Here is a 144,179-nt window from a genome sequence, read left to right on the forward strand (position 1 = left end):
ACAGGACTCTTTCCTGCTCCTAGGACTCTGTTACAGTTTGATGACAATAATGGCTATCCATTAGGAGTCACTGATGTATGAAATTCCAGGATGAAATTCCCCATAGAAAGAGGCATGATGCTATGCAGTCACCACACCAAGTGTCTTTAAGGGCCCTGTGTGGATTACAGCACTCTCCTTGGTCTAGCACCTGGAGCTCTGAATTTCCTTCGTGTCGAGGCAGGACAGGAGGCTCACTTTTCCAGGCCATTATGGTCCTAGTGAGCAGCCTGGGACGAGGGGCTTCCCAGGTGCAAAACCCAGGGACTGAGGCAGGAAGAAGAGACTGAATTAAACAATGAGATTGACGCGAGACCTAGGAGAGAGACAGGATCTCTTTCTGGGGGTGGGGTAATGGTGCCTGACCTGATGTTTCTGGAAGAGGGAGATCCCTGTGTGACATTTGTTACCACCTCTGTTCAAGGAAACTGGACTTGTGAACTTTTTGTAAATCAATCAGTGACCCTAAGAAAAGGGCTGGCTCTGCATCACCTGTTTCTGAACCAGATGGGAAGGTGCCCTGCAAGGCTCCCCAAGTTCTGCTTGGCACAGGGAATTCCCATTCCTTTCTGCTTTCAGCCAGGGAAGAAATGAGAGACAGCATGAGGGTCAGGATACCTGGGTTTTATTCCAGCTCTGCCACTCAGCCACGCTGATGTCCTTGGCAAGTTAATTCACCTCTCCGTGTAAGTTTTTACCATCTCAGCCTTCATCTTGTCTATTTAAATCATCAGCTCTTTGGAGCAGTGACTGGCTCTAAATGCACATACAGTACCTGGCACACTGGGGCCCTGGGAGATCTCTAGGTGCAGCAGAAAATAATAATGAATATATTCTGTGAGAACAGCCAATCTCTTGATATTTCTACACTCCCACTTCAACTCCTAAGTGAGACAGATGGAAAGAAGCCATGGCCACCTACATACAAATACAAAGGGCTCAACCTTTCAACACCAAAAGCACAGGCCTTTACCATACACACACACATAAGACATCACTGGCACAAGAGAAGCTGCTGAACATGCCTTGAGTTATCTAAATACAATACTCTACCCAGGCAAATAGTTGCTTTGAAACACTCATGCTCATTTGAGTACCAAACATTTTATAAATGTTCAAAATAAGGGCGTGAACATACTTCCATTGATCTCTCTGGGCAGAGGAACAAGTCCTAAGAATCTACAGCATGCACCACAATGGGTCCCAGGGATCCATTACCGTTCATTACATAAATATTCATTTTATCACTTACTCTCACTACTTCATCTCTCACTTTGAGAAATGGTGCTATACATACTAGGGCTATATTGTGACAGGTAGCCTATATGGCAGTACAGAGACCTACTGCCTGGGGAGAATCACACTGCATAGTACCTCTCCTCCCTAACCCCTACCACGATCTTTGGGGTGCAAGGGCCATGAGAACACCATGGTATCCCTTGTGATGGTGCAGAGTGCTTCTCCACGGTACCCGATCGCTGCAGGCTGGAGAGGGGTATAGACTCATCTCGGTGTCCTTGGGCAATATGCCCTCCCCCAGAGGTGCATGGAGGGAGCAGTCCCCATGCTCTTCATCCACCTCCAAGCACAAGGGCTGAGATGGGCTCAAACCCTTCTACAAGAAAGTGGGGAATCTCGTCCCCTTCTCCCGGCAATTGAGCAAGGGCTAAGGCACTGTATCTTTATGATATAGGGACAGAAAATAAAAATAAAGGTCTCTTTGTTACCTTAGGTCGTGACACTTCAGATGGTCTCTGTCACTTTGGTTTTGCTGGAGGTGTTAGTTGAAGGACTCAGCCATATGGACTAGGAGCTTTCTTAGCAAGCCTTGAAAAATCAGATATGTTGAATCTTTAAAGAGATCCTTCCTTCCAGCTCTGACAGGTGTGAAGAGTTAAATAGGCCATAAAATGAATTCCAAATTAATCAACTTGAAGGAAAATCACTTCATCTCTAAATTAATCAAGGCTCCCTCCCTTTGTATCTGTGATGTCATAAACCTACACGTTCACCAAACATCAATAGATTCTTCCAGAAATCATTCCCCTCTAGGAAGGGCATTTACTCCCCAAATTAAATACTTACCTGGATAATTGGCCATTTGCATGCACAATGGAGGTGCATTCAAATTTTGGATGTGCAGTTAAAGCCAGCCCCAATTATCTAGTTCTACTCACTTCTCCAGCTTTTGTAGGTTTAATTCAGGATGTTAGTACTATATAGCTGCATGTAACTGAGCAGAAAATTACAGACAGATCGGAGACTCCCATTGCATTAGTACACAATACAAATGAACCATGTTTAACAGTGGGGGTCTGAAACAGGCAATGCTGGAAAGAGCTGTCCTGCTAACTTCAACATGCATCTCCCATTCTAGAATGCTTTGCTATATAGATCCTTACCAGGGACATAACTGCTTTTGATAGCAGTTGAGGAGAGGCCCAGGAGGCATGCCCGGTGTCCTTTGTCAAGCCCAGCTCACTACAGATACACTTGTAGGCATAATCTAGGAAATGATCTAGTTAGGACACCTACACACTACAGGCATCATCAGGCTGAAGCACTATCCAGGCTTGTATTGCAATTCATAGATTCATAGATTCTAGGACTGGAAGGGACCTCGAGAGGTCATCGAGTCCAGTCCCCTGCCCGCATGGCAGGACCAAATACTGCCTAGACCATCCCTAATAGACATTTATCTAACCTACTCTTAAATATCTCCAGAGACGGAGATTCCACAACCTCCCTAGGCAATTTGTTCCAGTGTTTAACCACCCTGACAGTTAGGAACTTTTTCCTAATGTCCAACCTAGACCTCCCTTGCTGCAGTTTAAACCCATTGTTTCTGGTTCTATCCTTAGAGGCTAAGGTGAACAAGTTCTCTCCCTCCTCCTTATGACACCCTTTTAGATACCTGAAAACTGCTATCATGTCCCCTCTCAGTCTTCTCTTTTCCAAACTAAACAAACCCAGTTCTTTCAGCCTTCCTTCATAGGTCATGTTCTCAAGACCTTTAATCATTCTTGTCGCTCTTCTTTGGACCCTTTCCAATTTCTCCACATCTTTTTTAAAATGCGGCGCCCAGAACTGGACACAATACTCCAGCTGAGGCCTAACCAGAGCAGAGTAGAGCGGAAGAATGACTTCTCGTGTCTTGCTCACAACACACCTGTTAATGCACCCCAGAATCATGTTTGCTTTTTTTGCAACAGCATCACACTGTTGACTCATATTTAGCTTGTGGTCCACTATAACCCCTAGATCCCTTTCTGCCGTACTCCTTCCTAGACAGTCTTTTCCCATTCTGTATGTGTGAAATTGATTTTTCCTTCCTAAGTGGAGCACTTTGCATTTGTCTTTGTTAAACTTCATCCTGTTTAACTCAGACCATTTCTCCAATTTGTCCAGATCATTCTGAATTATGACCCTGTCCTCCAAAGTAGTTGCAATCCCTCCCAGTTTGGTATCATCCGCAAACTTAATAAGCGTACTTTCTATGCCAATATCTAAGTCGTTGATGAAGATATTGAACAGAGCCGGTCCCAAAACAGACCCCTGCGGTACCCCACTCGTTACGCCTTTCCAGCAGGATTGGGAACCATTAACAACAACTCTCTGAGTACGGTTATCCAGCCAGTTATGCACCCACCTTATAGTAGCCCCATCTAATTTGTATTTGCCTAGTTTATCGATAAGAATATCATGCGAGACCGTATCAAATGCCTTACTAAAGTCTAGGTATACCACATCCACAGCTTCACCCTTATCCACAAGGCTCGTTATCCTATCAAAGAAAGCTATCAGATTGGTTTGACATGATTTGTTCTTCACAAATCCATGCTGGCTATTCCCTATCACCTTACCACCTTCCAAGTGTTTGCAGATGATTTCCTTAATTACTTGCTCCATTATATTCCCTGGCACAGAAGTTAAACTAACTGGTCTGTAGTTACCTGGGTTGTTTTTATTTCCCTTTTTATAGATGGGCACTATATTTGCCCTTTTCCAGTCTTCTGGAATCTCTCCCGTCTCCCATGACTTTCCAAAGATAATAGCTAGAGGCTCAGATACCTCCTCTATTAGCTCCTTGAGTATTCTAGGATGCATTTCATCAGGCCCGGGTGACTTGCAGGCATCTAACTTTTCTAAGTGATTTTTAACTTGTTCTTTTTTTATTTTATCCGCTAAACCTACCCCCTTCCCATTAGCATTCACTATGTTAGGCATTCCTTCAGACTTCTCGGTGAAGACCGAAACAAAGAAGTCATTAAGCATCTCTGCCATTTCCAAGTTTCCTGTTACTGTTTCTCCCTCTTCACTAAGCAGTGGACCTACCCTGTCTTTGGTCTTCCTCTTGCTTCTAATGTATTGATAAAAAGTCTTCTTGTTTCCTTTTATTCCCGTAGCTAGTTTGAGCTCATTTTGTGCCTTTGCCTTTCTAATCTTGCCCCTGCATTCCTGTGTTGTTTGCCTATATTCATCCTTTGTAATCTGTCCTAGTTTCCATTTTTTATATGACTCCTTTTTATTTTTTAGATCGTGCAAGATCTGGTGGTTAAGCCACGGTGGTCTTTTGCCACATTTTCTATCTTTCCTAACCAGCGGAATAGCTTGCTTTTGGGCCCTTAATAGTGTCCCTTTGAAAAACTGCCAACTCTCCTCAGTTGTTTTTCCCCTCAGTCTTGATTCCCATGGGACCTTACCTATCAGCTCTCTGAGCTTACCAAAATCCGCCTTCCTGAAATCCATTGTCTCTATTTTGCTGTTCTCCCTTCTACCCTTCCTTAGAATTGCAAACTCTATGATTTCATGATCACTTTCACCCAGGCTGCCTTCTACTTTCACATTCTCAACGAGTTCCTCCCTATTTGTTAAAATCAAGTCTAGAACAGCTTCCCCCCTAGTAGCTTTTTCAACCTTCTGAAATAAAAAGTTGTCTCCAATGCAGTCCAAGAATTTGTTGGATAGTCTGTTCCCCGCTGTGTTATTTTCCCAACATATATCCGGATAGTTGAAGTATATATCCGGATAGTTGAAGTTATCCGGATAGTTGAAGTATTGACAGCTGCTTCACTAGCTACACTGTTATCTTCCAGCTGGCCTAGACCATTTCTAACCCATAGAAAATATGTTCTTCCCACATTTTATGTTCTCTAGCCTTCACGGGCTGGCCAGTACGCACAGCCATATGAATCTCTGTATTTGTTTCCATGTATTTCAAATATTTGGATTCAGAAGCATATTTAGGGGTTCATTTTGACACATACTCTGTAGCTAAGCCACCAACCACCTGTTTCAGGCTGGTGCCTCTCTAAATCACATGATGTGCCTCAGATACCTTTTCATGAGGAGCATAGCTTAAGGATATCTACTCAGCTGGCTTGATCTTGTGCAGCTGATCCTTTCATTCAGCAGCAGCTCACAGTGGAAGTTAGTGGATCCTTGGACTAATTTTAATGAGGTTTTCTTCTTGTGATGAGCTTTTGAAGAACGTGCACTCAGAACACAACTCTTTAGGAAGACTCTGCAAATCCCTACTATGTCCAAGCCCAGAGGTTTCAAGCCCATCATTGATTTCTGTAGCAGTGGCCTACAAAATGGGCACCATGAGCTTCAAATCTGTCAGCAAAACCACTGTTAGGCATTCATATACTGGGACAAAATTCACTGCGAGTGTAATAAATTAGAGATAAATCCCATGGATGAATTGTATCCCCCACTGAGGAAGGATGATCCAGTGATTAGTACATTACTCAGCAGACAGGGCTTCCATTCCCTGCTCAACCACAGTGCCTGTATGCTCTTGAGCGAATCACTTTGTCTCTTTGTGCCTCAGTTTTCCCCCATGCATAAAATGAAGATAATAGCACTTCCCTGTCCCACTGGGGTGTTGTGAGGATTAATGCATTAAGGATTGGGAGATGTTCAGACAATACGGTAATGGGGCCCAGACCACAGATATTTGTTATATGTTAAACTAATAGCAAACTTTACATGCCCAGTTCAAGTTGCTAATTCTGATCAGCCCCAACACGGTGACCCATAGGTTCACGGCTGACTATCCTGCCAGAAAGCTACTTGTGATACTAGTGGCTGTAGAAAGTCAACAGGGACCCTTGGCATGTCCATATGTGTGTCAGTGTTAGAAATGTGTGAAATGAACAGCTTTGCATGAGTGGCATTTCACCAGCCTAGCAATACAATAGACACCAGGAACCAAATTCTGCTGCTCTCAGCGACACCAGTGGAAAATTTAGTAAGTGGCAGTGCTTAATTTGTGCCAGTTCTGAGCCCCGGCACCTCTAGGGTTGGCAGTTCACTGCCCTAGCACCTCTGAGCTGGCTGCATCAGTTATGAATGTAAAAAAATTACTTGAGCACTGGCACCTTAATTGCTTGAGCCCAGCACCTCATTCACTAGTAAGTGGTGTAACACCACATTTACACTCATGTAACTTCTAGCAGAATTTGGCCTCTGAAGGCTATCAGCTGGTGTCAGCAAAGCCAAATGTAAAGAGATGCAAAGTCTGCCACAGCTGGCAATAGGAAGAAACAGAAGAAGCTTTTGCAGGAGGAGGATATGAATAGACTCTACCACAGGGGTTCTCAGACTGGGGTTCGGGGCCCCTTTGGAGGACACGAGGTTATTACATGGGGGGGTCACAAGCCGTCAGCCTCCACCCCAAACTCTGCTTTGCCTCCATCATTTATAATGGTGTTAAATATATAAAAAGTATTTTTAATTTGTAAGGGGGGGAGGGTCGCACTCAGAGGCTTGGTATGTGAAAGGGGTCACCAGTACCAAAGTTTGAGAACCACTGCTCTACCATCTATTCAGTTATTGTAAAGAGAACTCAGTATCTTAAAAAAAATAATCATCACATTCCAGTATGTCACCAGAACAAATACAGGTTATTGTTGCCAAAAGGACCAGAGAGCAATTCCTTTAGAAGATCACTGCCGTGTTAGATTGTGAATGAACGTTCTGATGTGGTGATTGCAGGGGAAAGTTCATTTCATCCCAGGCAGTCAGCCAAGTGCTCAGTTCATGTTAACACTCTTCCACCAGGGCTTAAGAAGAGCATACCACAAACACACAGATTTATATCAGCGTAGGGTGGGAACAGATCCAAACACTGGATTTCAGCAGGTTTGGTGATGCAGCAAAGAAAAGACAAAAAAAAACTTAGACACTTAAAAGAAGATCACACAATGTTATGGCATTGTGTTGCTGTTTGGTTTCATTTCAGAATCGTTGAGGAGGGTAGAGTAGGAAGGGGGATGGAGGGGGATGTTGGATGTTTTAGGGCAGTGGTTATCAATAGGGATGGGTGGAAAATGAGAATTCCGTTTTTGCAAAAAAATGTTGAGGTGTGGGCATTTGTTGTCATTATGCATCAGAATGAAACCGAGACCTCTCCAAAAAATGTCATTAACCCCCCCCCACACACACACACACACACACACCACCACCATCACCCACACCCACTCAGCTTGGAGACACAGGTTCAAGTTCCTGCGCTGAATAAGGCAGAGCAGGCATTTATACCTGGGCTTCCCGCATCCCAGTTGAGTGCCCTTACCAATTGGCTATTCTTGGGTGGGCATCTGGCTGGCCCTCTGTTTTGACCAGAAATTCCATCCTGGATCTGAGAAATCTTCCCAAATAAATTTTTGTCGAAACTCCCCCCCTCCCCGCAACCCCCGAAGAGTTTTGGTTTTGATAAGTCAGTATTTTCCAACAAAAAAATATTGCATCAAAAAATTCTCAACCAGCTCCACTCCTAAGCCTTTTCCATACTCCTCTCTCTCAGAGGTTCCCCTCTCATCTAGCATTATGGAAGGGACATGATGGTCTCATGGTTCAGTGAATCACTAACAGGATAAAGAACTTCTTTTAAAAAATGTGTCATGATATAATGCCTAGTCTAGAAGACCCTGTTCTGTACAGTTTATGTTCTAAACAGACAAGAGAAACAAAGAGGAGAAGGAAAAAAGAGACACAAAGAGATGAAGTGAGACTACTGCCTATCATAGTCAATACTGTCTCATTGTTTCCTGGTACTTCCTCATCTGGCTGTATCCTCCTTTGTATCTTGACTTATACTTAAGTTTTAAGCTCTTTGGGGCAGGGAGTCTATTTGCTCTGTGTTTGTACAGTGCCTAGCACAGAAGAGCCTCAGTCATGGATCAGGACCCCACAACGCGTTACAGCAATACAAACAAGGTGAAATGACTTGCCTGTTCAGTGCTCCTTACTCAGGGCCCGATCATGTCCCATCGAACCCTGTGGAAATCCTCATTTCAGAGGGAGTTTTGCCTGAGTAACGAGTGCTGAGGAAGGTAGTAGATCAGTTCAGTCAGAAGAACTGCACACAGATATTGTAGAACAAATCACTAACCAATGACTGTATATAACTGAACTGGACTTGTATTTTATTTGTGTTATTTTGTCACCTTTCTTTACCTAAGGTCACCTTTTCATCCACTCTTGCCAAGCCTTCTCAGTACCTGGCGATATCACAACATAACCTTTACATAGGGGTCACTGGAACATATGGATGGAAAAATGTGAGCATTGCAGATTCAGAACATCTGGTTCAAAATCCTCTCCGAGGTCCTGTACTGGAGCAAGGAAATACCAAGCATTCCATTTTAGAATTGTTATCACATATGGAGGTATGGTTATGTGCTTCTGTAATGGAACAGTGTCAAAAAATACCAAGCCAGGAAGATTTTTTTTGAGGAGAGGAGAAAGGGAGAGCGAGGGTGGGAATTAAGATATCCCAAAGCTGTGGATCCACTCCTTTTAGGTTGGGAGTCTCATGGGAATTAGAAGGGAGAGCCTGAATCGATTATGTGATACTGTGGTATACAGAGAGGTGCAAACTGTTCTTGACTCACAGGATTTTAAGAATCAGAGGGGTAGCCATGTTAGTCTGGATCTGTAAAAAGCAACAAAGAGTCCTGTGGCACCTTATAGACTAACAGATGTATTGGAGCATAAGCTTTCGTGGGTGAATACCCACTTCATCAGACGCATGAGACACAGGATTTCAAGAGGTGCTAAAGATACTCAGGCCCTTGCAGGATTGAAGCCATAATATTCTACCTCTTCAAAGTGCTCAATGCCCTTTAGCCAACTAATCCTCGTGCCTCAGGTTGTAAATCCTGTTTTACAATACTCGAAACAAAAGCTCAGAGTAGAGCTTCAGTTACACTGTAACGACACAGGGCTATGTTATGGATAGCCTTGCATGAGTGCACAGGAAGAGAAGGGACTCAAGGAGCCATCTTTGCCCTCCTCTTCTGTTCATCCTGTTGCGGTATTTCTAAAATTCAGCCTTTCCTCTCTATCCCAACCTTATGCTTTGGCCATCTCCCATCCTCATTACTTGCAATGTCCTCCTTCTGGGTCTTTGATAATAAACTCACCTTTCTCCAGCTGGTCCAAGATTCCACTTCCGTAATCTTCATTTTTAGCCTACTATTTTGTTTCTCTCTCACTCTCTCTTTGTGCATGGGTGTGTGTCTCTCTCTCTGTTTCTGTCTTTCGCACACACACACGCGCATACACACATGCACACACACTCCCCCTACCTCACACCCTTGGAACAACTTTTCTGGCTCCTGAGTGGGCTAAGCATTAAATGTAAGTTTCATGTTCTTGCTTTCAAAGCCCTGGATTATCACAGCTCCGGCTCACATCATGGGCCTGATCTCCTATCACATTGGTTAAGCACAAATCCTCATAGCTGATTCTCATTAGTCCCTAGATAATGGCCTTAGTGAAGTGGTAGCACCACAGTGTGTTGCAGTTCAGCAAATTAGACTGTCCTGTCAATGGATGATACGTTGCATTGGGGAGCATTATGATAGTTCAAACTCTGCTGTAAATAGTTCTGAAAGGAACCATATCTTATATGGTATGAGAATTATGGAAGATAGCTGTATTTAGGCTTGCTGCCCAGGACTGTTGTTCTCAGAGTAAACATTTTACTTTTCTCTGCTTCCAGTCCACAACCAAAATAGGAGAGCTTTGTCTAAAATTAACTAAAGAGGCTCTTTCATCTTCAGGCCATTTGGATTTGAGACTTCAAGTAATGCTTTAAGAAGAGTCTTTTTTTTTTTTTCAGCAGACTCCTGGAATTTCTGGGCTGGGTGCCCTTGGCCAGATAAACATGAGGTCTTCATAAGTGGGAAATAGATTTTTATCTCCATGTATCTCTTTTTCTGTAATTTTAAAATATTTTGGCTAGAGTGCCACACTTCAAAGTCTGTGACATGCCTTCTTGAGGGTTTGTGTGTCTATTAATACACAGGACTCTAACATGAGCTCTCACTTAGTGCCTTGTTGTGGGACAGACTTGGATGGCTATTGAGTATAAAAATGAGAACAGGGTGTATTTCAGCATCAGGACATTTCAGGTTACGATGGGCACTTTTCAAAAGCTCGTTCTAAATGATGACAGGTTGTGGTTCTCTAAAGAACCAGAAAGTATCTTGCAATAAGGGCTTCAGAAAGACCAGCTATGTAAACTACACTACAGTTGCCATTTCAGATGTATTCATTTCAGAAAGAGAAAACTGCAATGATTATTTATAACACTTAATGGCCTGATCCTGGTCCCATTGAAGGCAATTAAAGACTTCTCTGGGACATGGGTTCTAATCATGACCGTGACTCTGGACTGTGACATGTCTCAGACAAGTCTCTTAGCTTCTCTGCCTCAGTATCCCTCTCTGAAAAATGTGGAAAACAATCTATGTTTACCTAAAATAAGCCGATTGTAAGGACTGGCTAGACATATATGTACAGGACAAGTACCTTGCATTTCTAGAATGCTCTTAAAATACTTTTAGAACCATAGTCTGCAAAGTTATATTTTGTGGCTCCCTAGCAAGAAAAAAAAATACCTAGTGTTTCTAAGGAGGACAGCAAACTCAGTCTGATGGCTGGTGTAATGCAGTCCTGATCTGCCAGACAAGATCTTCGTTATAGATAGTGTCACAATTCAGATTTGGCCAAAATTGATTTCTTACTCCAAACCCAACGTTTTATAAACTTATCTGTAACTCAATAACCCCCCTTTTTGTCCTATGACTACAGGGGTGTTAATAGGCCACTCTACCTTGAACGGTTCCTTAGAACATGTGCTAAACTAGCTGTTTGATCTTGTACACCTCTACCCCGATATAACGCTGTCCTCGGGAGCCAAAAAATCTTACTACGTTATAGGTGAAACCGCGTTATATCGAACTTGCTTTGATCTGCCAGAGTGCACAGCCCTGCCCCCCCAGAGCGCTGCTTTACCGCGTTATATCCAAATTCATGTTATATCAGGTCGCATTATATCGGGGTAGAGGTGTATTTAGCTGTAACACTCTCCGTACCTTTCCAAGACCTGAGGAAGAGCTGTGTGTAGCTCGAAAGCTTGTCTCTTTCCCCAACAGAAGTTGGTCTAATAAATGATATTACCTCACCCACCTTGTCTCTCTAATAATCTGAGACCGACACAGATACAGCACCACTGCATAGACTGATGGCAGTCACATGAATGCTATGAATACAAGCATATGATATTCGGTAAAACTGGGATGCAGGAACAAGTGGGTGGGTCAGCTTTTGTGGCCTGCATCATGCGGGAGGTCAGACTAGATGATCATAATGGTCCCTTCTGACCTTAGAGTCTATGAGTCTATGAGTCACTTCAGAATTGCAGTCTGCTTTCTCTGTCCCTCCATTACAAAAATCATATGCAGGACACCAATCCCAGGTGTTGCTTGTAACTGCCTTTCTCCATTTTGAGGTCAGCTCAATCTAAACTACACTCCACAATGATTTAACATAGAAAGTGCCATCACAGAAAAACACTTAGTTTAGCCTTTAAGAATTAATGACTTTAAAAAAAATAAAAATAAAATCAAATCTATGGAATTGGAAACATGTTCTATGAAAGGTATTCTGGAAGCTTTAACAACAAAGAAACCACAAAAGAATAATTAGCACTGATACTTTGCACCAGATAACACATTTTTTATCCGAGGATCTCAAAGCACTTGACACAGGTGAGTATTCTCTCTACTTTGCAGAAACTGAGGCACAGTGAAACAAAGGGACTTCCCCAAAGAGCGTGAATCAGTGGTAGAGCTAGGACTAGAACCCATACCTCCTGATTTTCAGTCCTAGCCACTAGATCACACTTCCTTAGGATGCAGGTGTTCAACTACTGAAGTCAAGTTGACAGTGTGGTCCTCTACTCAATGGAGAAGGTGAGCTGGTAACGGAAGATTATAGGAAGGCAATGCCTACTTTGCTTCAGTCTTCTCACAAAAAAATAACATGTGACCTGATGACTAGCAAAGTTACCATAGACAATAAAGGGGATGGGATGCAGATCAGGATAAGTAAACAACACGTCAGAGATCTTCTGACCAATCTGAAATAGTTCAAATCAGCAGGACTGGATACTATTCACCTGAGGGAAGGAATTAGCTGACGAAATCTTTGAGCTACTGGCAATAATATTTGAAAACTCATGGACGACAGGAAAGGTCCTGGAATACGGAAGAAGGGCTAATGCAGTGCCTATCTTTAAAAAGACCCTTGGTTGAGAACCACTGGTTTAGACACAACAAACCTGCATCTTGGCCGGGGGTTAGCCTAGATGAGCCCTGTGATCCCTTCTAACCCTATAGTTCTAGGATTCTATAGTTCTGTTCTGAAACAAAGGATGTCAGGGAATGAGCAGACAGGTGAAGAAAAGAATGGGAAGCATTATATAGAATTAGAACTGGTTGAAATTTTTCAAGTGATAAATTTTCTTACCAAAAATAGGTTTTTGATCAAAGAACTTTTCACTGGAAAGAGTAATTCATCAGTAATTGCTGATAAAATTATTTGAAATGAAATTAAAGTTTTCATTTTGAATTGCATTTTTCAGTTCAGTTTTCAAAAAAGTGAAAGGTTTCAGGTTTGGGTTTTCAATTTTTGAATTTTCAGATTTCTTTTTTCCCTTTTCTGGTAAACTTTGCCCCTGTCCTGTCTCACCCAACCCCCACCAGAGAAAGAGAGAGTGTAAATGAATCAAAAGAAAGTGGGGAAAGTCCACATTCTCCCCCCGTGTACTTCCCCCCACCACTGCCCGTGGAAAAAGTTGGACACAAAAAAAAAGTAAAAAGTTGGAAGGGAAGAGAGAGACTTTTTAAAAATTGAAAAGTGTAAAAAAAAAAAGTAAAAGTGATGATGAAGGAAAGTGCTACTTTCTAGACCGACATACAGTGTATTATATTAAAAAAATAACTTTACAATTTTCCAGTTGAAAGGAGTAAAAAAAAAAAAAAGGTTTCCTCGAACTTTCTCACAGCCAAAAGCCCCAAACCAAAAATTCAAAACTGAAATCAATGTTTTCATTCGTATGGAAAATTTTCATTTTGTTTCAAAATTTCCCTAAAAATATCAGAATACATGTTCAAAAAATTTGATTCACATTTTGTGAGTGTGTGTGGTGGGAGGGGGAAGAACACAACAAAAAGTAGGTTTTTGACCAGCTCTATGAAATACCACATGGTCTGGAAAGTCCATTTAGATGCTAAGAAAAACACAGGACTCTGGAATTTGAAATACAGACTGAACACATCCATTAAAAATGAAGCTCAAATATTCAATTAGGAAAACCGTGTACGACTCCAAAAAGAGATCAATATAGTTTAACTGTCAATACACTTTGTTGTCATTGCAAACAATACACCCATAAAGCCAATCAAGCAAATCTATGGTCACTTATCAAAGTAAGTGGTTTTTCCCAGCAGCTGGAGGATCAAAAGAATAATAGGCTTTTAAGTCTGCAGACTGCATCAGTGCAGTTCTTCACATTCAAATACACCTTTGTGTATAGGGCTGTAAAGCACTTTGGGATCCTTTGGGATCCAAGATGCTATCGAAATGTATAATGATGTTATTAAGCACACCAAGACATGGAAGAGCCAAAATTACTGACCTTTGCACTTGGTAATTTGGGAAGAGAATATTAAATGTAGGAGGTCCAGATTGTGCATCCTTTACATTGAATATCGCTAGCTCACATGAGTATTCCCATTGGGACTGCTGCTAGGTACTATTTGGGGCTAGTAAGGGCTGGAGCAGACCTACATACTCCTCCGTATAGGGATCATGGCTTATTTGCTTGTGCAGTGCTGATCACAATGCTAGTAACTTCCATATAACACTATTGCTTGTGGGAGAGAGTGAAAAGCTGCCCTCTTCACCTGATCAGTGTTCCAGTCTCTGATGTATTGAGAGACTGATACTATTTGTAGGCCTGCCTGAAGGCTGCAAGTATGCTCTCCACTCCTTATATAAATAACCCCTCCCCATCACCCCTGAGGGGACCGGATCCCTTCCATCTCCAACATAGTAGGAGTGGGGAGGGAAAAGGCCATTGAGCCACACCCCAAAGGCCAGCAGAACATAAGACGAGGAGCCTGCTTCCTTATGAGGGCAAGAAGATCCCATAGAACAGGGTTTCTCAAACTTCATTGCACCGCAACCCCCTTCGGACAGCAAAAATTACTACACGACCCCAGGAGAGGGGACCGAAGCCTGAGCCTGCCCGAGCCTTGCCAAAGCCCGAGCCCCAGCACTCCAGGTGGGGGGACCAAAGCCCAAGGGCTTCAGCCCCTGGCAGGAGGCCTGTAAACTGAGCCCCGCCACCCAGGGCTGAAGTCCTCGGGCTTTGGCTTCAGCTCCGGGCAGTGGGGGCTTGGGTTTTGGCCCAAGGACCCAACAAATCTAATGCCAGCCCTGGTGACCTCATTAGAATGGAGTTGCAACCCACTTTGGAGTCCTGACCCACAGTTTGAGAACTGCTGCCACAGAAGGTAAGAGCACATGGTCCCAAGCCTGGCTGAAAGTCAGCTGAGGGGATGAGTAAAGATTGGAGAGCCCCAAACCTCTCCATAAAACACCAAGTTTCAGAAGGGGTCTTGTTTACAGTATGTGGTTTGAAGCCATTTAGGATCAGTGCCTTTAATGGGTGCACCTAGACAGCCTCCATGTAGCATCTCATCTCCACCTAGATTAGACTTATAGGTGTGATTTAAGTGGCGCCATTATAACATTCTTGTCATCAGTAGATCTCAAAACACTTTACAATGAAAGTCACTATCATTATCCTCATTTTACAGATGGGTAAACTGAGCTACAGAGGGGTGAAGTGACTTGCCCAAGATCACATAGCAGACCAGTGGCAGGAATAGAACTCTTGAGTCCATCCTGTGTGCTATCCACTAGTCCATACTGTCTCCCCATAGTGAATTATCTTAGAGATTCAAGGCAATATTGGCTTACAAATGAAGGGGTCATTTACTTACCAATGAAGCCTTAACATTATCTTCCAAAGAAAGGATTCTTTATGAAGCCTTCCAGTGTGCTGTAGTTCTTTCACACAAGCAAAGAGTTCTGACATTCTAGGGATCCTACTTGCTCTGACTTGACTTGCCATGACATTTTGAGCCACTGTTATCTTCCCATTCCCTCCCCCACAAACCTTGACATCTCCTTGTGCTGGCAGCCCTCCATCGAGCTGAGGGTGATGGGATGGAGTGCCTTGTACGTACGATACATACCAAAGGTGGAAGTGTTGGATGAATTTTTGGAAGCAAAATTTCCAAACCAATCTCAAGTTGGACTGACACGGAAAACTAAAGAAACTCGTCTATAAAGTCTCTCTTTAAAGTCTGGTCTGGACCAACTTAATTAATGTTGGTCTTGGATTTGGGATGGATTAAACCTCAACTAGTTTGGGCAATATCAAGCATCCCTTGCTTCAATACTCTCTGGCTGATTTCACTGTAGCCACTCAATCCTGCTTGGAGGACCTCTCCACTGCTCCTTTCCCAGGACGAGTGTGGCAGGACCCAGAGGCCTCCAGCAGGGGGCCTCTAGGCCTAGTCCAACCCGTCACCTCCACTCCTCCGCTCCTCCCCCCTCCCCCCCCGGCCCCCGACAGGATTGGGCGGGTAATTCTGTACAGGGTGCTCTCTTTTTACCCCTTGTTTAGCCCCATGTTAGCAGGGTCTTCCCCCTCCCAATTTCCACTCCATCTCTACCCCCCTCCCAAACAAATCAGTGTTTTTTTCTAGTCTATCCTTAAAAAGGTAGAAGCTGCTGCCCCTTTGTGGGTCATGCTATTTTTGACCAAATGGAAAATGTTCTGAGAGTGTTTTCTAGACTCTCCTGAGATTTGGAGGGAGGGTATTCCTGAGGCATGGGGTCTACAGAAGCAAAGAGAAAGAGAGTACCCATTCTTCCCCCACTCCTCTCCTAGATGACATTGTATATAACATGCTGTTAAGATAGAGAATCATTCTTTTAAATCTTTGTCTTTTAGTGAAACCTACGTATGACTTAAATTGGAGGCATAATAGTACAAGGTACCAAGTGCTCTCAACTCCCACTTATTACATGAGAGTTGATGGCATGTGGCACCTCATTGGAATGGATTTCTAAACTTCTACCTGATCCAGTTCCTGCCCTACATGGTAAATCTCATTGAATAATACGGAGTTCTCATAAAAAAAGGGACTTGCTTTCTGCAGGAGAGATGGAATGTTAAAGCTGCAGAAGTGGAAAGACTGGATCTGGATGAATAGTTGTGCCGTGTTTAAATGAATTTGTGTAAGACACACTGACACTCCTTTTCACTTCCCATGAACTTGGAAGGGACTGTGTTCTGCTAGCAAAAATGTTCATGAAAAACAAATTCCAAAGTCACATGCAGGAGGAATGTGAAAATCAAATGTTTCCCATGGTTCAGGATTCATGCTTGGTGTACATGTGTGCTCATCCAATCAAGGAACAGATATAAAACGGTGACTTTCAGGATTGGTCTAGTCTGTAAAGTTAGGTTGATGTAAGGCACCTTGCATCAACCTACCTGTGCATGGGTCTACACTCAAATTTGTTTCCTGCAGATGTTAGTGCCCTGTTATATCTATGCAGTAACACCATGTCCCCGAATAGTGTGGAGCTATGATCAACACACTGTGGTTGACAACGTGAGTGTAGACAGTGTGTGACCTATGTCGACCTTAACAGTCGTCCAGCAGCTATCCTATAATGTCTGGCACTGACTGCTCTGGCACAGTTGTGAACTCCACTTGCCAGGGGGTCACAGAGACAGGAGCTTTCCCCGCCATCCACCTTTAAAAGCCCTGCAGATTTTTGAAATAACTTTTCCTGGTTGCCTTGCTGGATGAGCACACCAGCAGCTCTCCCTTCTTGTGTGCAGCTGACCAAATGCCCATGCTGGCTACATGCAGGGGCGGCTCTATGTATTTTGCCGCCCCAAGCATGGCAGTCAGGCGGCTTTCGGTGGCGCGTCTACGGGAGGTCCGCTGGTAATGCGGATTCGGCGGCATGCCTGCGGGAGGTCTGCCGGTCCTGCGACTTCGGCGTACCCGCCACCGAATTGTTGTCGAAGCTGCGGGACCGGTGGACCTCCTGCAGGCATGCCGCCGAAGTCTGTCTAACTGCCGCCCCCCACGGCTTGCTGCCCCAGGCACGCGCTTGGTGCGCTGGTGCCTGGAGCCGCCCCTGGCTACGTGCCCTAAACACGTGTTGCTCCTGCCCATAGTAGAAAGACTGGAGCTTGGAGGCCTGAGGGGAGAAGAGGCTGTGCAGGCACAACTACAGAGCAGTCATAGGAATGTGGACATCTCTGAGCAGATTGTTCAGTCAATGCAGGTGAAGGGGTACAACAGGGATCAGCAGCAGTGCCATGTGAAAGCAAAGGTGAATGTGTAGCCAAAATGGACATGAATGTTTTTCCCCTTGTTAAATTCTGTTCATTTCTTTCAGAAGTTTTTATTGTATTTGTTTTCCAACTGCACATAGTTTTTGCACTGTTTTGGTATGCAGTAAAATTCTATTTTGGGGGAGGGGGTCGGGAATGAGTTCATCTTTATTATTTCCCCACACATGTTGTAGAATGTCTAGTGAGAGTGAAAGCACCCACTACTTCTTATGGTACAGGGTGACAGAATTCATGGGATCAGTGACACTCAGTGTAGTAATTATAAAATATACAGCAAGCACTGAAAAATTAATGGGTGCATTAACAGACAGTGTTACATTCATAAACATACCCCAGCACCACATAATTCCTAACAAGCCTAAAACTTTAGGTCCAGGTAGAGCACAGTCCACCACACCACAGCACTGTGAAGGACACTTAAAGTGCTCTTTCAAGGCCTTCCTGAACCACAGAACTTAGCACTGAGCTCTCCTAATAGCTCTCCTGTGTCTGGCTGTTCAAACTGCAGACGGCCACTCCACCTCCGTGGCAACTTTTCCCCCTTTGCTTCACAGATATTATGCAGGACACAGCAGACAACTGTAATCATTGGGATATTTTTCTCAGCGATCCAGCCTTGAGAATAAACAATGACAGCGTCCCTTCAATCTACCAAACACACATTCAACTGCATCTTGGCAGGGGGCTAGACTAGATGACCCTTGTGGTCCCTTCTAACCAATGGTTCTATGATTCTAACTCTCATTCTGCACCTGCTGAGCTGGTACACCTCTACCTCGATATAACGCGACCCGATATAACACGAATTCGGATATAATGCGGTAAAGCAGTGCTCCGGGGGGCCAGGGCTGGGCACTCCGGTGGATCAAAGCAAGTTCAATATAACGCGGTTTCACCTATAACACGGTAAGATTTTTTGGCTCCCGAGGACAGCGTTATATCGAGGTAGAGGTGTAGTTTAATCTTTCCTTGGTACAGTTGAGGTGGCCGGTGTACGGCTTCATCACCCATGGAAGTAAAGGGTGGGCTGGGTCCCCCAAGCTCACTATTGGTATTTCAACATCACAAATGGTAATTCATCAGTCAAGAAAGAATGTTCCCTGCTTGCATCTTTTTGAACAGTCCTGTATTCTTAAAGATGTGCATCTTTCCTGACCAGCCACACTGGTGTCATTGAAATGTCCCCGGTGAGCCACAACGCTTGCATAGATATAGAAAAGTAGCCCTTTCTGTTGATGTTCTCTGTGACAAGGTGGTCTAGTGTCAAAATAAGGGTATGTGTGCCATCTATCACCCCACCACAGTTCGGCAACCCAATTGCTACAAATCCATCCACTATGTCCTGCACATTGGTGAGAGTCACAGTCCTGCATAGCAGGAGACGATTAGTGGCCCAACACACTGGCATGATTTCCAAAATGATTTCCTGCTGACCAGTAGCAATCCAGTGATGCAATCTTCCACAGTGAATCTCCACTCACTTCTCAGCCCTCAGTGCAGCTCTCATTCTAGTGTCCCTGAGCTGGAGGGCTGAGGCGAGCTCAGCACACAGATCTAGAAATGTGGCCTTTTGCATCTGAAAGTTCTGTAGCCACTGCTCATTGCCCCAGATTTGCATTATGATGTGATCCCATGAGTCAGTGCTCATTTCTCAAGCTCAGAAGCAGCACTGCAGTTCTGCCATGGGCTCACCTACTAACTAGAGCTGACTGGGAATTTTCAGACTAAAAAAAGTGTTTTTTATTGGAAGATGCTGCTTTGTCTGCACCAAAACATTATCATTCTGACAAACTTTCTTGGGTCCAGGGTAGAATTTCTGGTCAAAACTTGAGAGCATAAGAAAGACCCCAAAATAGCCGTGTGATTAGGGCACTCATCTGGACAGAGCAGGGACTACACCCTGGGTCTCCCACATCATAGATAAGTGCCCTAATCACCCATCCCAGAGTCAACAGTTGGGTCTTCCTCTTGTGTTTTTTGTTTTTTAGAAAAGTTTCAAAAGGTCTCATTTTCATTCTAATGCAGAACAAAGAAAACTTTTCAAAATCTCATTTCTTTTGTAAAACAAAAGTGCTTGTTTCCAACCAGTCCTAGCGCTATCTGCATTCATTTTGCACTCCGATGAGGTGGGCCATATTGTAGAGGAAATAATGGACTCCATTCAGGTCTACAAGGAGGGAGGTCTCAGAAAGCAACTCTCCTATCAGGCCCCCTTACTCCCCCAGGGCTTTCGTGGAGGGAGAATGACAGATCCGTGGTTCCCTCCATTTCATCTTTCCCAGCCAACATTCACGAGTTCAGATTGGCTTCATGAAGGCTGAGGGGATGATCATGCAGACTGATACTATTTGCTGACATTATTCCATTGTAACTAACCTCACTGGACATTTTATACTACAAATTCCCAACACTGACTTTCCAGTCACTTATAGCTGAGTCAATAATGGCAAACACTATAAAATAGACACTTTGGGCTGGTCTACACTGGGGGGGGGGAATTGATCCAAGATACGCAACTTCAGCTACGCGAATAGCGTAGCTGAAGTCAAAGTATCTTGGATCGAATTACCTGGGGTCCACACAGCGCGTGATCGACGGCTGCGGCTCCCCCATCGACTGCACTACCACCGCTTGCTCTGGTGGAGTTCCGGAGTTGATGGTGAGCGCGTTTGGGGATCGATATATCGCGTCTTAGCGAGACGTGATATATCGATCCCAGATAAATCGATTGCTACCCGCCGATACGGCGGGTCGTGAAGACGTACCCTGTAATAAGAGCAATTTTCAGCAAGTTAGATGGCAGGTGATGGTTAAAATTAGCTTATAAAGGAAATGTACTTACAACCTTATCAGAGAAGTGATTGATTTATGGTTCTCATAATGAATCCTCACAACAAACTCTGGAGGTACAGAGGTTAAGGCCAATGTTTACAGACTGTCACACTGTAGAAGTGTAGACTCACTACTAGAGCACTTCCTCGTCACTCGGTGTGGCACAGCAGCTCTCTCCTGTCTAGCACCTCTCTGCCAACAGTCAATCCAATGCCGTGGTGGTCAGGGCTGGGGATTTAGGGGCTGCAGCCCAGGGCCCTGAGCTAAGGGGGGCCTGGCACAGCAGGGCTCAGGCAGGCTGCCTGCATGCCATGGCCCCATGCCAATCTCGGAAGCAGCCGGCTGCTGGCACATTTCTGCGGCCTCTGGTGGGGGGGAGGCGGAGGCAGCTCCACACACTGCCCCTGCAGGTCCCATTGGCTGGGAAATCAGAGCTGCGGGGGCGCTGCTTGCGGGCACGGGGAGCACACAGAGACACGTTGTCCCTCTCCCCCCAGGGATACACAGAGACGTGCCAGCAGCCAGCCGCTTCCTGGATTGGCGTGGGGCCACAGCATGCAGACAGGCAGCCTGCCTGAGCCCTACTGTGCCGCCGGCCAGGAGCCGCCTGTGGTAAGTGCCTTCCGGCTGGAGCCTGCACCCCTCACCCTTTCCTGCACCCCAACACTCTGCCCCAGCCTGGAGCCCGCTCCTGCACCCAGACTCCCTCCCAGAAAGAAACTCATATAACAGCTGTTCTAAAGTAAGAAGTAGGCTAACTATATTCTACATGTTTTAAGACTGAAATGTAACCACAGAACAGCTTTATGTTAATTAAGAGGCAAGTTTAGTATAGCGTTAGTTGCCTCGATGCCATAATTGTGATCATTTTGTTTTAAATTAGGAAAAAGACTTGTATACAGGGGCCCCACAAAATTTAATAGCCCCGGGCCCACAGAAGAGTTAATCCGGCCCTGGTAGTGGTCCACCTCTTCTTGTGACTCAGTTCTTTGGCCAAGTCACGTCGGAATCCACCCCTTCTTGGGTAACAAGTCAACAAACTAAAGTCCAAAACCTTGTATCAGGTCTTTGGCCCGAACTCTGGATCCTTCTTCCCCCCTTTTCTCTCAGGGCTCACCATCATTCTTGTCCCATTCTCTGGCCTCATGTCACATCCCAGCTGGTGGTTGGTAGAAAAACTGGCCCTCCCACTGCACTACATCTCCCACCCTATCACCAGCAGCCATGGGGTGTTCCATCCAACTCTTCCTTACTGTTTCCTTGGACTCCTTCCCACACAACCTTTCTCAAGCCCTCTCGCCTACAACCTCTTTAGGTTAACCTGTCTGTCAGGGGGCTGGACTCCAAGGACTCTCCTCTGGAAATTTTTAAAATCCAAACCATAAAATAGAAATGTGAACCCACTTTTTCCCTTCTTGGGCATGACTTTATGTCTCTCTCAATTAAATACCTCTCAGGTCTTGCTCCCTTGAAAGTCTAGTTCCTGCCCTTTTGTCAGGGCTTCTCACCACAGTCTGCTCCACTCCACTGGCTGCTCTATATCACTCTTGGCCTTTTGCCAGACCTCTACTCCAGAGAGGATCCCATCCCAGGATCAACTCTCCCCCTGGGCTGTGTCCTCACAACCTCTCTAATCCCAGAGAGAGTGACTACCGAGTTCTTTGCTCTACCTGAAGCCCCCTTCTGCTGTCAACTGCCTCTGTTTATAATTCTCTCCCAGCCCAGCCACAGCTGAACTTCAACATCAATTAAGTCTAGCTGTCCTTCCAGGTGCAACCAGGTAGCATAACTGGCCTCTCAGTCCCATACTAACCCATTCAGCGCCTGTGGGGGGTATACGCCCCATCACAGGCACATGAAGATCCACATCTAAATCAACAATTAGACATTTAACTAATTGGCTTGATTTTAAGAGGTGATTTTCGGCTCCCACTGAAATATATCGAAATTGATGAGATCTCTGGGTGCTCAATGTAACCCACTGGCACGTGCATGTAACAGGTCCCCTTCTGAGCCCAATCCAGGTGTTTTAGGCCACCTGTTAGACCTTTGGCGCTTTAGCTCAAGCTGTAGCAGCTCATGTATTTAGCTCTGTCTGCCCCCAGTTCGGTTAACGGAGACGGTGGTTGTCACACTCATCGTCTCTGCAAACCAGCCAAAACATGGCATTAGTTGCCAAATGTTAAATGCAAGCCGTCACATTAAAACAGATTGCATTAGGCACCTAAGCTTGTCAGCTCTGGCCTATGTGACTTGATCATAGTGGCAAAGTGAGTCAATGACACAGCTAAGAACAGAACCCAAGAGTGCTGACTCCTCATTCATTACTGTAACCACTACACCACATTCCCTCTGGTAAGGGACCAGCAACTTTACAGCCCCCTATCCATAGCTTAGTGAACGCCTGCCTTTTGTCTTTTAGAACTGGGTGTACATTATACATATGGAGCCAATTAAAACAAAAAAGGATCTACAGCAAAACACACCGTATATTCCCAATTAATCAGCTCAGTTCCTAAACTGTCATCCCTGAAACAGCTGCAGCTCTCACCTTAGTGAGAACCAAGGCTATTTTGAGAGAGAATAAGTTTCCCACCAGCATCAGGCACTGAGCCACCATCTCCACCCAAGATCTATTACTGCCTCAAGTAAAAGCAAAGTCGATAAAGCACTTCTTGTGCTCGTGAACAGGAATTCTTGAACAGATGCCAGGGCAATAAAACAAGCACATGTTTAAAAACAACATGGCACATGTGTAAGGCTCATTTCACAGAGCTGGGCACAGAGGTACTTGGGTTTCTAAGATGTCAGGTGAAGCTCTATAAGGAGCCAGTGTTGAGGCGGGGAGGGAGTAGGAGGGTGAGAAAGACACTGAAGGCTGGCATGAAGCCAACAGTTCCCAGCACAGAAAGGCATCTCTTCATAATTTCCACCTTGGGTGTTTGTTTTAAGTGTTTGCATTCCTAACAGAAAGCAGCAGCTGATGTCGTAAGAGCGTGGAAAACTCCCGCATCAGCTTTCCAAGAGATTCAGTTATGGGAGGGAAATGCTTCTGATTGTGAAATTATAATGCTGTAAAAAAAAATAACACATACAGCAGCGCCTCCCAATTGGTGCTAAATCCAACCCTTCCCCTTTGGTGGCCATTCAGAGCAAGGGGAACAAAAGGAGAAGCCAATGAAATTACAGAGACAAGATGGGGAAAAAAACAAACGGGCTTACTGCCATGAAATGGCACATTAGTGACATTGGAGGGTGATACTAAACTGGGATGAATTGCAAACACCTGTACAGATAAATAAATATAAACCAAAGGGAGCTAAACAGGCAAGAGATAGAGGCAGGAAGAAACCAAAATAAGACTACAGCTGATACTGAAATGAAATGAATTTAGCTGATAATAATGCATGGGCATGTTTAGCACGTGGCTTTTAGGACAAGTCCTGGACACCCTGGAAACACAGACTTTGCGTGGCTCAACTTACATTTGAACTAACCCTTGTTTATTACAAAGGACAAATTCAAGTGTGTCTTCTCCTTATGCATTTCAGAATCAGCAGTTGTTTAATAAGTCAAGAAACTGCTTGCCTAAGCCATGTCTCGACAAGACATTTGACCAGTTTTATAAGTAGGTTATTGAAATCACCCATCAGGACTGTTATTAGATTTACTTGTTTCTTTGATCTTCTTCAGCATCGTGAACTGAGTATATTTTTCCAGATCTGGAGATCAGCAATGAAACCTTACTGGCATATTTGTACTCCTATGATTTAGGATTTGTATCCAAACTTATTCCATTGTATGGTCTGCATTAGGTTCTGTGGGAAAAGTCTGCTGTTTCAGTATTCCCCGCACCTTATCTTTTAACCAATTTCCTGTATACTTTATACTCATGTATTACAGTATCCCGTTTATTTTTGTCATTCCATCACATTTCAGTAACATCAGATATGTCAAAATCTCCTTCCATTGTTCAAATTCCAGGCTACTATTGCTTTTGAGCTTCTCACATTGGTGTATAGACCTTTATAGGATGAAATCCTGGCTCCCATTGAAATCAATGGCAAATCTCCATGATTTCACCCATACTTTTTGGTGTGGTTTTTTTGGCCATGTACCTATTTTTATTTAATACTTTTATCAAACGCCCTTCCCTGCCTTGTAAGATCTTTCCTTTGCCTTTTTATTTTTCTTTGCTCCCTTCCACTTTCCCCAGCAAGTGGAGCAAAAATTCTGAGTAGGAAATGCAGGCTTCAGGCCAATGAGTCTATGAAGTATGAGGAGCACCTCATAGAAGTCTTTTGAGGAGCTAAATGATGCTCACAAACTGGAGGAAGAAACCAAAGGGCACTAAGGAAAATACTTGGTTCTACCAAGCAAACTAACTTCTGAAGTTTGTCCTAGATGGACAGACAGCAAGAAGTTTTGCTATCTATGCTAGCAGCAGCATTGTGGCAAATAAAGATGAGAGGCATCCAGATAGACATATTGATGAAATGTCAAAGGTTATCAGTGACCTATTGTTTGTTGAATCCTGTAAACAAAATATGTTAGTGTCTGATTATCTTCCTTAGGCCAAGGTAAGTAAACTACTCGTCATCCAAAAAATAGTCAGCGTCCTTCAGGTTGAGCTTTTTCAATAATGATACAAAGCTGTGGTCCTCAAAGCACAATGAAAAGCTGTCCTTCAGTTTTCAGAGGTACCGCTCTGAAATGATTTGTCACTATTCAAAGCTAAATTTAAATATTAAACTCCACTTATTCCAGGTTTGCTGGGAAACAAACATTTTGTATGTTATGAAGAGTTGCATCTAATGCCCAGGTTACATGAGAGGAAGTTGGAAGGTTGAAGGTAGTAGCTAAGCCTTTCTTGCACTATTTGTTTCTGCAAAGGCCAGTGCACTCTCACTTACCAGCATGACTTGTGTCAACTGGTGGAGTGTTTCCACACACAGCACTCCCTTCAACCATGGTTGCATAGCTCTCCTACGGCACCTAGCCCACAATTCCACACACATTTCCCTGGAGCAGGTGCTCTGCCTATTGACTAATTCATTTCTTTGTTCATTGTGCCTTTTTCAAGAATTCTCTTTTGGCACAGAATGCATTCCCAAAGCAATATCACCAAGTCACTGCCGCCCTCATATTTGAGTCCCTCCTTAAGACTCACTTAATTTAAAAAGAAAACCCTCTAAGTTATTCCTTTCACTGGATTCGCAATGCATCCCACCTCCCGGGTCACAGCGCAGCTCATTTCCCCATAGCAATTCACAGAACTGTGTTTATTCTTCTCTGCCTCCCCACACTCTCCTGCTTGTATGTACAGCATCTAGCACGTGGCTGGCACTTTTCAAATATTAAACAACAATGGCATGTGCATAGCATGGTTGCTGACGCATACTAGGCCTGAACTGGGGTCCCTGGAAAATTGGCTGTCATATGATGCTGTTGTCTCCTTCTCATTTCCAGCTGCTAAGTTACTTAAAGGCAGCTAACAATGCTGTAAGTAGTTTCCTAATATTACTTTTCTATTGAAGCAGTTGCCATAGTTACCACTTGGCTGTTGTGCACTGTGTATTTATAACACCTAGATAGCTGTGGCTCACACATACAATGCATTATGGAAAACATGCCACTGATGTGCTATACGAAGGTTTATCGGCAAGATTTTGTGCTATTCAGTCCATACTGTCCCTGACGTTATTTGAACTGAACCAGCATAGCTAAAAGCAGTCTGATGTGGTGTTACTGGGCTGGATTCAAGTATGGATGGGTTTTTTAAGATGAACTCCTCTCCAGAGGACCTGCTATTTGGTACCAAGTCAAAGTGGGAGCCTGAGCTGAAAGGCAGTTTTGCCAGAAGGAATCACTTGAGCTAGTATTTGTTGTTTTTGACACGCAGCCTAATTAGGTCTTTAACTCCTAAGCCACAAACTCCTTAAATTAGAGAGGAAAATTTAACCAAGGGCTCTACCCCATCTAAAACAAATTAAAATAATGTCCTGCTTCACTAATCTTGCTGAAAGTCACAATAGTAAATATGCTCTGTGTTTAAGAGTTACGTTGGTCTGCAGCTAACCAGAGGCTTACGTGAAAATGAATATACACCAGCACTGGTACTTTGAAATAGCAAGTAAAAAACCCATTAATGGCTGGGATGCATCATCTAGCAATTTCCCTCTCAGACATACACAATGACAAGAGTTTGAGAACTGGATTGTTACCTGGGGCTATAGGATGTCAACATGTTCCAATAGTTAGGGCCACAAGATTCAGGAGACCTGGACTCTAATCCCAGTTCTCTTGCTGACTCGATATGTGACTTTGAGCAAGTTACTTGACCTCATTGTGCCAAATCTTCCTTTAAGGAAGGATAACCTTGTGGTTAAAGCACTGGGCTAGTACTCAAGGGATGGGGATCAATTACCACCTATGCTATTCACTTAGGGTATGTCTACACTTACCAGGGATTGACACTGTGGTGATCGATCCGCCGGGGGTTGATTTAGTGGGTCTGGTGAAGACCTGCTAAATCAACTGCAGATCGCTCTCCCGTCGACACCGGTACTCCACCGGAATGAGAAGCATAAAGTAAGTCGACAGGAGAGTTTCTCCCTTCGACCCAGTGCAGTGTAGACACCGCAGTAAGTCGCCCTAAGTTATGTTGACTCCAGCTACATTATTCATGTAGCTGGAGTTGCATAACTTAGGTTGACCACCCCATAGTGTAGACCTGCCCTTATTGTGTGACCTTATGCACATCACTTAATCCCTCTATGCTTTAATTCCCCACCTGTACAATGGGAATAATAGCACTCGATTTGTCTGTCTTGTTTAGTTAGATAGTAAGCATTTCAGGTAAGGGACTGTCTCTTACTATGTGTATGTACAGTACCAGGCAAAGTGGACCCTGATTTCTGCTGGAGCCTTTAGGAACCACCAAAGTATTACTACTACTACTACTACTAGGGTTTTCCAATAAATCTTTCATTTTAAAATGAGTCAGTTTTAAAGTATCCACCCACTTTCGATACTGCAACAATGGGGAGAATGTAAAACTAGCACTGTGTCCCCAAATTAAAATTCACATTGCTTCCCATTTTCCCTCATAAAGACTGTAGTTGTATGTGCCTCATGTTCACATATGCATAGAGAAGGTGCAAAACTGAATTCAAATTCCTTTGACTGTCACATGGGTGGAGGAAAGGCAGTCTCATTCAAGTCTAGGGCTCCAGTCTTAAATTGTGTTGTCTTGTATGATCAAAATCCGCTCACAGTTTCCTTGGGTAATCCTCAATCCCATACCACGACTTGAAGCAGACTTATATTACTGTTATATGTTTGTACAGTGTGTAGCACCAGACTATCCTAATCCCTGATTGTAGCATCATCTAGAGGCCACAATACAAATAAATAATAAGTCAGCAAGACAGACAAGAAACTTTGTAACTTTAACATGTTAAAAATGCACTCATACATACATATATTTCCAGTCAATCAGCCTTGAACATGCATACTATAACTTGGTCAAAGTGAGTGAGAAGGCAGAAGCAACCCCTAACACACTTCCAGTTCTTCAGGACAGAAGCACAGAAACCGTAGCTTGTTGCTTTTATGTAATATCAATACCTAGGGTTGCTATGTAAATCAGATGTAATTATCACTAATCTCCTCAAGGGCAGAAGCATAGGAATTCTTGTTGTGCTCCTTGCCCGGCCTCCCAGTTAGATATAGCTTAGGAGAAGGATGGTGCAATGGTTAGGACATGAGGCTGGGACTTGAGATCTGGGTTTGAGTCACTGCTCCATCACAGACTGCACGTGTGATCTTGGGTAAATCACTTAGCCTTAGTGCCTCAGTTCTGCAAAATGTGGATATCACCTCTGCCCTACCTCCCGGGGTGCTATGAGGATAACTACCTAGAGGAGGTTGAGGTGTTCAGGTACTACAGTGATGGGGATATACAAGTACCTTAGAGGTGACACTAACAGATCTGGTCAGGTTAGGCATGCAAACTGGAAGGCACAATGTCCCATTATGGTACTTGTGAAGCCTTGTCTCAGGGTGGTACATGAAGATAAGGGGCAGTTTGTAGCATGGTGCTGCCTGTGTTTTGTTAGAGTGAGACCTGAAATTGGGAACTGATGGAGATGAGATTGGACAAAAGAGATCCCTGAATGAATTCCAATAGAGTGGGTGGTCTGTCAACTCCCAAGAGGTGCTGAGCTCCATCTTTCTCCCACCAGGGACAGCAAGTATGGTGAAGTTAGTGTGAAGATACACGGGTACTACTGAGATGGAGCACAACCTTTTTTTCTGGTCTAACATTAAATAGAAGACCCAGAAGAGTGGATGACTTTTTAATCACTAACGTACATATTCTACACATGTACCGCATTGGGAGACCACAACACACATTTCTTGCCAATACAGAACCCTTTTTTACTTTATATCGGGGTGTCACCACTCCCTTAATAATGTTGTCTCCCACCTCAGGCCCATTAATTCCCTGTATGCATGGCCATCATCATTTCCTTGTGGTTTATGGCTTCAGCGAGAGCCTTTCATCCCACTGTTAACCTCATTGTTACCCATTTCCTAGCCCAGTCCTTAAACAAGAAAATGCAATCTGCTAGCACAATCCTGCCTCCATATCCTCTGAAGAAGTACTCCTCTCAGACATTATTACTGTAGTCCACTCTCCTCCTGTGGGTTAAAAATCAATCCCTTACTAGCCGAGGACCAGACACACAGCCGGATGGCCAATTGTGCCCTAAACTTGTTAACAAGACAAAGCACTCAATAGAATTTAGGACCCTAGAGCCCATTCCTGTAAGGAGGATTTCTGAGAGCTGGCAATTCAAACCTGGCGAGGAATACCATCCGTTAAATAGAAGATCAGAAAACGGATAAGGAAACTTGGAACTTAGGCTCTTTTGAGTGGGCATGCGCTCTGTTCAGTGGGAAAAAAAACCCAAACAGTCTAGATAGCTGTATTAAATGATTTAAAAATCTAAGTTACATTTTCAAGTCAGTGTTGAATAGTGTTCATTCTTTAAAATTATATATGCTGCTTGAAGAGGCATGAAAAACTGTCCCTCTTTAACTCAAGAGATAACTGTTATCCCACAAGCATCAAAGTCCACAGGGCTATGCTTTTAGATAAGACACCTTGTTTTGTCCACAAAACACCTAGCTCTGAAAATGCTGAGCATGCCCAACTCCCATTGGGAGTTGAAGGCATTTAGCATTTCACAAGAGCCACTTTGCGTAACCAACATGTGTTGCCAAGAGACTGTTCTTTTCCCCTGGCCTGTGTCAGGTGAGACATATCATAGCTACAAAAGGTTATTGCTCCGTCACAAGGCTAGGATCAATACCCATTGACTCAAATGGCTGGGAGGGGAAAAAAATGTATAACATGTCTAAAGCAAACTATGTTTAATCTGGTTTATGTCAAGATCACATGATTCAAAATCCAAAGTTGTTTCAGAATCTGGTTGACTTCTCCCCATAGTTCCACTTCTGAATAATTGCTTACCAACAGAGAGCAACACCCATATATGTTAGTCATCACCACACATGAATCATTTCACCACTCAGTTATGTTGGTGGATAACTCAGGAGAGAGAGAGCATATGTTTTGAAAGTTGTTAAAAGAAACCTATATAAATATATGAGGAAGAAGATAAATATCGGGGAAATTGCATTTCCCTTTGGGTATGTATGTTCTTGGAGCTGTTGGCATGATTCCCCAGATCTCATGGGTACATATTCAGTCAGCTAGCCCAAGCTGCTACCTGTGCTCCTGAGTTAGCATGGGTACATCTTTGAGAGCTGGGACTCACACTCCCAGCTCAAAGTGTAGACAAAGTCTGGCCCAGGAGAGTGGAGGGGAGTTAAACCACAATGATTCCATTCCATTCAAAAAAGACAACACTGAGATACTTAATGGAGTCATGTTGTGAAATGGATGAAAGTGTAAATATATTTGAGCATATTTTATTTTTCAAATATAACCTTAAGTCTCTGTGCTGTTCCATGGAAAAAGCAGCGGCATTTTGTCCTCTTAGCATGGGATTTGCTCCTATTAAGGCCTGGTCTACACTTAAAAGTTAGGTCAACATAGTTATGGCACTCAGGGGCGGAAAGAATGAAGCACTGTAGCTATGCAGACTTACCCCCCCAGTGTAGATGCACTCAGTCAATATAAGAATGCTTCCATTGACAGCACATTAGGAGATGAATGATGGATTATAACTAACATATGCAGAGTGGGCCAGATTCTGATCTCCATTACAATGGCGTCAATCTGAAATAACCTCACTGGGCCAAAATCTTAGATTCTGAATTAGGCCTTGTCTTGCACTAATGTAATTAAATCAATCTAGTTATGGGAGGTACTCAAATCAGTTTAGTTCATGCTTAAACCAATTTAGTTTAGGGAGGTAGCACTGTTGGGAGTTAGACTGGACCGATTTTAGTTACACTGGTACCGCTTTTCTAATATAGGCGAGGCCCAACATGCTGTTAGGTTTCCATGGTGGCTTACTTTTGCCTGATTAACTTAATATTGACCCTTCATTATGTTCGTGCCAGAGCAATTCCAAACCAGCAAAACAAAAGCATAAGAGCATGATAGATCGCAAGGCGGCGAATGAACTCTCTTTTCAGTGAGGGGTTGATATCTGTAGACAGTTCTCTCATACGGCAGTCCTGTGAATTAGGAGGTGGAAAAGTTTTCAGCCTCTGATTGCATACATATGGTGGCAGAAAAAGTCCATCGGGTTACTGCTGAGACCTCACAGGAAGCTCAGAGCTGCAGTGCAGGTCAAGGAGGAAAAGGAGGGAAGCATGGAAATCAGGGCTCAGAGAGATAGGAAACAATTATCATTCAGCTGGCAAAAGGCTAAAGACAGCCTGCAGCAAGGTTCCACTGGAAGCCCCAGAACAAGAGTTACCCAGAGGAGAAGAACCGAGAAACAGGGGAAATACCTTGTTTCCTCCAGTGTGAATTTCAAATGTGCTCATATTTTTGCCAACATTCAATAAAGCGTCAACCAGAACCAATAGCTTTTCTAACAAAATAACTCTAGGTCTCATTTTTAAAAGCACACTGAAATAGTGGGCTTGAGAATAGTGGGCTAGGAGATAGTGTGGCCTAGTGGGAAGGGCACTGGACCGGAACATAGGGCACCTGCAAAAACAACAAGGAGTCTGGTGGCACCTTAAAGACTAACAGATTTATTTGGGCATAAGCTTTTGTGAGTAAAAACCTCACTTCTTCGGATGCATAGAGACTCTATGCATGACTCTATGCATCCGAAGAAGTGAGGTTTTTACTCACGAAAGCTTATGCCCAAATAAATCTGTTAGTCTTTAAGGTGCCACCAGACTCCTTGTTGTTTTTGTAGATACAGACTAACACGGCTACCCCCTGATATAGGGCACCTGGTTTCTATTCTTGGCTTAGTCACTAATCTGTTCTGCCACCTTGGTCAAATCACTTCACCTCTCTGTGCCTCTGTTTCTCCTTCCACCCTTTGTCTTGTCAATTTAAGACTGTAGGGTCTTCAGTGCAGGGACTCTCACTGCATGACTGTACGGTGCCTGGCACAATGGGGCTTGATATTGGTCCTTTAGTTGCCAGTCTAATACAAATAAGCATCATCATCCTGCTTGAAGTCAAGGAAATCTTCAGCAGAAGAGAATCAGGCCCCAAAGCCTAAAAATACTACTTTTATTAATAATAACCATGTTTATTAAGTAGTGCCTAAAGGCCAACCAGGAATGAGGCTCCACTGAGCTAGGCAGTGTACAAACAGTAGTAGACAGCAACACCCAGAGCCCCAGTCAGCTAGGTACAGTATAAACAAAAGATTGGCTCCTTTCCCATAAGAACTTATGATCTAAATCAAGAGATTAGTACAAAATGGAAAAGTGTGGCTTTCTATATATTTCTGCAGCACCTGGCACAATGTGGCCAGATCCTGATTGAGTTAATAAAAATAAAAAATAAAATACACTTTCTTTACCTGTCATACAATTTTTAGGGCATTTGGGTCTCAATACATCTAGAATTTCTGTAAATAAAGATTTTGGTTAAACCCTTTTAATGTTTTGTGAAACATTGTCCTTCATCTAAACCCTATAGCCTTATTTTTTAGAGGTACTGAAGTTGATGGAAACTCTGGGTGTTCATTTGGTGTTGTGTGGTCTCAATACCTCGCGGGGGAATCAAGCCACATGCAAACCAAGGTAGTGATGCTCCAATCCAGAAACTGCCCATCTTAAAGTTCCAGGCTGGTATCCTTATCCTAAATTCTATCCTTAGATCCACTACAGGACCCCCAACAGCATAAATCTTGCAACATTAACTGTTCTCACAAGATTACTGTCTCACACCCCAATCTCTGTCCTTGTAATGATCTAAAGGTTGCCAAGAAACTACACATGGACTTTTGTGATGTGTACTGCAGATGATGGTGGCAGGGTTGCTGCAAAGAGAAGAGTATGCCAACAATCTGAGTTGACCCATTTACTTTCAATACACAAATACATACAGAAGATCTAAAACTTAAACACACCCCTCTCTCTCATGGGATCATTGGAATTGCCATACTAGATTTGAACAGTCATCCATCAAGAACACATCTGACATGGCCAGTACCATTGCTTTAGAAGAAGATAAACAAAACCCTATAGTGAACAAGTACAGAATGACGCAGCTATGGAAGAAAATACAACACCTCCATTACCACCTTAGGCTAAAGCCCCAGGCCTATATTTTCAAAGGTGGCTGCTGAATTTGGGGTGCCTTCCTCTCTGGAGGCCCAAGTTGATACACTGAGGTGACTTAAATTGGACACCAGGCCACAGAGGCATCCAAAACTATTGGACACTTTTGAAACTGTAGGCCTTAGGAAACAACTGTGCCTTCCACTGATATGCTATAGTTTCATATAAATCTAGAAGGATCAAATTCATCAATAGTGTAATTCCACTGAACTCACTAAAGATTAGTTTGGCCAAAAATATTTAAATACCTTGCTCTTCTCTTAAATATAATACTCTCCTTATCCCCATTTGCAATGCTATAGGTAGGGGTTAGATAGAATTGTCACATACATATGTTGTATTTTTAGACATGCAAGAACATATGGAGAATGTATTTATCTTCCATTCTAGTGATGTCAGCCCTATGGTATCAGGATAGATGAATTCATTCCCAGGAGTCCAATTCCATCTACGCAATCACTAGCATGTTCAGTCAGAGCCAGCATGTTCCTCACATTTTAAAGTGACAAGCTATTTTATTCCGCTGTTGTGTTAACTCAAGGAGAAGGTTTACATAGATTCCAAGAAGAATGTAGTGACTGTGGTTGCCATAACTACAATTAAAGCACTTACTACTTGCTCTCTCCCTGCCTCCCTTCCCCCTAGATATTTTCTTGTGATTCCACCAGTTTTTCATCCTTATGTTATATTATGAGTTTACTAAACCAGGGATGTTTGCCCTCCCCCCCCCCCACAGTCAACTTCAAGGCCACGTCTGTACATACAGCACTGCAGCTGTACTGATATAATTGCACCACTGCAGTACATCTGGTGAAGATGCTCTATGCCGACAGCTTTCCTGTTGGCATAATAAAACCACCTCTGAGTGGCAGAAGCTATGTCAGTGGGAGAAACTCTCCAGCCAACATAGCGCTGTACACATGAGCGCTTATGATGGTGTAACGTATGTTGCTCAGGGAGGTGACTTTTTCACACCCCTGAATGACATAAATGATGCCGATATAGGCAGTAGTGTAGAGACTAAGGGCTGGTCTACACTGGGGGCAGGGTTTGATGTAAGATACACAACTTCAGCTACGGGAATAGCATAGCTGAAGTCGACGTATCTTATTTTGACTACCTCCCGTCCTCACGGTGCGGGATCGACAGCTGCAGCTCCCACGTCGACTCCACTACTGCCGCTCGCCTTGGTGGAGTTCCAGAATCGATGGGAGCGCATTCGGGGATCAATATATTGCGTCTAGACGAGATGCGATATAGCGATCCCCAATAGATCGATCACTTTGGTACCCATAGCCTAAAGCTCACTCCAGCCTCATCAACCACTCTGCAGAAGCATCACCTCTCTCTGGCTTTGCTCCACAATTTTCTGTAGCATTTTCAAAGGGGATTACCTTCAGAGGTGTGCTTAATGCCTCATTAGTGACTTAAATGCTTTTAAGCAAAGGGATTCATCAGCACAGTATGAGGGGGAAACCAATGATTCACAGAAGGTTAGACAATCTCTTCAGAGAACTTCTGTCAGAAGGTAAAATACCACTACAGAATAACCTTCATTATCCAAACCTCAATTGTCCAACACTCCCCATTATCCATCCCCTGACATCTTTCAGTTAGCCTGAAAATTTCCTTGGTTATCTGAATTTAATCAGTGTGCCCTATAACTCTTAGGTAACAGCTAATGTGATAAATCTCTCAGAAATGGGAAAGAGGAAATGTACTCAAAATACATATGCCAACACTGCTCTTAGACCCCAACCCACATACCACAATTTCTCTCCCATATAATTCTCTGTTCATAATGAAAGACTGAAGCAGCAGCAGTAAACTTTCCATCCTGGTGATGGATTGGATTTTATTATGTAGGTATGTATTATGACAAGCCCCAGGTGGTGCTGTTGTAACCGGGGTCTGTCGGTGGGCGGGATCGAACCTGGGACCTCTGGAGCTTAGTACATGAACTAAAAGCCAACTGGCTGTTAGTGAAGCTGTAGAGCAAACTAATTAATCTTTCTCTCTCTCTCTAAGTGCTCTCAGTGCCACTAAATGGGACAGATCACCACACCCAGGAGCTGTGTGGGTTACACTGTTACACATAGGCCTTCAAGTTCTTCTTCTTAATGTGTGAGCAAATGTTCAGTTTTGAGAAGACATGCCATGTTATCTTTAGCTATGGATGGTTATTTGTTGAGGCTGTACTTCTCTGACAGGACACTGTGCACGTAGCAAGAGTTTGCTCTCTGCTTTGGATTCTGATTAGAATCCGTTCTAGAGGCAGAGTTGCTTCTGAAGAACTGGACATTGGTAGAGTTGCTTCTGAAGAACTGGACATTGGTGTTGGGTTGAGATGGCTGAAAGAAGGGAGGCCCCTCCGTGCTGTTTGTGACCCCCTCTGTTCCAGGACTGGTGTATATATGGGCCAATAAAGCAAGTTACACTTAGAATATATTCAAATTCTGAGTCACTGGTTTCTGCTCCACTGGAGAGCTGACCTACAAGGCTCCCAGACATTTGCTACCACTCGGCACAGGGGTGAAACTGGTGTCAGAAGAAGAGGCAGCAATGTTCTCCAACAATTGTTTACTCATCAGAATACCCATTACATTATGTTGGGGGGTGGGGGGAATGTTCCAGCAGGGAACCAGAGAATCCCATTATACAGTAGTTGCCAACAAAATGCCAATTTACTATAGCATCCTGGAGAACTGAAAAAACAAAGGAAGTTTTAGCCAATGAGAAAGAAGCACAATATTCTGAATTGCATTTGTGCAACAGAAGAGTGATGGACACACATGGCAAAGTGTAGGCTATTGTGGGGTCCCTATATATGCTGCAAGATTGTAAGAACCATCTTGGATTTCTCTTTAATGAAGTCCTTTAGGGCACTTTCCACGATTTAAAACTTGGGTTTTAATTCAAATAGTATAAATCTACTGGGAGAATACACTCCACTGGAGAAATGAATTCAAAACGACAACAAGAACTGTACAGGGAAGAATCCAGAAATGCATTTTAACATACAATCCTTTAAAAAGTGAAAAAAAACAAACAAAAACTTTCCACTCACAGCCATGTTCACGCAGCAGTTCTATCTGGAGAGAATGCAAGATCTAGAAGCTAAAGCACAGGTCTGGCATTCAGGAGATCTGAGCTCTATTCTTGCCTCTGCCAAAATTTTCCTGTGTAACACTAGATAAGTCACTTAGGAGCTGATTTTTAGAGGTGCTGATCAGCTCCCATTGACTTCTGTTGAAGTTCTGGGTACTCAGAACTTCTGAAGACTCAGCGGTTATCCACTTTGAATCTCAGTTACTCCAGCTATAAAGTGGAGAGATGAATGCTTTTCTATCTCCCAAGGGTGTAGTCAAACTTAATTAGCATTGATGAAGGGCTTTGAGATCCCTGAAGGCACATTAGGAAGGCAAATAATTATTGTTTTTCTAGACTAGTTACTTCATGCTACAGTAACATTTATACATTGAATGGGTAATTGGTAATATACATTACAGTGAAATTCTTCTGCCAAAAAAGATCATGATTAATGATTTAGTGTCAAGTGAATAAATAATTATTGGCTACTTACTTTAAATGTAGTCCCCCATTCTTCCCTGCTCATTTATAAAACAACTCTAGCATGTTTGGCACACAGAATTACTTTTCAAACAACATTTTAAACATACCAATAGACATTAATTTCTTACAGGAGGAGGTGAGGGAAGGGGGTTAATAAAGATTGCAACAGACTAGACTTTAAAGTGAGTAGCATGAGAAAAATGATCTCTGTAATAGGACAGCATTTTGCTACTGACACTGACAACGTATGCTAAAGCCACGGAAAGACTCCGAACTGAACGAAGGTATATATCCCTCTTTAAAGTTGTAGTAATGGAATAGCGTTTCTACATCAAGTGCATTATGTGATTACATCAAATTGCTCAATTATTTCACCAGCATTAGGTACCCAAATGACAACAAAACATCAGCTTCCTCCAGAAACAGTAGACCTGTTTTCAAACTACTTCGCATTGTGGCCACATGATAGTAAAGTAAAGGCCAATGAAGCTTAGAGAGCTGTGCTATAGAAAATTCTTCAGAAGAGAGAGAGGCAGTTTGCTTATAAGTTAATTGCTGTTGAATTTGACTTCCTAGCTCTGATTTGTGTATTGATTTAAGAATAAATCTGTACCAAATAGAGAGATTTACCATTTTGCTATGATTGGCCTACAAAGTAAGTCATTTTTCTCAGTGATTTATGTGACACCTTACTTATCAGTCATGTCCTCCCACCTGCTCAGATAATGAAATCTTAGTTATTTGTCAAAACCGATCTTTCATGCACTAGATGCTGTAATTCTAAAGTAAAGTAAAAGGAATACCAGGAAGTTTGAAGTCAGTGGCCAAAATTCACAAAAAACAAGAACATAAAACTAGTCTTTTAAGATCATATTAAGGCCTCAAGCCTGCAAAAAATTACATATGTGAGTCTTTGCAGGATCAGGGCTTTATTTAGACACCTGAATAAGTAGCTTGGTTTTCAAAAATGCTGAACATGCATCAGCTGCCAGTGAGGTGAATGAAAGCTGTTGGGAGTTCAGTACTTTTGAAAATCAGGACACTTATTCAGGTATCTAAAATGGTATTTAGATCTTAGCTTTGGGTACCCATTTTTTAGACTAGAATAAATAAAAATACTTGATACTTGCAGGATTAGAACTTTAACAGTTATAAACATTTTAGTTTATATGGACTTGATAGCTTCCCTTTAGTTTAGATTGCGTTAAATCAAAAGTGTCTATTTTTAAAAGCCCAGCTTTTTAATTAACTTGTTTTTAAATCCAAAGGAAAGAGGTTTTTTTCCCCCCTCTTGCAGCATTCATAACCAAACATCTGAATATTGTGCTATAAACACTGGAGCCAAAAAATGAAACTGACTAGACTATATTCATTGCTCAAGCTGAATGAAATACAAAATATAAGCACATAACATATCCCCAGTAACAAGAGAAGACACAAGAGGAGCTAAAATCCTCACTAGCTGGAAAATAGAAGGAAGGTACAGCCTGCAGTCAAATAGAAAATGGCCTCCTTAGGGCTGCAGTTGCTTTTCTCTCCCAAATTTAAATTGCTAGCCACAAGAAAAGCATGCTGGGAAAATATTCCTATAAGAGTGGAAGCCTCCAGTAGGGAGTTCAGAGGTGTAGTCACTGAAGTAGCAACTTTTGGTTAAGAGATGGGTTTTTTAAAGGTCTAGGTAAAAGATATTCTGGACTTTCCCTTTGAGATCATATTTCTCACCAAAAAATATCTAAAAGCATCTCGACTTTTATGGTCTGTGGATAAGCTTTACTACCACTTCATCACACACAGTATAAACAAACTGCATACATTGGGGAAAGCAAAGTACTTCTTTTCTTGTATTATTAAAACTGAACTTTTCCCCTTGAAACTAACCAGTTGTGAATGACAGCTCAGAGACTGAAAGGCTTCTGGGCACTCAAGTGGAGATTAGCTTTATCATAATATAGAAAAGCATCTGCAAAGAATACTCTTCCCAGTTAAGAGCCAAACAGAAATACAACAGGACTTCCCCCAGCCAAAGTAAAGATTCCATAGAAGTCAAGACATGCTTCAGCCAAGCACAAAGCACAGATCAAAATCATGATTCACATTAAAAAGTTCTGAAAAGAAAACCTCCTCTCTTATTTTTACCTTCAGCTCTCTCCCTAGAGATCTTGACTTTCCACAGCACATATGTTTTATAGGTCCCAATCCTGCAAATACTTACACATATTTAACTTTATACATGTGAGTATTTCATTGAAGCTGATTGGACTATTCATGTGTATAAAGATAAACACATTTGTGTGTGTTTGCAGGAGTGGGGCCATAGCATGCAATGGGCACAATATTACTCCTATTGAAGTCAAAGGACATTCCCATTCACTTTGATATATACGGGACAGATGCATCAAATACATAAAAGGATAAACACATTCAAGACTGTGAGGTGCTCAGTCACTCTGGTATTGGGGACCATATCATTATTGGCTATACCTCGATACGAGGGTGATGTCTGCAGGCGAAAAGTCATTGATAAGACTAAAGATGGCTGAGGAATCCAATCTGTGCTTTACAGGTTTTTCCACAAATGTGACAGGTGGTTGCTTGGAGAGAGCACAACTGCTGACCAGGATGCTGTACACTTTCCTTCCTCCTTTGCCATTTCTCAGTCTCTTGAGCAAGGCGATTCTCTTCAAAATGGGATGAGGCCTGATATATGATGCGATGCCATTACACTCTATTTCCAGCCAGCTCTTCCCAAGTTGTGGAGTCAATGCCTCCCTTCTTAAGATATACTTTCAGGGTGTCCTTGTAGTGTTTCCTCGTTCCCCCATGGGTCCTCTTACCATGATTAAGTTGAGAAAAGAGAACTTGCTTCAGAAGACGAGTATCAGTCATCCACACACAATGGCCAGCCCAGCGAAGTTGATGTTTCATAATCTTCACCGCAACGCTGGTGATGTTAGCAGCAGAGAGAATGCTGGCATTGGTGCGACAATCTTCCCATCTGATAAGGAGAATCTTCTTAAGGCAATGCTGGTGGTACCACTCCAGAAGCTTAAGATGGCTTCAGTATGTCATCCATGTCTCACTCCCATAAAGAAGAGTGGGGATGACTACTGCATTGTAGACCAGGCTCTTAGTTTCCATCCACAGATCTCTGTCAATAAAGACTCAACAAAGGAACTTTCCAAAGTTTTATGCACTGGCATAATGGATCCTATGTTCAATCTTCACATCAAGATTGGCTGTCTGGGAGAGGTGCCTACCAAAGTAAGGAAATGCTCAATGTTTTCCAGGAGTTCACTACTGATGACAATTTGTGTGAGAACAGGAGCAACTTGTGCTGGGGCAGGCTGGTGTAGCACTTTAGTCTTTCCAATGGTGAGAGAAAGTCCCAGGCTATGATAGGCACCTGATAAGAGAGCTAGTGTGGATTGCAAGTCAGCCTCAGTGTACGCGAGGATAGCACAGTCATCAGCATACTGAAGACTGAAACAGTCCTGGTGACCTTATTTTTAGAATGAAGACACTGCAAGTTGAAGAACTGCACATCCATGTGATACTCAGTCCCAATTCCAGATAAAGGCGGGCACGAATAAGAGTCAATATCATGGCAAGACAGATGGAAGAAAGAGTTGGGGCAATAACACAGCCCTGCTTGACATCAGTATGCATGGTGAATGGGTCTATCTCCAACAAATTACAGAGAACAGTGGCAGTCACCTCATTATGAAGTAGCCTGAGAACATGAATGAACTTCAATGGACAACCGAACCTAGACAGCACCTTTCATAATGCTTCATGACTAATGGAATCAAAGGCCTTAGTCAGCCAATAAATGCCATAAACAACGGCTAGTGTTGTTTTTTTACACTTCTCTTGGATCTGTTGTGAAACAAAAATTATTTCGGTGGTGCCCCCCAAGACAGTCTGAAACCACATTGGAATTCCGGAAGGATGTCTTTGGCAAGAGGGAGGAAATAGTTAAAAAGGATGTGAGCATCCTTCCGGAATTCCAATGTGGTTTCAGACTGTCCTGGGAGGCACCACCGACATAATTTTTGTTTCACAATAGACCCAAGAGAAGTATAAAAAACAACACTAGCCGTTGTTTATGGCATTTATCTTCCTGGCAATGGGAAGGAGGGCAAGAAAGGGGGAAAGTCAATGTGAGGGAATTACTGAGGCAATGGGGACCATACAGGTCCATAGACAGATACCACTTCAATGAAAGCAGGTCAGGGCTATTTCCCTGCAGTTGTCCCAGACTTGCTACACTTAAGGCAAATAAGAATGTCCTTAGATCTTACCAGAGGTTAACCTCTTTACTACCAATATCTGGCAGGGTCTATACTCCCTCTCAGAAATTATATAAAACCAGTATTCACTGAATGAGCAATGGGCAAAAAGAACTGTCCACAAAAGCAATCTTGCTTGCTATACGCCTACCACTTTGTAACCAAATATATCACCTCCAACTGTGAAAAGGTGAAACCCTAACTACAGCTTAGCAACCAACAGCAGTTCTTTCTGCAGCTTACCGTACATTCACATATTGGTTTATCTTATGCAACATTTGCTGCCTCACAATGAAAGAGAAACATTTTTAAAATTTTACCCACACTGACATATCATCTGAAGTTGTATGTGACAGACTGAGAGCTCTGAAGGCACCCATTCAATGTGCCAAAAAACATATATTCATTAATTACGAGGCACCTTGTAGATTGTACTTGGGTTGCAGCACTAATGGTGAAGAAATAGGGGCAACTGCCCTACAGTTTAATTTAAATCTAAGGCCTCAATCCTTCAGTGGGGCCTCTTTGGGCTAACCCTGTGATGGCACACTGGTAGGGTTACCAGCTTTGGTTAGATTAATTCCTGAAGATTTCATCACATGACATTATCTTTACTTAAAGATTAATCTTTAATTCCTGGAGACTCCAGGACAATCCTGGAGGGTTGGCAACCCTACGCAGAACTCAATGCAGGAACAGGAAGAGTGGTCTAATGGGTCAGGCACTGAACTGTGACTTAAGAGAGCAGGGTTCAGTTATTGGCACCAGCACATATTTCCGATGTGACCCTAGGCAAGTCACCTAATCAACTCTGTGCACCAGCTCCCTATCTGTTAATTGGAGATGCCTCCCTACATCAGTGGTGTAGTGAGGATAAATTCCATTAGTGACGGAGGTGCTCAGACATTATGACAATGAAGCCCATACAAGACCTAGATAGAAGAGACCATAGAAGAACAGGTGGCTAAGGGCCCTGTAAACTTCAAGCCCGAGTCCTCCAAGTCCAATGAATAGTCTCTGAATAGCACTTACCGTTTGCTCACTGATTCAGTAAAAGGATTGATACAAATTGTGGAAATATAAAAAACGCCCAGCGTAGTTCAAACAAGTCACCATTCGAGGTGGTATTTAAAATACTCATGAGAAGGAAGAGGAAAGAGCCCGGGCTGTAGAGGTAAGCCACCCCGGCATCAGTCCTGGCAGTCTGAGCTGCAGAGATATTCATCACTAGTGCCACAAAAGCCCAATGCTACAGCTGAACTGAATCTCACATTCATCACGCAGCCTCAAGACTGCCTGTTCCTAGTGGCTATGGCCCACAGCCTCAAAGGTATTTAGATGCCTGACTCCCTTTGACATCAATGGGAGGCAGAAACCTAAATACCTTTGAGGATCTGGGCCTACACTCCTTGTTTCAGATGCCCAGTCTCAGCTTCTTCTTCGAGATCAATGACACAGGCAATGGCTATTCTGGTTTCTCATTGGATTTCCTCAGTAAAGTCAAATTTCTACTTACTGAGTTCCGGAGAGGCCCTACATTTAGGATGACCAGATGTCCCGATTTTATAGGGACAGTCCCGATTTTGGGGTCTTTTTCTTATCTAGGCTCCTATTACCCTCCACCCCCGTCCTGATTTTTCACACTTGCTGTCTGGTCACCCTACCTACATTCAAACTTGGGCGTTCAGAGTTGTGAATTAACAACTGAATTCACAAAAAGAACAAGGAGTACTTGTGGCACCTTAGAGACTAACAAATTTATTTCAGCATAAGCTTTCGTGGGCTACAGCCCACTTCTTCGAATGCAGTGATTTCAGTGAGAGTTGCTGAATGCGCACCATTTTTTAAAAGATCACTTATTTAGGCACCTAAATATGAATTTAGAAGCCTAGATTTAGAATTTTATCTTTTAAAATCTTGGTCTGAAATGACATCGGGTTTGATTCAGAGACTATGGCCTGGTCCACACTAACCCCCCATTTTGAACTAAGGTACGCAAATTCAGCTACGTTATTAAAGTTATTCAAAGTACCTTAGTTCGAACTTACCGCGGGTCCAGACACGGCAGGCAGGCTCCCCCGTCGATGCCGTGTACTCCTCTCGCCAAGCTGGAGTACTGGCGTCAACGGCGAGCACTTCCGGGATCGATCCGGGATCAATTTATCGCGTCTAGACAAGACGCAATAAATCGATCCCAGAAGATCGATTGCTTACCGCCGGACCCGGAGGTAAGTGTAGACCTACCTTATAAGTACCTAAGTAATAAAAAAATGAATCAGAGGGGAAATGCTGGCCTTACTGAAGTCAATGGCAAATCTCCCTTTAACTTCAGCGGGGCCAGGGTTTCACCCCGAGAGCACAGATACTATGGTGATGGGAGCATATAAAAACCTAGATGGAACAGAATAGCTCTTTTAAGCCTTCCTCACCTGGAACTTGCCTTGACTTCAATAGATGGTCCACATGCAAATGGACTTCAGGATCTGGCTCCGATCGATACTTATTCTGACTTGGAATAGTTTTAGTGCAGGAATTCATAAATCTCTGTTCTGGACAGGGTGAAACAAATGAAAATTAATTCTAGACCTCCATGTTGCTCAAATAGTCTGAAAGTGCCATTTGTCGAAAACATTTTTCATGTTGTAGTTGTAGGGGAAAATGTTTCCAGACGTAGCAACTTAATCCTCCCCGGCAGAGTGTTTATTTTTCTCGGGGTGGGGGGAGGAATGAGGAGCAAATAACAGGTTTTTTTCCCTTTCTCTTGAAGAAGTTAAAACTATGATGGCCTATAGCAGTGTTTCCCAAACTTGGGATGCCGCTTGTTCAGGGAAAGCCCCTGGCGGGCCGGGCCGGTTTGTTTACCTGTTGCATCCACAGGTCCGGCCGATCGCGGCTCCCACTGGCCGCGGTTCGCCACTCCAGGCCAATGGGAGCTGCTGGAAGCGGCGGCCAGTATGTCCCTCGGCCCGCACCCGCTTCCAGTAGCTCCCATTGGCCTGGAGCAGCGAACCACGGCCAGTGGGAGCCACGATCGGCTGGACCTGCGGACACAACAGGTAAACAAACCGGCCTGGCCTGCCAGGAGCTTTCCCTAAACAAGCGGCATCCCAAGTTTGGGAAACACTGGCCTATAGTTCCTAACAGATATAATATATCTTCACTGAAGAACCCCCCAAAGGAATCTGTGAATTTTCCTGATATCCACTGTCTTCCAAAGATCGACGAGAATAGCAACCCATTTACCTCTGTGCTGTTTGAAATGTCTTTGCATGGTTTTGTTTTAGTTAGTTTCTGGAAATTACACTAGGATTCTTGTTTTAAATGCTGCAAAGGAATACTTGATTGTTGCACAAGCCCTGCTCTAAACAGGTCAAAATCTGACAGAAAATTGAATTTAAAGCACTCATACTCAACCACTCAAACAACTAGAGATCATGTTGAAGCAGAAACTCAGATCTGAACCCACCAAGTTTAGAAAGAGAACTTTGTGACTCAGACCTTTATGCCAGAGGGAAAAGAAAAAAAAATGTATAAAACAAGTAGAGATTTCTCACATAGAAAGCATTTTTTCTGAAAAATATCATTTAGTTTATACCAAGATTTTTCCTGGGAAAATGTCAATACTGATGGAAAAAAAATAGGTTTTCTCATGAGACATTTCAGAATAAAAGTGTTTTCAATTGACATTAGAAAAATTGTCATTTTTATTTACTGCAAAATGTAAAGCAAAAGTTTTTACCTTAAAATTTCTTGCTGGAAAAAATATCAGGTTCCAAACAGCATCATGGAAAAAGTGAAGAAAGCAAGAGACTAGATAGTAGGGGTCAGAATAATTTAAAAATAATCTAGGATGCATTTCAATGCGCACAAAATGTCTCTCTGAAGATAAAACCCAACTGTTAAATGAGAGCGTCAGTTACAGCTGTGTATAATATGCTCCTTTCAGATCACAGGGGGTTCAGTGAGCCTGTTTATTGGTTGAAGTTGGGATCTTGAGGGTCAGGAGAAATACATTGCAGTGAGGCTTTGGGTGCTACTAGGAGCACTGCAGTTTGAGCTGTTGAGTGGTAGTTGTCAGAGCAGGCTGTAAGTGGTTTGTAATCATTTTGTACAAGGGCTACAAGGCACATAAGTGGTAGTACTAGAAGGTGATAGGGTCAAGTGCAGTTGGATGGTAGTGGGGACAGGGACTTGAAGGAGAGAAACAGGGGCTAGGGGGCAAAGAAAAGGGGAACGGGAGTAGATAAGTGGGTCTAGCAGCCCAGAGCGAAGACTAAGGGATGAGAGAGATTAACAAAAAGCCAAATTTTATATATAAACACAGACACCCATCTCATTTTTACTCCAATTCAGCAGTCTGCCCTGGAACTTAAGCACTGGATTATGTGCTTTGCTGAAGAGGGATGGATTTAGAAATCCAGGTTTTCTCAACTGGGGCTCTTTCTCCTTTTGCTTCAGAGGAGAGACAAGGGGATGAAGTAGGAGACAGGAACCATACAATTCTTGAGTTCAAGTTAACTGCAAGAAACTTTCTCTCTTCTATATCTTTACACAGGGGGGACAAATTCTGCTGAGTATCCACATGAGGTTCTCATTGACTTCAATGGGAGCTGCACCCATGCATCCAAACCAAAATTTGGTCTTTCATGTGGTCATCATCCAGGCTTCCCCAGATCACCCCGTTGTGGGCAAGCATGGTGTTGCAGGTGAGTCCTGCATTAATTTTCCCTCACCCAGGATATCAGCAAGTCCAGACAGAACTTTAGATACTAAAAAGCACCTCCCCCCTTTGGAGAGTCTCATTTATTAACAGAAAGGCCAATGCAGAACATAAAAAAACCCTTCACCCTGACATCCTACCTGGGCACCCATAGCATTCTTAGTCCACCTGGCTCCCACCTGAGTCTAGAGGAGCCTGGATGGAGGTAAGCACATTGGGAGTTTTCTCAGTTCAGGCCTACGTCCTTGAGGGTAAGCCCTCTTGCTGATACTGGAATGGCTCCAACTCTGGAGTCGGGGTCTATGCAGCTTTGTCCACTGCAACTCTTCCCCAGGGGCAGCACATGATACCTTTCCAGTCAAATTTCCTGCTAGAGTCTGAGAGCCACCCTGAAACCAGGCCCTCCTGGATACCTGCAGTTCTCCCTCTAGGAGTCTCCCATCTCAGACAGTTCTCCCAGAGGCCTCTTGCAACCACCTCTTCTTAAGACACTCTCACTCTAACTGAGCTTGTGTAACCTTTATTAGGCCCAGGTACTTGTTTATTAATTAATAAACAAATTAATTTAATTAGGTCCTAGGTGGATCTTGAGAAGGCAGTCTTGGGCAGACTAGGCCCTGATTGCCCATAAAGTGGCCAATTGCCCTGTAACAGATGTCCACGTGTATTTTATATATTTCAAGTTCAGAGGGCACTTTGAGAATCGTCTAGTCTGACCACCTGTACAACGCTGGTCAGAGAATTTTAGCTAGTGATTCCTGCGTCTAGCCCAGCAAGTTATGGTTGAACAAGAGCGTCTTTTAGAAAAAGATCTCCAGTCTTGATTTAAAGCGATGGAGAATTTATCACATCTGAGACAAGTCACAACAGGGAGGATGGCAATCAGAAAGAGGGACAAGTTGGAAAGAGGACACGGGTAATGAAAGTAACGTGTGCTTGCATGATTAACTCTTGCATGACTCAGTGACTCCTGATGCTTCCAAATCAGCCTAGATTTTTAAATAAATCAATAAAATCAGCCATCTTTGAGCAAATGTTGCATTAAATAAAAGATGCCCCGCTGTTGCTGAATAAAGATAATACATAGCTTATAAAGCTCACAGTTCTGAATGACAAGATATCATATTGGGTCATTACTGTACCACTCCGATTCCCAGTGGTGTGAATCACTTTGATAACTCCTCTCTGAGTCCTCAGAGCCATTAAGAAACTGCGGATTACTTACTTACTGTAATTACTTTTAATCATATTTGCTCTGTGGTTATCTGTTGTTAATAGAGCTTTTTGATCTGCTTAACTGCCTCCCATGTAATTAAACAGTGGTGAAAAACACATGGCTAATACTCGGCTAACGATGCACAATTTACATTTAGGAAGATTTAAAAGCAAATGGTAATTCTCCATGAGGTTTTGACTCAGAATGTTGCATTCATATTTTATCACGTTTATTTTGTTGTTAACATCAGGCATAACTAGTTATATTGTTAATTGCTTTGCTTTTAGCCCAAAGATTTAATTCCATCTCATTGTTTGTTGGGCAGAATTCCTTGTTTTAGCTACAATCCGTTTGTGGGGGTAGTTATTGAACCAACCCCTGCTGGCTTGCTTAAGAGTCTGGGTTTTACAGAACCAGAACCTTCAAAAACTTCACCTCTTCCCCCAAGATTAACCCCTGGGAACCTCCATCCTGCTTTTCTTTGGTGTCTTCTTGCAGAGCTTGTAGCCTGACCTCCCCTCCCCACCATATGTCAATATCTGATGAGGCTGGGTATCCCTCTTCCCTGGGTTTTCTGAAGACACCCAGTGACTATGTTCCCTTTTTCTTTTTTTGGGAGTTGCCATCATGGTCGTCTAGGTTGGGACCAAGATGTGGGCTGAAAATTGCATGACGCCATGTCCAGTGTACTTGTAGGTTTGCTATGCTTCTCAAACCTATCAATGAGCCTGGGCCAAGTTTCACAGCACCTGGGCTCATACATGCTTGTGGCTGGAGAGCATATAAGAGGCACTGGTTCCACAGGGCTTTGACTCCAAACCAGACAAAGTTTGGCCGTTCTGGTGGAGGTGCATGGTGAGTTTAGGGTTCTGACAATGAAATTCAGGGGTGTCAACCCATGGAACTAATGAGTGATGCCTACAAAAAAACCTGACCAACTTCCTCTTTGAAAAAGCTTTTCTACCATAGGAATGGTACTCAGAGCTCTGACACCCTATTGTATTCCTACACCCCTACCAACAGCAGAGGAAATTAATAAAATATATATATTACAAATCCTCACACCCTACCCCAAGCCGAGTTTTGACCTCAAAAAGGGGGAAGACCCAGAGACTCCATAAAGTTCATTATGAACTTCTCTATTGCTATAGTTTTTACATGGAAGGTACTCAGCTACTGTGGTGATGGATGCAGGATAAAACCCTGACACCGATCAAAGATCGAATTTTATAAAATGACTTGCACAATAATAATAATAAACTACCCAGGATTCAAAAATCCAAATAGCGCCAGCAGACCTGTTTCCATGGTTTAGTGACTAGTAAAGGCTTGTACCTCACCAAATGGATCCACATTTCAGTGCATGGCAAGGCATAATTAATTTTGGTAGCGAGAGGGTTAAAAACGAATGCAGGAATTTAACAGAACTCAGTTAGGTGCCATTGAATCCACTGATCACTGTCCTTTTTGACTGGCGCAAAACTCAGTAGTAAAAGCAAGACTGGCTGCATGCCCATAGAACTGGCAGGCTCTGAGATACTGAATGAATGAATGAATGAATGAATGAATGAGTAAGTACAAGAGGAAGGCAATAGAGCCACTGGAGATCCAACAAAGGTCTAGCCTGCTTGAAGATCCCTGCTAACACAACACAATGAGCCAACAAGTGACAGCAAATTCACTTGGCTAAAAATAAAACTCAGTTCAGAATGATGTGCTTGCAAACCTCAAGAAGAGCATTTTCCATCCTCAGCCAATTCTGCAGTTATCCCAGGGATCAAGATCAGGCAGAGGGCATGGCACCCAGGATGAATGGATTATTCATTACAATCTGTTCTCTTGTTTGGTCCGTGTTTAGTTGTGTTTCTTTAAGCAGTTTCGCAGGAGAAAAAAATGAATCAGTTTGAATGGAGGCTGCCATGTAAATGGAGAAAGTGCAGTAGTGCTCAGGCCCTGCACAGATTCACAAATGAAATGAAGAGGGCATGGAGAGGTCACAAGAAGTCCTCATTTGTCTCTGTGCAGAGGCCAGGCACCGTTGTTATTATTTGTACACCAATAACAGCTAGAGGCCTCATCCAAGATCAGGGTCCCATTTTGATAGGGGCTACAAAAAAACACAGTAAGACAATCACTTCCCTACAGAATTTGCAATCTAAATAGACCAATGCAGCGTTATCATCCCCATGACACATGGGCTATGGAGAGAATAAATGATTTGCTCAAGGTCACACAGGAAGTCTGTTGCAGAGCCAAGATTAGGACCTAAATGCATTAGATGGAAATGAACCCATTTGGGGAAGACAACATACTCTGCTAGCCTGCTCCATAATAAAGAGCTTCAAATAGTCATACACGCTTAGGATGATCCTCCTTAAAACTCTCCTCTGCTGTGAAGACTACATAATACTTAACAATGGCTACATAGCTGGTGAGCTGGGACCACTGTTTATTATGCTGACCAGTAGTGTCTCATTGCCGCCTTTTGCTCTCCTGTTTATTGCATCCACTGTGTTGATTCTTGTTTTGTATGTTGACTGTAAGCTGTTACAGGCAGGAACCATTGCTTTGTACAGTGCCTATCACAGTAGGGCCCCGAGTCCAGGAGGGAAGCCCCTCAGTGCTACTGGGATACAAATAATAAATGCTATTACTGCTAATAATGAGGATGTATCTCTGTCCGCAGCCATTCAAATTTTGCCTATCATCACTGTTTTTCCACTGGGAATGGCCTGATTCCCTCCTGTAACAAGGTCTGCTTAGTTAAGGAAAACTGTGTAGCGTGGGAAGTCTGACAGGGAACCAATTAGTCCCCTCTTTGCAGTACCACTCCTGGCCCCAGCATAGTTAGAGCAAACTCAAGGTGCTCCACAAAAATCTTGACAAGAGCTAAGCGGCTGGTGGTGCTAGGCATTCGAGCTCGCTCTGTTAAATAAGTAAGAGTGAAACTGAGCAGGCTCATTTCATAAGGGATCAAACCAGCCTTTTCTTCATTTTCCATTCAGATGGGTTCACACCCTGAGTTTTGCTTTGAGTTCAGTCAAGGCCACCAACTTTCACAATGAAACAATCACTTTTGTAGGTTTTCATGTAAATGCACACACAGCCACACACACACACACACACAGGCCCATGGGTCACTTGCAAAGATTCAGGAGTGTTAATTAAACCTCTCGATGAACCTGGGCTATGTTTTGACTTCAGAATGAAGCCCCAAAGTAGGCAACTTGTGGATGTTTTTGCAAAGCGTAGCTGTAACTGTTTACATTATGAATGCAGATTCAGGACCTGATCCAAAGCCCGGCGACGTCAATGGAAAGGCTCCCGTTGACTTCCGGAAGCTTACGATTGGGTGCTTACAGCTTAAAAGGGTCAGAGTGTGATGAATAGTAATAGATGACTTTCAAAAGGCTCAGCAGTTCTGTTCAGAAAGTCAGCCAAAAGTTCTGATGCTTAGACAAACCTCATCTGAGTTATCCAGGCCTCTGCACACACGAGTTGGGGAACAGAAGAACAAGGTGTTCTGTGAGATTAATGACACTGCCTATCACTGCCAGGCCTTGAGATGCCCTCGAGCAGGTTGGCTTTGAATGTGGGGCAGAGCTTTGGTTGACTGGGGTTTGTTGTTCAAATCAGCCCAGCCATTCTGAGAAATGAACAGAGCGATGGAAAACTCAGGACTGTAAACCCACACAAATGGAATCTGGAAGAAAAGAATCATGTGAATCTCCTGCAGACCAAAGTATATGAAGCTTATAGCTCTAATACTGAGTGGAAAAGACCAATATGGGGAATAGTAGCACTCAGGGGGATGTCGGCACTGCAGCTGGGACTGTCCCTCCTAGCCCAGGTAGACAGACACATGCTAGCTCCGCTCAAGCTCCCCAGGCTGGGGGACATGCTTCTAGCTGCAGTGTAGACGTACTGTAAGGTTGACTGGGGGTGAACACTTGCAAAGCCATTGATCACAAGATCAGCTCTTCAGTAAACACAGCTCCAGAGGAGACAGATAAAGGGAGATGACTGGCTGAGGAGAACCCCCACTTGTCTGCAACAAGAGTTTCAATCTGGACTTGCGGCTCATGCAGCCTCTCTTTTATTTATAGTATTATTGATTCATAACCCTTGTGAAGAGTGAAGTATCTTTCCATTTCACTTTCTGCTCCACTTCCCTTACTGGCACCAGAAGACGCTGAACCTTCTAAAAATAGCCTGACAATTAAAACACTTCACTGGCGGACGATGCACCATCCAGATTTGACCTACTTGTGGATTAAAACTTTGATTGCTGCATGGGAGGAAACCCTGAATTTACTCACAGCAGCAAACAATGGCCTACATTCTTTTCCCCCAAGAGTGACTGTTCATTTTGGATGCCTGCGTTGAGATAATTCTAAGGGGTGGGAGGGCAGGTGCCCAGCACTTTCTGAAAATCAGGCCTTTCAATGTGCCCCAAGTGGAGCACCCCTAAATAGAGGCAGATTGCTACCATCAGACAGAGAAAAATGTCCTCAAATGCAAGAAACCATTTCAAATCTGCAACACCATATTCAGAACTATTCCCCAAACCAGCTGATATTTCCCCTGGGGATTTGATCGACATTGGAATGAGGACACCCCAACACTAGGTAATTAGGCTTGACCTTGACAATTGCTGTCTCCCAATAAAGTCACTCTGATGAAGAAACACAAGCTAGCTTGGGCAAGATAATAAGAGTGCTTTAGTGATAATGAATGTGTTCTCAGTTTCAGCTTCTTAAACTTCACGTCCTCTGAAAGCCATTTAGCATTCTGCTTTTGTCGGTCTTCATGCCCTGAGAGCTTAGCAATTAAGCCAGAAAGATTTATTAGGATTTTCTAGGCTGGCCCAGCAGTATATTTGAGGTGACAGAGTTTCGGATCAATTCTGCCTATCCAAAGCTCATGCGACGTACATGTTTGCTGAGCATAGTTTGGGGACTGAACTAAAAGCCCATGTGTATCCTTTTCATTTTGCAATGAAGTTGTTATACGTACATCAGGTTATGGGGCATGGTAAACAAAATGAACAGTACACATTCCATATTGCTAAGTCCTTTAGTCTGTCTTGGATGAGATGATAAATCAGTAATAAATAAATAACCTCATTATGTTGGAAGACAGCCAAGAAAGCATAAGCGCATAAACATGCTGAGAGACACAGGTTTAGCTACCTCTGCCATTGGTGGCTTAGAGCAGGAATATATTTATATTATATATCAATTATAATTATATTATATTATATTCATCATATTTATTATAGCACCCAGAAGTATTATTGGCACTTATAAAATTCTTCTAGGGCATGAGCCAGTCCCTGATGAAGTCAACAGAAGTCTTTCAATTGACTTCAATAAGCTTTGGAGCAGATCCCTGGGGATAGATTTTCACCAAGAGCTCTGCTCCCAGTTAGGCACTAAAATAAATAGCCAACTTTCCAAAAGAGTTCAGCACATTAGGTTTGGACGCTTTCAGCATCCAACAACATCAGTGAGAGTTCAAGACCCCTAGCACTTTGCAAGAGACATTCATCAGCCTGCAAGATCAAACTCTCTATATACCAACTTAGGAGAATTTGATTGGCTTATTCTAGTGCCAGCAAGATGCTTTTAAAAACTCCTTTTAAGGCAATTATTGCTGGTTGAAAAGCAGGAGAAAGTTATTGCAAAAAATTATCAACATTGCTCCATTTCTGTTATGGTTAACATTTTAAAATTTGGGGGGGGGGAATCAAAATTTGGAAAATTTCAACTGGGTCTTAATGCAATTCATGCACAAAAAGCAGTTTTTCCTCTTAGGAGAGCACTTGGAACGGAGTTATAGATGTACTGCCGCTCAGGATTGGGGTGTTCTTGCAAAGCTGCAATGGAGAAACTTAAACAACATCCATCCAAGTAATGTTTGTTGTTTGAGCAATACTGTTGATCCATCATTTTTAATCATCAGGAGAAGAAATTGCCGGGATCCTCTTTCTGCAAAAAGACCGGAGGAGCACAGGGCATTAGATCTGGTTGAGAGAACAGCTTCATAGAGATGATATGATACCGTGGAAGGTGAATGGTGTAGTAGAGAAAGGCAGCTTTGCAAATCTCCTATTGACTCCCGTAAGGACAGACTACAAGATTTGGCCCTAAGAGCAACTTCTGCCCATTGAGCCATAGTGGTGTATTGGTTATGCATTAGAAGGAAGATAAGCCACTATGAGACGAAGGATGGTCCAAAGGTCAAGGTGTTACCCTAGGCCATTAGAGGACTAGGTTCAATTCTCTGCTCTTCCCCAGACATCCTGAGTGACTTGGGTAAGTCAATTAGTGTCTCAGTTCTCCCACTGTAATATGGGTATAATAGAACTTCACAGGGGCATTCGAGGATAAATACTATGTAATGTACTCATTTTCTGTGGATTAGCTGATGGTTCCACTTGTGTGGCACAGTGTGGTCCCATCCGACATGAAGGCAACCACACTCTTTTGCAAATATGTTTTAACTCTTGGGGCACTAAAGTCTAACAGAGTTTTACCTTCCAAGATTGCTGAAGGCTTTAGTGCAATCTCTCACTGGCACTGTGATGTATGAAGAGGGGCAGTGTCTATAGCTCTGGGCATGGGCTGAGTTGGTTTTCCAGCATAGAGCCAGCCCTGTCATGGCCACGAATACCTCTCCTCTTCCAGTCTTGCCTCCTCTACTAGCCCCATTCCCAACCTCATGCTATGAATCACAAGAGAGGAGGCAGCAGTGGCCAGAGACCGAGAAGAATGGTCACAGAACCAGGAATTATGTCTGTGGATGGTGGACTAGAAGCCGGAGGTTCCATTTTCTTGGGAAGGGGTAATGAGGAAAGGGGGGACAGTTTGGCAGGTGAGAAGGAGAGGGAGGGAGGTTCAAGGCTGGGCAGCAGGGAGAAGAGACATATGGGAGTCAAGTTAATTTGACTAATTAGCCTTTAAAAAGGCCTTGCTTGATTGCAAGATAAGATTTCTGCTTCTATTGTTTGGGATTATTTTCAAGGAATGGTTATGGTGGTTAATATGTAGTAACATAATAGCTGTGTTGGTTGGGGGAATTTTTACAATAATCTGTGATATTCCCAGTTTTAGTTGTATTTGGATTTAGCACAGTGAGAGACTGGAGCCAACTGCTATGTTTGGATCCAGATCCAATTTTTCTCAAAATTCCAGGAAGTTTGGACCTTAGCTTTTGGTTTGGGGCCATTTCCTTTTTCCATCCTAGCTCATGAAATCTCACTAGAAAAGTCACTTTCGCATGACAGCCAGAAGTAATTTTTTCTTCCAGGGAGGAATGGCTGCATTCAGGAGAACATTTGAATTTTCTGACATTAGTTTAACTAAACCTGAACTGTAAATCTATTGAGGTTCACCAAGTTGGCCGTTTTTTCACCAGGATCAAGAAAGTTGCACAGAAAACCTGGTAACTATTAGAAATGGGCCCAAATATCAAAGAGCAGGTTTCAACCCCGCTTTGACCCAAAACCTGCACATGATTCAAGTTCTGGCCTGGTTCTGGTATTTTATGGCTAATTGGAGTGAGACATGATGCTCAAACTCGGATCTGAATGTTTCCAAAGTTTACAAGCATTTAGATGCATTTGAATCACAATCCAACGCCAGACTCAACACGGAAAGCCACAGAATTAAATGAAAAATCAGCAGTCCTCTGCCAATGCCAGGCTTGTCACTGAGTTATGGAAATGAGTCCTCTAGGAAAGGGAGCCTTTTGCTTTTGTAATGCCCAGGGGACTTGAAACTAAGATAAAGACTAATTTGTTTAATGCCTTTCATACCCAAAAGAATAGGGACGTGGTCTACCCACACATCAGCAGCTGGACACAGGAAACCTTTGCTTAGAAAAAAAGCCTAACCATCTTTTTGTCACAAATTCCCTCCTTCTCCTTTTATTTAACTCATCGAAGAGGTCTGCAGCACTTTGTGGCTAGTAAATCTGTTTGGCAGGTAATCTGCCACCCATCTACCAGCTGCTACTTTGGCAAGACTAGCATTCCTGTTGCCATAGCAAAGCTCAGGCAGGCAAATGACATGTAGGCCTGGGATTTTTGCCAAGGTAATCTGATGGCACAGGTCTTTGTTAATAGAAAGAGGAAATCAGGCTGGTGCAGCCTGCCATTTCCTGCCAATAAAGGCTGAACTTTAAGCAGAGCATAGGACTAATTAACTGCCTCCACCAGCTGTTTGCTGTAGCATGCCAAATCTGACAAGTGGCTGGGACCGTGCTTCGTTAACCCTTGTTGTCTTCCAAGGAACGAACAAACAGCCTTTTCTTGGTGATTAATTGGAGCATTTGTAGAATTTCCTCTTCTGAGAAAGATCTCCAGAAAAAAAAAAATCTTCCCTTAAGAGACTTGTAACCCCTTGCTAGGTTTGACAAGGCTTTTCTTGTGATTTAGGGTAGTTCTACACAGCAATGTAAGCCCAGGGTTCAAAATCAGGCTCAAGCCTAACCCCTTCTCCTTCTGTCTACACACAAATCATGCTAAGCCAGTGCTCAGACCCAGAGCCCAAAAGGATGGAGGGGCTGAGCCCAAATCAAGCTGGGACTTACGGTTCAAGCCCTATTACTTTGCAGTATAGATGCAGTTCCATTGGACACATGCTCCAGAAGTCCACCAAAAGTATCCCGCAGGCCAACTTTCTTTGTCCTCTGGACACTCAAGTTTGGTGGACAGTCAAATTTTCCCACACTGCACCATGAACAAAGGACACAATGTGCCAGAGCGTTACAGAACAAAAAGAGGACACAGGCCAAGAATTTTGAGAATGCTGTAAGATTTTGGGTACCCAATTTGAGACACCTTAAAGGGGACTGATTTTCAGAAGAAAGATGGTCAGGATACAAATTAAGAACATACAGTAGCTTTGCTTGGTGTTGCACACTGCATAGGTGTATTGTACTTCCATTGTGTTGGGGGGCAATCCTCCAATCAGAGCTCTCGTAGGTGGTGCCTTGGCTGGCTTCCCAGTCCATTTGATTTCAGTAGCCATTGGGTGAAGTCTCGGGGTGTGGCAGCTTTCTGGGGACTCCAAGACCCAGACATCCCACCCATTTCCTATATGTGTTCCTTCCCCACCACCTAGTAATGAATTAGAGTAATTAGCCAGTAATGAATTAGAGCAATTGGTTAGGGCAATCACAGCAGGAATAATATCTAGCTGTTCCATAGCACCTTTCATCAGTAGATCTCAAAGTTCAGAGGGGGAAAGTTGTTAAGGGGCTACTTCTCCCAAGACTATGTAGCTACCTTGCCTGCTGCAAAATATCTGGCAGAGTCTACGCTCTGTGTCTCTGCTTGATGAAGTCACTGAATGCAGCAGGGGCAGTGAGCTAATGCAGCACACCTACGGGCTCTCCCTTGGCTGGTGATGCCAGAGGGGCAGCTATCGGAGATCTGTGAGGTTGGGAACTAGGATTCCCCTGCCTTTGTTGCCTTCTTAAGCCCCAGTCTATACACCCCGCCAACCTCATGGAGTTTTCCCAGAGTCAGGCAGTTTGAATCATCCTTTAATTGCATATGTAAGAGCTAAAATGCCTTACTGAGTTTAACTTTTGGCAGGTAGAGCATACAAATATTTACATGGCTGTAGTGTAAAATCCCCAAATTAACAGCATCTTAGGCAGATGTGTATCTACATGAGAAGGAATGTATTGACTTGTTCTCCCACAACTCACACTTATATGTTTCTGGTGTTTGAAATAAGCCTGTTGCTTACAGGGCTCTGGGCAGTGTAATTTTTACTTGTGTAGGCATGGTCAGGGTGTGTTTGGCTTTTCAAATCCCCTTTCCAGAGATGCACAGGGGTCTGTTTATAGACTCTAGAGCTCAGCTGCCTTCCTCTGTGAGGTCCAGAGAGGTGTTTCAATTGCTATGTATAAATTTGTCCCTGGTGCCTTATTATCTTCTTGTTCCAAGTTGTAAGGATCCTCGTTACACTTCCTGCAGTAGAGAGAAACAGGACACATCTTAGGCAGCCTTTTTCCTTTTTACACACACACACACACACACACACACACACACACACACACACACGGGAAATTTAATGCAGCACAGTGCATAAGTGACAGTGCTGAGTCAGCACTTGTTGGTGGGTTTGTGTCTACTGATTATCCAGCACCAGCTGAGGTGGAGCGGGCAGTGTGTGCACATGCCTGATGTACGCTTACCCAAAACAAAGAAGAAGAAACGGGGAGGCCAAAAGAAATGCTTTAAAGACACCCACAAGATAAACATCAAGAGATGTGGTCCTCAGTTACCAAAGGACCCATGAAAAATAAAACCTGTGAAAGAGATCATCCTCAACCTCGAGGGATCACCGCCGCCGCCACCGGTCAAGCAACCTCTGCCATCTCATGCCATCTAAAGACATGTCTATCTGAAAGGGGAGGGGATGAGTGTGCACTGTGTGATAAGCAGGGTAGTAATGTTAACGATCTTGTGATGCAATGTGAGATGGTGATTTGTTTTGGGGTGTGGTGGTTCTTTAAGAGACAGACATGCTGAAATCCCTGGTCCTGCTACATGAAACCACAGCAAGGAAAGACAGGCCCAAGGAAAATGCAGTTATAGGATGCTGCTGTAACAAATGCCGGTGGAATATCAAGGCATGCTCAAGTGAGCGTGTTACCCTCTAGTGGCTGGACCACCAACATATAAGCCCTAATGCCAGACCTACTAATGGAAAGTCTCTTCTGTCTCATGTCTCTTTTGTCTGCATGTATTTTGTGAGTCAAAAGGTCCCAAGTCTTACACCAAGTACCGCAGGGTTGTTGTATGGATAACAAATATGATGTATGTAGCCTCACATTTGATCCATTGGCTGGCTGTGTAATCAGAGGGCCTCATACAGCACTGGTGTAAATTGGCATAGCTCCATTTGTCACTTGCCCAGTATCGACATCATGCCTAACACCTCGTATATTTCATTATTCGTGGATATTCCTTTCAGTGCACCTGGGTTATGTGACTGTCTGATCCTTTAGGCTGAAGAGCTGGGATTTGATGAAGAAGTATGTCAGCACTGCTATATCAAGGGAAAAGGAAAAAGACAAAAGAAAGAAAGAAAATAAAGGGAGATTTGTTCTTCCTCCTTCCCACTCAATATAAATAACTGTTGTGTGATGTATCTCATACTGCTGTGTGATGCATCTCAGCAGTGGCATAAAGGCAGCTGCATGTATCTAGTGTGGACTGGTTTTGTGTTTGCTAGATAACCAGTCAACGGACAGATTTATGCCAGGGATCATTCACACACAGAGAGAGAGATGAGTCGTCCTACACAATAAGGCTCAGTGCTTGACTAACAGTCACAACTTACTTTCCCCCTGTCTCTGACTCACCATCAGATTCTTTATTCTGCAGATGTGCAGGGGATTGTTTTATCTGGAATTAGATGGGCACAAGTGGTACCATTAATAACACTCAGTGTCTCCCAGTGTAACAGCAGTTGTAAATTCTTTAGTTCTCATTATCTCTACAACAGTCTCGCAGCTTGTAATAGGTTGGATGAAGGGGGAGGAGGGGAGAGACGGCAGAGTTAGCCTATGCTATTGTAATCTTCTAGCACTAGCTTTCTTTGGTGCCAGCCTTTGAGACGGTCCCTGTACTGTTCTTGAAGATGCTTGTTGTGATGTGCAGGATCACTCCGCCATTGACATTAGGATAGTATCAAAGCAAATATTGGACATTTATTGTGCTTCTTGAATTGTTGGCTGCTCTTATTAAACATCGCAGAATAAGACCCAGGAAGGTGAAAATGATTTTGACCAGCTTTAAGGATGTGACAGAGTTTTTTTCCCGGACTAATTTCTCGACAACAACACAACAAACTACAGCAGACAGTGAGTCTTCACTGATATACTGTTTAGATTAATGGCTCCCTACCTTTTGTGGGCCACAGTTCCATTTGACCAGATTAAGTGTACAGGCCTGAGTCTGTCATCTACATTGGTGTGAGTCAGAAAACTCCTTCGAAGCAAATGGATGGAGTTACACACGTGTGGGAAACTGGTGTAAGTGAAATAAGAGCCAGAACCGTTATCTCTGCCACTCAGGAACCTCCTTTCCCTCCCCATCTTAGAGCAGAAAAAAGCAGCTAAGGGGAAAATGTAAATTAGTGAAAGTTACATTTGAATTGAAATAGAGGAACAAAAAATGCTACTGTGAGTTTGGGCTGAAGAGTTCTGACATGCTGAGATGTATCTGCATTGCCTAGTAACTTCATGTTCAACTGGGGGGAAATCTACAGTTTTCCAGCCTTTTCCCCTCTTCACAGCTAATGTTTCTCAGGCTTTAGTTGACTGTCCAAAGCTTCGTTCCCACAAACCCAAACTGAGGGTAGTCCTTTCTCTCATCGATTTTAAGGCTAGAAGGGAGCACTTCTAGTCAGACCTGCTGTGTAATGCACCCTATAGAATTTCATTTAGTAATTCCTGCAACTAACCTGATAACTTGTTGTTCAGCTGGACCATATCTTTTAGAAAGACATCCAGCCCTGACTTACAGATTTCAAGTGACGGAGAATTCACCACAGTCCTTGGTTATCTATTCCAGTAGTTAAATATTTACACTTTTTAAAATATGCACCATATTTAAAGTTGGAATTTGTCTAGCTTTAACTTCCAGCTATTGGGTCTTGTTATTCTCCAATATCGGAAACTTTCTTTGTGTAGGTGTAACACCGACAGACCCTGGTCGTTAGCGAACCTGGGACCTCTGGAGCTAAATACATGAGCCTCTACTGCATGAGCTAAAAGCCACATGGGCCTTAGCTAAGGCTGAAGCAGACTCATCAATCGCTACATGATCTCGGTGCCACTAGAGGGGGCAGAACACCACACTGAGGAGATGAAGGGGTTACATAGGTATTTATAAAATTAGGCCACATCTACACTAGCACTTATGTCGGCAAATTTTTTGTTGCGCAGGGGCGTGGAAACCCCCCCCAGTGAAATAAGTTTTGCCGGCATAAGTGCTCATGTGCATAGCTGCTGCCGCTCATGGAGCTGGTTTTATTATGCTGACCGAAGAGCTCTCTCCCATCGGCATAACGCGGCTACCTGAGTGCTCTTACAGCGGCACAGCTGTATCGGTACAGCTGTGCCGCTGTAAACTTGTAAGTGTAGACATGGCCTAAGTCACTTCATAATTTTTTCTTTGATACGCTGAACAAACTAAGCCTCCTCCTGGGTTCCTTCGAATGATTTAAAACGCTACCAATAAAAAAAGGAGGGACTTAAAAATACCAATACAGGATTAGTTAAAGCTGAGCTAGAGGGAAAAAACGAACTATAATTTGACCACAAATCGTGGTCTAGACAAGGCCTCACTAATGTATGTTTCACATACCTCAACTGATGAGTAATCCAGTGAACAATTAGTGTGGGGAAGGATGACCTTGCCTGAAAAGGGTTTGAGAGATCAGGCCATCAGTTTTTATTTCTCCAGTGCTTCATGTAACAGCTCTTGTTCATACTGTAGGTTACAATGGCAACGTTTAATTTCACTGTTACAGATTGCTCAAAATAAGGCACAATGTTGGGAACGTAATGAAATGCTGTGTTACTGCAACACGAGTGTGTCGCCACTAGCTTGTGAAATGAAGGCTTTAGGATATAATTACCTGTTATAAAGGCCCATCCTTCAGATGTTAGCCTTTGAAGTGTTAGCACTTCAAAAACAGACTCCAACGAGAGACTGCTGAGCTGGAATTGATATGCAAACTAGACACAATCAACTCCGGTTTGAATAAGGACTGGGAATGGCTGAGCCATTACAAACATTGAATCTATCTCCCCTTGTAAGTATGCTCACACTTCTTATCAAACTGTCTGTACTGGGCTATCTTGATTATCACTTCAAAAGTTTTTTTTTCCTCTTAATTAATTGGCCTCTCAGAGTTGGTAAGACAACTCCCACCTGTTTATGCTCTCTGTATGTGTGTATATATATCTCCTCAATATATGTTCCATTCTATATGCATCCGAAGAAGTGGGCTGTAGTCCACGAAAGCTTATGCTCTAATAAATTTGTTAGTCTCTAAGGTGCCACAAGTACTCCTGTTCTTCTTTTTGCATAGTGTTAAAGGAGAAGGGAGTCAAGACTTCATCCATTGCTTGCCCTTCCTTATCGCACCCGTATGTGTAAGAGGGAGGGACGTAGCAACCAAGCAGAGGTTGCTCTCCGCCCCAGCACAGCTATTCACAGTAGGAGTAACAGATGTAATGGGGTTGCCAACCCTCCAGGATAGTGCTGAAATCTCCAGGAATTAAAGATTAAATCTTTAATTAAAAATTATGTTGTGATGAAACCTCCAGGAATACATCCAATCAAAATTGGAAGCCCTGATGTGTATGGGTATCTCTTCATTGCACAGTTAACCAGACTTTTACCCTGGTTCAGTCTAACACCCACCCCCCATTCTCCAACAATCCACACAGAGAAAAACCTTTGACCCAGGTTTGGAGGTGCTTTAAATATGGGCTAGCTTACATGTCTCAGCATAGAGGTTAGAGCCTCAGCTACAATTTAATTTTGACTGGAAAACAGCCATTCTACAGTGCAGATGTGGGTTTAAAAAAGTCACTCAGCTGCTGTTAGACTTCCAGTGCCTTTCCCACAATTCCTTCTGAAGGACAGACAAGTTCTTCCACAATTGACAGGGAAAGAATCCTAGAGTGTCTCAGAACAAAGAACCACGGGATATGCCCTCAGACACATTATGGGTGAGTGCCGACACAGTGAGGACATTGTAAGGCGGATAGGGCTTTGCTGTGGGGACACTTGTACCCAGGCTCAACTAACATGGGTGCCAAGCACTGGGTTAACAGCGCAGCAAAGATCTACTCTAAGGGCTGGTCTACACTGGGGGGGGGGGGGGGAATCGATCCAAGATACGCAACTTCAGCTACGCAAATAGCGTAGCTGAAGTCGAAGTATCTTGGATCGAATTACCTGGGGTCCAGACAGCGCGGGATTGACGGCCGCGGCTCCCCCATCGACTGCGCTACTGCCGCTTGCTCTGGTGGAGTTCCAGAGTCGATGGTGAGCGCGTTCGGGGATCGATATATCGTGTCTTAATGAGACGCGATATATCGATCCCGGATAAATCGATTGCTACCCGCCGATACGGCGGGCAGTGGAGACGTACCCTAACTGGTTCCGGGGTGCATTACACTCCCTTACTCCCTGGATCACAATTTAGCCTTCGGTTAGGTGGAGGCAGAGTCACTAGTGCTGAGGAACTGATGCATGGTCTGAGGCTATATTAGACAACACCTGTCAACACCCTGCAAGTTGTTTGTATGAAGTTAATTAAAAATCACATGCCTAAAAGCATTAGCATACCCCGTTTGTGTGGGTGTTATATTTGCTGTGGGGTTAAATCTATTAGTTACAATCACATCCTATATATAGCTCATTGTCTCAGTATCTTCACTTTTACTTTTCAGCCTTTTGCACCAAAGCTTTCAGACTTCTTCTCCCTTAGATTTTTGCATCACAGCACATATTTTACTCACACAACCGAAGCTCTTGCAAAGCAAAACTGACATCACTTGATCAGCCAAATCAATTACTTTATGAAGGTGTGAAATGGAAAGCGGACAGGCCTATAGTTTAGTTAATGGAAACCAAAACCTGCACTTGGGATATTTATAATGTTGTAGGATCTCTCCATTTTCTTAGTGATTAATATAAACAAAGCAACATTAACCAAATTGAATAGATGCAGTAAGAGAGAAAACATGCCTCTGAAGCGTGAGTTAGCCCACTCCAATTTTTTAGCAATACACTTTCCACATTAGACATCAGTGAAGAGGTGATTAGAGGTCACCATAACCTGGCCTTTTATGGCACTGTATGACCACCGCTAGAGAACGCAGAGTGGGCTGGGGGAGGTGTCCTGATTTTATTGTTGCTGGAAGAACACACTAATTCAAAATCCATGAAATCTGAAGGTTTTACATTACAGTAGTTTGCAAGAACATTTCCTTTGATTTAAAGCCACATGGGTTTGCAGGCAGTACCCAACTCTGAGTGTGAAATGCAGTCAAATCACCAAGTTTTGCATCAAACAAAGATGGTTTAATGGCAAAAACATGAGTGTCACCTTGTTTTGCATCAAAACAAGTAAATCAGTTCAGCTTTGAGTCAAATATCTGGGTCATAAAATGGAAGCCAGGTAAAAGTTGCCTAGTTTTGACCTCCATTGTGAATATTTTGCTTGGGTTTGGCTCTACAAGTCACATCAAGGCCCACTGCTGTGCCACTTGCAGAACCTTCTCAGAAACCAGACAAACCTTGAGTCAGTCTTGTTGTAGCTGTGTTGGTCCCAGGATATTAGAGAGACAGGGAGGGTGAGATAATCTTTTATTGGAACAACTTCTGTTGGTAAATGAGACAAGCTTTCGAGCTACACAGAGCGTTGACCTGAAAAAGAACTCTGTGTAGCTCAAAAGCTTGTCTCTTTCACCAACAGTAGTTGGTCCAATAAAAGATGTTACTTCACCCACCTTGTCTCACTAATAAATCTTACATCAGTTTAACAAAAGCAATTGCAATTTCCAGGCAGGACAGGCTAAACATAATAGAAGAACTGAACAGAAAGTTAATCTGGATCTACAGCATATTATCATCAAAAATTAGTTAGACCCATCTTGCTATCTCTTGTCCCATTATAAAGTTTCAAACATTTTCTATTCTTATTCTTGCTAAATTTAAGATCTGCATGATGAATGAAAGTGGAAGCACGTACTAAAAAGACCTTTGTGAGTACAACTGACCTGATCTTGATAGAGTTCACATAATCACACAGTACTAAAAGAAAACAAAAAACCAAAAACAAAACAAAACAAAAACACAAAAAAATGCACAACACTTTCTTTGAGCCAATCTGTAAGAGGCCGGACTTATTTTCCAGTGTAATGAGTTACTAGTTCTTACTATTGTGGTTTTATTTCTTCACAAGTTAATGAGTTTCAGACATGCTTAGAACAGGAAAACCCAACACACTCAAAAAGTTAACAGTTTCCTCCACTCAGAGTACAAATCTAGAGGAGCTGCAGAAGTGAAAAAGGTGACTAATATGCGAAGTCCTTCAATGCTTAACAGCCAACCCTTCCTTTTTTTCTGTAGGCACAAAACAAAGGGTGCATCAAGGGTAATCTGATAGCACAGTCTAAAAGGAATATCCAAGTGGACCACAATGCATATTCAAAATTGTCAAATACAGCTGAACATTTAGACTCAATGAAATAGTGCAGTGAAGGTCAAACAAAAGTGGCCCTATTAGAGCTGGTCAGAAAATTCAGACAAATTTGGTTGGAATTTTGATCAAGCAACTGGGGTGTCATTTTCTTGATAATGCCAGCCTGTTTTTCAACAGTTGCCAGCTACAGTTCCAAGTGATGCTTCACAGAAGAAAGATATGAAAACGGCACTAGGAAAACATTCCTCCCACCACCACCTCATTCTCATCCAGCATCAGGATGAAATTTCAAAACACTTTATCTCTTCCCTGACTGTGCCCCCTTCTATTTCCTCACCATACCCCACTCACAGTGTTTATCCTTGGTCAGTGAAGACCCAGGGTTCAGAAGTGCATCCGTGTGAATTCACCTCCCACCCGGGGAAGAAGGCACCTTGCTTGTTCCGCCATCTGAGCACTTGCTCTGGCTGGCCGCCCTGCCAGCCGCTCATTCCACTGGCCGCCTCACCAGCCGCTCATTCACTGGCCGACTATCAGTCACCTTCTGCTGCCTGTCTGCTGTGACCTCTGCAGGTCAGTCTCTTAGTGATTTTCAGCTCTTTGCAGGCTGGGCAGAAACACTACCCCATCACAAGTGATTTCAACTCTCATTTGAGCACTTTAAAATAACAAAGGCTCCTAATGAAGCCTATTTAGTTCTATCTTTGAACAGTGGGGAGGAACAGGTTAAACTAGCCCATGGACCCTTAGGGAGCGTCCACACTTCCTGGCTGGGACACCTGTCCCCACCCCTCTTACCTTCACAGGGCTCTGGCATTCGAGCCCCTGGCTTAACGAGGTCCTTTCAGCTGAGAGTGGCCTCCTCATTTGGGACAGGTTAAGCACAGTTCTGCTCCGCTTTATTCATACAATAAAGACAACAACATGATAACAGCATTTCACTACCCCTGCATTCAATACTAAACTGATTTGTAGCCCAACACCAGCGAAAGCTGATCACTTGGAGCTACACAACTCCTGTCACCTATGAAGAGCAGGTATGTTCATGTAAATACAGTTTGCTCCTGAAGTCTCTCCCCATCCCAAACTAGCTGTCAGGGAGAGTTCATTCAGATCCTGCTTACATAAGGAAGGATTTTATAGGTTGGGAGATGGTGGGAGGGGGACTCCAAAGATTTTGATCATTTTCATAAGCTTGCAGTTTGAATCCAGACTCAAACTCAAGGTTCACCCATCACTAGGTGGAATAAATAGCCTGCCACTTCAGTAGAAAATTCATCAAAGCATAGCCAATATACAGTACTATACCGTTTGTAGCCAGGAGAGGCTATTCTCGTGCAGTTATAAATAAACATTGACTGAGACAGACTTATAAGAATCTGGTTTTATTTTCAGCAACATGTAACAAGAACTGAAGGGACACCTTTTACCACAACCACTGACAACAGTTTGGAGGGGACGGGGGGGAGGCTTTCAGAGTCTTTGCACTTAAAGCAATGACTGATGCTGTATGATAAGCTTGTCTAAGATAAGGCTAAACACTGATATGTTCGCAATGAAGCCCTCATTGGAATCATAGGTGAAGGGAGGCATGCCTGGCTGGCTGGCAAGGTAACTAATACTTTGTCAGGGACAGTGAAATTCTTCACCAAATCAGGTCAGTCACAGTATTACAATGTATTTCCATGCCACACTCGTTATCAAGGAATACCCCTAATGGTTACAGCAAGAGGCTCATCATCAGGAAAGTAGGTGGGTGATTACAGTTCTACTCTCTCATTGGTGAGGAGAGGATAAATGGAGTCTCCCTCTGAGCAGCCAGGGAGAGGTGTACATTTGTGTGTGTTTTAAAGGTTGACTTTTTAACCTGACATTATCACACACAGGGCAGAGGAATAGAGGAGAGTTAAGCTCAGCAAACATACTAAGAACAATATTTGATTTTTAAAAAAAATCTCATTTGGGGGGGAGGGGAACCAATCTAATGATTTTTTTTGGGGGGGGGGGAAGACACTCCTGATTTTTGATCTCTTGAGGTTGGCAATACTGAAGTTATCCCATAACGCCTCTCTGCATGATGCTGACCTACATGGTCATTGACACCATATTAACTCAAAGTACTACTATTCCACCCATCCCCAAAAATAAACATTACATTGACATTAAAGTGATAAATATGTAAACTTAGTTGATGGGAGCAATTCACTTGCATGACTCATCTTCACAGAGGGGAGGGGCAAAACAACAAATGTCTTTTGTCCTCTAATATTCCACAATAGTTTGGTGTTGATGGGCTTTCCTTGTTGGCCAGGGCATACCACCTTATGTTGGAGCCCACCACTTCACACTGTTTAATGTCTCTCACCTGTCTGGTGATTTACACAGATGCTTATAATACAATCACAGATGCTTATAATACAAATGCTCAAATATTACCTCACAATAGGGGATACAGATGTTATAAGTAATATGAGTACATGCAGCAACTCACAAGCATTCAATAAAGTCTAAACCTAATACCTATTTTAACAATACTAACACACAGGTTAGCCAGACTGATTTCATCTCTATATTTGCCAGTGTTCAGTTGAGACATGTAGATCTTGGCATGAGCTGGCACCTGGTCTGCCAGTATTCTAGGTACTCCCCACTAAAAACAACCTTAACTCTGCCCTCATCTCCCTCCAACACCATGTATATTGTATAAAGTAGATGTGGGTGAGGGGGTGACATTCCCCAGGGTGCAATCTGGACTGTTGAACAGCTATGCCTCCTCAGTTCTCCAACCTGGGGTGCCTTTTACATTGCTTCACCATGAGAATAACCACTCCTGGTCTGCTCACACACAGCTTCCAGCATGTAAATTACTCCCAGCTATACTATATGAGTACTATGGCCAGCCACTTGTAATACACTGCAGAGCAACACCAGCAAGTTCCAGTCCCAAACTTCCCCCCAGAAGTGTTCATCTTATTCTGCCCAGACCTCTACTTGACAACACAACCTCATATAAAGGCCAAATTAGATGCACAAATCCTGTTATCTCAAATGGAGTTTGTCAAACACGTCAGTCCAAGCACACTGGTTTAAATAAAACAATGAAACAAGTTTATTAACTACAGAAAGATCGATTTAAATTATTAGAAGTAGTGAGCCATAAAAGTCATAATTGGTTACAAAGAAATAAAAGGTAAATGCAACAACACCTAACTTAAGAAGCTAGTTGATTTCAAAGCGAAGGTGTCTCTCACCATGTGTTCTAGGAGTCTTACAGGCCAAATTCCTTTCTGCCAGGATCCTCCCCAGTACAGTGACGCTTCCTTTGTCCTTCAAGCATTGTCAATGCCGTGAGTAGAGATGAAGGGAGAGATATTTGGGGGCATCTGTTCCCCTGTATTATAATTCTATTTTTCTTTGAAAATCATCTCCAACTGAGGTTAAGGAGACAGCAAATCTGTGGGGACAGGAATCTCCAGCTCTTTCTTTTCCAAAATGTAGACTTCTCATTCACACACTTTTTCCTGCCAAAAAAATGGCCACTTAACCAGGCGAGAGTCCATTTGATTTTGTTGACACCTGGCTGAGGCATCAATCTGCCTTTTGCCTCTGAGGAACTCATTTGTGTCTGCTTTTCTAAACCTGGAATGTCTCAGCAATGTGATACAATAGAATTTTATAACTTTACATACAATGTTGCCACACATGTTTTACAAGGACGATAATGATCAGCAAATTATGAGTTTCCAAATTATACTTTCTAAAAAATCATCATAGTCTTGTAAAAAGCATGAACATAAGGATCCAGACTGTCACAAAGGGTCAATGATTAACTAAGATATAGTTCACTCCTAAACCTCATTTTCCTTTCACTTAAATTAATTTCACACTCACAAAACTCCACTGACCTCCATTGAGTTCCTCCTGAATTATACTGGTGCAATTGAGAGGAGAATCAGGCCCTGTATATTTTGACAGTATGCCTGGAACCCCATTGCAGCAAAATCTTAATTTGATCAGATCAAGTAAACAGCATTCAGGATGTCTGAAGCCACAAAACTGAGCAGGCTGGCTATACAATTTAAGATACTCACAGTAGCAGAACAGAGCTGGCCCACTGGCTGTGTGGACAGCATGCAGATAGACATTGGCAATGCTTTTCTAATCAGGTTCTTATGTCACTCCCATCACTCTGGTAACTATCTTATAGTTAGTTGTAACAGGTCAGACAGGATGTTTTGTGTCCCAGTAAAAAGCAGATCCCCTGTTGATTTTAGCACATCTTGGAAAGTTGTTAATAAACTATTAGATTTAAATTAAAAACAGGTTGATGGTAAATGGGACATGGAGCTGACATTTTAACAAGTCTATGGAACAGAGCCTGGGGAGAGGACTCCTTCTACCCTAACTTTCTAGTATAATCCTCCAGAGTCTCTAGCCATCTAAGTATGTTCACTCACATATTTCACTCTGTGTGTTGGGAAGGTTGTGGCATGGTGTGTGGGGGTTAGGGAGCTGTGTATAGTGCTGGTGGGCTGGAAAGGTTGAAATAGGGAGACGGGAAGTCATTATCTCAGTGAGTCTAGTGATTTCTAAGCTCCATGGAGCCCAAGCATGGTGTATGACGTCCAGAGCGTGATTGGGTGCATGAATGGTTGGTGGGTGCTTGTGGAGGGTTGTATGTACACTGGAGAGGAAGGGGATAGAGTCCTTGCCCTGCTAGTTCCAGTGCAGTGTAAAACTCAGCCAGGCCTGTTGAGAAGCTTCCATATATTTTCAGACAGTTCAAAGGCCGTCATAGCATTTTCAAATTTTGTAACGTCAGGCAATCCTTTGGCAAACTATAGACGGCCAACTGAATTTTTGTAACTGAATCAACCAAAGTCCCACAAACCTTCGGCAGACTTCTTCATAAAGTTATGGGACTATTGAGCATTTTGATATTTCTAATTTACTAGTGATTAGAAATATTCAGCCCTACTTAGATTCTAACCCCATATTTGCAATGCATTTACTCTTCAACAGCATAATGTCGAATTAACCCCTTATTTACACAGTCCTTATGTCACTTCATTACACAGTCCTGTCCTTGATACCCATTTACCATAATCAGCAGCGGAGAAGCCTCCATGCTTATAAGCACCTTGCTAAAGAAAGGAAACTGCACGGAAAAAGAAAGCAAAACCAACATCAATCGCCACACAAGACCAGACAGTCCCTTGCATTCTTTTATGTGACCTCTTCAGTTCCTCCAGATAAGTAACAAGTAGCACCACTAATGCCCAGCACTGTTCGGAGGAGATGTGAAGCTAACTGACAGCTGTCTGGCAAGAGGACAGTTGTTTTATTCCTAGGGTAAATTTTTCAAAAATGGATGCTTAAAATAGGCTCCCGATCCATACATGTAAACCGTGAGCTGCTGGATGATTAGCACTTTTGAAAATCAGACCAATGATTTAGGTGCCTAATAAAGGAGTCAGAGGCCTCACTGTAGGCTCCTGTTTTTGAAAATCTTAGCCTGTGTCTTCAGAAATACCTGGTAATTGTGGATGTTAGCAGCTCATCCTACAAGACTGATATTCTCAATATTCTTCAACTCAAGCTCAATCAAGATTTTCCTTTTTAAGGGCTAGTCTACACTGGGAACTCACATTGGCAAAGGGATGTGAAGAATCCACACCCCTGAAAGACCGAGCTATGCTGACCTAACCCCCGGTATAGACACTGCTAGGTCAACAGAAGAATTCTTCCACTGACCTAGCTACCTCCTCTCCGGGAGGGGGTTTATCTATGCTGACAGGAGAACCATTGCTGCTGTAGCAGTTGATGTGTGGACGTACCTTCAGTCAAAAAGGAAACAAGCAACTAGACTTCAAAGTCCTTCACTATCCCAGGCTCTGACCTGCCTGCTAGGCAGCACTTTGCCCACTACCCCCACACACTGTGAAGAATGGAAATGTTACTCATCTGCTGTTTGGATGGGACAAAAGGTTAGAAAAACACACTGGGTTATAACCTCACCCACATAAGGCAGATCTGTGTGTGTGTGAGAGAGTGCAGTGAAAAACCCATTACACACTTGTACTTGGGGGGAGGGGGGAACAGATTTGTTTGCGATGAGTAACTAAAGCTTCAGGCTGTCTTCAAAACAGTCATTCATGTGTGAGATGTTCAAGCCCCAGCGGAAAGAAAAATTCCCATCATCGTTCTCAGCCTACCAATCTGAAAGCTCAGAAGGGGAAAAGCTCATTCCCCATTAATAGGCTAGACAATGTATCTGGAAAGGAAGGGTTTGATTACATTGAGGAGCTCCAAGCCCACCATAGCTGTGGGTACCTTTTGTTATTAAAGAACTTAAAGTGGCAATGTGGGAGCTCCGCACAAGTGACTGGTAAACCAGTGTTGAAACAAACTGGCTTTTAATCAAAAGGAAAAAATGTAACATCATCATCGGAAATATTTCTCCAGGCACAAACTTTGGATCTGAATTCCAAACACTCCAGATTCAGGTATGTTCACATTTGAGGTTTTGGTCCACACCATTATAAATATAGGTGCGGTTTGTGTGGATCAGTGGTCACCAATCGCTCGATCACGATTGACTGGTCGATCCTAGAGGATCTCCCCGTCAATCACAATCTCCGGCAGAATACCGGGGCTGCCGCTAAGACAGGCTCCCTGCCTGCCCCAGTCCCACACCACTCCCAGAAGTGGCCAGCATGGCTCTGTGGCCCCGGAGGCTCGGGGGGGTAGGGGTCTCCCTCCACGTGCTGTTCCTGCCTGCAAGCACCGCCACTGCAGCTCCCATTGGCTGGGAATGGGGAGCTGTGGCCAATGGGAGCTGCGAGGGCAGTGCTTGCAGAGAGTGGCAGCACACGGAGCCACGTGCCACCTCCCACCCCCCAGGAGCCACAGGGACCCATTGGCCCCTTCCAGGAGCAGCATGGGGCCAGGGTAGGCAAGGAGTCTGCCTTAGTGGCAGCCACGCTACACCACCAACCGGCAGTCACCAGAGGTAAGAGCTGCCCGGTGGGAGGCCACACCCCAAGTCCCAGCCCTGAGCCCCCTCCTAGAGTCAGCACCTTGAACCCCTTCCTGCACCCCAACACTCTTCCCCAGCCCTCCCCCCTCCCAGAACCAGCATCCTGTACCCCTCCTGCACCCCAAGCCCCAGCCCTGACCCCCCTCCCAGAGCCAAACCCCTGTACCTCAACCCCCTGCCCCAGACCCCCCCGAGCCAGCACCCTGTACCCCCTCCTGCACCCAACACTCTGCCCCAGCCCAGAGCCCCCTCCTGCACCCAAACTCCCTCCCAGAACTTGCACCCCTCACCCCCTCTTGCACCCCAAACCCCTCCCCAGGCTCAGCCCAGAGCCCCCTCCCACACTGCAAACCCCCTGGCTCCAGGCCATAGCCTGCACCCCCTCCCAAACCCCAACCCCTATCCCAGCCCGGTGAAAGTGAGTGAAGGTGGGGGAGAGCAAGTGACGGAGAGAGAGAGAGGGATGGAGTGAGCAGGGTGGGGCTTTGGTGAAGGGGCAGGGCAGATCCTGGGTTGTCCTTAAATTGATCGTGGGCATAAAAAGATTGGAGACCACTGGTGTAGATGCTTTATTGGACCTAAGGATGCCCCATACTTCACGAGGAAGGTGGCATAGGAGCTGATAAATGGCCATACACCAGTTTTCCTCTGGCCTGGAGGAAAACTCCAATGGCTAGTTGAGAGATACAAAACAGCCTTAGTATGGCTGAGAGTCTTTATGTGAATACTGCTCCATCCAAGCAGCAGCTTCAAATCCATGTTATGTAATTCCACAAAGCATGATTCCTTTACATACGCAGCCAGGAAAAACGTCAATGAATTAGAAAGGACTCTCAGCACACTGATCTCTGCAATCTAGAATCTGTACAGAAAAGTGCCATCATAACTAATGTTTACAAGATACAAGTTAGTCAATGAAAAATGTTTTGTAGTCTTAACTTGCCAGGTGAGAGGAGCGAGGAAATATTTCCATTGGTCAGAGCACGGGACTAGGAGCCAATGATTTAGGGCTGCATGCCCAGTTTTGGTACTGATTCGCTGTGAGCCATCCTCACTTCGTACTAAAACCAGGTTTGCTGAAGTGCTTTTAAGTTGTGTCAGGCTAAAATGGTAACGCTGGAAGGGGTGAGAGAGTGTTAAACCAATGCCCCCCACGCCAGCCCCCAGTAATCACATGTAGTGAGTCAGCAGTAATAATACTTTTTAAAGTTTTGGGTTTTTTAATTGAGTCACCTAACTGCGCAGATACCTAAATGGAGTAACTGTGTGATCCTGTTGCTGGAACCCTTATCCTTCCTCACCCCATCTCCTCCAGACCGCATGTGATCTCACTTATCACATCACCCTGAACATTAAAGGCTATGGTGGAATTTTCAGAAGGGCTCATAGTTGCCCTAATCAATCCCCTTTGAAGATGATAGCAAAATTCATATTGACTTCAGTGGGAGAAGAGCTAGTTCCATTCTGAGTGCTTTTAACAACCACACTGGACAAGAAACCTATCTTTCTATTTGAATTTTAAAGCTCCTAGTACAGTGCTAGGCTGTAGTTAATTAAAAATAATTAACACCACCTGTATTTTAAATGGTACGAACATGTTGTTGGTTTTTAATAGCTGTAGCTTGATTTAAACACATCCACAGCATTAAAACTGAGGGCAGGACTTCTAGTTGGTATAAACTGGTGTAATTCCAGTGATGCATCAATTTACATTAGTTGAGAATCTGGCCCCACATTAGCAAAAGGTCAGTTTTAAAATAAGTTTAAAAGGAACTCAAGTCACAAGTTTGGTGTGGACAGGGCCCGTAGGGCACCAACAGCTGGGGAGGATCAAATTGTTCTTTGAGAACTTACTTTGTGGTTACAATTTCAAAGCATGTCCGGCTGTGGTTCTGAAGCACTGGTAGTTATTTTGCCACACTATACAAACCACAGAGGGAGAGGTATGAGGGATGGGACAATTATTCAAGCGGGCACTAACTTCAGCTGAGCCTTCTCAAGTGATTTGCACTCCAAAATTATCTTCCTCCCCTGTTCAGAGACACAGGATGGCCTTTCTGTGAGGTTTTTTGGAGTTGTAAAGTCTGTTAACAGATATGCTAAGCTCAAGTCAGAGGCTGACTGAGTTGCTTAGAGCTAAGCTGATATGGTCAGTCTCTAGTGGCTTCAATGATTTGCATGGGAGAGATTATGGAGGCTCAAAACTATTTCATTGTTTTTTTAATCCCACTAAACCAGCTCTTCAGACGGGTTCTTAGAAAGACAATTTAAAAAACACAGAAACGTATGATTTCCGCTTTTCTGCCTAAAGGCCATACCCTGCTAAACATTTCAGCTCAGTCAAGTGCTTTGCTCTAGGCAGAGCTAAACAATAGACTGAACAGGAAGAATGAACATCAGTGATGTGTTTTGTGTATTGGGAACATATGTAAATTCCAAAGATGATCTTCAGACAGATGCAACTTGGGCATGAAACTTTCAAATAAATCCACAGCAAAAACTGTAGCTTCCTTTTACTGTAGCAATAACCCATTTCTCTAACCATGTCATCGGGGGGTTGGTCTAGGCGGGCAACATTTCCCAAATCTTTAAAAGCTGAGCCCCCCATTCAGAAAAATGGGGTCAGTCATAATGACTCCTTCCCCAGTCCAGCCCCCATCCACTGTTGTTAAAGGCCTACACATCTTAATTGGTATGCCCTGCCCTCTATACCTTCCTACTAGTTCTTCGGTTTTCACCCCACATTCTGGGAAACATTGGCGTAGTTCTTCATAAGACGACAGTTCCTCTCTTGATTTATTACTTGCTGATCAGTGAAATAGTTAACAACATTCAGGGCTGCCTGGGGGGGGAGGGGCGGGAATTTGTCCCAGGCCCCACAGGGGCCCCGTGAGCCCTGGCTGAGAATCCCTTTCCTCACCTGGCGGTGGTCCGGGTCTTCGGCAGCATTTCGGCGGCGGTGCTGCCGAAGATGCGGAGTGACTGAAGGGCCTCCCGCCGCCGAAATGCCGCCGCCACCGCAGACTCGGAGCGCTGCCCAATGGGTATGTCTGCTCCCCCATTTTGTCCCAGGCCCCCTGAATCCTCTGGGCGGCCCTGACAACACTGACATACTTTATATGATTATTTGCTTTCACTTGAGTTAGCACCAATTAAAATGAATGGGGCCGTTGAAACCTCGGAGCTATTATTTCAGGCTCTCTGCAAAGTCAGGCATACATCTGCATTGTTTGCATGTAGATCATGCTTTTAACATTTTTCTCCACAACCTTAATAGGTACAGATTAACTCAAAAGGAAAGGGGGAAGGAAAGAAAATCAAGCTAGCTCAGACTCTGAAGCAAAATTGACTATGTGGCAAGCACCCTCCCCTCCATAGGGGAAATCCCATGCTTTGAGAAACACTGGTCTAGGGGAATGAGTATAGAACAGAGTCAGTCATGACTGGATTTTAACACTGACCTTGCAACTTGTTCAAGGCCAAAGAGCTTAGCTTCTCTGTCTCAATTTCCTCACCAGTAAAAATGGAAACAATATGTATCTACACCATTTGGTATTGAAATGATTTATTAATGTGTGTACAGCTTTGACTATGTAAAGGCTCAGTATATTTATTATCCCCTACCTCTTCTCTAGCTAGTTTGATGCTTTATATGGTCCTCATTACCAAAGTATCAGTGTGCCTCCCAGTCATTTAAAAATAGAAATAAAAACAACTGTCTCCCTTTCTTCTTTCCCAGCCTGTAGGAGGGATAGCCTGATTCATTTTTAGGGGGCTTTGCTTATGTTTGCATGTATAAGTGAGGGGGTAGGTGGGTGTGCTGTGTATCTATGAAGAACTTCTTGAGGGAAAGTCAAACCAACTACATGAGTTTTTCCTGTAATTCTGCATGTGGTGAGGCCGGTGATCTCTCTTATCTCTAGAGGGAAGGAGTTCCGTAGAGCAGGACCGGTCCCCATGAAAGCACTGTCTTCTGCACTCATGAGCCTCCCTCCATTGGTCAGAAGTTCAATTGTTCCAGTAAAGGGTAGCTGCTGTGGGAGGTTATGGTCATGGATGGTAACTTGGTAGCTAGGGCCAATGCCATGGAGGTCTTTGTGTATTAGGACAGAGACCTTGCAATGGTTTGTGTTCAATGGGGAGGCATTACAGGGACTGTAGCATGAGGGTGATGTGCTCATGGAAATTAGAGAAGATGGATAACCCAGTGGTTAGGATATTAACCTGAGTTCAGGAGACCTGGCTTCAATTCCCTGCTTTGTCACTTAACTCCTGTATGACCCCGTGCCTTTGTCCCCATCTGTCACTATGGTGAGGGGGGAGGAAGGGGTCATGTAAGTTCTAGAGAGCAACTTGGGTTGGTAAGAAGACAGCCTCCTGTACTTGGTACCAGCTGGAGATTTTTCAAGGTGCATAGCTTCATTCCTAGATAGGAATTGCAATAATCAAGTCTAGAGGTTATGAATGTTTGGAGCAGCATCATGACCACATCTGTGTCCGATTGTATGAATCAGTGCTACCTTGGGGTAGTTAAGTTGGAAGGAGGTTTTTTTTTTTTTGTCAGTATGGCTATGTGGCCTTCCGTAGCCTGACCACAGCAATGTAGGACCCAGGGTCCAAATCTGTGATCATAAATACTTGTCCATCAATAATGGATACCACACACACACACAAATATTCTATTCCTGGCACATCAACCTACTGCCTCCTCGAATGCCTGAGATAAAAAGTAGGATTTATAGCATAAAAAGAGATGGACTAGATCACTCAGCTATCACCTCGTAGAGCTGGATCCTTTGGCATGTGAAAAAGTTTGGCACTTTGGCCCTATTGCCTGCCTTTAACTGGCCACATTATTACAAAAACAACCTTCTTCTCTTCATTTCTGTTTAGAAGGTGGTCTCTTAAAGTCTCATTCCTCTCTACGAAGAGAGGCTGTAGCTTTAAGGTATTCCTTGGAACTTGCCTTGTTTCATCACTGCTTTTGATCCCATGTAAAGTTCAGAGGCTAGCTAGGCCAACTGCCTGGGCAGGGAGGTGGAAGTTTGCTACCCAGTCAGCAAGGTCTGTGAGCCAGGAACAGCAGAGGCAGCCTGCCAATTGGAAGCTATGCTGGGACTTTAAAAGAGAGAGATGTAAGGGTTACAACACTGTTTATACAGCATGGGCTGTCCCCCAGGCTTTGGTTAAGAGAACAACTGACACATATGGCAAGCCTCCTCATCTCCCTCCCACAAGCTGGGCTGATCCCAGCCTGCAAGGACCCAGCTAAGGGCCTTCCCAGTTGGTTGGGACAGGAACTCATCTGGCTGCTTTTGGTATCTGAGATTTTGCCATAAAGAAGGTTAGCTCCCGGCTGAAGTTAGCCCAGTGATCCACACACAGAAGGGCTCTCCGAAGCTCACTGTGATGTGTCCACTCTGAAAACTTGTACTGGAGCTTGAGTTCATTAGGGTCTCTGATTTTGCTCCTTCCAGAATCTAGGAGTCAGCTTTATACTGCAGATAGGCAGAGACTGGAAGACTTCAATGAACTGGAGGTATTTCCAAATTTGAATGTACTCTGAGTGCTAAGGGTACAGAGGTTTTCCTGACTCTATTCTTTTAATTACATAAGTCTGACAGAGCTGAACACAATTCAGAATTTCTGTGTACAGGAACTTTCAACGTTTGTTTTCATCCCAAATTGGGATGCAATGTTGATATTTAAAACATTTTTCACAAAAACAAGAAATTTGGAAAGAATTCCATTTGGAAATATCAAAACAAAACATTCTGACATTTTCAAATGAAGCTAAACATTTAAACATTCCCCGAATCAAAATATTTCATTGTGGTTTAGTGAACTGACCTAAAATGCTTTGTTTCAAGTCAACTTAATATTAAGTGGCATTTTCCCATAGTGCGACATTGCCTCGTGGGAGTTGTAGTTCAGGACTCTCCTCTAAGGGTCAGGATTCCAGGTCAGATTACATCTCCCGTAAAGTATCCAGAGTCCTGTGATTCCTATGATGCACCATGCAGTTCAGTCAGACTGAAATCTCCATTGAATTTTGGCAATGTAATCCTTCCGGGACCTTGGCCAATAGGAGAGACTGGGGGTACAAACTACAGTTCCCCTAAAGTAATGCCCTGATAGGGAATATTACTTTAATGTCTTGAACTGATTTGAGCCAAAACGTTTTGGGGCAGTTAAAAGCCTAAATAGTCTGATTCAAGTTATACCAGCCCAAATGGAAATATTTCATTTTTTATTTTCCCCAATGGAAAATTGACTTTTTTCCAACAACAAAAAAATTTCCTAGTGAAAATTAAAATTTTGCAGAAGCTGTATTTTCTGTTGGAAAAAAATCACTGATAGAAAATTCCTGACCAGCTTTAAAATATGACATTAACTTTTTTGGAAACTAAGGTCTGGTCTATACTACCCGCCTGAATCGGCGGGTAGAAATCGACCTCTCGGGGATCGATTTATCGCGTCCCGTCGGGACGCGACAATCGATCCCCGAATCGGCGCTCTAACTCCACCAGCGGAGGTGGTAGTAAGCGCCGCCGACAAAAAGCGGCAGAAGTCGATTTTGCCGCCGTCCTCACAACGGGGTAAGTCGGCTGCGATACGTCGAATTCAGCTACGCTATTCACGTAGCTGAATTTGCGTATCTTAAATCGACTCCCCGCTGTAGTGTAGATGTACCCTAAGAGGAGAGATGTTCTTGGGGTTATGGGCCTGGGCTGGGACTTGGCAGCTTTGGGTTCAGTCCTTGGCTCTATCATAGATCTGCTGTGTTGTGTCATAGACCTCTCTATGCTTCACTTTCCCCACCTGTAAAATGTTTTAAGCACCTATTGGATAGCACAGACTCACGGAATTTGATTTCAACCTGCCATTTTCTATCAATCAGTCTTCTACTAGACTTCAAAGATTCACTAAGAAGTTGCCGTCCAAGAAAACATGTCTAGCCAAGACAGTACTTAAGCACACATGCTTAAAATTTGCATATAGTCTCCTTTTAAAAAAAAAAAAAAATCATATCTGGAAGCAGTTTTTGCTGTGACCGAATCTAGGAGTTAGTGCTGGGAAAGAGTTACTGGGTCAGACAGTCAATTCCCATGCTACTACAGAGTATCTTCTACTACTAGAAGAGAGTGCAGCAACAACAGATTGCTAACTTACTAGCCATTGAAATGATTCACCCAAACGGAAACCGAGGCCATGGCTACACTACCACTTATGTCAGCCTAGATCTCCTGTGTTGTATTTTTTTAGAAACCAGTAATTTGGCATTTCAAGTTTTACCATGTGGCACACACACATTGCTATTTGCTTTAAGACATATGTAGAAGCAGTAGGGTTTTCCAGCTCACTCTGGGGCTGATCCAGAGTCCACTGAAGTCAATGGAAAGATTCTAGTTGATTTCAGTGGGCTTTGGATTGAGCCCCATTTGCCTTTCTATTACCAGCTGTGGTTGTGAGTGGCAGATTCCAGAGTTTGTTTGTTAAGAAACCAAGTTCTTTATGAGGGATTAGCGCACATCTGTCAGAGCCTAATTTTAAAGCAAAGAGAAACATAACCCTAAACATCTTTTTTTCCTGTTTGGCAGAATTCAACATGGTCTTTTTCTTTGACCTCGCCATCAACTCCTTCCTATGCATGAGAAACTCTTAACGGACACTGGAAGATGCTGAGTTGTGCTGGAAGAAAGGATTTCTGTGGATGTCAATGGTGCTGTCTCCTGATCCTACAATCCAGATTGAGAGTTTAGACTGGTTTACACTGCAATATCGGGTGGTCATATTTTAACTACTTTCTTGGAGAAGGCACAGAACTTCCAGATTTTAATAGGAAACCCTGCAATCGTGGTACCACAGAGGCTTTATTATCGAGCACCAGTACATCACTGCTCACTTGAATCAATGACAGTTGCCCCTTTTGTAGCAGATAGCTGTAGTTACTTGGCTGAGGCTGGTTTTCAAAACCCATAAACAGGTGGGTAGAATGAGTGGGCAGCATTGTTTCATCTTCAAGTATCACATGTCCAAACACCTACAGGTAAGATACTCAGATGTTGGTTCAAACCACAGCAACCACTCATATGAAAATGCATGTCTACCATGAAAGAAAAAAAGAGGTGATAAAAATAACTTGTTTGCAGTGTTGTTGAAGCTGTATTGGTTCCAGGATATTTTAGAGAGAAGGTGGAAAAGGTAATATCTTTTATTAGACCAACTGCTGTTGCTGAAAGAGATGAGTTTTTAAGCTGTTCAGGTCTTCCAGATTGAACATCTTCTTGATTTAAAAATTGTGAGTGATGGAGAATCCACCACATCCCTTGGTAAATTGTCCCATTTACCAAGGCGATTTTTAATTCAAGATTGGATGTTTTTCTAAAAGATCTGCTCTAGGAATTTTGGGAAAGTTCTGTGGCCTGGCTAAAACCTAGGTGGACAGGGACCCAAGAATCATGATTAAAAAGGAATGAACCAAACCAGATTAATCCTTAGCAAAGGATTGAGTCAAGTTTTTCCAAGAAGGATCAAGAGTGGTTAAGGAGAAGGGGGAAGAGTTTTTATTTTATGTGTATAGTTTTGCTTAGAAAAGTTCTGATCCCTAGCCTATTGAAATCAATGGAAAGAATTCCATTGACTTCACTGGGCTCTGGGTCAGTCCAAAGAATATCGTCCTGGAGATAAAAGAAGTGGCTGCGTTGGAGGCCTTTGCAAGAAGACAGATTTACTGAACGCTCCGCCTCCTAAAAAGGTTTGTGAACAGTTTAGAGAATGAGTGAAGGCCCAGGATAGCTCTTACTTTGCATAAGCCAGCTCCTTGCTCTGAATCTAGAAGTTTCTATCACTTTAAAATGGGAGGCAAGTCCAATATTTAACAGCCTGACTGGGACTCCACTATGCTAGGTGCTGTACAAATAGTAAGAGAGTCCTGAAGAGCTTACAATCTAAGTAGATAGACCGATGAAGAATGGAAAGGAAAACAGAGGCATAGAGAGTTGAGGTGATTTGACCAAGATCACACAGCAGATCATTGGCATAGCTGGGATTAGAACCTAGATCCCCAGAGCAGTTAAAATTTACTGAAAAGTCCCAATTCTGTATTGTGTTTCACAGAATCACATATTTTATAAGAGCATATTCTTACTGGCTCACTGGTTACATACATGGCCCACTCATGCTTGCAATGAAGTCAGTGGCATAGCTCCTACTGGGATCCACTAATTAGCTGTCTCAAGACACAGCTTACACACAGAAGCAAACCACGTTTGGCTTAAAGCAAACCAGTTGGAAAAGACTTGACTTATTGTTTCAAGAACTAGCTCCATTCTCTTTTTAAGCCTCAATTGCCTTTACTTTCAAGTGTCAATTTTCAGACATTTCCTTTATTATGCACATTGGATGAAAGGCTACATGTGGAATCTATCTTGTACTGAAAATCCCTTGTGTTGTTCCTCTTCCCTGACCTCCGTTTACCTGTCTGCATTTAGATTGAGAGCTCTGAAGGCAGGGACCATTCTAGCACATTGTGGGTGCTACTGCAAACAAGTAAAAAATAAAATAGGCTTGGAACATAATCTTTAAATGTTCTGTGTGCACTTAGGCTGACATTGTCAAAGGTGCCTAGTGGATTCAGACAACTCCCATTGAAATTAATGGGATTGGTGTATCTAAATCTCCTAGGTGGTTCTGAAAATTCTCCGAAGTTTACAGAGACAAGGTGGGCGAGGTAATATCTTTTATTGAAACAACTTCTGTTGGTGAGAGAGACAAGCTTTCGTGCTTACACAGGCCATGTCTACACTAGAGCGTTTACAATGGCACAGCTGTACTGCGGCGCAGCTGTATCGGTAAGATCTTGTGTAGCCGCTCTGACAACAGGAGAGTCCTCTCCCGTTTATGTAGTTGAACCACCCTCAACAAGTGGCAGTAGCTATGTTGGCAGGAGATGCTCTCTTGACATAGTGCTGTTCACACTGGTGCTTCTGTTGGTATAACTTATGTTGCTCAGAGGGGTGTTTTTTTCACACCCGAGTGACATATTATACTGACAAAAGTGGTAGTGTAGACATAGCCCAGAGATCTTCATCAGATCTGGGAAACATAGTCAGGCCAGGTGTACACTACAGACCTATGTTGGTATAACTACATCACTCAGGTGTAGAAAATTCCTGAGCGATGTAGTTATACCAACCTTAAACTCCCCCCCCCCATGTAGACAGGGCTATGTCGATGGGAGAACATCTCCCGTTGACATAGCTACTACCTCTCAGGGTGGTGGTTTAACTACATGGACAGGATAGCTCTCTCCCATCAGCATAGGGGAGTCTTCACTTTAGCACTACTGCAGCATAAGTGTTTTAAGTGTAGACCTGCCCTCAGTGTGTCACAGCTAAATACAAGTAGTTAACATATTTCAAGGGACCATTCAAGGTGAAGTGGGCTGATAACACCCCTCAGTTATTTGTCTTCCAGTAGCATGACTTTCACTTACTCTTGAATTCTGTCACTCCATTAAAATCACCAAGTGGTTAATTAGTTCTGTTCAAATTATTTTGACAGCCTAGCAAGCAAATTTTACCAGAGCCCTTCTTCAGTCTGTGTTTTTAGCATCCCTAGATTAACAGTGCTATGGAAGGCGCTGTATGGCGAATGATCCAAATTTAGGTTTACTGCTCCAAGGTCTAACCCTTTTGCTGAAGGATCATGATCAGAGCACTTGTTTCTAATGACAATTCTCATTTCAAACCCAAATGCCCATGCTAGGAAGAAAGCCATAGGCTCAAGTGAAGCAGTCTTTATATGTATTACCCATTGGCATATTGTGCTGCATGACTTTCCCCCCACAAAAGCCGCGAAGAACTGACAGGTGGTATAAAACATTCCAATTCAGTAGTAGCTGCATCTCCTGCGATGAGGACACTTGATCACATTTTTAATCTTTTGTTTCACATTGCTAGTAAAGAAGGGGGATTTAATTCCCTTCCATTGTCCCACTGACACTTATTATGGCACTTCTGGTAGCGTGATAATGTGAGGCTGGCAGGATTTCAGCACTACTTTTCCTCCCTCAACAAATTGCCAGATTTTAGACTTCACCTGCAATTAAATAACTATTTTGCAGCAGTTTTTTTCTACCTTGCAAGAAGGATAGGGGTATCAAATCTACCATGCAGCTGGTCTGTCTCTGAAGCCAATTGCTCCAGTGAACTAAATTTGGCCTATAGGAGCTTAGCTCATGGTTTCAATTTTTAGAGTGGAATTTTCAAATCTGCTCACTTTTGATAAGAGTTGGGCACCTGAGTCCTAGAGGTGGTTGAAAAACCTTGAAAAAAAATTGCAAATACATTTAAAATTTGTCAGTTTGTTTTTGAAAAATGCCATTGTTTCATTTGAACGTTGACAATCAAAACATTTTGAAAAGGCATAAAGGTGGTTGAAAACACTGGACATTTTCAATGACATTTTTTGTTAAATATTTGAAGGACTTTTTTAAATTGAAAATCATTCTCCATGAACAATTCACCAATAACCTGAAATATGGGAGATTTTCACCAAAATTGAACATCAGGTACCTTTGAAAATCCCACTTGTAACTCTAGCCCAGCAGCTGGTACCAAGACTTTTTTCTGGTGGGGAAGTAGAGGTCTGATATTTACTTCTATCGCCTCTGAAACGTAAAAAGTGGATAAATGTTGGATTTGAATTATTATTAGAGAAGGGTCTGACGCAAAACTCAATCTGAAAACCAATGAACTTTGTATGGATCAAAACTTTTATGCCTGTCCGTAAAATAGGTCAGATTTATAATGGACACTACTGGCCATTGCACAGTGCTTGGGTACAAAAGGCTAGATTTACAAAGTGATTTATGTGTCTAATTGCCCCCTTTAGGTGCCCAAGTCCCAGATTTATAGATTCTAAAACCAGATGGGACCATTGTGATAATCTAGTCCAGGGGTTCTCAGGACAAATTATTTCGTGGCCTCAGAGTGTGACCACCAACTTTTACTGGTGGTCGCTCTCACACTTTCCTAAAATACTTAATTACCATTAGGAAAAACAAATAAATATGCACGAATACACATCCCAATAATTGTAATTTATGTATTGCTAGTCAGTAAGCCTGCTATGAAAAGTGATATTAAACATATAAGTATCACTTTTCACAGCAGACTTACTCAGCCCTGCCAAGTCTGGGGACAAATTAAGCCCTGGACAGGGGATCTGGGGAGGCAGCAGGGGCTGGAGTGATGGTGGGGGGTGGATAGGGAGGCAGCGGGGGCCGGAGCCTGAAGCTCCACGGCTAGGGGATGGAACCCAAAGCCACGCGGCCAGAGCCTGGGGCTGGAGCCCAAAGCTCCACAGCCAGAGCCTGCCTTCATGTCATCCCTGGGCTAAAGCCCAAACCCTGAGCCCCACAACCCCTGGGAAGGTGAGGAACTCACCAGCGGCCTGCTCCTCCAGCATTGTGCCCCAGATGTCTCTAGGGAAGGGGCAAGGCCCAACTGGAAGCCACAGGAACCAACACCAACGCTGTCCATCCAGGAGCAGCCAGGGAGTGGGGAGGGGCCACTGCTCCCTTCCCCCCCACCCCGCCCAGCACACCCCAGGAGGCTGTGGCAGCAAGAAAAGCCCCTGGTGGCTGCATGTGGCCACGGTGGCCATATTTGAGAAATGGTGATCTAGTCTGACCTCCTCTGTAACACAGGTCAAACTTCCCCAAAATAATTCCTAGAGCAGATTTTTTAAAAAAAAATCCATTCTTGATCTTGAATCGTCCAAGACTTCACCACGACACTTTGTAAATTGTTCCAATGGTTAATTACTCTCACCATTAAGAATTTACAACTTATTTCCAGTCTAAATGTGTGTAGTTTCAACTTCCAGCCATTGGATCATGTTATACCTTTCTCAGCTAGATTAAAGACCTCATTATTCAATATTAGCTCCCCATATAGGTAATTATAGACTCAAGTCATCCCTTAACCTTCTCTTTGTTCGAGCTCAATAGATTGAACTTGAGTCTCTCACTACAAGGCATGTTTTCTAATCCTTTAATCATTCTCGTAGCTCTTCTCTGAACCCTCTCCAATTTATCATCATCCTTCTTGAATTGTTGACACCAAAACTGGACACAGTATGCCAGCAGCACTTGCACCAATGCCAAATGCAGAGGTCAAATAACCTGAGATTCCCCTGTTTACACATCCCAGGATAGCTCTTTTGGCCACAGCTTCATACTGGGAGCTAATGTTCAGCTGATTATCCACCACAATCCCTCAAATCTTTTTCAGAGTCACTGCTTCCCAGGATAGAGTCCTCCATTCTGCAAGTATCGACTTACTTTCTTTGTTCCCAGATGTATACATTTAGCTGTATTATGTGACACTGATATTCACCAAACCCCCAGTCAGCTACCGCTGAACCTGGTAGATGCCTAAACTCACTCTGTGTCTAAGTTTTTGTAGAAAAAAGATCCCCATGTTCCTATGTTCCTACCTCTGGGCATACTCACTGCTGTTGCACTCTAGGTGTCCGAACAGCTATCTTCCAGTTAAGTCTCAGTGCGATGCACGAATTGGGGGACGATAGGTGCTCCTTCACCTGCAAGGCCTGATCAGGTAGGCGTGCTCTCAGCACACTCACAAAGTGGGTAAGGGGCAGAAGCGAGGAAGGAGGAAGAGGAGAACAACCTCTCATAACTCTTAGCCCACCTGGCATGTGAAAGATCCACATAATTAAAGAGTCACTGGGCCAGTAAAAATAAAAAGTGTGAGAATGACTCTATAGCCTTGTGGTTCGAACACTCACCCAGGATCTGAGACATCCAGGATCCAGTCTCCCTGCTCCAATGGACTAAATATTTCTCCAAAGTGGAACAGCTTGAACAGAATATTCTACAACCCAGTGATTAAAGCAATCACCTGAGAGATGGCAAATTCCTTTCCCCCTGCAGGTGGAGGGGACTTAAACCAGGGTCACCCACATCTCATGTGAATACCCTAACCTCTGGGCTAAGAGTTGGAGAGGCAGCCTTCCCCCCTGCATCCTAGCTTCTTGCAAGAAACACCTCAGGTACCTAATTCTAAGAGAGAGTTCACAGCCTAGAATCCCAGCAGAGATAGGTGCCTCCTTCCAGCCTGGACTGAAGCGCCTAACTCCCTGAGAGGGATGAGATTTAGGATACACCCCTCTCCTTGGCATCTCCCATTGTCTAGCTTAGGTGGGGTGCTCCCTAGTATGAACCTTGTTTTTAGGTGCCTATCTCCCTGCAGTCATATGTAGGGTGACCAGACATCCCAATTTTATCAGGACTGTCCCGATATTTACTTATTTGTCCCACATCCCAACAACTGTTCAGTTGGGATGCGAATTGTCTCGATATTTTGCATTCCCGCACACAGGCGGAGGGGGCTCGTGCCCCCCCCCAACTCAGCCCCAGCCCAACTCCACTCCCTCCCTGCCCCATTGGATCCTGCCCCAAATCCCCACCCTGGCCCTGCTTCTTTCCCAAGCTTGCCACATTCCTCCTCCTCCCCGCTCCCTCCCAGGCTTGCGCGAATCAGCTATATGGTGGCGCAAGCGCTGGGAGGGAGGGGGGAGAAGCAGGATGCGGCAGCCCGCTCAGGGGAGGCGTAGGTGAGCTGGTGTGGTGGAGGGCGGGGTGGGGAGCTGCCGGGGGGGTGCTCAGCGCCCACCAATTTTTTCCTATGCTCCAGCAACTCTTTTTTTTGGCTCTGCCGCCGGCTCTTGTTTCCCGTCGTATCCCGATATTTCATGTCTCTCATCTGGTCACCCTAATTATATGGGACGTTTGAGCACCTAACTCAGGTATTGTGAATCCCAGTGATTTTCTAGGCACCTAATAGTTAGGCCTGGTGACACTTAGCATCACAAAACTTAAGCCCCAGATGCCATGTCAGGGCCCAAATAGATACACAGATAGAAACCCTGAATCTCTGAACTTTGGAGTCACTTTTGACATGTATAGTTCTGCCCCTTCTCTAAACATGAACTTAGAGATCCAATTTCCTTAGTCACTTAACTTTTCTAAAATTATATAAACATGTGTGTTTGGAAAAAACAGAACTCCTCTCTTCCATTGTTCTCTCTACTCTCTGCGTAGACTTTAATGACCTAATTGTCAGAGGCCCTGAGCAATCACAGCTCTTGAACTCCACAGGAGGTGAAGGTGCTCAGCATGTCTGAAAAAATCAAGCCAGAAAAAAAAAACGTGAATGTTTTACTCAGGGAACTGAACTGTCAAGTCTCAGCATTGGCAAAAGAAACCCAGATTGTTCAGAAATGCTAATTTAAAGCTGTGTGTGTGTGTGTGTGTGTTTGCACAGGCTGGATTGGTCTGAATATGTCTGAAACAAGTCACAATAAAAGAGAAACTTCCTTTTCTACAAGGAAACGTCAAATTCTTGGGGGTTTGAGAAAAGGCTTCTGTTTGAGAGAGCTGCGTATGAGTAAGCTTGGAGCGGAAGTGAAAAGGAAATCCCACACACGGCCTAATGAGGTACTGTTGCGGGATAATCGCTGCCAAAGAAGCTCGACAGTTCAGACTTTGAGTGTCTTTGTCTGTAAAAGTCTGAATTGAACAAAAAACATGCGTTTCCTTCAGTGGGGTTTTTTTTTTTTTGTTTTGTTTTTTTTTTTTTTTTTTTGCACTGTTGAAACTATGGTTATTATTCCCTCTAAAAAATCATTTCAGTCAGGGCAGTTCAGGGCTTTCTGACATTTCCTTTCCCATTTGGAAACTGATTTAACAGTTTTTGTTTTGAATGTCTTGAGACTAAAGAACAATCCTTGAGCAATAAAAGAAAAGAATATTCACTCTGTTGCCTTCTGTTCATAGCAGGTTAGAGTTGACCTTTTAATTTTTTGGAGCAAAGCACTTACGTAGAAAACAGCTATGGAAAAAAGTATCATGGATAGGAAAATGTTCCTGTCTTAGATCTCCATCCAATAAGAAGGAATAGGAAAGCAAACTCCTGTATACAGCCTGTAAAAGAGCTTTAGGATTCTTCTAGGAGAAAGGAACATATAAGCGAATGTCACTATTTACCAGAGATGTCACTATTTACCACTCCCAACCCTGGAACACTAGATTTGAACCCAGAACATTATGGAATTAGTTTGCCTAAAGTAGGCAAAGCTCAAATCTGAATCTGACCTGCTTCCCCCATTCAGGCTCATTTCTAGTTGTATTTATTAATTGTTTTTTGAATTACTCCTTATGATCACATCTCATGACGCATTTGTGCTACTGACAAACAATGGGGCCATATCCTCAGCTGGCAAAATCAGTATAGCTCTTAAATAGACAGGAGAAGGGAATTACTACCACCATCTCCACTTTGATGGGGAACTGAGGCACACAGAAATGAAGTGACTTGCCCAAGGTCACAGATGGCTATGACACAGTTGGGAGTTGAGCCCAGGTCCCATGAATATCAGGTGCTGAGATACCATGGTAACGAATGGCAGTACGTATCCCTAAAGTAAAGAGAGCAATATTTAGACTACTAGTAATAGTCCTTGGATATTGAATCTCTATTCATAAAGGTGACAACTACTCATTCAAGCAGAAGACGGTAGTGATAGCCTGGGACACCCCCAGTGCAGATGGAAAGAGCTCTTCTGCTTTCCTAGCTCTGCATTCCAGGCAGCCTGTGACTGCTCAGTGGCTTTGAAAGCACAAACTGTGCTTTATAAAAAAGTACAGCGCTGCGACGGGTACACGCTGTGCAGTCAGGCTTGAGAACCTGCAAATGCAAATGCTCACCCACTCCTGACATGAGGGAGGAACAGTTTAGCACATCTGTAATTGGATTAATACCCTTGTTTCATGCTGAGACGTGAAGAGGATTTTCACTGCAGCTGATATACGTAGTAAAAGTGTGTGTCACTGAAGTAGTTGGGCCTATGTTTTTTGGAGGAAAAGGCCAGTAAGAAGAAAACACTGTCACTGCCTGTGGCTTGTGGCTACACTCAGTATAAAGGTATTCCATAGCCTGAAGACCTGTCCAGGCACAGAGATTTGAGGGAACGTGCCTGGAAGGGAAGTGGTTTAGTTTAGTTGACACTCTACACAGGTGTTAATGACTGCATAAGATACAAGGCTGGGGAGACTCCGGCTTTATGGTTAGGCTGCTGGTGTGCTGACACTACTGCTTATCAGGCTGACCAATACGGTCTCATTGTTCCTCTGTCTGTATCCATTTTCTAGATTGTAAGCTTTTTGGGGCAGGGACTAGACCACGACTAGGGCTCCCCAGCACTACAATAATACCATAACAAACGACAGCATAGCAATGAACAAGTGAAGCTACTATATCTTTTGGTAGTAAGAGGCATGGAGCTGATGAGACCACGCAGTGCTCAAGATGATAATGATTTGGGATTGGATTCTGACTGCACCTACATTGGTACAGAAGGGAATGGGAGTGCGCACAAGGAACTCCTTCACCTCTGCAGGAATCAGCTAGGTGCAGCATTCTCCAGGGGTGCTGGGTTCAGGGCTTGCACCCAGTGGTGCTACTCAGATCCAACAACAGGGACCCGCTGTGATGGCAAGTGGCCGCACCCTGCCTTGCTGGAGCTAGATGTCATGACATTGAGGGCAGTTTCTTTTAAGGAGCAGTAGCATATAGCAGGGATCCTGCTGTCACAAATGTCCCCTGCACAGTCAGAATGGTGTGGGGCACCACTGCTCAGGTGGTTCAGGCCCTCATGCCACTAAGAACCAGAGCTTGGCCTTTAGCTGGGCTATGGGAGAGTCCAAAAGATGTTGACGGATAAGGAGAGGCATTGTGAAATGTGGTTGGTTAGCTCTCCTCTCTCTGAGCTGCGGTGACCTGACACCAAATGATTCAGTTGAGTAAAGTGTTGAATGAGGTTCCCTCTTACATTCTCTGACAAACAGTATGGAAACCCTGGTTTCTGAGAGGTGGGGGGAGAAAAAGGAGACTTTTTGCATTGTTTTCCTATCAGTGACTACCTGGAGATGCTACTGTTCTCACCAAGACAATTCAAATCCCTCAACATGAGATCTCCTGTCATTCACTGATTAGCTTCTTGCAGTAGCCAAGTGCATTCAGAATACTGCTGTGGCAAAAGAGATCATTTCCCATGGCTAGAGTTATTAGGTATTGTGACAAAGTTCCTCCTCTGCCTTAGTGGGTCCTGCGCTTTTTGACAGATTTGCTAGCCTCAGAGGTTCACTGAGCAGCCCTCAGTTTGGCCACTTCTGCTAGAGGCTCAAACCTGCCGTTCACTCAGTTAACCTCATCACTGGCCAGCATGGGGGAAATGGAGAACAATCCCCACAGTCTCCGTGTCCCACCTAGTGGGTCGGGGACAGGCCAGATCCCTTTCCAAATTAGACCTTCCCTTCTGGTGTTGCTCACAGACCATGTCAACTCCTCCTGTATCTGATCAGGAGTTGGGGGGAACCCAGGCCCACCCTCTACACCGGGTTCCAGCCCAGGGCCCTGTAGATAGCAGCTGTCTACATCTCCTGTATCAGCTGCATTACAGCTACAACTCCCTAGGCTACTTCCCCATGGCCTCCCCCCCCAGCACCTTCATTATCCTCACCACAGGGTCTTCCCTCTGAAGCCTGATCACGCTTGTACTCCTCAGTCCTTCAGCAGCACACTTACTCCTTGCTCACCCTCCATTAACTCATGGGAGGTCCTTTTTAAACCAGGTGTCCTGATTAGTTTGCCTGCCATAATTGATTCTAGTCTGTTCTTAATTGGCTCCAGGTGTCTTACTTAGCCTGCCTGTCTTAATTGATTCTAGCAGGTTCCTGATTACTCTAGTGCAGCCCCTGCTCTGGTCACTCAGGGAACACAAAGCTATTCATCCAGTGGCTGTATATTTGCCTTCTACCAGACTCCTGTACCCCACTGGTCTAGGTCTGTCACAGTATGTACTCTGAGCAATCTCTGACTAAGAAAATCAACAGGCTATTATACATTTTTAAATAGAGTAGAAAGGACAGGTGCCACCAAACAATTTGAGATTACTACCCCATGAAGATCCCTGCCCAATCACAAAAAATTAGAAATGGTTACGCCTATTGGGTCATCTAATCCATACCCCTGACAATGCATGTCTATGAGAGTATATTCAAAAGTGTGGTGCTGTTCAATATTTCAACAACCAAAGTCAAAGGGCTATCAATTCCCTTTGAAAACTTCTGTAGTTTAATAGATTACACCATTCAGAGATTCACCTGACATGCAGCCAAACTGTTCCTTTGAGTAATTCCACCTCATAACTCCCTCACAATACTCAAATAAATTCCTCGTGCTCCTTGATGTCTGCACTTTTCAACTTATCAGTTTTATGACCCCCCTGCCCCCCGCCCTTTCCTATCCTTCGACTAAAGTTGTACAGAGTCAGTTCTTTCATAAGCCAGGCCTTCCAGCCTCATAACCATTTTCATTGCTCTCCAATTTAGTTCTGGTACTGAAATACCCTAAATGTAATGAAGCGTAAGTATTAATTATTTGTATTGCAGTAGTACCTAGATACCCTAGCCCTATTGTGCTAGGCACCATAAAACATAAACAAGAGAGTCTCTGCCCCTAGGAGCTTAGTCTAAATTGGCGAACGATTTACGTGTGATCTCACCAGCCTCAGCTCTTCTATGGATCATCTCGATTATCACTTCAAGTTTTTCCTCCTGCTGATGATAGCTCATCTCAATTGATTGACCTCTTACAGTTGGTCTGGCTACTTCCACCTTTTCATGTTCTTTGTATGTATAAATATCTTCTTGCTGTATGTTCCAGTCTATGCATCCGATGAACTGGGCTGTAGCCCACGAAAGCTTATGCTCAAATAAATTTGTTAGTCTCTAAGGTGCCACAAGTACTCCTGTTCTTTTTGTGGATACAGACTAACACGGCTACCACTCTGAAAGCTCTCTATCAGTGAGTGATCCATCCCATCATTTAGTCCTGATTTCATGTATTTGGCAGTTTAGGGACACCCAGCGCATGGGATGGCACCACTGACTATCTCAGCTAATAGCCATTGATGGATCCATCTTCCAGGAACTTACTTAATTCTTTTTTGAACCCATTATACTTTTGGCCTTTATAACATCCCATGGCAACAAGTTTCACAGGTTGACTGTGCATTGTGTGAAGTAGTACTTCCTTCTGTTTTAAACCTGCTGCCTATTAATTTCTTATTCTTGTGTTTATACTTTCACATAACAGTTCCCTGTTCTTTCTCTGTGACATACATGATTTTATAGACCTCAATCATATCCCCCTTAGTTGTCTCTTATCTAAACGGACCTATCCCTTTTTAATCTCTCCTTGTATGGAAGCTGTTCCATTCCCCTAATAATTTTTGTTGCCCTTCTCTGTGGCTTTTTCATTTCTAATCAATTTTTTTTTTTTTTTTTTTTTTTTTTGGTGCGTGATGGGGCAACCAGAAGTGCACTGAATATTCCAGGCTGGAATGGTGAAATTTCCTAATAACTATGCTTCATACAGAATGGAAGGGAATGTGGTAATGAAGACACCAATCTAATATGAATATTCAGATTTGATTAATTGTTTCAGTTTGCAATTATGTTATATGGATATGTTATAGAGGATGTCCACATGGATTTTAGCAAAGGGCATACACGGAGGTCTGTAGGTACAATCAAAACACTCTCAAGAGTTCATGTTACACTGAATGGATGGGCCAAGTGTTCAGAACTGAAGCAAACTGTCTGAAATTGATTGATGGGTCATTGACTTAGGATTGTTTCATCAGCTTTCACAGCTACACTGCACCTGAGGGTGTTTGAGAGGTAATCAAACTGTTTGGAGCCTGTTTGGCCTAATTCCACTCTAGAGGGCGTTAGCTACACTTGGCTACATAATGAAACAAATTAAGAAAAATTAAATACGAAAAATTAGTGATGGGTCTAACCCTGTAGCCTTGACTTCTGACAGGAGTATTTTGCCACTGAATTAAAGATGCAGCTCTGAGGTCAACCATATCTTTTTTAATCACTGATCCATGCTTCCTTTCCCTCCATTTCTCGCTTAGCTGAAATTAAGCCATTCAGAGGTATTAACTGTACCCCTACACACTGCATCACTGTGGTGATTTTGAAGATTTTTATATGCCAGTAATCTGAATCCAAGGGCTGTTGCACATCCCCTTTGAATGACAGTAAACAATTATGCTGGAGAAGTGAGCACTTTTTTCTACCAAACAATGGAGCAGTTCAAACCAGCAGAGTCTGTTCTTCCTAATCCAATCTTCCTTGCAGATGGATGAGTGAATCAGAACACAAACCACAAAGTATGACAATTTGTCAATTATTTAAGACTATCTTAAATGTGACCTGCTCAGCAGTCAGATGGAGCCTTAACTACTCAGAAGATCAATTAACTCAGCCTGCCAGAGGAGAAAGCAGGAAAATACCTCCACTTTTAAAGAACTGGGTTCAGCTTTGTGATTTTTATCTCGTTGCACTGCAGAGAAAAAAATTGTAGATATGATGATAGTTGCAGTAACTTGCAAGATCCAAGGTCGAAAACTAGTCCCATGAAAATGCAACTTATTTGCAAGAAAGAAATGGTATTTGTTTATCATCACTGCTGCTGAGAACTCCCCACCACCAGGTTGTCCACTGTTTTTATACCCTTAATATTCTTCCTAATGAAATAGTTGAAGGCACTAAAGCCCAGATCCTCAAAGGGTAGTTAGGTGCCTAACTTAATACCTTTGAAGATCTGGGCTTAATGACGAAGGAGGCTGTCATCTTAAATAGTAACACTGTGAAAAGAAAAGCACGACCTAGGTAAAACAAAACAAGAAATGTTCAGAAGCAGAAAAAATCCTGTCTGAATAAGTTATGTCATGCACAAAAAAGGGACAAAGGCTGAATGGTTTTTAGGTCATCCGTTCACAGCAGATATACCTAATAATTACATTTTAATTAGAAAATATGACTTGTTCATTGTAAAGGTTTTTAATTCAAAGGACAAAAGAAAAAAAATGTCCTGTCCTCTTATTGCACTTCTCAACCAAAAAGTTCTTTGCCCAGAATTTTGAAGTATTATTTCAGCCTCTGTTGAGTTTTCTGCATGCAAGCAGTGTGACAAAGAAGTCTCAGGATTTCATTCCCATTCACTTCACGTGAGGTCAAACAGAAAGGGTGTAAATCAGTGTTTAGCCCGAGGACTTTATTTTATATCTCCTTTTATTCATGCTTCTTTTTTAACCCAGACACAAAATGAGAGATTTAATTCATTTATTATTTTTAAACTCATCAGTACAAATGTGCTGGGGAAATAAAATCAATATCAAATGGAATATTCACCTAAGACGACCTAATCATTTCTCTATTTATCATAATTTTATAATGTGTTATGTATTTATGGTAGTGCACCATAGAAAAACCTACATCTCTCATACCTTAGTGGATTTATCATCCTGCAAAGAAGGGGCGTAATAACTTCATTTTACAGACAGGAATCTGGGATGCAAGATAAAAGCTAAATTGTCAAGGTTCTGAGGACTTTGGCCCCAATCCAAAGCAGAGCACTTAAGTACATGCTTAACTGTAAGTTAGTGAGTAGCTCCACTGTCTTCAATGGCACTATACCTGTCTGATGGTAAGCATGCATTTCAGTGCTTTGCTGATCAGGGTCGGTGTTCAGCAGCTTGCAGGGCCACACCATGTTAAAACTTCCTAAATAATTAAAATCAATAAAATAAAGCCTGCCGACCCCTCTGCAAGAAAAAAGGTTTGAAGAGTTTTAAGATGGGAGACTGTCAGGATCCTAACAAGAGCAGGCAGGACCAAGGGTCAGAGCAGGGTTAAACCTGAGGCTGGGAGTAGTGGAGGAGTTCATAGTCAGGTTCCAGGCCAGGGTCAATACCAGGAGTCAGAGTCCAAGTCAGATTTCAGGGTCTGGATCACGAGGTGAAGCCCAAATCAAGCCAAGTTTAAAGCCAGGCATTCGAGAGCAGGAATGGCCATGGCAACTACAGGAGAGCCACACTGCCTGGAACACACCTTGGATTTATATATAGCAGGATGCAAATCAGGAACCATGGAGGCTGCTGCCTATCAGACTCCTTGAGGTGGGATTTCCCCATGGTCTGTGTCCACAGTGGGTCATGGATACTAGAACACAAGCTTATGATAGGTGCTGCTGGGGAGCAGTATGGGCCTGTCTTGCTGCCTAGCAGCTCTGCAGGCCCAGACTCAAGACCTGCTGGGCCTTACAGAATCTTGCAGAGTCAAGGAGATTTCTTCTGCTTTCTCTCCCACTTACATTTTATACTTGGTCTTTGATTCCTTAATTTAAAAGTAATGTAGACTTAATGTGCACGTTGGTCATTTGTGCATGGAAAACAACAATTTCCAAATTATATCTCAGTCTTCTAAAACAACGGCACTTCTCTGTCATCAGATAAGACAATATATCACCAAAGGGTGCCAAATCAACCATGAAAGAATTAAGCAAATTTTCTGTCAGTTATGGAGCTAGTTGCACCTTGGACCCTTTTCTGGTCTCTGAAAGCCCCACCTCTGCAGCTGGTAGACTTCTTTAGTAGCTGGAAGATTTTAAAACAGCTCACATGTATATTTAGTCTCATAGTCATACGATTCACTACAAGCTACATTAGATCGACTTCCTTTTAAGTTACAGGAACAGAACAGAACCAACTTACACTTACATTCTCCTATGTAAGTCCAGAGCCTCTTCTGACGCACAAAATAGCCTGATGTTCTTTTCTCTGCCTGCTGCCCCTTCTCTTGTCTGTGGCTTGGCCTACACTTAAGTTAGGTTAACATATCTACCTCATTGTCTGAAGTGTTGTTGTAGATGTGTTGGTCCTAGGATATTAGAAAGACAAGGTGGGTGAGGCAATATCTTTTATTGGCCTGACATCTGTTACTTCACCCATCTTTGTCTCTCTAATGTCTAGATCAGTCAGGGGTGTGAAAAATCCACACCCTTGACCAACCTAACCCACAGTGTAGAAGTTGCTAGGTAAACAGAAGAATGCTTACATCGTCCCTGTTGTTCAGGGAGGTGGTGTTCCTACACTGATGGAAAAACCCCTTCTGTCAGCATGGGCTGTGTCTACACATAGGGATTATGCTGGTAGAGTCTCTATAGTGTAGACATACCCACAGGCCCTGTGGGTATCTCAGGCTGGACCTTTTTAATCTACACTGTTCAAACGGTTTTGGTTTTGTTTCATTTTTTTCCCCAGTCAGCAGGAGCAATCAGGACCTATCCAAGAGAATGCCCCCTAATGGCTTCTCCATTTTGGGCAGTCAGAACCCATTCAGTTCAATGGGTTGTAATCACTGGACTAAGGAGAGATATGTCTGATCCCCTTTGTGAGTCTGTCTACATTAAGAACACTTTACAGGTATAAGGAATATTGGTATGCAATACAGCAAAGCACTCCTGATGTGGACACAACTTATACTGGAAAAACTTTGCTTTGCAGTGCTGTAGTAAAACCAACCCCCACAAGTGAAACAAGCTAAATTGGTAAAACAAAAAAACCCAAAAAACAACAGCTATTTATGGTCATAAACACACACACACACACACCATAACCATGCATGTACACAGCTTATTTTGAATACTGTTATTGCCTTTGCATTAGAGCTGTGAGGAATTTACCTATCTTGGGTTTTTACGTAGCACTTAATACCATGGTAACAAGGCACACCCTAGCGGAATGTTGAACAGACTTGGGTCATCCTGAGAGGTGCCTGATTTACATTTTAAGATAAAATGTGGTTTCAGATGAGATTTGTTTAGATTTTTCAAGTATACTTGAAACCAAAACTCAGAAGCAAAAGTCAGGTGTCCTAAACCAACGTGAAGCAAAACTCTTGCATTTCACATACTTTTCATTTGCAAATGCTTTAGTGTAACTTTGCAAAAATACCCTAATTGCCACAGGCCTGCAGAATCAGAAATGACCTGCTTGGGGTCTCTAATGGTATGCTAATAAAGATAATATAGATATTAAATAATGGTAATGTGCAGCTCCAGAATGCTGGGGCATTAGAAATATCTGCCTCAAACATTTTCAGTGACCTGCATCCTATTCTTAGTTGTACTCTGTTGGAGCAACATTCCTAAAGCTAAAAAATGATAAAGCACAAATTTTCCCTTAACTTCCATGGATAAACAGCACTAATACTGATGAGGGTGAGAATCCTAGTCCTTCGAGGTCTTCAATGCAGGTAAGTCTACCAGTGCTCAGATCTTGTTACTCTTCCATCTCTTAGGTATTGATAACAATCCCCTTTCAGATACACAACCTCCTGCAAACCTATAAGGAAGCATCTCAACCTGACCCTCTAACCATGATCAGTTGCCTTCCTCTCCCTGTTGATACGGCCACTCTAATCCAATTGGCCATCCCCATCCCCAAGGTTGAGTGCCTGAGTTAGTGGTTAGGAAGGAACTCAAAGCATGTTGCATGAGCAGTGCATGTCCAAAGGATCAAGGGAAGGATTCTGGCAGAGCGGAGCAAAGTACCATCTAGAGAAGAGCTATGCCCTCCCCCACCAACTACTGGAAACCTTCCCTGATCTCTAGGCTAGCTCCTTTCTTCACCATAACCATTGCCAGTACTTCTAGGTCCTGTGCAGACCACATCATGGCATTGCACGATGACTCACTCATACCTAAGAGGAGAGCCACATGTAACCCTGCTAAGAGTTATGCAGTGAGTATTTTCAGACTTTTTGGGGGGGGGTTAAGGTTGGAGGTAGGGTGTCGGGCCACACTTTAATTTGCAAATGCATGTGGCCAGAAAAAAGTCAGAAGAAAGAAAGGATGTGAAATGAAGGTGGGGTGTTTTACAAACTCCTGTGGTGGTATAAGACCACTAGCATATAGATGTGTGACCTAAAAGCTCCAAAGGCCACGTACAAACAAAAAATATATGTAAGATGCTGCTTAAAGAACAGCACATACAAGTCAGGCAGCAACTGCTGCGAATTCATGGTATGTTGTTTCAGAGAAAGCAGGAAACAGGTTTACTGCAGAAAAAAAAAAAACTCTTATTTGAAAGCTCTCTTTATATATAGTGTTTCAGCAAGAACCTGAACCAAGCTGCTTTATTTTAGTCATATTTTATTTGTATGTCTATTATATTTCATTACTTGATAGGAAGAGGAACAGAGAGGGAAACACAGCACTGGAAGTCCAAAGACCAGTGCTTTATTCCTTGGTTGTGCAAGTGTCCTTAGGGGTGTAACTCAGTTTCCCCCACCTGTGTGAAAGAGATCACTGGAAATGGCCATATATACACATTCTGTAGTCAAGTACTATAAGCTCAAAGGTCACAAATAGGCCCATCAAAAGAAATGTGGAGCCCCAGTAAATTATGTTCACTGGGGCCCCATCTCCTCCCATTTCATCCCAGTAACAGCGGTTTTGGGGGCTCCTGAGCTTGGGGCTCAAGTGCAATTAACCCTCACACTAGCCCTGAGGAGCTCAAGCCCATAGAATATGGAGAACAGGAGCCTACAGCTGGATCTTTGTGCAGGGTACAAGTACTTTAATGATGGTGATCACAAGATGGCGGCTGTGGACCTATTTGTGCTGAACAGCAACAGGAAAATGTGGGAACTCATGGAAATTAAAACAAAAGAAACAGGCTTGGCAGAATTCAATTTTTATGTTATCATTGATAGATATCCACGTTTATTTTTAAGCATTTCCCCTCATTTTTATCAATTTAAATTTTCACAGCAGTGGGAAATTATGGAGGGATGCTCAGACAATTAATGACAGTAGATGTAGAGATTCAAAAAGATAAAGTGTTAAAATACAAATTGTCAACATCACATGTCAAAATATACAAAGTCAATGTCTTTGCATTCAACTCCAATAAGTTCCCAAGCAGTGTTTCTTACTTTGCCTATTTTTAAATTTCTGTTATTATTGATGGAAATATTTTTTCATTGGTTTGTGTATGAATGGTGAAAGTGATGTTTACTGACATTTACTGATAAAAAAGTCTAATCCTTCCAAGCCTAAATTTACATTATGGGCTTGATCTTGCCCAGTCCTGCTTGTTGAGAAGTATAGCATGACTAAATGCTAGGTAAAAAGCATTGAGCAGGACATGGGAATCTTGTCCTGCATTAACATGAGAGCCACGGGCAGCTCTGACATTACTCCAGCCTGGGGAACAGAAGTCTGGCTAGAGAGGGCAGCCAGCAGCTCAGTGTTATTACTATGAAGAAGACTAAGCTCAAGTCAATGGGGAAAGTTTAGCTCTGATGTAAGTGGGTACAGCTCCATTGAGCTGAGTGGAGTTATAACTGCTTATACCAAGTGTAAATTTGGCCCTATGTCTCCTCAGACACTCATGCTCCTTCCGTCCTCTTTCTTACCCTTTGCTCTTGCAAGAGACCTAGTGGGGCTGAAGACATCTCAGGGTATGAATGGGAGTAGATAGTTCTGCTAGCTCTTGCTCACACAGAGAAGGGACTTGGGAACTAGGAAATGGAGGTTTGTTTTCATGGGCACAGGGCTGAACTGAATGACAAGCACAGAGATAGGAGGGAATAGTCCCTCTCAGCATATTAACAGAGGCATGGCACTGGGCATATAGACCGCACCATCACCTTCTTAGAGGCAAGGTGGTAATGGCTATGTGCAGAATCTGAATTCCTCTTCAGGATTTCACTAACACTGGACTAGATCTCACTCCGTTTAAACGTCTGTAGCTGTGTCATCTCTTCACTCCCAGAATGCATTTGGTTGACTCTTTGTAAGGATTTGTATGGCCACCCTGAAAGCAGAGGACAACAAACCAGCCTTCTTGCTGATGAACACCAGAGATGTTGGAGCGCTAGTATGGCAACAAAACCATTTCATAAACTGTGATTCTACTTTTCACTCTTTTCTGCTGCACCCTATTGACCACTAGAGCTTGCTGTTTTAATGCAAATGTGTGAGCCAATCCAGAGTTCTGAACCAGCCCCACAAAATGAAATCCTCAGACAGCTCAAATCCTTTCACCACAAACTGTAGAAATGACAACGTATTCACCCAGCTGTTGAGAGGAGCTGAACTTAAAACAAAGGAAGCTCCAGGAAGTAGTGTTTGTGATTAAAGAATTGGCACTCCTCTCTGAGCGTACCAATGCTCCAGCAACATATTCAGGGGCACTGTGCTATTTTCAGATTAAATGTAAAAATGAGGTCTTGGCCACTTTAGTTCAATAAAGATCCGATGACATTACTTGTGAGAGATGGGATATTAGCTCTGAGCAGCTGGCCAGACTCCAAATGAGGAGCTACACACCGCAAACCTGAGTTCCTACTGAAGTTATAATTGGACATTGTCTTTTTCTTCATTCATTGTCCTAAACTACAGTTTTGCATTGCTTTGTGCTTTTAAATAAGAGTTTTTCACCCTAGAGATGGCTGCATTTTAATGGTAAATGAAATTATTCCTTTCTATATACAGCAGGTAATGCATTTTGGGATCCACTGGGACAAAAGGTGCTATATAAGGGTGAGATTTTTATTTATCTGATTTTTGGATTGAAAGTGGGGATTGAGTATGCTATGCTAAATTCTGGTTGACTCTCCGATATAGCTGTGATGCTCTGATTTTTGAGGCCAGTATTTCTGAAACTGGAACAGAATAATTTATTCTGGTTGACAGTTGCTGCACCAGTTCAGCTGAATCCATTAGCAGCAATGGATAATGTTCATGGGTTAGACAAGACTTTGGCATTCAATAACACCTGCTAACTCAATACCAAGCTGTTACTTGCAAAGAGTGGCAGCCCAATAGTACTAATTAGGTCCCAAATTTTACTGAGCAAATTTCGACTACAGACTCTGAACTGGGCTAAAGATGCTTTTCCCTTAGCTACCTGGGCACCAGCAGGGGGAGCACTGAGAGCGCAGGAGAGAGAATCTCTCTGCTCTAAGTTCCAGTGGATGGTCCCACAGCAACTCCCAGCATCTGGGAGGAGCAACTGCAGGGAAAGTCCTGCTCAGCCCCTGCAACCCCGGGATGGAGCATGCTCATTTGGACTCAGGTGACTCCCTGCCACATTTCAAGTCTCTGCTCCCAAGCATGGAGTCTCGAGTTTATCAAAATAGTTGTAACATTTTTTATTTTTAATATGGATAAAATAATGTGTTTATCCCTAACCTTGTTCTCGGAAATGGTTGAAGTGGTTTAGCTGAAGTCTTCGAAAAGAGAATTCAGCATGAAGCAGGCACACAGCATTGGACATTTCAGCCCAATTGGTTAAAGTTTAGTAAAGTTTATAAGCAACTGAAGACAGAGTCCTATAATGGGAAGTGTCTGGTAACTTTACTTAAAGGCAGTGCTATCTGCACTACCTATAATAAATCATATCAAGATGATGATAGATGCTACAGGGAGAAAACCCAGACCCTGAGACAAATACATAAGCAAACCAGTGTAACCACTACAGTCATATTGTCATAACCCTCATGCTCCCTTCCTTAACCTCCCCGTTGACTGTTACTATCACTCACTGCATATGTCTGTATTGAAGGTGTAATCCTGCTCTAACTCATGTCTAGGTTAACACCAGTGTTTAATTTGTGCTAGGGCTGCGTCCCAGCACCTCTAGACTTGACAGTTCATAGCCTCAGCACCTCTGGGCTGGCTGCATCAGTTATAAGTGTAAAAAAAATGGTTTGACCCCCCCCGGCCACTCTCATTACAAATTAATCTCTGGCTAACACACTGAAGCGAAAGGGACTACTGGCAAGAGTAAATTGCCTACGTGTGTCTCTATGGATTTCAAGACTGGACCTTTGGAGGCAACAACCGTGAGTAAAATTTTCAAAAGTCCCTAAGTCCCATTCTCCAAAGCTTTCCTAAATACCATTGACTTTCATTGAGATTTAGGCTTCTAAGTGCCTAGTCACTTTTGAAAATGAGCCTTAGGGCCCTAAGTCATGTGGACCCTTTTGAAAATTGGACCCCATGTCTACTATTTGTCTGTACAGAGCCTTGCACTTATGGTGCATGATCAATGAGTCATTCATTTTTTCTGAGCTAAGCTTACCCCACCAGATATGGTAGAAAGAATAAAAATGAGCAGAACGAGAAGCAAAACACTTTAGCAATTGCCAAATGAGCTAGAAATAAGAGCACATGACCTGCTGCAGAAGTCAAGTCTCTTGCATGAAAATTTGAACTATAATGAGCACAGCCAGCCTTAGCATTTTTGGGTGAGCCAGTGAAACAACAGTCAATGCTCCCAGCCTCCCGTAACCATTTGCTGCCATCACAGTCACACTCAAGCACACAAGGGTGGCTTGAGGATTGTGGGAAGGGTTAGCCACATGGTTCATTGGAATGAACATGAAACCTAACAGCTCCATTTTACATAAAAATGGTGTGGGGTCGGGGGAGATCAGGAGGAAGAGGCTATCTTTAGGCCTCTGCATGCTGTTGCTGCAGAAGGGGAGCCCAGCTGTTGATTCCATTCAACCCCAGCCTAGTATCTTTTCAAGGCTATTTGCAAGGGAAAAAAAGCTAGAAAGCTGAGATTGTCCCTTATGTTTATAGTCCCATGGTGAAGGTGAACTTCTTGGGGCTTGAAATCCTGGCTCTCCTGCAGAACTGTACATTTGAGATTGAAACTAAACTGAATGAATCTTTTCCTATATATTAGATCTGCCATTTAAAAAACCAAACCAACCAACCCTCATTTAGTCCAAAGAGCTCTCGTTTCTTTGAGTCTGAATTTTGAAGAATTCCACCGTACATTAGAACCCTCTTAACTGCAGCGTCTATGGGCCTGAAACTCTCCTTAGTGCAGGGCGTAGAAGACCAGACTAGATAAGCATAGTGGTCTTGTCTGACCTTAAAAATTGAGGAATCTCTGCCCAAAGCCACATTCTACTGCACCACGTGACTACGGTTGTTCTCAATAACAAGCATGGTTAGGCTATTTGCCTCTGGGGATATTGACACCACTTTGTCCAGCTGTTCTGGAGCAGAAAGGGCAGATCTATTTGAAATAAGTGATCCTTCCTCTTACACAAGGGCCAGAGGCCCTACTGCCAGCTACAGGCCCTACCTGAGCAATTTCCCCCTATCCAATTACCACTGGTAGATATCAATCAGTGGCATGGCCCCACTTTGGTTTTATGCTTAACCCTGCTGCTGATATTTTCATATCAGCCGTTCTCCTCACAAGGCAATAAAACACATGAATGTGCAAATATTGCACATGCCATAATAATTCCACCCGGAACAAAGAAAATGAGTATCTACATAACTTGCTTTCTAGACAAAGAGACACTTTGTGAGTTTCCTCTAGTAGGAAACCCTTTAAGAGAAGTGATTTATGACATTTCCAGGCCTAGTCATATTTTTGCTATGGTATTATTGTAGCCTTACACACAAACACAGGGGCTACAGCTATTTAGGTACTGTACTATGTTTCGGGATCTTCATTTATCATAACTAATATAAACAGACAAAACTGAACAGTTTAATGACTAGTGTTATAGTTTGAAATCTGAATAAGGGACTTTTTTCAATTGATTTCTTATGTAGATTTGTAAAAAGCAACAGAGAGTCCTGTGGCACCTTTAAGACTAACAGATGTATTGGAGCATAAGCTTTCGTGGGTGAATGCCCACTTCATCGGTAGATGCCCACTTACGTAGATTCGACACCCAAGCCCTAGCTATAACTTAAAATAAATAAGGTTTGCTTTCCAGAGACAGCCATTTATCAGTACACAGATCTCAGATAAATGACCACAGAGACAGTGATAAATTTCTAAGAAAAAAAAAGGCTATTTATGGATACAATTTCTTCAGTAAGCCTCTGAAACCAGAGTAGCATTTCTTTCACTCATGCTTATAATAGTGTAGTGCCCATGAAAAAAGCAACAGGCCTAGTTGTATGATAGTGACATGTAAATGACTAGACAAAAACCTAACATTCTGGGCCATGCTAGAAGCGCACAGAAATAATAACAAGCCTTTATAGTTCAGTGGTCATGTTTAGCCACAACCCTAGCACAGGAGACCACATAGAAAGGGAGTCAGATATTCAAAGGTCTGATTGGCATTTACACTAAAACCCGTTTATACCGATCTGGCAACATAAAGGGGCCTTACATTGGGCAGACATTATATTTACAGAGCCAGAGAGGTGTAAAGGGACTTCAGCGTCAATGAGTATCCTCACCCTGATGTCTGTTCCAGCTACAAGCAAGCATTTCCTTTTTCTTCACCACAGTCATTCGGTCATGAATCTTCCATTGCACGGTTCCTTACATAAGTCATTTATCTGCCTATAGGCTGCAACAACTACGTTCAACTACCTGCCATGCATCTCCATGCCATACACCTCCACACACGCCCCTACACCCCACCTACAGCACAGGCCATAACATTTGAGAAGAATTTAGAGCAAATGTCATGTCTATAGGGGGGGAAAAACTGACTAGATTTCATCAGTCTGCTCTTATTCTCTGGCCTTTTACAAGACAATATGTTATTTGCTTGTTGATGCGTACATGGTGTGTACGATTCTCACCTGACTGCTTATATTCTGCAGAGTGGGGATAGGGATTGGTATGCATATGCATTGTTTGTACTCGCCGTGGAGGAGGAGGAGTGAGCTGTATTTAAAAAATACCATTTGCTTTTTCCATCAGCCTCATGGTAGCAGGGAACCAGCAGATATTGTGATTGTGACCAGATTAGTAAATTTCCTTGATTTTGCAAAGGTGGTACAGTTTTCATCCCAAAGACTCCCAAAACACTTTGCAAACGATACAGAGGAACTGCTTCCCCACCGCCACTGAAATATAGCCAGCTCTAAAGAGGAACACAGCAGCTGTTTAACACTACACAGATTAGGGGCTTGCTCTCAGTCCCAGTAAGTCAATAGGATAGCTCACATGCTTAAATTAGACGTGTGCATATGTAACTTGCTGAATGAGGCTTTAAAAGGGGAAGATCCTACTCATGCCACAGTCAATGGCAACATTCACATTTGTTTCATTGGATGCAGGATTGAGCCCTAAGAGAGGAAGTCTCTAGGTCCATCAGAACCACAGGGGGAATTTTAAGCAGAGTAATAGGGGGTCAGTGGAGTGCAAGCAGCTGTTGAAGCAGATGATCCAGATGTTTTCTGGCTGCTGTAGTGAGGTATGTCAGTGTAACCCCCACACCTCCTGGGGGTAGTGCTCTGTCCCAGCTAGTGGCACTGAGACCACTTAGAGAGAAATAAAATGCGTCTGCTCTACAGCCTTGGCTACACTTGCAGCGGTACAGTGCTGTGAGGTAAACCTGTCTTCGTACAGCTGAGTAGGGAAACCGCTGCAGTCTGTCCGCACTGACAGCTGACAGCGCAGTGGCATGGCCACACTTGCAACATTTGCAGCGGTGTTGGGAGCGGTGCATTATGGGCAGCTATCCCAGCATTCATGTGGCTGCAACGTGCTTCTCAAAACGGGGGGTGGTGGTGGTGGAATGTGACAGAGCGTGGCAGGAAAGAGTGTGCTTTTTGACGCGTCAGCACTCTATTTTGTAAGTTCCGAACTCCCGGCCCCCTGCTCATTCATTCACTCACAGCACACAGCAAACTGTTTGCTTTTTCTCTGTGGTATGAGCTTTGAAACCGGCACTTCCGCATTCCTGCAGCCGGTCACAACAATGAAGAGGATTGACCACTTGATAAGGGGATCAGTACAGCGCTGCAGGTTGATTCCTGGTACACACTCATAGGGGAGAGTCGTAGCCACTCTGCTGTATCTCTTATGCTTCTCGGGGAGGTGGAGTAACTGCAGCGGTGTACCCAGGGAGATTCAGCACAGCCGGTCAGTAAGTTACAGTGCTGGGGGCGGCTTTACAGCGCTGTAACTCGCAAGCGTAGCCAAGGCCTTCGCTAACAGCCAGTTGGCTTTTAGTTTATGCAGTAGAGGCTCATGCACTAAGGTCCAGAGGCCCCAGGGGCGATCCCACTTGCCGATGACCAGGATCTGTCGGTGTTACATCAGGAACCTGGAAAAGAACGCAAGGCAGAAAGCGTTTTTGTTTTTTTTTTTGGTAGAATTTTTTTTTTTTTTTTAATAAGTCACTTAGCTCACAGAGGTCAATTACAGTATGTTTAAAGAGGGAGAGCCTGGCAAAACTGAACTGCTCAACCCAAGCAACAAATATATTCTGCCTTTTGAGCCCAATCAGTTCCTTGCTGCAGGCTGGAAAGTGTTCCCCTGTTCAGTGAAACAGCCTGGAAACTACAAGTAGTAAACTACCCACTGAATGTGGGTTTTTCCCCCTCCTCTAGTGCCCACATTCATACAAGAGACAAGTACTTGTTCAGTTTGCTCCTGCATTTCCACAACCAAAGCTCCCTTGGACTTAACTGCAAGATGTGGGCATGTACAGAATGATTTTCAATGACTTTTTGACAAGGACATGGCTTTTTTACCCACACAATGTTTCCTCTTTCATCAGCTCCGTACTACACTTCCTTTCCTGCCTGCATGCATGCGCAGTGAAGATGCAATTGCAAAGTAGCCATTTGCTCAGCGTAATACAGACCTTTGATAAGTAACCAGAAAAACCTGCCACAGAAAACACACACAGTTATTTCTAATGGTCTACACTTTTTTTATGAATGAACTGAGCAGAGAATCTGCAGAACCTCCAGCTGATAGAGCAGCAAACAGAGCACTCAACTCAGCCACTAGAGGAGATGGAAAATACTGGATGTGCTGGTTTTGGTTGTTTTTAAATAAAGGAAGTTCTCTTTAAAAAAAAAAAAAAAAAAAAGCAAGGCTGTCAGCCACACAGCAGCCTCATGCATTCCTGTATTGCAGCTTCTGCTTCTTTTTCCAAAACGCATTGATCCTTGCCCCTCCCTAAAAATGTTGCTGTTTGGTTCTTGAATTTAATACCCTCAGTTAGTCAGACATTCAAGTTCTCCGATTTTACCCAATAATACTTTGTTTCCCCCACCCCGCGTCTATTTAGACTATCTTTGGAGCACAGACTGGCTCCAACTAGGTTTATACTGCCCCTAGCACAATGGAATCTCAGTTGGGCCTCTAGGCACTACTGTAATGCAGACAACGCTACGGGTAACTTATATAGAGATTACGTTATTAATTGGACATAAGGGCGCCTCGACCCAAGAAACTGAATAGTGAGCTTCTTCTTTCATTCAGCGTAGTCCCAAGATGAAACCACGTTTCACATTCAGAGCTATGAGCGTGGATGATGAGAAACTGGATTTTATCATCACTCCTTTTTTCAATACACTTCAGAGTTCAATTCCCGTGCCTGTGAAGGTGTGGAAAGACCAGAGGAGGGCAGGCAGACTCTGGGATGGAAAGTCAGCAGCTAGACAGAGATGCTTGAAATATGCCAAAGAAATCAGACATACAAGGTGAGTGAGGGAATGTCTTTTATTGGACCAACCTCTGTTGGTGAGAGGCATGCTTTTGGTTTATGCAGAGCTCTTCTTCAGCTCAGAGGAATCAGGAAGCCAAAGGAAAAGAAACACAGGAAGCTTCTTTGATGAATCAGTAAAATAACGGATGCCTTTTACATGCAGATCCATGCAGCTGAGCCTTGCCTTTTACTACTATTGTATACATTTAGATTAACAAGACGCAGCTGATTACAGTGATAGCCAGGCAAGTTCATTCCGGCTGCAGGTTGACTGTTGGGTTTCTTCTGTCTTCTTCCTTCTGGTTTTCTTTTTCAAATTTAATAGCTAAATGTAGCCACTTGGACCAATTTCTCAACACAAGGAGGCAAAAAATAAAATGATTGTTTTTTATCACACAGCTGTCACGGAACAGAAGACATGGCCCCTGCCCGGAGCATCTTCTGGTCTAATTTTAGACAATAGACAATGAGTTGTGGGTAGGAGATTTTAAGGGAGAAGGCGGACAAGAGGTATAGGAAGAGGGTTATGTAATGTGGCGGTCTCTGATCCTTGCACAGGTATGCAGGGGAAGGGCAGGAGGAGTCTTCTCTACCCCTTGCAAGCATTTTCTGCACAAAGACCAGGGATAATCACTATTCCTGTCCTTAGGGAAGCAAAGGGACTGCTCTGTATTTTTCATTGGGCAGATCTCACCATAGAGGTAAAGAGATGGCCCATATCCTCTCTGTGCCAGCCCACTAGAGAGAGTGGGGAGAAAGCAGACAATGGTCGCGCTGTGTACTGGGAAGCATGAAGTGAGGATACCACTGCCTATCATGCTAACCCATATTGTCTCATTGTTTCCTTGTACAGCCCCATTTGTCTGTATCCATCTGCTGTCACTTGCTTTAGATTGTAAACTTCCTGGGACTGTGTTTTGTTCTGTGTTTGTACAGCACCTAGCACAACAGAGTCCTGGGCCATGACTAGGGCTCTGAAGTGCTACAATAATACCAACAACAATGAGGAGAGGCTGCACCTCCTTGAATCACACTCCGTTCATGACCTCTGAGGGGCAATGCAGCTTTCTGCTTTCCTTACTCAGTTAGTATTATTACTTGCACTTCAGGAATGCCTGGTGGTCCCAGTCAGGGATCAGACCCAATTGTGCTAAGCACTGTACACACGTAAAGAGTCCCTGCCCCAAAGAGCTTCTCATCGGAGTATATGGTGGGAGACAATAGGTGGATACACCAGATAGACGTATCAGAAGCACAAGGTAACAATGAAATGATTATGATCACCATAATAGGCAGTCAGAGCAGTTCAGCTGCCTAATCATTGTTGGGTGAGCTTTAAGGAGAGACTTGAAGGAGGCTAATGTAGGGGCTCTGTGGATCTTTACAGGGAGCAATTCCCAAGCATAAGATGTGGCATGGGAAAAAGCACCACGGTGCTTATGAGAAATTTTGACTAAGGGGCAATAAAGGGTGTCATCACTATCAGAGCAGGAGTTGGAGTTGACAGTTCCTATATCATAAGAAATTAAATGTCAGACAGGGCTAAGCCATGAAGGCCCTTAAAGACAAAGTCCCTTGTTCAGTGTGAGCAGAAAGTGGCTGTGATTCTTTACCACTGTCACATGACCATAATCAAGGTGAGAAATGATCCAGGAGTGGAGAGGACAAAAAAAGGAAAGGTCAGATTTTAGAAATGGTGTGAAGGAATAAATCCTATTGGCAATTTGAACCCCTGGAATCTTGCATCAACTAGGAGAAATGGCAAATAAATATTGGATAGGACAAGGGGAAAAACTGAGCTGTATGATACTCCCCCGGGTGAGAGTTCTGATGGCAGCGGTGCCGTTTTCAGTCACTGCTCTGGATGCAGCCTCAGAAGCAGGATTCAGATGATTTCTGAGAAATTCCCTAGACACCTGCCTCCTCTGAGTGGGAGAACAGCATCCTATGATTGACTGTATTGAAAGCTTCAGAGGTGTCCAGGAGTACGAGAATGCACATTAGCCCTTGATAGATGGGTAGCTACAAATCAACACCGCTGCTGCTGTTTGTTCCAGATCCTGGCCTGAAGCCTGCCTGGGATGGATCTAGGATATTAGCTACCAAAAGGGGTGTGGGGTGATTCTGTTTTGCTAGCTTCTCAACACGCTTGTGTCACATGGTGGAAGATGGTTACATTCATTCTGTCAGGGAAGGATCCTTCATTTGTAAACAAGTTCATTCTTGAGTGATGCTAAACATTGTCCTCCACCTACAGGCTTTGGGTATTGACTATACAGTGACCCAGTTCCTGTACATAGGGAGTGGAAAAGGTCAAGTTCAATCTCTAAACTTGGGCCTCCTACATTACCAGTAGGCCAATCTCAACAGCTATCTTTTTTAAAAGGCATCATAAGCAGTGTACTGAAGAAGTTAAACCAAATTGCTTTTCCTTTTGATTATTCCTGCATAAATGAAAGATTAGCAGCATATGAGTAATATCTGAGCACAAAACCAATCATTTGAAATATGTCTCTACAGAAAAGTGACAAGAAGTCAATTATGCAGTCATAAAAATTCCTGAGATTTGACAAGGAAATGTATAAAGCCAAAGTTGTTCCTATTTCTGGTCAGTTTAATTTCTTAAGTGTGGCTGTTTTTCTTGCTAACGTATGGTTCTGTCTCAAAAAAAATAAGACCTGCATTTCATGTTTTCTTTCTCTAGGTATAGCTCAATATACTACACTTCCATACACACAATCTTCATTGCTCTCTAGTTTCAAGTTAGCTTCTGAGCTTGCACATGCATCACGGGCAGAGTTAGTAGCTTGAAATGTCCCATGATAAGACCCTGCTTTTAGTTGTTTACAACTTTGCCAAATTGTAACTCTTTGGGCTGAAATAGTCCATGCCAGGTGTCTGTCTCAGGTTGAATCTCTTTAGTAATTTTTTTTTTAAAATCAGAAATAGTTGTCATTTCTCAGAATTGGGTGAGGGGAAAAATACATTGTTGCTCATTTAAAAAAATTCCTACAACTATTTTCCTCAAGAAGTCCTGGAACCTCCATACTTTGGAGAAGAGAAATGAAATTTAACAGGGGGATTGGCCTTTGTGCTAGGAATGTGGCTTTTGCTGTTTATGTGCAAAAAAAAAGTCACCCAAACATGGTCAAGCTATGCGCCTTTGAAAAATCTCTGTTTGCACATGCTGAGTAGATACTAGATAGAGTTGGCAGCTAAATTCTTCAAAGATTCCATATGTACTGGGTATGCTCCAACACAAGGCGGTAGAGGCTGAGCATGGCTTTCCCTGTAATTGTTCCTGACTGCTCAGGCAACAAAACAGAGCAGGGAGACTTCTGTGCTCTCAATGTTCCACCTGTTGGGCCCAGGCTTTATGGAAGAGGATGCAGCCAGACTCGCATGTAGCAGGGACAAAATCCTGACCACCAGTGAGGATGGCACAGGGAGTAGATTGTTAAGAGAAACCTGTGAGGCGGTGGAAAGATAGTGGAACCAACTGGATTGAGGGGACAGGACAGGAAGATCTGACCTCAAGATTCCGGAGTCTAACAGTTCCTTTGCTGTCAGCAAATATCTGTGCAACTCATTGGCAAAAAGTGTTCCATCCCTTTCTAGTGCTGGTCCACATGGAGGATGACAACCTACTATCAGTTACTCAGTTAGGTCAAGTGGCAGAGGTCTGTGCAGTGGATCTTAAAAGTCCCAACCCCTTCTGATGCTCCATGTGGGTGTCAATAGGATGCCACATGCTGGAATTTCTTTTCTTTCAGTTTGCTTTTCTTAAAGCCTAGGACATGACACATGAAAAGCTACAATAAAAGAACATTAAGGTTGCAAAGCACTTTAAAGTTAGGAAATATTAGAATTAAAGTTGCCTTTATTTCAGGCCCCTCCCCCCTTGAGTATATGCATTATTATAGTCTTTAATTACATGATCACATACTATTTTTTTCCATTTAAACCAACTGGCTTTCTCCAAGATAAACAATTAGACGTCCCCTTCCTGCAAACACATATGCACATGCAAAACTAAGCAGTCACACACTTATGGCCTGAAGTAAGATTTCCCCCCCCCCCCCCGCTTTTTTAATCTCACTCCGTCCCCTTCTTGCTGTGCTTTGCACAAAAGGGCTCTCTTTCTCCCCTATCAAAAGGGCCTTTTTTTTTTGCATGTTTACCACACAAAAACCATCTTCCTTCAAAACATGTCTCCACCCAAATGTGTGTCAGCCCAACAATGTAGCAAAGGTGCCCCATAACCATTGACATGGTTTCTATATGGGGTGCCCTACAACCATTACTATATGCTGCAGGTTCCTCTAGCTATCATGATGGGGATTATGGGGCAACTCTAATTAGATCAGTACAATCTGTCAATTATTCCCAAGCTCCTGGTACTCCCATCCCCAAAGGATCTGAATGGATTTGGGGGGGGGGGGGAAGCAACCCTGGACAACATATCCCCCGAGTGACTCCACAAGTGGTCAGGGCTATCTAGGTCAATGAAGGAGGAGCATGCTCTGCAAAGGAATTCAAGGGAGACAGTTCTGCATTGAGATAGCTCAGCAAGTCGAGAGGAGCATGTGTGGGAGGGGGCATCTCTTGCAAGGACAGTAAGTGGTGCTTTTTAAACAGAATCAGCCATGCTCAACACCACTAGGGTTGCCAGGGTTTGGTTTTCGAGGAATGCCTGGTCAAAAAGGGACCCTGGCGGCTCCGGTCGGCACCACTGACTGGGCCATTAAAAGTCTGATTGGTGGCTCAGCAGGGGTCAAGGGCTAAGGCAGGCTCTCTGCCTGCCCTTGCTCCGTGCTGCTCCCAGAAGTAGCAACCAGGTCCCTGCAGCCCCTAAGCACTGGTGCGGCCAGGGAGGCTCCATGTGCTGTCCCCGCCCTGAATGCCGGTTCCTCTGCTCCCATTGGCTGGGGGGAGGTGGAACCTGCGGGCACGAAGGCAGCATGCACCACACAGAACTGTCCGGCTGCCCAAGAGCCTAGAGGTCGCAGGGACTTGGTGGCTGCTTCCTGGGAGCTGCAGTAAATGCTGCTGGAACCCCACACCCCAACCCCCTGCCCCAAACCAGAGTCTCCTCCTCCCTGTCCCCATCCCAAAGCCTGCACCCCAACCCACTGCCCCAGCCAAGTGAAAGTGAGTGAGGGTGGGGAAGAGCGAGCAATGGAGGAATGGAGAGAGTGGGGGCAGGGCCTCGGAGCAGGGGCAAGGCAGGGGTGTTTGGTTGTGTGTGATTAAAAGTTGGCCACTCTAGTCAATACACATTCATGGACCTGCAGTGATGTCCCTAGACCAAGAGACCCCAACCCCATTGCCAAATCCCAATTAATTCTTGCCTTTTTGAAAACTACATAGACCTAAAAGGTTTCATTGTTTCATACACCTGAAGTTTGGCCCTCACATGCTATGTATTATGGTCCAATAAAAGGTGTCACACTATCTATCTCGGCTATTTACTTCCAGAACATTTGTGGTGCACTTAATAGAAGAGGGTGTTATGTACATGTATGAAGTGCCAGCATAACCTTTCCAGCACGATTAATCCTGCCAGAGCTAGTGAGAAGAACAGGAGTACTTGTGGCACCTTAGAGACTAACACATTTATTTGAGCAGAAGCTTTTGTGGGCTACAGCCCACTTCATCAGATGCATAGAATGAAGTGGGCTGTAGCCCATGAAAGCTTATGCTCTAATAAAATGTGTTAGTCTCTAAGGTGCCACAAGTACTCCTGTTCTTTTTGTGGATACAGACTAACACGGCTGCTACTCTGAAACCTGTCAGAGCTAGTGATGTGACCCAAACCTACACTAGGCCTTGTCCATAACATCTATTTTCATCTAGCACAACACATTGAGACTTTGGGGGAGATCAAGCCAAAAAGTGTTAGGATGTCAAGTATAAACATGCCAGTTATCTCTTGGACATATTTGTCAATTTGATATCCAAAGGGAGCAATCTTGTGTGCAAGTCACAAATAAGGAAATGCAAGGACCGTTTCTTCTATATAAAGTCTCCTTAAATAATTTTCCAAATGAAAAGTGACAGTACTGCGGGCAAGAGATTTTACTGTATCTTGTTTGCGTATGCTCCACTAGAGAGTAAGGCTGCCATTTCTAGCTCACTCTTTCATGAGGAAAAAGACCCTATAAAAACAAAACAGCTATGCGTTGTAGGGAGAACTCAACACATTATCCCAGAGAACAAAAAAAACATATTAGCAAAGCAAGGCTGCATAGTTTGGATGGCTTCCACCTCAGCACAAGGGGTACCAATTGTGACAGGTTGGATCACAGAAACCCCCTTGGGAGCTGCCACCTAATGTACCAAGACAACTTCTATTCCTGTTTTCCCTGCCAGCTCAGGACTCCAGCACCCTGTCTTGCTGAGCCAGACACTCCTGTCTGGCTCCAACATGGACCCAGGGTCTGAATCACTTGTCCCAAAGCTGCAAGTTTACCTGAAAACAGCTCACAGTAGTGTACTTGTCTTTAGCACTCAGATGCCCAACTCCCAATGGGGTCTAAACCCAGATAAATCCGTTTTACCCTGCATAAAGCTTATGCAGGGCAAACTCATAAATTGTTCGCCCTCTATAACACTGATAGAGATATGCACAGTTGTTTGCTCCCTCGGGTATTAATACATACTCGGAGTAAATTACTAAATAAAAAGTGATTTTATTAAATACAGACAGTAGGATTTAAGTGGTTCAAAGTAGTAACAGACAGAACAAAGTAAGTCACCAAGTGAAATAAAATAAAGTGTGCAAATCTATGTCTAATCAAACTAAATACAGATAATTGCCTCACCAGTTCCAGAGCACTCCCTTTTACAGGCTAAACTCCTTTTAGCCTGGGTCCAGCAATCACTCACACCCCCTGTAGTTACTGTCCTTTGTTTCAGTCTCCTTCAAGTATCCTGGGGGGAGAGGGGGGTGGAGAGGCTCCTTTAGCCAGCTGAAGACAAAATGGAGGGGTCTCCCACGGGTTTAAATAGACTCTTGTGGGTGGAGACACCCCTCCTCCCTCCTATGCAAAGTCCAGCTCCAAGATGGAGTTCTGGAGTCACCTGGACAAGTCACATGCCCCTGCATGACTCAGTCTTTACAGGCCAACGCCATTGTCCACATGGCATCTTGCATGTCTCCAGAAAGACTTCTCATGTGGATTGGAGCATTCCAAGATACATTGTTCCCCAAGTGTTTCCTGATCAGGTACTTAACCTGGCGAATTCCTTCCTAAAGGAGCTGACCAAATGCCTCACAAAGGTTACTTAGAAACCAAGCAAGCATACAGCCCATATTCTTAACCTCAAGTAGAAAATGATATATATGTACAAATAGGATGAATCGATATAGTAGACCATAACCTTTATGGAGATATGTTACATGGCACAGGCAGCACAAAACATATTCCAGTTATGTCATCCATACATTTATAAGCACCCCCTCCCCATAAAGCCTTATGGGGTACACTGTCACACCAATCTTCTTGGGGAAAGGCTGGCTAGAGTAGTTTGGGGTGGGGAGAGTTAAACGAATAGCAAAAGTGGAGAGTAAAAAGAGGGAAGATATGAGCACTCAGCTAGCACAAAAGTGAGATGTTGAGAACAAAAAAAAAATAAAAACTAAAGAACATGAAGCGAAGAAATTCTTGAATTGCCTATACACTAATGCTAGAAGCCTAGGTAATAAACAAGAGGAATTGGAATTGCTCATTTATGAGCATAAATTCGATCTAGTGGGTATTATGCACCCTGTGGGATGAGTAACATGATTGGAATGTTAAAAATCAATGGTTATAACCTATTTACAAAGGATCAAGTGGGCAAAAAGGGAGGGGAAGAGACATTCTACATCAAAAATGGCATTACTTGTTTCCAAGTCACTGGTAACTCAGAAGAAAATTATCTTGAATGCTTATGGATCAATGTCCTAACAGATAAAGCACGAGATGGGGTTCTGGTTGGTGTCTGTTACACACCAAGTCACACCAGGGAACAGGCTGACCATGTCCTTATGCACCTATCTAGAGAGTGTAGGGGAGAAAACCCCAAAACCCTGTGTGTTCATCAGGGCTGCCCAGAGGATTCAGGGGCCTGGGGCAAAGCAATTTTGGGGGCCCCTTCCATAAAAAAGTTGCAATACTATAGAATACTATATTCTCGTGGGAACCCCTGTGGGGACTGGGGCAAATTGCTCCACTTGCCCCCCCCCCCTCCAGGCATCCCTGATGTTCATGGGGGATTTCAATTTGAGTGACTTATGGAGGTCTCATGCTGCCAGTACTAAAACACCCTTGGAATTTCTAAACATTATAGATGACAATTCCCTCACTCAGCCAACACGAGGGGATTCTATATTAGACCTTGTCCTAACAGATAAAGAGGAACTGACCACAGAACTTAGTAGCTTAGGTACAAATGATCATGACTTGATAACATTTATAATGTGCAAGCAGAATAAAGGCCAAATCAGTACCAATTTATCAAGAGTCATGGTGGATTCTCCATCACTAATAATTTTTTAAAAGATCTGCTCTAGGAATTATTTTGGGGGCATTCTATGGCTTGTGCTATACAAGAAGTCAGACCAGATGATCACATTGGTCCCTTCTGGCTTTAGAACCTATGAAAAGCAGGATTCTGCTCTTATGAGGGGGTAGGACTCAAGATATACGGCAAAATTCTTGTCTGGTGTACCTCCATTTTGCCCAAAAGTTCCTCCTAATCTAGAAAGACCAGTTTGGCAGCTCCCCTGGAACGAAGGGTGTTCTTTCACCGATGCCTTTACAAATTCTCTGGGTTACCTGTGACACAGGTAGTGCAGTTTTTCCATGGCCACTTTTCTTTTGTGCCCAAGAATCATCTCCAATTTAGCTGTAGATTTGTAATCTTAGGCTGAGAACCAGCATCCTTTTTAATAGGCATTTCACAAATAAAACATTGCAATCCTGATTTATAATGAGGCCCTACTTCAGCACAGGTCTTAAGCATGTACTCACGTCCCATGGGATTCAAGCATATACTTAAGTATGTTGCTGAACTGGGGTCAAAGTGAATACAGATTTTCAACACCAAATGTGCCTTTTTTGGTCCTTTTTAGGATGCCTAACTGTGTGAATATTATTTGCACTTCTTGCTTTACAGGATGACCCCATAATTATTAATCATCAATTTACAGGAACCTTGTTCAACCTGAAATGATCATTCAGGCTGATGTTTGGCATCTGAAGATGACTAGCTCTTAAGGGATAGGCCATTATAGTGTAATAAATCTAGGCTACCAAGAGCTTTGCAGTTGGCACTATTCTGCCCACAGTGACCACTTAGAAAGTCATGTTTGTAAGAAGGAACACCCTTGCCCCACCACTTCTGAGGCCCACTCACTCCATTTCCCTGCTCCCTCGGTCACTTGCTCTCCCCCACCCTCTCATTTTCACTAGGCTGGGGCAGGAGGTTGGGGGGGTGAGAGCTCTGGGGTGGGGCTGAGGGATTTGGGGTACAGGAGGGGGCTCCAGGCTGGGGATAGGGCCAAGGGGTTTGGAGGCTCTGAGCAGCACTGACCTCAGGTGGCTCCCGGGAAGCGGTGACATGTCCCTCTGGCTCCTAGGTGGAGGCGCGGCCACAATGGTTCCACACGCTGCCCTTGCCAGCAGGTGCTGCCCCCACAGCTCCCATTAGCCATAGTTTCCGGCCAATGGGAACTGCGGAGCAGGTGCTCAGGGTGGGTGCAGCGCACGGAGCTCCCGTGGCTGCCACTCCACCAAGGAGCCAGAGGGACATGCTGGCCACTTCCCAGGAGTCACACATGCTGCACCAGCAGCCAGACTTTTAATGACCCCCTCAGCAGTGTTGACGGGAGCCACCACGGTCCCTTTTCAATACGTGGCAACCCTACGATTACTCAACTGAGTAAAATTGCTCACATTTAAGTGTTTTCAGGATGAAGGCCTATATACGAGTTTTATGAATATTGTGCTAATGAAAGGTGGTGGATTGATAGCCCTAAAGGGGAAGTCCTCTATTTATCCACAGAGCAGATACAGCACAAGCTGTGGTGCTACGCGCTTCAACAAAATGCCTCAGACGTTGTTTGTGGAGAGGAGACCTTTTTGTATCTTTGACTTGTTGAGTCCTTGGCTTTTGTACAGAGACTGCCAATGATTGTTAATGCCCAGAGTGGTGTTGATTTTTGCAGCGAGGATCTCTCTCCACTTCACTAGCATAATCCTAAGAAAAATGTACACATTTGTTACAACTCGTTCAAGCCTCTGTCTTTGCACACATTTCCCTTTGCTGATGATGGAAGCAAAGATAGAACAGCAAGGGGCCAAAGTCCCATGTATGGCTACACTGCAATCCTGGGGTGTGACTGCGTATTATGTAGGTATACCTGAGCTAGCTTTAATCTAGCTAGTCTGGGTACTGGAGCAGTGAAGCCAGGGCGGCCTGGGCCTCGGTGTAGGGTATATAAGCCCATCCAGAAACCTGGGTAATTACTTTGGCAGCTAGCCTGCACTCACGTCTGTGCTACCATGGCTTCTCTGCTCCACTACTCCAGCAGGATTACAGCTATCTCTGGTACAGTCTACACAAGCAGCAATCATACCCCATGACTGCCATGTAGACAGTGAACAGCAGGTGCAATGAAACAGACAGTGTCTTGGGAAAACATTTTGTTATGGCGACCTCAATACAGCCATGAACCCCATTTTACCCATTATGTTTCCTAAAATACAAATGCTGCATTAGTACAGCAAACACTACCTAGAGAAAGAAATGATACCAAAAGGAATAAAAACCTGGTTACAGGTTCCTGCCAGGAATATAGCCTCCCTTCAATACCACCACATTAGCTCCCATTAACACTAATGAGAATTTTGCATGCACATCCAAGTTAGGATATATAGCCCTGCATTTGACTGCTGTGATATATATTTATGAATGTAGCTATACATTTATTCTTTCAGCTAATTTAAAAACCTGCAATTCAGAGTTTAAATTTATTCATTAGTACTTTCAAATAGAGAAAAGCAGCATGGTGCCAACATTAATTTAAAGGAAAACAATCTGATTATAGGGTGAAATATGTCAGTCATAAGTAACAAAATGAAGGTTAAAATTTTTCTCTCCTGAGGTGAGATTAGAGACACTGACAGAGCAGTTATTCCACTGAGATCAATTGTTTGGGGGGGAAAATGAACAGATTAAAAATTTATGGTACAATTATAGACCAGATCATTAATGTCACAAGGGTACATGTTATTTTGCATAACCAAATAATGAAAATAAATGTCAAAAATCCTGACTTTTAGAACAATAATTCTGCAGCTGAATTCATGCTTGGGGAAGCTCCCCATAAACATCCCCAGAACTAAGTCATTATCCTCCTTCAAAACCCTCCTCAAAGCTCTCCTTTGTTGTGAAACCTGCAAGAACCCCAACAACAGGTAGGCTGCTGGTGTGCTGAGCCTATTTCACTAGGAGGGTGGTGAAGCACTGGAATGGGTTGCCTAGGGAGGTGGTGGACTCTCCTTCCTTAGAGGTTTTTAAGGCCCGGCTTGACAAAGCCCTGGCTGGGATGATTTAATTGGTGTTGGTCCTGCTTTGAGCAGGGGATTAGACTAGATGACCTCTTGAGGTCTCTTCCAACCCTAATATTCTATGATTCTATTCTATGAGTCCACAGCCTATCATGCTGACCAATATTGTCTGTTTCCTTGTACTCCCCTGCTGGTCTCTCTATCCCTGTGTCTCTTAACTTACATTTAAGGCTTGTCTATATGGCAAGTGACAGCAAACCGGAGTATAAATCTACAGAGCAGCAGCCAGTCATGCATTACATCCTGTTTGGATACTGCCACAGTGCACTGAAAGTCCTGGAGTGCGCCTGGACAAGCTAGTCCTTCAAAAAACATAGTAGGCAAAGCTGCACTCTGGGACTTTCTTGACACTGTAGTAGTAACCACACAGGACATTACTGCACTGCAAGCTGGAATGCTGTAGATTGACACCTGGCTTGCCACACAGTAACTTGCCATTTAGACAAGAGATTGTAAACCCTTTGGGGCACAGACTGTCTTTTTGTCCTGTGATTGTACAGCATCTAGCATACCGGGGTCCTGGTCCTTGCTGCAGTAATATAAATAAAATAATAATGGATTGGCTTAGTTTGCGTTCGGTTTTGACATGCATCCAGTCAGATATAGTTGTCAAATTTATGCGGGTATATCATTATTCTTGCAGTCAGATTGATTTGGATTGGATTTCTTAAATCATTTGATTTTATGTTCGGCTTACTGTGAACTTGGGGCCCGATCCTGCAAGGTGTTAAGCACTCTCAGCTTAGAGGCATTTGGGTGCTAATCAGCAACCAGTGAAATTAATGGGAGTTGTGGGTCCACAGCATGTCACAGGATAGCATCCGTACTCTACACGCCACTGTAAGTGTAGACGCACCGAGATGAACACATCTGTCACGTCTTAAAACCTCAGCTGCAAAGTGAAAGTGACTTAGGCTCTAATCTAGTCTCCTGTATTATCAAGCCACCACGTGGTCTGACATAGCAAGGAACAGCTGAGAGGTTGTGTTCAGGAGAACCTAAACACTGAAATCATGGGGGAAGAGAATTCAAGTATGCTAATAATTTACATGTCTGCAGCATTTTTTCCAGGTCTCAAAACACATCTCAAAGGTGGTTCAGCATCATTAGCTCCATTTCACAGAGAAATTAAGCAAAGCACAGAAGGAGGTTTAACATATTCAAAGTCTCACAAGTCAGGAACAGAAGCCAGCTGTCTCAACTTACCCAATCCCACACTCAGTCTACAAATTCAAAGCAGTGTAGTTAAAACACTGGACTAGGACACAGGAGACCTTTATTTCATTCAGGACTTTCCCCACAGACTTCTTAGGAGAGTTACTTAGGGCCATATTTTTAAAGGCATTCAGGCTCTAAAGGTGCAGAAAGTCACCTAGTGACGTTTACAAAGGCGCCTAGCTCCTATTGTTAGATGCTTAGGTACTGTTGAAAATAGCCGTAGGCAGATATCTCCATCATTAGGTGCCTAAATATCTTTAAAAATATGGTCCGAATTGGTTTCCCATTAAACTCTAGAGTTACCTGTTCATTTACTTCAGTGGGCTTTGGATAAGGCCCTGAATCTTTGACTTGGTTCCCAGTGTGTAAAATGGGAATAATACTTCCTTTCTCCCACCCTTTGTCTTGGCCATGTAGCTTATAAACTCTTCAGAGCAGAGAGGTGTTTGTGTAACACCAAGCACAATGGAGCCTTGACCTTGGTGGAGCGTGTCTAGGAGCTACGGTAATACAAACAATGATAGAAGAAAAAGATCAGACTTCCCCATCCACATAAAACAAGTGTTTGTTTGAACTTCCAGTACCATAACACTGCCAGTTCTTTAGATTTGAAGAATCTTATATTTTTTTTCAGTCACTATTTTAATATGCAAGCACTGAGCATGCCATAATTAAAAAAAATCTCATTCTCACTGACATAGCTGAAAAAAAAAAATCATTCCTTATTAATTGTAACATCTAATCCACCCTCTAAACATGCACAGATTAAAAGAAAGCATTTAGAATGTAATGCTTCTCTTTTCAATCAGAGTTTCTAGGGGGTTAAATTTCATTAATTCTGGTTCTGTTATTTCACTGTTAAGGACATACTCTCATATTACTGGCATGCTGTTAGGCTGAAACACTGAGATACTGAACAATTCTGGTATCATCAACCCACTTGAATGTTTCTTTTTATGACAGGAAATGATAGAATCTCCTTTAGAGCTCTCTCAAGTCAAACTGACCCAATTTTACTAAGTGATGATGCTCTTGAACTTTGGATGGTTTCTGCTGATAGCAAATTTCCACACTCCCGTGCTGTTTACATACTAAGCCCACCAACCTAGATCACAAACAGAGCTGTGCAGAACACAGCAGTTTTCAGGGGGTTCCCAAAAATGAGAAATGGGCACAAGCCATGAAGTTTGAATCAGTAGGCAGATCTTAAGCCAATCTTCCCCAATTTTCAGGAGTGAACAGACTCAGATCTACAGATCCAATTCTGCCTACGCCAGAGATCAGTCTGAGTTGCAAACTTCAGTTCTGGATTCGAGCTTCTTGTTTGTCACACTTCATAGTTTGGGCTCATGTCTAGTGTGACTGTTTTTTTCCCTCCAATTTTAGTTCATGTAATTTATTGCAGCCTCAGTTTAGCTTTGAGCCTGAATGCAAACTTAGTTGCTATTGTCACATTTCACCTGGCCTCATAGTGAAATGGCAGATATTATTTTGATGCAAATCTTCAAATCACACCAATTTCCCTAAAAGCCAGGCCTAGGTTCATGCACATGATTTGTGAAAGAAAAACTATATAGAGGGTCTTCATAATGTTCATTAATAAATTAATAAGCTTCCAAGAGAAACATAAAGGCTAGCCAACTATTAGTGTGTGCATATATCCTACCTTTTCTGTATATGAACTGCCCATATACTGCATATAGAAGGGAAGCCGATATAAAGCTCTGGGCATGCTTAGAGGCACTTGACATTAGCAGAATTTCAGGATACAGACTTCTATTTGCATTGTACTGTATCTGAATTTCAGTTTAATCGTTACTTTATTTATATAAAATATGACCAATTACAATTATGTTCCAGGCAGACAGGGAAATTAGACAAAAAACATTAAATACTCTTTCTGGAAGGCTCCAGTGTAACACTACTTTATTTCTTAGAGCTCAAAATGTATACACACAAGAAAGCAAAACCAGAGAGACAAAACAGGCTGCTCCCTAAAAGAGCGAGACACAAAACTCACTCCACTTTAATCTAGGCTGGCTGTCTGCAGACTGATTGTTCCAACCTCACATCTTACACTTCCCTAACAAATTTAAAGTGATAGCTTGCAATTATGACAGTTTTCAATACATCACAATTACAAATGCCTCAGGCCACACACAGAATATTTTAAAACAATATTAAATTTTCAATGACCAAAGTGAGTACAAAGAAAAGCCTACACTCAGGGTCAGTTACCTAGCCACCACTCAACCCTGCTTCAGGCAAAGCCCTTGGGAAAAGATATGGGCCTTTTCCCATGCTCTTAAGTGACCAGACTTGAATGTGAAAGCTCTGCCTTTAGCCCTTAGAATTTCAAAGGTAGGGGGAATGACTATTAGTAGGAGCACATCACCTGACCTCAGCAGTCAGAGCAGTACCTAGAGAAGGAAGGTTGTGACTATAGTTGGGTAGATCTAATGCAATGCAGGAGACAGAGCTTTCTTGGAAATCAGTCAAACTGTGGAGCAAAATCCCCCAGCAACTAAGGACCTTCAGAAGCCTCATGGCCTTCTGCTCCAAGTGGAAAGCACACCTCTTTGGCCTTCCTTCTCTAATATAAACACAGAGCAGCATGGACGTTACAAACCTCAACCAAGCCTTATGCAAACAACATACACCACCACACACACAATTCCCTCCTCGCTTGTTAAGGAGTGGGCTGTGGCAGTCTTGCCGAAGGGTCAGGACAGGAAGCTTACCTAATGGTTGGAACAGGCATGACTAGGCGTACTGTCCAGAATCCAAATCAGGAGCCGAGTTACCAAGTCCAGGGAGCGAGCTGAGTCAAGAGCCAGGAAGCAGGAGCCAAGCGTCAGAGCCAGGATCAGAAGCCAAATATCAAGTCCAGGGCGTGAGCCGGAGCTGAGCCCATGAGTCAGAAGTCAGAATATCAACCAGAGCAAAGGCAGGAGCAGCAACCAAGAACCAGGAGCAAGGAAGGGGAGACCAGGAGCAGGAACCAGAATCAGAGACAGGAACAAGGAGGGAGCTAAGAACAGGACCAGAAATACAGCTGCAGGCATGGAACACTCCTGAACAGCCAGACCCCCAGGTCTGCTGTAGGATTTAAGAATGTGCCAGCTGGAGTCTTCAGCCAATCAGAAGGTCAGGTTCATTAGCTGAATCACCTGGGGGCAATGAGCTGTGTCTGGGTTCAGCTGGGGGTCCTTGACACTGGGGAGAAGATGAGAGAGAACGTGACAAATGTTAGTCATGTCATTTAATTCACTACTGGAAGGTGCTCCGGTACTATGGTGATGAGGGCAGGATAAGAACTTATATGGAATGGTAGAAGAGATGTATCTAAAAGAATCTGCAGAGATGATTGTTTTCCATCATTAGCAAAGCTTAAACCAATGCGCCCTTCATGCTGTACCAGAGTCTAAAGCCCAACTGAAAAGCAATTGTTTTTCATCCCAACCTTCTCAATAAATGTTCCTGAAAGATGAGGCCTGAGTAGATAATTAACTGATGATATGGCCAGCATGTAGAGATGGGTTTCAGAGTAGCAGCCGTGTTAGTCTGTATCCGCAAAAAGAAGAACAGGAGTACTTGTGGCACCTTAGAGACTAACAAATTTATTAGAGCATAAGCTTTCGTGGACTACAGCCCACTTCTTGAGATGGTTTCTTCAGCAGGGACCCCACAACTGTTCATTAGTTGGAAGTTAGCTGGTCCTCGTGTAGGGAGACACTATACAACCTCGTTCAGCATAAGACCATAATACAGCACTCACTTGAGCTTACTATCTGTGATAGGCATGCAGCCAGCCTACAGGCAATGTTCCTCCAGCTCATCCCAGGCCTCAGACAGGAGCTAAAATGCAACCAAAGAAATTATTGCATATTTTACCCCTTCAGACACAGATATGCCACCATGCATAGGGCTGATTTGACATGAATCTGATCACTTTTATTCACAAACCGGATTAAAAAAACCTCAAGAGGGAAAAATCCAAATATTTCTGAACAGATGCAACCCAGTTCCCCAAGCTGTTGGCCACCTGGACCATTCCACGAAGGAGGTCTTTACACATTTAACGGAGGAGAAAAATCTTGCCTCGTTAGGCTTTAAATTCTTTGCATTCCGTTGTGCACTTGTTAGTTTTTGCCATTACCATTAGTGTAATCACTTCAACAGCGGATATGCTCCAGTAGCAAAGGTATTAGCAAGTAAAAGAAGAGGAATGAGTTTGACCTCACTGATGTATAGAAAAAGCCAGAAAGAGTGAGGGATGGATAAATATGTATAACTAAGTATTAAAATGGAATGTGATAGCTCTTTACCATACTGTTGAGGAATCAGTAGAGATGGAGTTATGTGCATTTTCTGTCTGCCAGACATGAAATTCTAGGCCTAGATCAGCAACACAACATGCAAGTGTGAAAAAAAAGAAAAAAAAAAAAAAAAAGACATGAAAGTGCCCAAACAAATCATTCTATGGAGTCACTTTCTGTATCCTGTTTGCATGTGATGACAAAGTTATTAAAGCATAGATAATAAGAGAGCTTGCTCACCAGATGGGTTCAAGTACAACCCCCCAGGCCTCTCTCCCTCATCTCCCCCCCCCCCCATTTTCCAAGTTCATGAGCCTGGAAAGACACACTATAGATAAATGGGGAAAGTTTTCAAATAATTAAACAAGAATAAATCGGTAAATTTTTAGGCTTGATTTTCAGAAATAAGCCTTTATCTCTAATCCTGCAATTTAGAACAGAAGGCATACTGATATTGATTTGATTGACGTGAATTCTACCTACAAAATATGCATGTATGGATGCATGTGCAAAACACAAAGTTGTGAGCACAATCACTTGTTTGCACACAGTTGCCCACGTTGAACAAACAAGTGGACACATTTTGTCGATGTAATTACCTTTGGTGCTCATGGGTGCACATTTTCCATGCAGAACTTAAGCAGAGTTTTAAAAAGTTGGTGCTGAACAGCTCTCCAGCTTGCTATATACAGAAATGCATAATTAAGGTCACAATAATACCCTCCCTCAGTCAGATGAAATGACACATATGTAGGGTCTTGTCAGGTTTCCCACGGTTAGGGTGCTACATTCATGGTTCTTAATTCAACAAATCTATTCTACTAGGCAGATCACAATATAGTAAGAATGACCTGTAGAATATTTTTTCTAAACAATTTATATTTGGAGAAAGTAATGGTATCAAATGAGAAATAAGCTAATTCAGTTGAGAAATAATTCTCCTCCATTGACAAACATGAAAATATAATCAACCTAAATACACCTTCTCAAAATTAGGATGTGAATTCTAATTAGATCTGAACAAGCCTTAGCAGTCTCATTTCAGAGAGATTCATGCAGATATTTTCTTAGTTTCACACTCCCCCTGAATTTCCCTTTGTGTGAGTCAGCTTTGATCAAATCGGAAGCCTCCAGGTGAAATTCAGTGAAAACTGCCAAGTTTCACCAATGTGAAACCATGTAAAACTGCAAACTCTTCACTGGGCCATGAACCAGTTTCACCTGCAATGGTATATGAAACTTAGCAAACCTTTCCAGGAACTTGGTCTCAAATATGTCACAAAATCTTAAATGCTGGGCTGGTTTTGCATAGCTTTGCATTTCATTGTAAATAATGAACACAGCTGTAATTACTATTAAGTTTAAAAATTAAAGGAAAGATGGAACTGATGAAACAACCAAATAGGAAAGCATTTGATAAAGGCTAAAGGAAGTCGTGACTTCTGAGATTGCACAAGGATGGCCAGCAAAGCATTTTCCTTTGGAAAACATCCCTTGAGGATAAGGGAAGAGTAAAGGATAAGAAATCAAAGGTCACTTGCAGGTCAATTAGTTGCTTTGAGTGAGCATGGTTGGCTTAATTAGGCAAGGCTTGAATATGTACCAAATTGCATTCAAACCTGTTCCTCTGCTTCTCACCACAGGTTGCCAAGATGAATAGCACTGTCAATAAACTGACTAGGAGGACAGTAGTCTGGAAAATAGAGAGAGCAATGAATAAGAAACACAGAAGCAAAGAACCTCTGCCTGTCTTCTTCCATGGGGTTCACCTGGCAACACAACCTCATGGTCAATCAGAATGCTGGTTTTGCTTTGGATAGCATGGCACATATCACTGGGCTGCCATATGCATTTTATTACATAAAACTTCTTGTCCCCAGATGGGTCCTAATTCAGACCTTACAACAATGTGCCACACAATTAATGTGCAAAAGCTGCATTGCTATGAGCCCAAATCCTGGATGTCCATGACTCCACAACATCCTACATAGATAAACCCTACCATGAGCAAAAGAATCTCTACAAAACATGGGGCATCTTGTCAAAGAAGTATACACACTGAAGTACACCAAGCATCCCCCTCATCTTTGGAAATGCCACCTCTTCAAATCCGGCAATACTGGGCCTACAGGGTGGGGATTTCCAGGTTTTAGAGGAGCCCAGAGCAGGGCATAAGAGGCAGCTCTGGTGAGGCCCTTCCTGATTGTCTCCTTTTTCTACTTACCTACACAACGTTGAAAGAGCTTCAACTTTGCCCCTGGCATTGGTAAACACCTGAAGGGAGGGAATCTTTTGGCCTGACAGTATGTGTACGGACATATATACATGTGTAACAAGAGAGTAATACGTTATTCACTTTGAGCTAAATCCTGCCCTCACTCACATCCATGTAACGCCATAGATTATGACTGGGTCGCAGAAGTGTTGAGAGCAAGTTTGTCCCTTGGGTTTCTTTAAGGACCAACCTTCTAATCTAATCTCTGTTTCTGTTTATCTAGAGCAGGCTTTGCCAGAATCCAAGCATGGCTTGGGGATAGGGTATATGGTAAGATTCAGCTCATTTGCAGTGTTGCTTGTTGGCGTCAAACGCCAACAAAGGCCCATTTCTGCATGTGGCTCTGTTGATTAGTAAGCCAAGCTATCTGGAAATACCTAGCGCCCTATGATTCACACAAGGGGCAGAAAGCTAGGGGTGCTGGTTCTGCAGTAGGTGGACATGTACAAAGGAGAGACAGGCTTCAGTAATAGACACCAGGAATTACTCCACGTCCATCCTGCCTGGATCAGATCAGTGCCCCAGTTAAACTTTAACCCACTAGTGCCTCCTGTCTCCAGTCCAGCCACTGGCTCTTTCTCTCATCTGTCCTGGGAATGGTAGGGTTAGTTGACACTACACAGACTCTGCTGATACATCTATACCACTACAGTGACACCAGCAGAGCCCCATAGTGTAGATGCAGCATATCCCAATAGGAGGAGGAGTTCCACCAGTGTAGTAACACCACCTCCCCAAACAACATTGCTTCTGTCAACATAGCTACTCTTCTGTAAGTGTAGCTGTGTCTACACTGGGAGTTTTGCTGGCATAGCTGGGTGTGTGTGTGTGTGGTTTTTTCACACCCCTGACCAATATACCTGTGCTGACAAAACTTTGTCATGTAGACCTGGCTTCACTATACCTTACCCAGCCACTTCCTACCCCTAAACACTGTATTGTTCTCCCTATAAACAAGAACATACAATTGGAAATGCAGCTAAACAATGGCTAGATCTTTTAATTTAGTTAAAAGTATGTATTAATTGTATTTATTTTTACCAGTTTGGCAATAGATTTAAAAAAAAAATATTAAAATAATAGGTCTTTCGATCATTCATTAGCTCCCAGGAAGAAAAGTCAAGGCTTTTGCATTAAGCATTGCTCAGGTGCAATTGGGCCTGTCATCGGATAATTTTATTTTTATTGTGTAGCCTCTCACCTTGACCCAGCTTTAAGCACCCCTCATCATTGTCACTGCCAGAACAAGTTATATCACTATCTGTAACCATAGCAGCAGCAGAAGAAGAAAACAATAGCATTGTCTGGATGAAATGTCTCCATCATCGGTTAGTACTGAGCACTGAAATGTTACCATAAAGAAAAGCCTGGGAAAGGAGAGTAGATTTATATTTGTTATAGCAGCCACAGCTCAGATGGGGACAGGGAGGAGGGGAACTTGGAGCAAGGCAGTTCACCTTCCTAAAATGAAAGAAAGAAAGAAAAAACTCCTTGGTTAACTATTTACTACTTGAGCCATATTAATATTAATTAACAATTAGAGTACTGGCTAGTTCCCAGGTAAGTAGCACCAGGGAGTGATATGTTTTTAAAGTTGTGGGTTCATTTCACAAGCCAAGATGTTAAGGGATTTTCCCATGCTACTAGTGTTTCCACTTTCTTTAAAGCAGTCTTCTACCACAGAAAAGGCTGCCATTCTTAATATAACAAATCTCTTCCAATGGCCTTTTGGAAGGCCAGAAATATCAGACTCCGAGCCACTGGTAAAAAGTAGGAAGAACATCGGTTGAGCCTAGCTGGTCACTATCAATCTCTTTACTTGCCGGACTGTATTCTAAACAGTTATATTAACATACGAGCGACACAACCAACACATTTTTACAGTATGTCTAAACTAAATTATTCAACCATTTTTAAAAACCATCTCCCTAGCTCCAGTCATATATATTGTTCATATATATTAATGATGGCTCTTATGTTAAATTGACAAGACCTGCCTTTGAATGTCATTCATCAAGTCATCCACCCTTTGTGGCATGAGCAGATCCACTGCATATTCTCCTTTGTGTCCCTTTTATTTTATTTATGTTTCCTGGTACTCTTATGATCAAATTCTGTCCTCAGATATACACATGTAGCTCCCAGTGAATGCAACACTGTCATTACATCAGAGTCATTCCTTAGGTCAGAGCATTCTTTCTTGAGTGTCTGCGAAGTGCCTAGTATATAGAAAATGCTGCTGTTAATAAATAACAATAGCCATAAAACTTGAGTAACCTCATTGACTCCAGATGCAAGCAGATTTGGCTCTACATGAATTGTGCATTCCTGTCAGAGGCACAATTTAGTCACTGTTTTGCAAAAAGTTAACTGTATGTGATTAACACAGTAAACAACATTCTCAGTTTAAAAAAAAAAAAGAGTCATTTGTGGAAATTCTTATGTCATTGCTATCATGGGTGGATCAGTCAACCACCCACTTCATTGGAAATAGAGCCATCTCTTCCCAAAATCAGGTTCTAAGATTTACAGTGCAGTTCTCAAACAAAGGAGATTTTGACTTCTATCATCCTGGTTTGCATTTACATCCTGTTTGGCCTTATTTAAAGGCAAAAACATCTGACAACTATTCCATGGCTAAGAAGGTAGAGCAGGATTTTATACTGTATCTATTTTATGTCCCACTCCCCAAAGTATCTATAGAACTCTGCTGATTTGCCAACCATAATAAAAGTGATATTACGTCTACACAGCTCTTCCTGTTTTAAGCAGTAATAGCTTGGTTTTCTCCTGCAGTAAAACAAAAATCTTTGCCAAGGCTCAAGTTTTCCCATATTGATCCAAGGAAGACTAGGACCGTCGCCTACTGTCACTAAGACCAGAAACTGACTTCAACAAATAGATGCCCAGTTGAGTCAAGACAAAGCCACCACTAACCTGCCAGAGATCAAAGCAGCTTGGTAAAGCCCAGGAGGACAGCAGAATGGGGCAGGAGGTTCAGAGGGGAAGATGATGTTAGAGCAATAGCAGATGGTTCACAAAGTTTTCCCCGCCCCACTCAATTCTAGTCAAAACTACCCTGGGTTCTGCTCCCACAAATTCAGTAGCATCTTAATCATGAGGCAGTTGAGTTGAACATTCTTCCACTTTCTATTGCTGTTGCTTTTATGGCTTCTTGGTAAGGGAGCTGTCCAGCAAGAAAACAATCACCAACAGAACTCACTGGCAACAATTGACCTGTGTTTAGTGCTAATCTGAGAGGAGCAAAGGTAACATTACAAAATCCTACCATCCAGGGCTCATTGCCACATACCTACGAATCAGTGAAAAACTAAAGACATTCTCTCTCTTTATCTTCAAAGGTTCAGGATCGTTATGTTTTATTTCTTTATATATTTTTGCAGCTGACAACCCACATACCGCATACCCAGAGAAGGTTAATTGCTGTCCAAGCTTATTTGCTCTGAGTCACAATTAAAGTAGCTCAAGCTTGGAAATTCACCCGAGCACATCTTCAGACACCCTACAACTATTATTTTACTTATATAGTGCCAAATGGGCTATAAGAAAGAGCACAAGAACCCTTGCTTCAATTAGCTTACAAAACGTAAGGGGCTGATCCGAAGCTCATTGAAGTCAATGGGAGTCTTTTCATTTTCTTCAGTGGGCATAGGATCAGGCCCTGAGTAGGTAGTGTATGGATGAAAGAAGAAGGATGAGAGGAAGAAAAATGAAATAAAAGCTACTTACTGAGATGGGAAGCACATGGCTTGTGAATTCCACATTTCTTGTCTATTTTCCCAACACTTCTTTGATGGGGCATGAGAGCCTCAAGGGATTCTGGAAGAGATGTATTATAAGGAGGCACCTGAAACGGGTGATGTTGGAGTCACAGAGAAGGCTTCTGGGGCAGAAGGCTGCAGGCACAGAAACCAAAGTGGGAGGAGGAGGTCAGCCTGGAAGTGGTGCATCAACCACAGGATTCCATAGGACACTAACTCAACCAACCAGCGCTCAGTGATACTGGGATGGAACATTAAGGCCTCTTTATTGTGGCCTTTATGTTCATTCTCTTCCACTGAAGCCCAGGTTGTCCCCCTCTCTTCGTTTTGGTCAATTGGAAGGTCTATTCTCAGCTCTGCAATCAGGAAAGCTTTCAGTCTTAGTTTTGAAGAAAGTATTTTATACTTTACACAGGAGTGGATACTTGTGAGACCCAAAGACCTCTTGATGGCAGTGGGCAGAGGAGTACACAGGGGTGCAGGGATCCCCTGGGCTCACCAAAAGAATGCCATGTAAGGTCTCTAATGAAAGCCTGTGGCATACTGGTTATCATAATCATTGCGAGATGTATGCACAGAAAATGTGAGGTGTTATGTATATATACTAAAAATTATGTTCTATAGGCCTTCTAGTTAAAGACAGTTGACTCAGAGGCAGTGTACCTTGAGACAGACTTCTCCAGACAGGAGATAGGAGCCACTTATTTCCCTGGTGGGCCATCGTGTATTGTGTGTCTTACAATGGATGTCTGTAAGCATACTGAATCAATTACTAGTGAAGAATTTGCAGAGATGTCAGAAGGAAACTGATGGGAAGAGGTAAAGAACAAGGGGTGACCCTCTTTTCAGGGGAAGATCAAGGGTCTGGTCTATCTGGGGTACAGATTAACCCCAGGTATCATTCAATTTGTGAAGACAGGTGGCTAGCGGGTTTAAGCTCAGGAAAAGGGGAACTTCAGCTATCTTGGTTGAAAACTCTGGGAAAAGGACTTGGGGTAAACTATCTTTTAGGAGACTGGAGAAATGTCTTGTGAGTTGAGTTTAGGCTCTAGAAAGTGTGTCACGGTTTTATTTTATATATACCCATTTGTTTCCAATATTCTCACTTTGGATCATTAGAATCTCTGGTCTTTGATAATAAACTTACTCTTGTTTTCACTATACATACACCTCAGGGCGGTGTGTGAAGCAGAGTGGTGATGCTGAGTTAACGCTAGTAAGTGGGTGCATACTATTCCTTTCAGATTAGGGAGTCTGAGAGCTCTGGGAGCATTCAGTGGAACAGAGGCTGGGCTCTCCAGAGGGATGCTGGGAGATTAGGTGTGCCGATCGCTAACCTGTACAGAAAGAGCAAGGCCTGTGGTGGCCTGAAGGCCACGCTTGTGTTGCCAGAGGCTGGTGGAGTCAGGGAGCTGCTACACAGCAGGCAGAGACAAGATTTCCTCATACTTTGGGCAGGTGGTAGCGAGGAACCTCACGACCCTGGGTCCCCCCCCGGGGAGAGTCACAGTGCTAAAATAAAGGATCATTGGAACTCCTTTCAAGCATCATTACAGCTCCTTTCCAGCACATTTAAAGAGGGGGAGAGAATAAAACCCATAATCCAGCAGGGCTGGCTATGTTCACATTCATAAAATGATCAATGCTTCAGGCATCACCCACTGAGCAATTCACAGGCAATTGTGGAATTTAAAGCTACAGCCTGCAAGAGGAACATTGGTTGGTAATCCAGTTTAACCAGCCTCCAAGCACTAAAGTCGTGGCAATCTTAGTTCACACACTACTCCTACTGACAGCAGGTGGAGCTGTGGATGCTGAAGGGGCAATATCACAGCAGAGGTTTATCTGGAATATCTGCAGTGGATTTGTGACTTATGTAACCAGCACAAACTATTTAAACTACTAACAAACATAGGTGCCAACTTCTGCTGGCGCTCGACCCCCCTATGCCCCCAGCCCCGCTCTGACTCCACCCCTGCCCCACCCCGTCCTGCCCCTGCCCCCCCCATTCCAATCCCTTCCCCCGCCTCCTCCCCTGAGCATGCCGTGTTCCCGCTCCTCCTCCCTCCCTCCCAGAGCTTGTTATGCCGCAAAACAGCTGTTTTGCAGCGGCAAGCGCTGGGAGGTAGGCAGAGAAGCGGGGATGCAGTGCGCTCAGGGAGGAGGCGGAGGTGAGGTGGGGCATGGGGAGGGGAGTTTGGCTGCTGGTGGATGCAGAGCACCCACTAATTTTTCCCTGTGGGTGCACCAGGCCCAGAACACCCATGGAGTTGGCGCCTATGCTAACAAATTCAGTCTGAAAGGAAGATCACCCTGTTTTGATTAGAAATAAGGTAGATGGATAAACTCTGGCTACATTTAAATCATGTCCCATATGCACCGTAAGTGGGTTAGAAAATTCCACAGAACCAAATCAAATTCATTTAACCAACATGACATGTGATTTTACTCACAGTTTGCCAGATCTTAAAATGGCAAGATGGTGAGAAATGTGTTCCACTTTCAGCTGAGAAATAGAAAGAAAAAAAAAAAACACCTGCACACACACTTTTTTCTCAGAAAGCGGTTCATTTCGCCTGAGAAGAAGAGCTGAGTTCCATCATGAAAGCACAGTTAGGGATTTCCACATTGCTGTTAAGTAGCAGCAGTGTGCTATGATAATCTGTACTAAAGGAGAAAACCTTTTGTTAGTAGAAGGAAACAGCACGGGGGGGAGGGGAATTTGCCTTAAATTCCATGTGGATATAAAAAAAATGTATTGGTTTTGTTCAAAAAGTGCAATTGTAGAAGCCCATGCAGTACTAAGAGAGCAGGAAATCAGGCTTCCTTTTCTGTGCTGTCTTCTCAACCCACAAGCAGTTTCCTTAGCAAAATATTTTCAGAATATCACAGAACTCATAACGTAACCTACGACAGTAATTCTAAATTCTATGCAGCTCCACTACCTGTTAGGCATTAAGCTAATGTTAGGGTCTGTTCCTGTGTGGCTCTGGGTATTGGCAGTTGAAGGCTCTCAGCACTGGGCAGTTTCTTGCACTGAGTACAGTTTCATTTCTATCTGCAGTTCTGCCAGTTACAACCAGGAAAAATATTTATGACATAACTGCAGGATTTGTTTACTCAAGAAGCTTCAACTCAGCACCTGGATTTCGCTCACATCCCGTTTTTTTCTTATGCACAGTTTTGTAGCTGGTTTGACAGAGACACAAGTAGGTCAAGTGACTTGCCCAAGGTTAGAAAGGAAGCCAAGGTCGGACAAGATTTAGAAGATCCCAGGATCCTTTTGGCTCCTATTTGCTATTATCCAGACCACATGGTGTGCCTCAAGGACAGTTTAAGAGTGTGCTCTGTGAAGTCATTGCTGGATTATTTTCAGTGACAAACATTAGCTGCTCACCATGCTCTCTCTTGGCAGCAATATTCATCTGAATTACTGTCTGCTCTCAGTTACACTGGTGTAAATCCATAGCAGTGCCGCTAAACGCAAGGGGAGAAAATCTGTCGTAAGATGCACCTGTTCAACTTCATTGATTTCAATAGTTTCATGATTGTAAATAAGGGCAATATAGGATCTACTTGAATGACTTCAGATTTACATGGGATTAACTGAGTGCCCATAGTTTTTCTGACATCACCTGGAAAGCATCCTAGTCAAATAATTTATATTCCTGTCATCTGAGTAACTCATTGGCAGTGCATTGAACTGCCTTACCGAAATGGCTACAGATATTTGCTTTGCATTAGTGATCTCCTTCTCCATAGGGAACACATTGAAGAGGAAGTAGGCTTCATTGCTATTTGTTAGTAAAGTGCTTTGAGAAAGTGCCATAGAATTGAAAAATGCGCTATATAATATGGCACAAATTCACCAAAGTGCTTTAGGCACATGCGTAACTTAAAGCACATAAGCAGTGCATTGACTTAAATGGGACCTAGGCACATGCGTAAGTACCTTGCTGAATCAGGGCTGAGATATTTATCACAGAATTGAATCTTCTGCAGCAGAAAACAGCAGCCATCACAATTCTAGTTTAGGGGGAGATATCAAGTACAAAGCAAACCCAGGAATATTATCCATTTGAAACTATAGGTGGAATATTTTATGGGAGTGGCAAAATATAATTATCCAGGGTGAAAATCCTGCCTCCCTTGAAGTCAATGGTAAAACTCCCATTAACTTCACGGGAGAGCCAAGATATTATCCCCAATCTTTAATGATCATGAATGGTCAGAAGATTGGTTTCATTCTGAAAATTGGGGTGGGAGGGAAATACTTTGGTGCTTCCTTTTGTTGAGGATTGTTTTTCATTTAACTGATCCTGAAGACATAATTGACTCAAATGTATGATTTTTTGTAATAACCACACGGTTAAACTCATCATAGGGAAAATGAGAATGACCCGCTTTGTGTGGTGGTCTTTGCTGCTGCCATTCATCTACTTACGTCTTTGGTATACCACTGGATTTCATTTTTCTGCCATGCTCTTTCCAGGAATTGTCTTACAGCCCATTCAGAAATCAACCTCTCCCTGCCTTTTAGAAACCTTTGACTCATTTCCCCATCCATGTTGATACATTTTTGGCAAAATGTATGTGGAATGTAAACTGTGGTGATCTTGGAACAGTTCTGGTTTGAATGTCTCTATTAATCATTTGGCCCCTAAGACCTAGGCCAAAATTCTCAAATCCAGATAGCTAAAGTTGGGCTCCTAAAGCCAGACATAGTGCTAAATAATAGCTAAAGCTAAATAAAAGGCCTCATTTGCAAAGGTGCTGAGCTCCTGCTGCTCTCATTGACTTCAGTTGGCTTTGTTGGCATTTCAACACCAAATCAGGGTAACTATTTAGGTGCCTAAATCTGGATTTAGGAGCCTAATTTTGGGTCCCAATTTAATTTTTTTTTTTTTTTTGGCCTTAATGAATTTTAAATCGGAGAGGAAAAGAGAGAGAGCTGTCAAAAAATAAATATTTTGCAGTTTGCCCTATTCTTTCAGCTGAAGTGACTAGCATTTAATATCTTTGATGATCACTTGCTGAAAGTTTGTCATGTTACCTGCATCCTATGTTATCCCATATACATAAGGTGCACAAATTGTATTTCTCTGCATGGCGGAATACACTTTGAATTTATATCCTCATTCTTTCTGAACTCATTAGCAGCTGAAGTCAGTGACATCTGTACAAATTAGCACCTGGCCTCTCTTCTTAACTAAGAGGAAATGTACCAGGTGTTCATTTAGTAAATCGATTTCCATGATAAAGTCAAGGATATTAAAAAGAGAAAGAGATTACAGAGAACTGGTCTCTCACAGGAGCAGACAGAATGGCAGACAGCCATTGTTCCAAAGACGGCATCAGCACTGAGAATCAGATGACTAAGCTCCTGATAATGAATGAAATATTTTTACTAAGCTGAAGAAATTCTGGCACCAACCATAGGAGCTCAGAATACAAAAAGGGAGCAATCTGAAGGGCGTGTCTGAAGGACACCAACACAACCTTTTCCTTACAGGAAATTCCAGTGCCCAGAAGGGAAGAGACTGGTGATGGTGGGGGAATGCAATCTTAGGTTAATATGGACTCAATGAGAACAAATGAGAGTAGACACTTTCTGCTTGACCAATGTAATAAAAACTAATTGTTCATTTGTTAGACTCTCTGCTGGCTGGCGAAAGTCTATTCTAAAGGACTGAAGATGGAAATGGAGATTAAAGATTAGTCAAGTCTGCTGAAGCATCCACCAAAAGCATTGTCTTTTCAGGTATTCTCCCACCTTGACTTGCAGAACACACCAAAAGGAGACAAAGAGAAAGCAATAGGAAATGCACACCAAGAGTGGGGGGAAGGATGCAAGTTCCACGTTCAAGTCTTCTCCAAACTCCATCACTTTTGTGTTTAGTTTGGCAGATGTCCACTAGGGCTATCTCCTTGCTTTCACTGTGATCAGAGGACATGCAATAAGAAGATACCAACAACCCAAATGAGCTTATTGCTTGGAGCATGGGGGACAAGAGGAGTTCTTGGACTGAGTTCATGTCTGCTATAACACCAATGAACACATGCCATGCAACCACACTGGAAGCCTGGGACAGTAACATCTGTTCAATCTCACAAAAAGGGGATGTTGACAAGTATGTGGAAATTCAAACACCTCTGATTAGGAAGCAGTTATGGTTGCAAATATTCTGACTCTAGTGGGAAAACTTTAGCAAAGAGGAAGAGCTTGAAACATGACCTGAAGGGCACTGAACTGTAACTAAGGCTTTGTCTACACTACAAAGTTGTGCTGACAAAAGTTATGCCGCTTTAATTAAACTGCTGTTGCATGTCCACACTATTTTCCTTGTGTCAGCAGAGCGCACTGGCACTAGCAGCTCTTGCATTGACACAGAGAGCAGTGCACTGTGGGTAGCTATTGTACTGTGCAACTGGCCGCAGGGTGCTTTGGGAAGAGTTTGCAATGCCTCATAGGGTAGGTACAACATCACATGATGCAGGTTTCTCAATCAGGTTCCGTGGTCATCACTAGATTGCCAGCTGCTTTTCAACTGAAGTGTGGGAGAATGGAGGGAAGGTGTGTGACAGGGATGGCGGGGGAGAGAGAGAGAACGTGTTGGGGAAGTGTGTGTGTTGTGGGAGAGTGAGTGTGTCGTCATGCTGTCTCTAAGTTCAGACAGCAGCCTGACTAACCAATCCTGAGGCAGCCCCTGGCTCTTCACAGCACAACAGTCTCTCCTCCCATACCTCTCACAGCAGCAGCCTGCCCTGCCTGCCTGCCAATTTCACATGAATGGTTCTGTGATTCCATCTGAGTTCCTGCACAGCCTCCTCAGCTACTAGGGGCAGCATCAATGTCAAAGCTTCCTGGAGCTTTGAAAGGGGAGGCGGACTTGCCTGCAGGGCGGCCAAGTTGAAAACAGCGAACAGAGCAGTCACGAGCAGGCATTGTGGGATACTGGGGGAGGCCAGTTCTGGCGATATAACGAATGGCAGCATCTACACTAATGTTTTGTCACTTTAACTTTGCTGCAAAAAGCTTTACGCCTCTCGTCAAGATAGTTTTGTTTTGCCAGCAAAACAGCAGAGTTTTGCCACCCCAAAGTAGCTTTGTAGTGTGTGCACCTCCACTGTTTTGTTGGCAAATGCTGCCTTTTGCCAACAAAACTGTGTAAGGTAGACGAGGCCTTAGCCTCGTCTCTTCTGGAAGTTGGTTCCAAAGCCAGATTTCCTTGATCAACAATATCTTATCTCCTGTTCTTGCATGCTTTTCCCTGGGTTGTGCAATTTACAATGCTAACTCAGATGGTTGTTTTCTGAATCACGTACGGAGGTGAATAACCTGAAAAGCACAGCAGCTGCAGAAAGTTGTTTTTGTTTTTCAGTAGAACAATCCATGTGGCTAGATTAGGAATCAATCCAGAATCCTGAAGGTGACATAAAAACTTGGAACAAGTGTATCTAACTGATTACATTAAAAAGGGACCTGCATTATTCTTCTCACAGACCAAACTAGAATCACACTGAATACACTTACATAGGATCGGATTCCAGCTTTGATCTTGCACTGGTTTTAAACCAGTGTAACTTCTTTATTAACTTTCGTTTATGTCAGTGTAAACAAGATCAGCATCAGACCCCCAGATATCAAACCGGTGCCAATTTCCCATTCAACCAGTTCTCCCTATGCTAAAGATTTTATAAACAGGAAACTCAATGTAAAGTCAGCGTTCTTACATTAAATTCCAGAGCCAAAGTCCAAGGCTGCTGTGGAGACACGGCATCTATAAAACCTTCATTAATTCTTCCACGAAGCTTTGAAGCGCCGCTGTGCAACTATTAGCTGATCTTATTTAACAAACAGTGATGCAGGTGCCGCGTGTTTGTGACCGAGCAGGTGATGATTTTCTCTCTGCTGCCACCAGTCAAGGACTTTCAGCTTTCAGGCTGACTTTAGGCCCAAGAGGTCAATGTGTAGGTGTTCTGAGGCCCAGGCTGTAGTGGGGGAAAGGGTAACATTATCTGCATTGATTTCTAGTTCAAAGAGCTATTTTTCTTTCACACTTTGAAAAGGAAAGACTATCAGATTGTCTCGCAGCCAGGTAATGGTGTGGTTTGTTTTATTTCATTGTATTTTGTGTCCAGGGAGACTAACATGATTGTTGTGTTTAACTACAGGAATAGGAAGCTATTCAGGTTTTATTTCCCTCTCTGAGGCCCAGAGCCAAAGCCCATTAACGGGCTTGTTTCCAAAGACTTCAATGGGCTTTGGATCAGGCCCTTAGGGACAAATTGTACCCACAGATCATGCGAGTTGTATACATGTGCCTTCTATGTAACAATAAGTTCAACGAGGGATTCTGAACACCCCAGAGTTCAGGTACAATTGGATTTAGGGGTTTGGCTTGTCCAATGATAAAAGAGAGAGGCCACTAGCAAATTTGAATCTGGATCCCAGTTTGGATTTTGAGCAGCCCAGATTTTGAAGATATTCACATCCAGGGTGTTGCTTATGTGCGTATCTGTGGGCAAAACTGGGCCCTGAATGTGTTAAGTTTAATAAAACCCTAACTATCCAGAGTAGGGCAGACACCCAAAATGAAATGATACCTAAAATGTTCACATAAATGAGGTGATAAAGCAGCAACTTTTGACCTCAGCACTCAATGTGACCTGATCTTGAGCATCGACTTCAAAGTCTGTTGGCCACTCAGACTATAAACAGCCAGCTGAGCTAACTGCTCTTCTCAGAAGCCCCTCACAACTGTTAAATCCATTTCTGGTCTAATGGGGTTCTTACACAACATTGTCAGATTTCAGCTCTGATCCTCTGCTCTCTTAAGGGCCACAGGACTGATGCAAGGCCAGAGCTGCAGGGACCTGGCAGCCTCTTCTTCCTCCAGCATTCTTGGTTGTTGCTACTTCAGAATCATTCAGGTTTGGAGATCTTATCTCCTAGAACTGGAAGGGACCTTGAAAGGTCATCAAGTCCAGCCCCCTGCCTTCACTAGCAGGACCAAGTACTGATTTTGCCCCAGATCCCTAAGTGGCCCCCTCAAGGATTGAACTCATAACCCTGGGTTTAGCAGGCCAATGCTCAAACCACTGAGCTATCCCTCCCACCCCACTATCACTAAGGCCACTCTGTTTAGAAGCCAAAACGGTAAGGCCGAACAGAGATAGTAGGGAAGTAATTAGTAGCAGTAAATGACCGTACATTTGCAAATGGCTGTGACATTCTCTCTCATACTCCTCCCCACCCACCGCCAACAAAAAAGCTAAGGGACAAATTCTGCTCTAAATGAATACCCAGACAACCTCATTAACATAAATAGGGTTGCACAAGGTGTAAATCAGAACAGAATTGGGCTTTAAGAACCTTACGCTGCACACACTGCCTATATGGAATTCCCATTGGCTTCACTGGGAGCTGTGGGCACTCAGCTACTCTGAAAACCAGGCCACTGTTGCATGAACCTAAATATGGATATTGGCAACTATGTTAAGTGCTTTAATTTCTCAGTCTCCGCTTCCTCATCTGTAAAATGGGGATTAAAAATACCTTCCTGAAATACCTCGCCAGGGAGGCATGCATAACTGGTTAATGTTTGTGTAACATTTACAAGACGTTAAATTCATTATCAGGATTCAGATCCCGTACCTGGAATAATTTAAAGCAGCAAGAGAATCAGTGACTTCCCATGTGTATGCTGCGATCCCTAAGGAACTGGGATGAGTGAACTTGATTTTGTGTCATTTTGAGTACTCAGACTTCATGGTCTGAAATCCTTGATTCAGATGCTTTTGGTTTTGTGTTCTGTTTAGGAGCAACTGTAACAGGACCAGAGAGCCAAGAAGTGGGCTGTAGTCCACAAAAGCTTATGCTCTAATAAATTTGTTAGTCTCTAAGGTGCCACAAGTACTCCTGTTCTTTTTTCAGAGGGAAATGCTTACCTTTCAATAGACATTTTCCAACCAGCTTTAGTGACAAGCATCTTAAAAGAACTGAGATAGACAGAGAGAAGCATTTGATAAATACAATCCATCTACTGCACAAAGGACATCCACTTGTCACCAGTCCATCTTATATGGGGGTTTCTATCTCCAGTGCACTGTACAACCTTCACTTTCAATAGAAAGACTTTGTTTAGATGAATTAGCTTTGCTAGTACGTCATTTAAATCCTTCCCCCCCACCACCTTTGCATCGCTTAAAACATTGTAAAAAATTAAACAAGGGAACAATTAATTATGCAAAAGTGGTTGGGGGAAAAAAAAACAAAAAAACTTTCAGCTAGGGAGGGGAAATTTTAAAAAACAGTTCTAGGGGCAGATCCTCTGCTAGTGTAAAATCATCACAGTGCAACCCACTGGTCAGCATGTATTATGTGTCCCCTGCCTCTGTGCCTGGTCTGCAAAGGCGAGGTGTCTATTACAATTCCAGCAAGGGAGCTCTAGCTCAAGCTATAGCAGCTCATGCTTTTAGCTCCGGACATCCCTAGTCCAATCCCTGATGCACTGGCCAAGATGGCAGCCATTACAAAAGCTCTATTGACTTTAATTTACACCAGTTACGCATCTGCCCTTTCACAGAACTCACTCAGTCCAACATGAAGTCTACAGGGCTGTGGATTATCATCCCCTGCCAAAGCTACCTCCAGAGCATGGAACGATCAGAATGATCTCCATATAAAGGAAGCCTAGGATACACATTCACACCAGGAACTGTTTGGAAAGAGACCAGTCACGTTTTCCAAATGCCATGTAAACCATCCCCCAACCTTGCAAAACATATTTAGTGAAAGAGGCACCAGCTAAACTAATCACACGCGCCCCTTGGCGGCACAGGTAGATAAGATAAGGACTTTCTTTTTTATTGTCACTGGCTCTCTGAAGCAGTGACAACCTATCAGAACTTGCTTGTCCTCTTGTTAAAGATGAGATAAACGTGTTGAGAAAGAACACCCAGCACGTCACTATTATTAACTTTGGTAGGAGCAATAACAGCCCCACCCCAAAATTAGAAAAATGTACTTGCATTTTGCCCTGGTGTCTGCTGTTTGACAGCTGATTTCAAAGATTGTGATCATTACAACCACAGAAGAAATAATAAGTCTAGAAAGGGAGGGAGATAATAGAAGTTAGCCTCTGGGCACAACTGTCAATGGAGCATTGGGAGGTGGTGGGGAGGGAGGGATGTGTGCCCCTCAAATTTTTCTAATCTGCATCAAGACCACCTATCTAGTTAGACTAGACCTCTGGTGTTGTACTTTTTAAATAGGAAGAGTACTTTTTCAGTACAGCCATCTGACCAATGGGCTACCTTTTCCCATTTTGCCTTTATTGAATAAAATAAATAATGCAAGGATCTGCCATATTCAGGACAGAGACCATCTGCTACTATGTGTTTGTACAGCGCCTAGCATTCCTGGGTGATCCTCAGGCACTGCTGTATAAAAACATGACAAACAATCATTTCATTTACTCATAAAACCAGGAACGTGGCTGAGGCCGTGACTGCAACTTCCTGTGCTCAGAAGATCACAACTTATTGGTGGGAAAAGGCAATGGAAGGAAAAGGGGAAGAATAAGAAGCAAGGGAAAACAGAGGAGCAAAAAAATAATACAAAGTCAGACTGATGTGAGAGGGAACCAGGGATGTAGGCAGATGAGTGTCTTTCAAAGATAGAGTGAATTATGGAGCAGGGTGGTATGTGTCGCCTCCCCACCAGTAAATTCTTTAAATGGCAGCTTGCAAGAATTTACATGACCAACCTCTGTGTGTCAGGGAGCTCTAGCCAACACTGTCCTTGGACTACCAGAGTGGGATAATATTGATACTGGGATGCCCGGCTCTAGATTAGATAGTGTAACAAAGCAGTTTATCTTCTCACCACCAAGTGTGGTTGCTGCCTCAGTTTCCCCCTTGCTAGCAAATTCCCTCCGCTAAATCACAAACTCTTCCCCTTCTAGGGTGTGCCTTCACTGTAGAGTTAACCCGGCTGACTGCTACCCAGGTTAGCCTAGCCCAGCCCAGGTGCGAGCAGATACACTGCAAAGCCCTACCTGAGATATTCTGGTTCTGCGCTCCCCTCTGTGTGTCGCTAAGACTTCTGGGGGCCTGACCCATAGTCCTTTGTGCTGCAATAAGATGAGCTGCTCTAGTATTCTTTCCCAGTGAATTATGGGGAAACGTGTCTGTGTTTCTGGCACACAGTGAGAAGGCATTGGAGGACTATCAGCACTCGAGCGATATAGCCCGTGCCCTCACTGAAAAGTGCCTGGGTTACCAGCATGAGTGAAATTGGAACCTGGGTTTTAGCCCATGCCCTCAGCCATGCTAGCTAACCTGGGCTGAAAGCACCACTAAACTTGTATGACGTTTTCATATGTGGACAGAAGTGGAATTAGGGACAGCCCGTGTGTCAGAGCCTGAGCTAACACTACAGTGAAGATATACCCTAACACAGTCCAGTGCAGCCAAACAAATTCTGCTCTTGGTATTCCCTGGGTCACACATGCCCTGAGGGTGTCTGCCTGAGCCCTCACTTTGATGCAGTAAGGTGAAGTTGAGCTTCAGCCAACTCTATGGAAAGCACATGTCCAGTTCAGGTCTGAAGCCCACTGGGCTTCTTTGCCCAAAACCACGTCTTTCAATTACTCTCAAACCTCTGTGCCACCTCAAAAAGTCAAACAACTTCCCAGTATTACCAGCCTCAAATGGTCAAAAATCATGAGTCAGACCCTCCCAAAACCCAAGAGATATTTTTAAAAGGTTTAAATCATGTTTTCCTTGGTCCATCTTCTGCTTTTCAAACTCTCCCTGGCCCATCCCAAACATGTGTGACCACAATGTTGCCAATTCTTGCAAATGTATTGGAAATAATGAGATTTTGGCCCCTGCTGCCAGAGCTCTCTCTCGGGGACCCAGCCAAAATCAGATTAGGGCCCTATTGTTCTAGGCATCAGGGCCAGCCTTAGGGAAAATGGCCCTCTGGGTGAACTTTGTTTTTGGTGCCCTTAAGTACTGCTTCCCGTGCAGCAGGCAGAACAGCAGCAGGTGGAGAAGCGGTGGCGCTGCAGGTATCGTGCTGCTGGAAGGGTGAAGAGGGGTCATGTGTGCCTGGCTCCCGCCCACAGCCCTCTTTAGCCCCTTCCCCTGCTTCCTGCATGGGCACAGCCTTTCTGCAGTCTCTTGAGCATGGGGGGAGGGATAGCTCAGTGGTTTGAACATTGGCCTGCTAAACCCAGGGTTGTGAGTTCAATCCTTGAGGGGGTCACTTAGGGATCTGGGGCAAAACCAGTACTTGGTCCTGCTAGTGAAGGCAGGGGGCTGGACTCAATGACCTTTCAGTTCTAGGAGATAGGATATCTCCCTTAATTTAATTTATTTATGACAAACACCCCCCAACCACTGTGCCCTGGGCGGTCACCAACTGTAAGGCCGGCCCTGCTATGCACTGAACAAATGCACAGTAAGAGACTGTCCCTGCCCTGAAGAGGCTACTGAAAAGCCCACTAGTGAGCTTGTGACATGGGATTTAAAACTGGGACTCAAACTCCTCCGCTAAAGGGCGACCAAACAGCCATTAGATGGGAATCCCTGCTGAGCTGGGCAGAATGCCAAGTGGTGACCTGCAGGTCAGAGGCTCTAGGATACATTAGTTACATTCTGAGCCCTGTGCACTTATGTTACACCTTGGAGAATGAAGCTTGCTTTCTGGTATGACAAGTTTATTAACTCTAGTTCTGACCTATCCAGAGCTTACACAGATCCCCCACAGGCAAATTCTCCAACGTATTGCACTCTCTGTTTGCCACACCCTAATCTTAATGGAGACAGCTCCCATTAGCCAAAATGCAACAGCAAAACAAATATTAGCATCACATCCACTTCTAAATCCAACATTTTGTACTATAGAATCATTCCCACA

The sequence above is a fragment of the Malaclemys terrapin genome, chromosome 2, assembly GCF_027887155.1.
Source record: "Malaclemys terrapin pileata isolate rMalTer1 chromosome 2, rMalTer1.hap1, whole genome shotgun sequence".
Taxonomy (NCBI): domain Eukaryota; kingdom Metazoa; phylum Chordata; order Testudines; family Emydidae; genus Malaclemys; species Malaclemys terrapin.